At 42.1% G+C, this 144179-nt stretch overlaps 4 protein-coding genes across 14 annotated transcripts in view; 3 read left to right on the top strand and 1 right to left on the bottom strand.

Annotated features, from left to right (window-relative positions):
* The window catches only part of LOC128431296 (interleukin-1 receptor accessory protein-like 1), a 218618-nt gene extending 208531 nt beyond the window's left edge, over nt 1-10087 (top strand). The window contains exons 10-11 of the mRNA XM_053417577.1: nt 3708-3878; nt 9354-10087. Coding sequence (XP_053273552.1) covers nt 3708-3878; nt 9354-10087 — 905 coding nt within the window. The remainder of the gene's footprint in view (nt 1-3707; nt 3879-9353) is intronic.
* A 29584-nt stretch (nt 10088-39671) lies between these two features.
* LOC128430849 (peripheral plasma membrane protein CASK) lies at nt 39672-83758 on the bottom strand. 10 transcript variants are annotated; one of them, XM_053416935.1, is made up of 27 exons: nt 82979-83758; nt 74294-74406; nt 70152-70257; nt 69089-69166; nt 68904-68976; nt 58148-58250; nt 57182-57357; nt 56506-56628; nt 56155-56238; nt 55850-55949; nt 53132-53253; nt 52475-52552; nt 52273-52353; nt 50437-50625; nt 50281-50359; nt 49946-50031; nt 49459-49527; nt 49292-49381; nt 47932-47967; nt 47344-47385; nt 46756-46952; nt 45362-45477; nt 44650-44730; nt 43156-43236; nt 42839-43041; nt 42660-42743; nt 39672-41325 (listed from the first exon to the last, which is right to left on the bottom strand). In XM_053416935.1, the coding sequence occupies exons 1-27, from the start codon at nt 83041-83043 to the stop codon at nt 41149-41151; spliced, it is 2832 nt and encodes a 943-aa protein (XP_053272910.1). In that variant the 5' UTR covers nt 83044-83758; the 3' UTR covers nt 39672-41148. The 10 variants fall into 10 exon arrangements, with proteins under 10 accessions (XP_053272910.1, XP_053272911.1, XP_053272912.1 ...); XM_053416936.1 differs by having other exon boundaries at nt 44650-44715; XM_053416937.1 differs by having other exon boundaries at nt 49292-49360; nt 82979-83757.
* LOC128430851 (probable G-protein coupled receptor 34) lies at nt 56461-67995 on the top strand. The gene is made up of 3 exons (XM_053416945.1): nt 56461-59558; nt 59669-59774; nt 66263-67995. The coding sequence occupies exon 3, from the start codon at nt 66304-66306 to the stop codon at nt 67552-67554; it is 1251 nt and encodes a 416-aa protein (XP_053272920.1). The 5' UTR covers nt 56461-59558; nt 59669-59774; nt 66263-66303; the 3' UTR covers nt 67555-67995.
* A 7033-nt stretch (nt 83759-90791) lies between the features above and the next one.
* Nucleotides 90792-99511, top strand: LOC128431243 (chloride intracellular channel protein 4). 2 transcript variants are annotated; one of them, XM_053417504.1, is made up of 6 exons: nt 90792-91218; nt 96039-96148; nt 96668-96793; nt 97679-97785; nt 97899-98080; nt 98200-99511. In XM_053417504.1, the coding sequence occupies exons 1-6, from the start codon at nt 90841-90843 to the stop codon at nt 98359-98361; spliced, it is 1065 nt and encodes a 354-aa protein (XP_053273479.1). In that variant the 5' UTR covers nt 90792-90840; the 3' UTR covers nt 98362-99511. The 2 variants fall into 2 exon arrangements, with proteins under 2 accessions (XP_053273479.1, XP_053273480.1); XM_053417505.1 differs by lacking the exon at nt 90792-91218 and adding an exon at nt 94682-95006.
* The last annotated feature ends 44668 nt before the right edge of the window (nt 99512-144179 follow it).

Here is a 144179-nt window from a genome sequence, read left to right as displayed (position 1 = left end):
AAGTTATTCTTTAATTTAAATTGGAAAAATATTAATGCTCAATCTTCTCAATCAGCATTAACCCTAAATCTCCATATTGGTTTGTCCCCAATAATTATTTTAGTTCATTATAATCAATAATTGCTTTAGCAGCTGCCTGTATGTCAGGAAATAAGTAAATGTGATAAACACCGAACCCCCAAAAATCTGACGATATTCAAGCGAGGACCACAATTATAAAAAAATGTAATTACTGCATCTCAAAGGTGGTCTCCCTCCCACTCTCTGATGCGAACCCCGTGTTCTTCTGGGTAAATTAAATTATGAAAAAACAAAATGGAATGATTAGGCAAAAAAAAAAAAAAAAAGTGCTCAGCTTCTCATTAGCAGTCCTCCCCGTGTGCTTTGTGTAGCGGCGGAGTTAAGTATGTGTGTTACGTTCCAATCTACCCTCCATTAGATTGTAATGGAGCCCCGAGATATCCCCGAGATCACGCCTCCAACTCTCTTGGCGCTCTCCACTGTGAGATCAAGAGTTCACTATCTGACTGTGGGCTCCCTGCACACATGCATAAGTCAGCCCCTCCCCCCTCAGTCGGCATACGGCTCTCGTGGATGTGCTGCACCCTCAGATGCAGTCGCTCCTCGAGATGCAAGAGGGTCATTCCACCTTCGAGACTCGCTGGCCCTCACCCTCGTCCTCCTCGCTGCAGACGAGTGATTCAGCCGCCCCTGGAATAGCTCTTGATCCGCCTACACAGCTTTTGTTTCAAAGCGAGCAGGAGAAAAAGCAGCGAGAGGGCGATTCATGTCGGCGTGAAGTGGAATATAAGCCTCAGAGTTGGTTATACTAAGTGATTACCAGGGTTATATTCTAATTATTTTTTTCATGTCCCCGATGTTGTAAAAAAAAAAAAAAATGAATTGCGTGTTATTAAAACGAGGCAGATTAATTTACACGGTGTCGGGTAAGAGTGGCGATCGCCCGCCGGGAGGCGCGTGAATCATGTTGACGGTTCCTGAAGCCCAGAGAGGGGGAGAATGGAGAGGATATAAAAAAAGCTGCCAACACGTGATGCTGTTCTGAGAATTGATTTCCAGATCTCCTCCTTTTCACCTGGGCTCCTCTGCTTTTATCTACGCAACTTTATCATCCTCCGCTCGGGATCACTTCCATCGTCTGGACAGGTTAACCCCCCCTCCCCCCGGCTCCTGGGGCCTTGGTCGTAATGAAGACAGGAAGTGATGCATCCGAAAACCCCGCTCGTGTCTCTAATGAGTTTACCTCACAGGCCGCGTTCACACTGCAGCTCCGTGTCCCAGTTTGGATTATTTAATTTTTTTTGTGACACAGATACGAGGATTTTAGTGAATACAGAAACACATAGAATCTGATATTCTCTGATTAATATGACATGCATTGTGTCTGGTTGGTGGCTGAGGAACAGATTAGAGGGTGGATACCCGAGCCGACCCTGTCATGTTGCCCTGGGGTACTTGAGGTTTTTCTCATAATGATAATTTTGATTTCAGTTTTCCCCCAAGGACACCTCCAACTATATAAATAATAAACGCGTCATAACATTAAAGTGATACGGAGATTCAAATACTTTTTTTAAAAGTAAAAAAAGGTTTAAATTGGGTTTGGACGCAAAGAAAACTAACACTACATATGTCTGTACACATCAATCATCTTTGGAATCATTTGACCGAATCAAATATTGAAAATGTTACATTAGATCAGTTTTCCTTGGGGATTATTTCTCTGATATGAAGCATCTGGAGTAAAGGCAACCTCTGAGTAGTGGAGAAAACACCATCTTCTAATGTGCCGGGGCGGAGGCACCGTCACTAGAGCTTTAGCGAGGTCAGCCACTGTTGTCGGGCGATAAGGACCTGGCTCTCAGCTGGTGGGCCGGTTCATTCCAAACATGCTGGATGGAGTCAGAGTCCGAGCTCGGGTCTGTCTCTGTGCACAGCGGTGGTGTCACATAGAAGCAGAAAAGGATCTTTTTCTCTATCTGTCACCACAAAGTTCAAATTGTCCACATTTGCAAGGCCCAGTGGAGGAAAAGCTGATTCTGTGTGTAAATGTGTCCCGTGGCTCATTTTCCTGTCCAACCTCGGACCTGAACCCGATGCTGTTATGTCATCTGCACTGAGTGTTCGCCTGTCCCTGATTCAATGGTTGTTATTATTTCATCTATGTTCCCTGAAGCAAATATACATGTTCATTAAGACAACACGACACACAATAATATATCTCGACTGTCAGGTAGGGAGAACGTGTGAGAAAAGAAAGTTACAACTAAAAGGGCCTTAAAACTCGAGGTGAAAAAACAATTCATCCCTCTTAACTGCTGAGGTGGTTTTTGTTTCGTCACAGTGTTTAACTGTAGGTTGGTTCTGTCGGAGCCAAAACGCTTTTTCCCCCCACTTCCTGTAACTTCTTCTTTAGCTTAAAGGGGACATATTATGAAAATTCCACTTTTGTAGTGCTTCTACACGTTCATTTGGGTATCTGGCATGTCTACTGTCCCAAAAGCTCTGGAAAAAAACAACTCCCGCGATTTGTTGTGGTTCCTCTATTTCAGAAACGATACGCTAGAGTGCGTCGAATGGGATTACGACCGAAATAAACGTCATAGTCACACCATGCCCATGTAGGGAGTCTCGCTACATGGCCTTGGACGAGCATGCTAACGCTAGCTGGGCTCCACCGGCTCGGTTAGCTCGTGAGCTAACGCTAGCTCGCGAGCCCGGCTCCCCCCAGCCAAGTCAAGCTAGCGCTAGCGTTAGCTCACTGTTCGCTGCTGCTACCCGTCAGACATTTAAGTGGCCGCATAAACAAGGGACCCCCGGGACACCTCTAAACGTTGACTCAACAGTGTGGAAGGATGCTGCTGCTGCGCCAGTTCAAGCTCCCACTGTTCCCACTGCTCCCACTGCGGGGCTGCGCTGAGAAGCTTGGGCTCTCACAGCCAGGCTCACCGGGGGTGAGGGGTCAATCTGAGGAGGGCTGTTTTAGACAGGGTAAAAAGGTGCTGTTTTAAATGATCCTTGTTGTATTTTGACCAAAATATGTTACAGACATTTCATTAAGACCCCAAGGAACCATATCGACTGTGGTAAAATGGGCACAATATGTCCCCTTTAAGAGTAAACAAGTCTTCGCTCACTTCTCACTTCCTGTCTCCTCACTCTTCCCCTTCGATCCCCGTCATCAGTCGGAGCTTTCATGTGGGTGATGGGGCCTCAGCGTGCACGAGCCTCACAGGCAGCGTTTTCCAGCTCCGACTGAAATCTAATTTCTTTCCGGCTGCAGTTTGCAAAGCAGCCGTCGAGGAACCATTAGTCGTCAGTGGGGACGGGGCCGTAATGAAAAGCACTCAGATGGGCAGAGGTGCCCAGAGGTCAGTGTAATGGAGGCGACCTGTCTCAATGAAGTCTCCCACTCAATGAACAGCTCTCTGTGCACCAGCATGGAAATAGATTGTGGGCATCTGGGGTACAGCGGTGCTGACCGAAGCAGGAACGTTATGTGCAAAAACCATAAAACATGCACACGTTTAATTGAGGCTAAGTGGTTTTGGGAGCTTTTTTAATGCCCTTACATGAAGTAATGCAAGTATTGAAGCGTGCACACTTTGCTACGGCAGATTATAAAAGTAAATGTTTGGAGGATCTGAAGAGACGATAAAGATATTTCAACCATCTCCCCCTTCCAGATAACAAGGACTATGATGCCTACCTGTCCTACACTAAAGTGGACCCGGACCAGTGGAGCCAGGAGACGCGCGAGGAGGAGCGCTTTGCCCTGGAGATCCTCCCCGACGTGCTGGAGAAGCATTATGGGTATAAACTCTTCATTCCAGACAGGGACTTGATCCCCACAGGAAGTAAGCTCTCTCTCTCACGGCGAATGTCACGTTAAGTGTTGAATGTTTCCCTGTCACGTGGTGTTGTGCTCGTGTTGTCAGTGCAGTGCAGTGGTGCCGTGCCTTGTTTTGTGTTTTTTTTTCTGTTGTGCATTTGTGTTGTGTTGCGTTAGCTCGACCTGCAAGTGCACCGTTGTTGTTGTAACCTGTGACATGAGCTGTTTCTAACCACGGGCTGAGCTGAAGCGGATCAGTGCGATTAAAGGGGACATGTAGTTTTTTTTTGTTGATTTAAATACAAAGGATAAAATAGTTAATTTAAATATTTAAGCTTGTTAAAAATAAGTGATGTACTTATATTGTACAGCACAGTTATTACATTAACAGTTCTCCACAAGAATATTCATAATTTTTGTAGGTGCTGGTAGTACCAATCCACATTAGAGAAAACATTTTTAATTGATTTGGTCCGTGTCCCCTCCACTAACATGGGGGAGGCAGTCAAGACGAAGTGGCTTCACTTTTGGGCAGCATTCATGTCGTGCATCTTTATAGACAATCCAAGAAACTAAATAACCGTGCGCAGATACTTTCAGGTTTTCTAGCGGACGAAATAATGTAGTTAATTTTTTTTAGCTAGCAGTACATTCATCATAAAAGTATTTTTTGTGAAAAAAAACTCTCCCACATAATATGCAGTTTTGAGCATGTGGTAATATAAAAATACACGATAAAACATACTGTAAATCAAGTCCTCAAATATGTGATGAAAAGTAACTACCAGCATGAACCATCCCCAGGTAAGGAGCTAGATATTTGACAGTACTCAAGTATTGTACCTAGATACAATTTACTTGTACTTTATTTCGATGTTATGCTACTCATATTCTACTTTTTTAATCTACATTTATTTTACAGTTCTGTTCAGAATTAGCCTTGAAGGTACTAACCTTCCAGACTGCACTTTGTTCAGGATTAACCTCCCCAGGAGGAAAATAAGATGCATAAGAATTCTGCTAGCCCAATTTATTATTTATAAAATCCAATAATATACTTTATAATAATGTACCGTTAAGCAAATCTTGAGTGAGTTGACTTTTTTTATAATAGAGTTTATAAATTTTGTTCAATTTGGATTTAGAAATGTTGGGAAACTAAACTGAGGTCAGTCCCTGCGTCTGTTCCTGCAATCTGACCTCTTCTGTCTTTCCTTACACGAGTGAATTATTACTTCAAACATTCCTTGTGCTCTAAGAGTTCTCACTCGAGGTCTGGAAAAAGGTCCGGACGACTATTTCCACTGCATCCTCTCCGCTGTGTAAAGCCTGCGGGAGGCGTAACAGCCTATAATGCATCTGCAGCGTAATTAGCGGAAAAACAATGAACCCTATTATTATCGTTGCCCATGTTCCTGCTCCAGCTCACCACCATGTGTACCTCTGCATGCCGCTGTGCCACGGTGTCAGCTGTCTGATCCCCGAGCTCTTCATGCACGGGTATTAATGCATGTTTTGCTACAGTACATTCCTAATGGAGCCCTCTCGCCATGCCCGTGCTTATCTTCGATTAACTCATCACACAGATGTCTTTGATAATATCATTATGTTATTAGCCGCCATTTGAATCCTTGCATCTGCCTGTCCTTCCCCGCACATACCGGCACTACTAATTATGCTCCTTCATCAGTGGCATTGTGCCCAGGTTACAGACTGAAACCTCGCTCGCTGTGATAATGTGCTCGATGCAGGGGGAATGTTGTAATATGGGAAAGTGGCATGAAAACTCAAGGATCGAGAGGAGTGGAAGATGAGGACGCAGCTCACTGTCTTATTGTGTTCACGTATAAACGCTTAGCTCCCCCCCGGGAATGTATTAGCATCTCAACAGTCGATATAATGAAGAATAATCCACAGCTACAGATAAACACTGTTTGGCCATTTGGGGGTTTCGGCCTCGTGCATCAACAATCCTCCTCCTGAGCTGCTGATAAGAAACATGTTCTTCCACTTTATACAGGGTTATTTTCAACATGTTAAGCACAACAATAGACTTCTCGTGTGTCTGATGGTTCTAACAGCCACAGAACAACTTGGCTGAACTCCTCTCCTTGTCGTTTTCATGCTACGCGTCCCATATTAAACTGGAATAAACTGGTCAGCTCGATTTCCCCGTTTCACAATCGCCGGTGGTTCACCAGTGGAGAAACACAGTTTATTGCCAGAGCCACGTCCCCACATTGACGGAACTGTGTTTTTTTGAAATTTCAATGCTTTTCTGCCAATGCCTCTGATCATTCTTTGAATGTTAAATATCTATGTTCAGGTTTCACCAATGATCATTTCCAGGATGACACAAGACTACTTAGAGGTACTTCTCTCCCCAGATTTCTAACGCTCGTGTCGACACACACTGACTCGACAAATCAAAGATGTAGAAAGTAATTTCAAAAAGCACTTTGTGGGAAGTCCTAGGGGTTTGTAGGTTAGATAGATAGATAGATAGATAGATAGATAGATGGATACTTTATTAATCCCGTGGGAAATTCAGATCATCCAGTAGCTTGTACACTTAACACATCACTGACATACATACATACATAAATCACATACGGAGAACAAATGAACAGATACAGGAATGGAATGCAATGATGTGGTTGTGTCAGTGTCCAGTAGGAAAATGTTCTTGGGCTGCTGGAGTGGATAGTACAATAAAATATAAAATGTATATATATATAAAACCAGCAGAAAGCTATATATATATATAAATATCTAAATATATAAGAATATGTAGTGGTAAAGTCTGTGCATGGGGCTAGTATAGCCAGTGAAGGGATTGGATAGTACAATAAAATATAAAATGTATATATTTATAAAACCAGCAGAAAGCTATATATATATATAAATATCTAAATATATAAGAATATGTAGTGGTAAAGTCTGTGCATGGTTCATATGGTTCATAGTTTCATTTCATTACCTAGAAGAATTTCCTAATCTATGATGCTTATATTTAATTTTTTTAGTTTTTTTATTATATCATTTTTTGTTTTCATATTATTCACTCTCACAGTTTTTTGATGTTCCAACAAACCTTAAACTACCTTTATTTCAACCATATGAAAATAATTCAAACAGTCAACCCAGAGATATGTTAAGTATGTTTTATTGTATGTTTTATGGTTTGTAAGCTACCTAACAAACATATTTTGTATTTTGCCGACTTCCAACCTGGCAGTTTTTTTTAGCTAACATTCATTTACAACAAACACAAATGAAATGTCTGTTAGAATTCACCGACCAATCACATCGAGACATAATCGGATTAAGGCGAGCAGCGGTTGTGACTGAAGGAGAGAGACCATGTGATTTTCACGATGATCCTCTGCGACACTGTGGCCAAGCGGAGTTAGAGCTGAAATGTCAGAGCCTCTAATCTGCCCTGAAGTGAGACAGATCTCTGCCGTGTGGAAGTTGGAGGTCAAGATTTTCTCGGTGGTAATTTTCAGCATCGTTGCAAGAAAGTCTTTTAAATTGAAGGACAGGAAGTGACATTGTGTAGCTGCTCAGCATAGGGAACCTTTCACCTCAAATATCTTGTGAGATTAAAGATTAACTTAACATTTCACAAAAGGCAATTTCCTCCAAGTCTGTTTTTCCTTCCTCAGAATAGACCGAGTTATTTGCACAAGCTTTTCAAACTCCTGATGTTTATTAAAATGCGATGCTGAAGAGCATAAAGATATTTGTGAAACCATATTAACCTAACAAGATGCTCTACATTCCTTATTTTCAACAGGCTAATATCTGTATATTCCCTCTAACATGACACGTAACATAAAAGGAAACGTATTTAGAAGGGCAGCAGGGATTTCCTGACACATGTAATTTAGCATTGACTTTGTTTTTACTTTAAGTTTAATCAATTCCAAAGATAAAATGAAACTGCGCCTCATTGGCTAATTATACAGCTTCCATTTATCCATTCCTTGTTAGTTTTATTCATGAATGAAAAACTTTGCAGGATTGGTTTATCGTAAAAGGAGTAGGCCCAAAACCGACCGGGGGAGTTCTAGCTCCAGGGAGGCATCGAGGCAAATTACCGCACGAGGACCAATTACCAAACCAAAGAGATTGACTTGTCACGTTGACGTAAAGTTCAGACCCAAGTTGACTCTAATCAGGTCGCTCTCGTGGCGAGGCCTCACTCACACACACATTCTCTAGAAACACACACAATGGTTGTGAGCTTTGATTCGGATGGGAAGTAAAAGTCCGGTTAATCCCGTCTACCTGCCCCTCTGTCTTTGTCTCTGCAAAGAAAGGCTAAACGAAGGCATTATCTGCTCAAACACACACACACACACACACACACACACTCACACACACACACACACACACACACACACACACTCCCGACAACCAGGACAGGCCTCGGAAAGACTTAATCCCATTCATTACAACCTGTCATCATCATCAGGCAGCCGGGCCTCTCATTAGGGACCTGAACACAACACTATACTTGGTTCCACCTCAGGTGAAAGATTGAAATTGAAGGCGACTCGGGCATCTCGCTTGGCTTTGATTGTTTTATGTTTACTGTCATTTTAAAGCAAAAAGCAAGTGATCCCCCTGTCCCCCTTGTTTCTGTCTCTAATTCCATATCCTATTATCAAAAGCTGCAGAGGCTGTAGATGTTAATAAAGTTGCGGTAACATTTTGTTTTTGCCGCATTTTTTCTTCTTCTTTCGTTTTATGTATCGTGTCCTCAGGCCACGTCTGTGGAGGAGACTCACTGTAGACGTTAGGATTCAACAGATGTTTAAATTTAAACCACTTCAGTCAAGAAATCACACTTTCTCTCTTTTTTAAAGTTAATTGGATTTGGTTGTTTGAAACTTTGATGAAAGCGAGCAGTTTGGTAAACAAGAGAGGCCGAGAGAGTTCTATCAAATAGCCTGTGTGATGTGTTGCATCATATTTCCATCAGCCAGTAGAAAGAGATCATACATCATATAGCCGACACGTGCCTTTCACTGGTGCAGATATTTACACCACTTGATAGGTAAATGATTTTGTGTTTATTTAGTGCTTTGCTAGTCTTGATGACCACTCAAAGCGCTTTACAGTACAGTTTTACATTCACCCATTCACACACACATTCATATAGTGCATCTATTCACAGCACTTAGTTATTCTCTAGGGGGCCATTTGGGGTTCAGCATCTTGCCCAAGGACACTTCGGCAATGCAGATGGGTCAGACTGGGGATCGAACTGCCGACCCTCAGGTTGGAGGACGACCACTCTACCCCTCAGCCACAGCCATAAAACCTAGCCTAGGGAGTTTTGTCTGCAGGTTAATCCTGGCTGTGATATAAAGAAGTGCAAACAGGGCTTTTTACATTTGGATTAAACCGAGGAATATTACATTTTGTCTTTACTGAAGTTCGACTTTTCCTGTAATTTCTGTTTCTTGTGTGTGTGTGTGTGTGTGTCCAGCCTACATCGAGGACGTGGCGCGCTGCGTGGACCAGAGCAAGCGCCTCATCATAGTCATGACGCCCAGCTACGTGGTGCGGCGGGGCTGGAGCATCTTCGAGCTGGAGACGCGCCTGCGCAACATGCTGGTGACCGGCGAGATCAAGGTCATCCTGATCGAGTGCGCCGAGCTGCGCGGCATCATGAACTACCAGGAGGTGGAGGCCCTGAAGCACACCATCAAGACGCTGACGGTCATCAAGTGGCGCGGGCCGTCCAGCAACAAGCTCACCTCCAAGTTCTGGAAGCAGCTGCTCTACGAGATGCCCTTCAAGCACACGGAGCCGCTGGGCATCTCCCACGAGCCGGTGCTGGACGTCAGCGAGCAGGGCCCGTTCGGCGAGCTGCAGACCGTCTCGGCCATCTCCATGGCGGCCGCCACCTCCACCGCCATGGCGACGGCGCACCCGGACCTGCGCTCCACCTTCCACAGCTCGTGCCACACGCAGATGCGGCAGAAACACTATTACCGTAGCTACGACTACGACATGGCGCCCGGGGGCACGCTGCCGCCGCCGCTGCCCCCGCTAGGCAACCAGCACACCTACTGCAACATCCCCATGACGCTCATCAACGGGCAGCGGCCGCAGTCCAAGTCGCCGCGGCAGCAGACCAGCCTGGAGGAGGCCCACGGCAACAACGCCATGCTGCCGCTGCTGCCCAGAGAGACCAGTATCTCCAGCGTCATCTGGTGACGGGGATGGGCGTGGGGGGGGGGGGAGGGGGGGTGGACCGTGGACGTGTGCACGATGTCCCACTCGAGAAGGGAAGGACTTCACCACCGGCACTCGGGCCCTGAACGCACCAGGGGGCCAGATGAAACCCCCGAATGGCACTAAGCTACTTGCTGCTGTTGAATTTGCACCAGGAAAAACCACGGGGGGGGGGGGGGGTAGGAGGACAGGGTGTCAAACACACTGGACTGGAGTCTGTGACTGGGATGGTTCCAGACGTTTGTTTTTGTTTGTTTTTTGGGGGTCTAATAAGAGCTTTTATTGAAACTGAACAAGAAAAAAAGAAGCAAGGAGAACTTTTCATTTTTTTCTATGCCTGTATAAACACTCACGTAAACACAAGCCAACACCTGCGATCATTCACCCCAGAGAGTCAAGGAATACAGGGTCCTGTACATATACGTTTTTTTTCTAATTCTTTGTAGCATCAGTGTTTGGGACTTGTTTGATTCTTTTGTGTTGTTTTTTTTTGTGTTTTTTTTTTCCATTTCCTTTCTTTTCGGTTTGTACAAAAAGTGAAGCCATGGCCTGTGAGATGTGTCGGTTGAACCGGTGTAACCTTTATGTTGATTTGTCGGCTGGTGTAGTTTCTAAAGCTTCTAGGTTTATCGGGAAGGGAGGGGGGGGGGGGGGGGTAAAGTTGGCAGCCTGTTTCCTCCGGCTGCTGTAAGGGTTGAAAATCTGACGTGGACTCAATCAGAATATGCAAAAACACGGAGTCCAGGGAGGCGGGGAGAAGATGGGGTTTTCCTAAATATCGATTGTAATCGAGGGATTTCCCTGGGAACGGGGGAGATGAAGAACATGGTGCTAGGCTTCACATCTCTCTGTTTCTCTCACCATAACATTTACTTTGAAAACAAAACAACAACAACAACAAAAAAAACAACCTTGCTATTTACCTTAACAGATGATTATATCACAGAAAGTTAACTATGTGTATTATTTTGTGAAAAAAAAGAAAAGTCTATTTTTGTAACGGATGGATATTTGCTTAGAGAAGTTATAAAGATTCAGAAAGAGCGATTTGAGTGAACACACACACAGACACACACACACACACACACACAAACGAACAGGTCACGGAAATCGAAAGGGTCGTTCACTAAATGTCTTATATTTCAAGAGAAGAAGAAAAGTTGGTCTGTCACCGTTAGAGAGAGACGTTTTTTTGGGACATTTCCAACAATAGACGGCAGCTCAGCAGGCGTTTCACCTTCATCGATCTGACCGCCATTGCAGCGATTCCCAGGTTGATTCAACGAGGGCGGGGCTCCGCTGTGCCCCCGCCCCCCCCGTCCATGATGTCAGTGCAGAGGGAGGAGAGGAGGGCCACGAGGACCAGCGACACCCGAGACATTCACCGGACCAAACGAGGCTGTCCAGGGCTAAACTGCTATCCCTCGTTATTCATTTCCTCTCTGTTGTTTGTGTGCCATCCCCTTTGTCCACGGAAAATGATTTGTCTGTGGAGCAACCAGCTCTCAGATCAGTCAAATAGGGCTTTCAATCTTGGTTCTGTCTCCTTTCGAAACACTGAGGAGTTTTATTCCAAAAATATGTTTGGGAAACATCCATGAATACTTAATAATAGATGTCAAATGTTACGTTATAAGTATATCAAAATTATATTATAATCAATAACCCCGACCAATTCTCTTCAAAAACCCTTTTAGAATGAAAACCTTCTAAAAATGAGATGAAATCAATGCTCACGAGTGACGGTAGTGTATTTCGAAATGGAAACTACATCCTGGAGTATATGAGACTATACAATAAAATAAAAAAATACTAGTCAAAGCAAGTTAGACCAAAGTGGCAGTGAAGCATCCTCACTCACTGTTCCTCGGAACCGAGTGATCAGAACTCTGGACTTGACTCCTCCTGCAGCCGTGCCATATCATGTCTTTTTCATTTTTCCCAGGAACTAACGTCAAACTAGAAAACCACCGGACACATCTCCGAACGCCGGTGTTTCATTCAGTGCCATAAAATATGCAAAGGGTTGAACTTGTAAAGAGTCCAGAAGAATCGTGGCCCCCCCCCCCCCCCTTAACTCCCTGCACTCTTCACTTTTTTGCTTTTTTACAGAATATATCAGAACGGGGCATGGGTTTTTCGGAAGCGGACTCTTGATTCCTCTTTATTTCTAATCTGTTAAATCGATCCAGTAGATTCTATCCAGGCCTCAATCAGACACCCCCCCCCCTCCCCCTCCCCCCCGAGAAGAGAACGAGGGTGTCGTGCTCTTTCATTGTGGCGTTGTGTAAATATAATCAGGACGATATAGCGGGGACTGAGATGAAGACAATCGAGCCATATTCATGGAACCAGTCGGTCGGTATTCACAAAGCCTCCCGAGGCAAAACCCCTAGTCCTGACTTGAGGTTGTGTGAATACAATTGGGGAGGGGGGGGGGGGGGTACACATTTCAGTTTCGCGAGGAAATTCGAAACATTTCCTGGCAACGTGGCTTTCGGTGGCGAAGACGACGAAGACGAGGATGAATAACAAACGACAATATATAGCACAGAATTATTCCAGGCACTTTCACGACTCTTGAGACCGACGTCTCTCCTGTTTCTGATTTATTTTCTAATATGTATCTGCAATGTTCATTAAAAGAGATACTGTTATTATTAATAAAACCCACATTTATGGTAAGGTGACTCCTCCGTGCCATGTGTTTGTGTGTATGAGGAGAGAGAGAGAGAGAGAGAGAGAGTGGATGGTGCCACTCTGTTTATGGAGCGGCAGGCGTAGATTGCTGACGAGGCCCCGGGTCCCTCTTCCTGGCAGCGAGCCGACGCGGCCCTTTCCAAAAAAAAAAACGCCATAACTCTCCCGTCTCCTGTTAAAACCTTGAAACAACAATCAATACGTCTCCGTCTTCCGCCCGGAGACTGAATCCGCCCCGGCTTCATTTAGGAATAGGACTAAATCAGGGGGGGGAGTCAATGCACCGAGCAGCACTTTAGAAGCCTCCGTGTCCCGAGTGCTGTTTGACCTCGGTGCCCTTTTGGCTGCGGTGGCACAACCAGCCGGCTCACGTCGACTCCCCAGAGCCGGCTCCTTGTTTGCACGATGCAGCTCTCGTGCATATTTTTAAAAAAAAACGTTTTATCGCTCGAATTTAGACGTTAAGCTGTCAAGCTGTTTCCAGAAAAACAATTGAAAAAACGCGGTTGCATGTGTCTCCTCCGTGTACAAGGCTTTCTCAGTGTCAGTAAAACTGTCACATTAGGAAAACAGGAACCCCTTTTTCTTCCAGCGTGCTTCCAGGCAGCTAAACAATCCTTTTCTCTTCTTTTTTTTCTCCTCCGCTGCTTCAGAGCGCCGAGCCCATAACGTCGCCTTTTACTTATTGTTGCTGCAGAGCAACAGCCTCTGGGAGAACAGAACAAGCAAAGGCACGTGGGATCTCACGGAAGTCAAGTGCTTATTGTGATTATTCAGATAAATCAGTATTGTTTTCTCATCAGATTTGATTGTGTTCTACATTATAATGTTGTTTTACTTCCATCTCCACCGCATCACATGATCTCCGTTGGCAGATGGAGGGTGTTCATTGGTCCCAGGAGAGGGATCCACTAGATGAGAAGGTGCAGAGAGAGAGAGTGAAATCTTGATTCCGTGTGATGAACCTCGGCTTCCACCCCGAGTTTTTCGCAGCAGCAGGAAGAGAACCAGCCATCGAGCGGCAGATGAGTCAGACAGTTGTTCTGCTCGTGGAGCTGAGCCGTCACGTCTCCACATCTGCATCCCGAGGAGGAGGCGTGACGTTCCTCTTGCTTGGCCTGAACATAGAATCCTCTGTGAACATGGAGAGCTACCAGATGTTTTTATCTGAGCTGACGTGTTCCCATATGGTGTGTGTGTGTTAGCGAGTGAGAGAGAGATAGAAAAGAGTTTGAAAAGAGGGGAGATCCCCCTCATTCACCCCCCCCCCAAAAATGAAATAATTTTCACTTCATTACACTGTCACGGCGTAATAAGCTCCCCCGAACAAAAGAGTGTGACGTGGCGGAGGCGGTGAGCGGAGAGGGTTTGCTGCAGTGAGAGCAGATCAGGCTGCGAGTGTGTGTATGTGCACAGATGTTTTGTTTCTTCCTCTGCCTGCCTACACACACACACACACACACACACACACACACACACACACACACACACACACACCTAATAGTGAAGAGCATTACTCACTCTGGCAGGTATACTATGGCCCCTCCATGTCCCACAGGGCCTTGTTACTCAGAGCTCTGTGCCCTGTGTGACATGTCTTCCACTCGAAGAACCAGGCCAAGTGTCTGTGCATGGATAGGAGGGGTGTGTGTGTCTTTTTTGTGTGTGTCTTTGTGTGTGTGTGTGCGTGTGTGTGTGGAGGGGATGCAGGCAGCTGTTAACCCACTTTTTGGGGAGTAATTCTGAACTCACCATGGTTCAGCACAGCATAATTGCCGGAGCAAGCAGTGTGTGAAAGGATGCACGTTTGTGTGCGTGTGCGTGTGTGTGTGTGTGTGTGTGTATAAGTTGCAAGATATGGATCACTTGCTAAACCTTTCAATTTGCTGTTACTTCCTCCAAGAGCAGCCCCACCTTTAATTATTAATTGATTTACGGCTGTAAGGACATCTGCATTGAGGCCGGACATTGATGTGAGGAAACGTTGTGTGTGTGTGTGTGTGTGTGTGTGTGTGTGTGTGTGTGTGTGTGTGTGTGTGTGTGTGAGTGTGTGTGTGTGTGTGTGTGTGTGTGTGTGTGTGTGTGTGTGTGTGTGTGTGTGTGTGTGTGTGTGTGTGTGTGTGTGTGTGTGTGTGTGTGTGTGTGTGTGTGTGTGTGTGTCTCTGTGTGTGTCTGTGTGTGTGTGTGTGTCCGTCCTGTGGTCCTATTTACTTGTAAGAATCAGCATGAAATCTTAAGGCCACCTTCCGGAGACTCTTAGTGAAACGCTGACACCTGCTGGACGTGTGTCCTCCCTGCACCCTGAGCAGATTTGAGAGGCTCATTCAGTCGCACACACAACTTGTCTAAACTTTTCCCAGTTGGAATCTTCTCGCCATCTGAAAGCTATAAATGGGATGAATCATTTTTGGCAACTTCCACTATTCACTACTGTGCATTATCTTAAAAAAAGCATTTTCTTCTGCAACATGCCCATTGGTACAGTGCTTTTGATTTCCTATTGACTCAGATCACACATGTCCTTCAGTTAGCCTGTGCACGTTACAGTTATGCACTGTTAAATTACTTAAACTGCTTTTTCAACACTTGCATTTGTACATTTTCTACTCACATTGCATTTATTATTTCTACTATTTCATATTAGTCTTTACTCTGATTTAACCCCGAATATGAGAAGCATTCAGATAAAATACTTCAGTAAATATAAAGGTATTCACTTTCAAGTGAGTTCTAAGTACAAAATCAAGTCCAATTTATCTATGAAGCCCGTTTAAAAATAACCAGAGTTTACCTGAGTTAGTAGCCCTCTACCTTTCCACAATCACAATCAAATACATGTAGAAAATGTATAATGCAACATATATGTATTTAAGTCTGTATAACTTTGAATCGACATTCATATAATTTAATAACGTAATGTTTAACATCATGCAGGAGTAAGTCTGATCTAACTCCCTGTAACTGCAGCTCAAGGAACTCCATTGGAAATAATATCAAACATTTAAAGGTTTAGTGTGCGGAGTTTGGAGACATCTATCTATAGATAGAGTGAGAGTGATATAAGATACAGATAATGGTAATTATGGTTCTAATAATTATAATCATCATCATGATCATATTGATAATAATATTCTGGTCAGATCACATCATCAGCTCAAGCTGAGCAATACAATGATGCCACCTTGTGGACAAAAGTGGGAACTGAAGGAGCAATCAATCTCAATGAATTCTCAATTACTATAATTGTATGTATATATATATTATCTATAGAGTATTTATTTTTTATCATTATTTTTCTCAAGGAACAGTTGCAACAGGAAGTCGCCAATCTTTGATGTTACACGTTGGATCACAGATATATCTATGTCCGATCATATCAACCTTAAAAGACGTCATCTCAACAACATGGAGATTCAAACTAGGTGGCGTCTGATTACACCCCATCAAAACACGAAGTGGTCGCCTCTGTGTGATGTCACGGTGTGGGGGGTCATAGATTTGTCCGATGTCTTGATGCTGCAAAGACGAGATATTTATTCAATCCGAAGCGAAACAAGAGTTTCGGTTTTTGACCTGAACAGATCACTGATCAGTCTGTGCGCAGTGACACTGACACGCTGCAGGTGATGGGCATGGTTTCGGAGCCGTTTCTCCCAGGGCTTCCATCAGATCAACTTCATATTGAGATGAGTGTCCTCACAACAAGATGGAGATATAAACTGCCTCGAATTTCCACGTCTCCAAAGCTCTTCATGGACCAGGCAGACATGTTTCATATGCTCACAGAACCAATACAGCTCCTCAGCTCCTCTGGCACTGGTCAGTGAACTGTCCCAAAACACAAAAACTTTTGTTTTGGTGAGGCAGCTTTCGACTCGGATTCACTGGATCTGCTGGAGGTGTGGAAATCATTATGACTTTAAAACACCTATCTTTAAGTTGGCTTTTGATAATAGACATTATTTTATTGCATCCAAGTTGTGAATTTGACTCTACGTAGCCCTAGTTTATCATATAGCTGTAGAATTGCTTGAAATATTTAATACATAAATATACATTGAAACCTCTTCCAACTTTTAAGGTCAGGACATATTGGAAACGAAGACAAATATATATATGTAGTGGTCGAAATGGTTCAGGGTGACAGTTAAATGTCAAGAATAAAACGGTACGGGAGGCTGAGATTTCAGAAATATACAATTTATTTAATTCGTGCAAATGATGTAAAAAGACTGATCAGACAGCACAGGTACATGTGCAAAGGTACAGATACAAATAACAGATTAAAAAGAGAGAAATAAAGGCTCGTGACCCAACTTTACAACGCTAAAATATCATGCATTAAAACAAACACAGCACACTTTACGAATACAATAAAATGACAGAAGAGGGCCTCTAGTTTATGGAGCCAATAACTCACCACTATTGAAGTCATTACACCTGGATTGCACAGTACCAGTCAACCATATTGCACATTGCCAGAGAACAAATTAAAATAAAATAGAAACCAATAATCAAACCAATGAATCAAAAAGAAACTAAATCTAAACAAGGCCAAATAAACTAAATTAAATCTAAATGTGGGAAGAAACAGTGACCGTAAATACCCTGCTGTAGGCAGCCCTACATTTCATACCTTTAATTCATTAAAATAACGCAGGGATCCACGCCGTCCTTATTGTCCTGACGACAATTACTAAAACAGGGAAAGACAACTTAACTTAATGTCAAGACAATAGTGAAGACTCTGGTAAATGTTCCGGCGCATTACTTACAAGTGTTATTCTTATGACTGGAGATTACAGCGTGCGTTTATGCCGATGCTGATACACACACAGCTGTACGCTGGCTCTATGGAGAGAATAAAGGTTTATGTTTGCAGAAGGTTTTCTGCGTGATCTCCGTTAACATTAAAGTTACTTTCAGCAAACTTACCGCAACAAACAATGTGCCCTCGCATCTGCTGGGGCCGCGCTACCTTCCTCACACACACACACACAGGACCGGCGGTGGAGAGAGAGAGAGGGAGAGGGGAGAGCTACGGTGTCCCTAAATAGACTTCGCCAAATCCCCGCAGCCTCAAGGAATCACCGTCCTGTCAGGTTCATTAAGACATCAGCAGAACGGCGAAAAATAACACTGCTAAACTATAAAACTATATTTAAGAATTGACCCCGTTACACATATATGTAAAAAATGTAATTAATCTTTTCTCCAAACCATGATAACAATTTAGGAAGATAGATAGATAGAGTGAGAGTGATATAACATACCAATAATGGTAATTATGGTTATAATAATAATAATCACCATCAGCAGTACAATACTGCCACCTTGTGGACAAAAGTGGGAGCTGAAGGAGCAATTAATCTCTATGAATTATCAATTACTATAATTATATATATTACATTTACATTTTTTTTTTCAAGGAACAGTTCAAAGACAGTTCAGTTTTTTGTGGAACTGGTATATAATTAAATAATGAATATATTAAATAATTTAAATTGATATATACATTAATTAAATAATTTATAGCATTTATTAATAAGCTAAGCTGGCTCAAACTGCCCATTGACATTATTAGCATGATTCCTTTTGCTTTCTCAAACCATGTGTGTGACGTTGCTCTGGATATAACACACAACGACACTAATGTGCACAAAGCATGCGACACAATGGAAAGACTTTGCAGCGCTCACAAGCATAAACCGAGACACTGACGTAGACCTGCACAGGCGCAGGGCGTACTTGCGGCTGTCACTCCTGGATGCGGACCTGCAACACAATGACACATGTTTGTTTTCATGTCTCCTCTTTCAACGCGCTGACACGCGGAATGACACTTGTAAGAAATTAGCTTGACTCCACACGATCTCTTAGAAAAAGCCCAGAAATAAACATGAATCCCTGCATGCTATCAGCAGCTAGTCCCACCAGCTAACCGAGCTAGCTCAAACCCACGTGTCACCCCTCGGTTTTATTGGAAATAAGCTAAATCGAGCTTGATCCTTCTTACCCGCTGGTTCTTAGCTCCGATCCCCGAAAAACATACACGTCAGTCGGCTTTGAGCAGCTGCTAACGATCCTGATGTTGACACGGAGAGGAGCTGCTAGCTGCGAAGATCGTCTGCGGAGCGGGGAGGTCCGACTCCTCAGTGTCGTTACTGAAAGCGATACCAGTCACAAAATACTGAAGATTCCAATATTGTATGTCCAGCAGTCTTGTTGAAAATAGTCAAGTTAGCCCATGTTAAATACTTTGGCTGTTCGCACCGGCAGCGTAGTGCCGGGAAGAACCTGGAAGCGCCGCAGCCAAACACAAGCACATAATCACCTTTGGGGGGGGGGGGGGGGTGGCGGCTACAGGCTTGCGTAGGTCAGTCACCTGTGAAGACCAGCATCATTTACCCCTGAACCAGCGCGGAGAATTGATGATGATGATTATGAAAAATTAAATATAAAAAAATTAAATATAAAATTAAATATAAAAAAAATAAATTAAATTAAATCAAATTAAATTAAATTAAAAAAATTAAAAAAAACTGCGCGCGCACATCCTGCGCAGAAACCCACTGCGCACATTCTGCGCAGAAGCCCATTGCGCACATCCTGCGCAGAAGCCCATTGCGCACATCCTGCGCAGAAGCCCATTGCGCACATTCTGCGCAGAAGCCTACTGCGCACATCCTGCGCAGAACCCCACTGCGCACATCCTGCGCAGAAGCCCATTGCGCACATTCTGCGCAGAAGCCCACTGCGCACATTCTGCGCAGAAGCCCATTGCGCACATCCTGCGCAGAAGCCCATTGCGCACATTCTGCGCAGAAGCCCATTGCGCACATTCTGCGCAGAATATAAAAAGGAAAGTGAACTTCTGAACTGCAGCGAGTCCTTTCAACAGAGCGATGACCCAAGTGTCAACGTGATTGGCCAGAGGCCAAGAGAGCCAGTCAATCATCCTGCGCACGCAATGGGCTTCTGCGCAGGAGTTGCGCACGCAGTTTTTTTTTTTTTTTTTTTTTTTTAATTAAAATTTTTCTGTTTTTATATTTAATTAATTTAAATATAGATGGTGTTAGATATTTTGCAATTAATACGAGAAATCCTGCGAATTTTAAGAGTTCAGTATATTGCCAGCATGAAAACAGAAAATAGTGGGATTCAAACCCAGGACCACTTGCTGGTGAACACGGGTCTTACCAACTAGGCCCCAAAGCCATATGGTTTTGATGGAGAACTAAGCACTATAAGAAGATTGACAAATTATCATGTGTGTGTGTGTTCGTGTCATTCTATGTTGCTCAAACCTATTGCTAGAGAATAACCCAGTACTTTCCAACCTTTGTCTTCGGACACCTTACAAGAATCACAGTCTGCTTCTGCTTGTTTCCATGTGATGTCCTGAGGCTGACCCCTGCTGGCTGCTGGGTTCCTCTGCAGCTCTAGCTTCGTTTGTGCAGCTTGTGATTAACCAAAGTTGTCCATAAAAGAAAATCTTTAATATTCTTCAAGGGCAATTTGATGTACAACCAGCAATCAGTGCACGACAAAAATAAACCAATATTTACAATGTAAATAAAACACAATATTTAAACCCCTATGGACTAAGTAGCAGGGGAAAATTAGCTCTTAATAAATGAATTGATATGTCATTCTATTTTAATTTCCTGTTGTGTTTCTAATAATTATAAATGTTGGGGACATTTCCTTGATAAATGGGTGGAGGTTTTATTACCTCTGCTGAGGAGGTTATGTTTTCATCTCTGATTTGTCAGTCAACAGGTTTATACTGGACTACTGTCTCTCTCAGTGCATTCTGGGAGTTTGTTAGTGGAGTGGTGGTGAGCTTGTGAGAGCGTATCGGATTTTTCGTAAATTGCGGTAGTTATATTTCAAACTTTGTGTTTGTATGATTGTGTAGTTGTTAGTTGTTGTATTGTTAGTGTGTCTGTGACTGTTTGGCGGTGAGTGAGCCGTGTGTTCGTGTGTACACGGAGTGAGGCTGGTCCCGGAGCAGGACGTCTCGGTGGAGCAGGTGTTGTTGGCGGTAGGAGAGCAGGTGGGGTACGGGAACATCTCCTACGCATCACGGATGAACAAGGTGGTGGTGGTGTTTATAAAGGAGCAGAAGTGTGTGGCGCAGCTCGTGGAGAGCGGCCTGGTGATCCAGGATCAGCTCTTCCAGGTGTCCCCGCTGGCGGTGCCTTCCACCCGGGTCACGGTGTCCCCCCGTTTATCTCCAACCAGGCGCTGGAGCAAGAGCTGAAGCGCTTCGGGAAAATGGCGAGCGGGTTCAGGCCGGTGACTCTGGGGTGTAAGGATCACAAATTGAACCATGTACATTCACTGCGGAGACAGGTGTTTATGTTCCTCAACTCCACCACACAGACTCTGGATGTGTCATTCCGGGTCAAGCACCAGGACGGGTTTTATATGGTTTATGCGAGCTCAGGGAGCAGTAAATGTTTTGATTGTGGGGAGGTGGATCACAAGCGGATCTCTTGTCCCCGCAGACAGCAAGCGGCAGGGCCCGCTGGGGTTACTGTGGCTGCCGGGGGAAAGAAGGCTGTTCCTCCGGAGCTCAGAGAGGCAGGCGGCTCCGAGCCGGCTGTAGGTGCTGCCGGGGGCCCGGTGGACGAGTCCGCTGCTGTAGGTGGCTCGGTGTCTCAGGTGAGCAGGACATGTGAGCACTGAAGATATAATGGTGGTCACGGGTGTTAAAGGTTCTACTGTGGTCGGGGATGAGGGTGGTAGCGGCCCGGTGCCGGGTGGCAGGGGGGTCGGGAGTGCGGGTGTTGGCGACCCAGTGCCAACACCCGCACTGGGTCCCCAGTGCTCGGGGGTCGGAGGTGCGGGTGTTAGCGGCCCCGTCCCCGGTGGCTCTATGGTTGGGGATGCGGGGGATAGCGGCCCGGTGCCCGGCGTTTCTATGGTCACCGGGCCACCGGGCGTTTCTATGGTTATCGGTAGCGGCCCGGTGGCCGGTGGCTCTATGGTCGGGGATGGTGGTCAATGTAACGACGTGGATGCTGGCATGGACGTGGACTCGGACTGTGAAAGCGGGTCAGTTTTAGGAAGCGCTTCACAGATCAGTGATTTTTATTCTCTGGAGGAGATAGATGGTTTCCTGGATGATACGTTTGGGAAAAGATATTGGGAAATTTATTCAGACAGTCACCACACTACAGAAGGTGGTTGGGCTGAATTTATTAGATGAGAAGAAGCCTTACCGGATAAGAAAAGGGTTAAAGGTATCGCACACAAAAATGTCAAAGAAGTTGAAAGTGTCGAAATAAATATGTTCTTAAATCACGAGGTGTTTCACTGCTGTTGTTTGCTGTTGACTCTCTTCATTTTTCCCATGCAGGATTTAAAGATGGCATCATTAAATATAAACGGGGGCAGGAGATGCTAAGAAAAGAGCTGTCTTAGCAGAACCAATAAAGCAGAAGAGACTGGATGTAGTGTTCCTACAAGAAACGCATACGGACACTCTCAATGAGATCGACTGGGACTTATGGTGGGGTGGACAACATGTCCTCAGACATGGGACAAATATAAGTGCAGGAGTTGCCATCCTGTTTTCAAAAAAAGCTAATGTAAATTTAATCTCTGAAGCAGAGATAATTCAAGGTAGAATCCTTGTTGTAAAAGCTGAAATACAATATTTTAAATTCAGTTTTATTAATATTTATGCACCAAACCAAGGCTCTGAGCGGGAAAGAGTTTTTAAAATTTTAAATGAAACACTTAGCGGCATAGATCAGAATGAATGTATTGTGTTGGGTGGAGATTGGAACTGCTGTATAGATTTTAAGCTAGATAGGACAGGTGTGGAGCCACGTGTTCAGTCCTCCCTGCTTTTATCTCAGAGTATCACCGAAGCAGATCTGGTGGATGTGTGGAGGCTAAAACATCCTTCAGCCCGGCAAGTACACCTGGGTGAAGGTGTTAGATGGGAGAATGAGTGCAGCCAGGTTAGATAGGTTTTATCTTACTGCCGCTTTTACCAATCGGGTTTTTAACTGTCAGATCCTCCCTGTTGGTTTTAGAGATCACCTTTTAGTTTTAATGGAGTTTATTTTATCACCAACAGTAAAACCAAAGTCATTTGGGCATTTTAACGTTAAATTATTGCATGATTTTATGTTCTGTGAACATTTTAAACGGTTTTGGGCTTTTTTGGGATAAAAGAAACATGAGTTGTCCTCCCTCACCCAGTGGTGGGAAGTAGGAAAAGCCCAAATAAGAGTGTTCTGTCAATAATACTCAGCCAACTCAACAGTTAAAATAAAAAGAGCCATTAAGACATTCGAAGAGGCGGTCAAAACCCTGGAGGCTGACACACAAAACAACGGGCAGAATGCAGAACGGCTCAAAACTAAGAGACAGGACCTAAACTCTTTTTTACACGAGAGAGCCAAAGGAGCCTTGGTCAGAGCCTGATTCACAAAACTACACGATATGGACGCTCCGACCACCTTCTTCTTTAACTTAGAGAAGGCGTTGGCTCGGAGGAGAAGTGACCAGAGAACCGGCTCAGATGAGGAAACACACCGTAGCGTTCTACTCGGAGCTGTTCAGGGCAGAACAAAACATTTCTGGGGTATTTTGGGACGTGACATTTTATGCATTTCTCTCTCTCGGAGTGCATGGTGGGAGTGAGTGAGTGTGGTGAGTGAGCCGGAGAAAGTTTGAACTTGAGCAGTTTAAGCCAGATATAAGGCCTTTATACAAGTTATTTATAAATAACCCTTGCTGCATAGTGTTAATAATGAATCTTATAATTGTTCTGAATTCTAACTTTTGGTATTAAACCATTATTCCCTTAGATTCATTCACATCACATATATTTCATGCAGCTGTCAGCTGATAAGTTCTGGAGGTCAGACAGAGTGACTTTGTTGACATTGTTTTGTTTCGTTGTTTCGGTTTCGAGGATCCTAATGTTTACATCAACAGGACATTGTTTGGATATAGCAGGAACATCATATTCCTTTCTCCAATGGCCCACATGGCATCAGCTGTGTCAAGGCCTTTCATGAAGAGAACATTTTGCTTAGCAGCTATCAGAGTAGTAGTAGCGTCATGGAGAGCGGCTTCTTGTCACTTCCTGGATTCCTTGACAAGAAGCGGTGGACTAGAGCTTTGGACCAATAAGGGAGAACCAAATTGATTTGCGGTGACTCCCCTTCTATCTTTCAAAATTATGCATCTAATTCAATTCAGGGTCAAATAGTTAAAAAATCGTTTCACTCGGGAAAAAAACCACGCCAGGAAGGGTGAAGGCTATCGGGTCGGCCGGCCCTGCCTATGAGGTGTCCCTTATCTATTTTTCAATGAGTGGGCAACCCTATTTAGGAGACAAGTGTTCATGGTGCTCAAAAAGAGTGAGGAAGATTTAAACCTGGTCTTTAGATTTAAAATCGAGGAATTTAACTACACGATGCATGTTACATCAGGTAATATGAAATGTTTTGGCTGTGGGAAAGAGCGACACCTGATACGCTTTTGCCCAGACAGAACCGGTGAGAGCCAGTCGGCTGCCTCTGCACCGCCCCCCCCCCCCCCCCCCACCGCCTGCCTCGGCCAGTGGGCTCGGCTGCTCCTGCACCGCCCCCCCCCCCCCCCCCCCCTGCCTTGGGGGATGCTGAGGCCTCTGTCCCAATGGAGCCGCGGAGCGACACACCAGGTTCACAGGGGGAGAACAGTGAGGACGTCCATCAGGAGAACGAGGTCAGAAATACACGCAGAGCCACTAGAGTAGCAGAGGCAGAGCTCCCTGATGAGGAGGATTTTTTTTAAACTGTCAGCCAAAAGAAAAAAACAAGACAAATAGTGACCAAGCTAAAAAGGTATCAAAGATAAACCCACCATGTTCTTCCTCAGAGTCAGAGGCCAGTTTAAGAGCAGAGGAGAGGAGATCATTCATGAGGATAAATAGGGTGTTTACTGTTTACACCTTCACCAGCATCCAGACTTTTTTACACCATACTAAGGGCTCAAGACGGGTTACAGTAGAGGGCTTCTTCCCAGATTTAGAACTTTTCCTCCACTCAGTGAGACTTTTCATGTTGAGGGTCGTAGGACCAACGTTCATAAATCAGGAAATTTTCCGCCTGAAAAAAATAATGTTTAAAGTCCGAGCCCAAATGGCCACTAACTTGATGTTTTAAACCCTGTCTGTTTCCTCTTTCTGTTTTTGACCCCTATGTTTGGTCTAAAGAAACTCTCATCCTCAACCTGTGTGATAAAAAACTGGGCTCTTTAAATATAAATGGTGCCAGAGGAGACGAGAAGAGAGCTGCTCTGTTTCAACTTTTTCAACAACCTTTTTTTCCCTCCATGCTGTGGCACCGACTGGCATGTGTGGACGTCTGCTGGCCAGAATACTGGCTGTAATGGTGGCCTTTCTTCTGGGACCGTCTGCACTGGGTCCCCCTGAGTGTGTTCTTTTCAAGTTCCAGCTCGTTCTAAGAATCCTCACTGGTCCTGGGAACCTGGACCAGTAGCCCATGCCATACTAGAGCGGTGTGTTGAGCTCCTAGGCCTGGCTGAGTCGTTGTTTTCTAATGGATGTAAGTTGAATTTTGTTTTATTTTGATGTGTTTTTCTTTTTGTTCAAATTTTTGATATTTTGTAGTAACTTGTTGGTTGGAACTTCGCTGAGAAAATAAAAGTCACTTAAAAATCAATCTCTCTCTCTCATAAAATGTGAGGTTTAAGTTCAAGTGAATCTGTCTCCATCTACTGGTGGGAAGGAGAAAAAGGAGTCGTCAGCTTCAGGTGAAAATGATGAAGCAGTGATGAGGAGGTGGGAGGAGCAAACAGGCAGCGTGTCCTTAAACCTGGAGCTCATTCTGCTTTTTGAAGTCGAGACAAACCCCAGGTAGGTCGGAGAGACAGTTTTGACCACAAAGGGAATCTTATCCCATCAGGTCGACAGCTCCAGAGGCCCCCCCCCCTCCTCACGTGGACGTGGCAAGACCCTTGAGTTTCTGTGTTGAAGACATGAAGATCCGGTGGAGCCCACAGCAGAACATGGAGGTACGTGTGGAGGTGTCTTTTTGTGTTACTTGCACATGATATAATCTGTCGTCCTCTTACTTTTCCACAGGCATGTTGGAAAATCAGGGGATGTTTGATTTCAACAGCCCTGAGACAAGAACAGGTACAGAAATGGTTTCTGCACCCACATGTTCCTCAGAGGAGCCAATATCCCAAGTTGTGAAGATGCTACCTTCATATATTTATAAATTCAAAGTATTTAAAACACCTCTTTCCAATATTTGCATGATAACAAATGGAAAATAAAAAGGATTGCAGATTTGACGGCTGTATAAATAATTAAAACTTCTATATTGGATTAAAAGTGATCCAAGTTCACATACAATCCCAGAAATGATGTTTGTTTTCAGTGATGACGTCAGCCTAGATTTTTTCCAAACTGCGTAATATAATCATAATGAGTCAATGTATTTATTTAATGTGCTTTACACTGTAGGATAATGACATCCACTGATCTGCTTTTAAAGCTGCAGTCATTACTACAGGGTTGTTTTCCTGCGTTTGAATTGATTCCTTCAGTTTTTTATTTTTTCTTGTCTGTCCAGAAAACTCCGAAGAGCTTTCCATGCTGAGAGGGATGAAGGATTATCAGCCGCTACCAGGCGACTTGGAGTTCATTAAGTTTTTATGGCGAATCCTCGTGAGGCTGCCCTATACAGGTTGAAACCATCTATTTAAACCAAATTTTGGCAAATTTTGCGGTTTTTAGTATTTTTCAGATTCATGCAGTGGGTGGAGTTGAGCTCAGACCTTAGGTTGAAATTAAACTTTATGTACTGTACTTATGTGGAAATTTGAGGTACATTTACCTGATTTTCACTTGGAATGGTGTCATTTAAACTGTGTTAACCTAAATGTCTTTTCTCCTCATCTGGGGTCCCCTTCTCACACTGCACACAAGGGTTCTCACAGACATTTAGGCTAAAAACATGGTGCAAAGTTTATGATGTCAAATACTGAACTAAGATCAAACACTACGGAAAGAGACCAGTCCATTATCAAAGGTCATTGGTAACTTTTATTCGTGGCGTTTCTGTGCTGTAATGGATTCTAAATCCTGACTGAAAGTCTTCCAACAAAACATTACTATGTAAGAAATCACCGAACTGATTAGCAGCAGCTTATTGATGGGCTTTGGAAATGAAGGGCAGGTTTGATATGGGTCTAAAATTGGAGACATGTAGAAGTGACCATCAGCAAGATAAGGGTATTGCAGCACTGATTAGAATAAATACTTTGCAGCATAAATTAATTGATGGATTGTCTTCTTGTAATCATAGTCCACGATCCCTGAAACTCCAGAAGTGTTTAGTGGATTCAAACGCTTCACCCACCTCTCCATCGGCACATGAACTATGGCTTTAAGCTTTGTTGAAATGACCATTTAAATAAGTAGATCTACTGAAAATAAAATTGGCCACTTAAGTCATTTTTCAACCAAAACAACAAACATTTGTTGTTAGCATTTTTTCCAGAGTGAGAAAATACAGCTCCATTTTAATAATTAAGTTGAACTATTGTCGGGGGTGAAGATGCGCATATTGTTATGCGCATTGTTAAATGATGAAGATTGCATAGTTGATTTTACCTCAACTGTGCACCGTTGCTGCTTGCCCTAAGTGGCTAGGGACTAGGTCCCACCGGACTGTTGTTGATGTTATTTAACAGCAGTCACAACTGTTGTGCTCCCCTTGTTCTGATCCCACTGTTCTCATGGGATCCTATGTTGGATATAAGTGCAACAAGGTCATTATTTACTTTTCTTAAATATCCTTGTTTAACCCACCCCTGTTTTTTTCATTATGTAGTCCAAGTCCTCACACTCCACATAACAGGATACATAGCCCAGGTGCTCACTGCTTGCTTCCGCTTCCCATTTCCCTGCACAAACTCTCAAAATATCCAAATTACATATAATACGTAATGGACCCGCTAAAAGTGATAAGTTATAATGTTAAAGGTCTCCATAGCCCTGTTAAGAGAAAGAAAATTCTACATCAGATGAAACAAGCCAACTGTCACATTGCATTCCTACAGGAAACCCATTTATCTGATGCGGAACATGAAAAGTTGAAAAGATCCTGGGCAGATAAAATATATTACTCTTCGCACCGGTCAGGGAGAAAAAAGGGAGTATCAATACTGATACACAGACAAATTAATTTCACACAAACACTAGTACATAAAGATACAGAGGGGAGATATATTATAGTTAATGGTTTAATTGATGGCATAGAAGTATCCCTCATAAATGTATATGCACCTAATGAAGACGAGCCCGGCTTTATCAGGACATTGTTCAATAAGATTTTAAAATATAGTTCAGGACTGCTACTGATGGGAGGAGACCTGAATTGCGTAATGTCACAAACAATCGACCGACAACCTGCCTCTAAAGCTCCACTCTCCAGAATGAGCAGAATGCTCAAATACCAATCTCTTGAAGCAGGCCTAGTAGATGTATGGAGAAGCAGGTTTCCGAGAAACAGGGATTTCACCTTCTATTCAAACAGACATTTATCCTACTCAAGGATTGATTACTTCTTTACCACTAAAGCAGAGCTACATAGGATAGCAGACATTGAGATCCTTCCAATAACTATATCTGATCACGCACCTGTGGCATTAAAATGGGACATAGGCAAAATACCAACATCTAAACAATGGAGACTTAATGCATCTCTCCTTAATGATAAAGAATTCACCTCCTTTGTCACAGCAGAACTCAAGGAATACTTGGATAATAATATTTCGGCTGAAACGAATCCTCTTATATTGTGGGACTGTGCCAAAGCATACATCAGAGGCCGTATTATTTCATTTACATGTGCTAGGAGAAGAGGTAAGGAGGCTAAACAGAGAGAATTGGAAGATAAAATAAAAGATTTGGAGAATAAACATAAACAATCAACATCGAGCATTCTCCTAAATGACTTAAACACAACCCGGAGGGAACTCAACACCCTACTATCAGACAAAATTGAGCGAAGTTTAAGATTTACAAATCAAAGATACTATGAACACGGCAACAAGGCAAGCAGATTATTAGCATTTAGATTAAGAAAACAGCAATCATCTAATACAGTACAGAAAATAAAATCAAAAGAAACGTTTGTTACAAAACCAGATAAAATAGCAGAATCCTTTGCTGAGTTCTATGAATCTTTATACAAAAATACAGATACCTGCTCTGATGATGCAAAACTTACAGAGTTCTTAAAACCTATAAAATTAACTGTACTTACAGAACCAGCAGCCAAGGAATTAGATGAGCCTATTGAGGAATGGGAGATCAAGCAAGTGATCTCAACGCTCAAAAATAATAAAAGCCCAGGGCCAGACGGATATATTAATGAATTTTATAAATCCTTTAAGGATATTTTATCACCACTGTTGCTAAAAGCATACCACCATGCATTAGAATCTAAAACTATGGCACCATCTTGGAAAGAAGCCACTATAGTGTTAATTCATAAAGAAGGCAAGGACCCCACAGAGTGCCAATCCTATAGACCGATATCGCTGCTGAATGGGGACCTGCGCATCCTAACAGCAATCCTAGCAAGAAGAGTCAATCATATTATCACTGAAATTATCCACCCAGATCAGACAGGATTCATCACTGGAAGATACTATGGCGATAACTTAAGACGCTTATTAAACATTATATCCAATCAAAAAGAAGAGCAATCAGAATCAATGATTTTGTCCCTAGATGCTCAAAAAGCATTTGATAGAGTATCATGGCAATATTTATTCCAAACACTAAAACGATTAAAATTTGGCCCCAACTTCCTCAATTGGATACAAACATTATATTCATCACCACAGGCAGCTGTTAAAGTTAATGGATATAGATCACAAAGATTCACACTGGAACGCGGCTGCAGACAAGGCTGCCCTTTATCACCCCTGCTGTTTGCAATTAGTATCGAACCCCTGGCCCAGCTCATCCGAGATGATAACAAAATAAAAGGAACTGTAATACAAAAAGAAGAGCATAAAATATCCCTTTACGCTGATAATGTATTATTATATCTGACGCAACCTGCATCAACTCTACCACATCTAAAGGAGCTCATCTCACAGTATGGATACTACTCAGGATACAAGGTAAATGTGGAAAAAACAGAGGCTATGGATATCAAAGGTAACATCCCAAGAACTGTAAAACTCCAAAGTGGATTTAAGTGGCCAAAAGACGGTATAAAATACCTTGGCATACACATCCCCCCGTCCTTACAGAATTTGTACGAGGCCAATTATAGTAAAATAATTCGATGCATTAATAGTGACCTGGAACGATGGTCTGCGCTCCCTTTTTCCCTGCTCGGTCGTGTTGAAAGTATTCGTATGAATGTTTTACCTAGAATTCTCTACTTATTTCAGATGCTACCTATAGAAATTCCAAAATCAGTATTTGATAACCTAGATAAGATCATTTCCAAATTTATCTGGCAAAAAAAGCGCCCTAGAATTAGACTTAAAACCTTACAACTATCTAAGGTAAACGGAGGCCTTAAACTTCCAAACTTAAAATATTACTTCTGGGCAGCACAAATGAAACCCCTGATAGCGTGGATTCAGAATAGCACGTACACTCGCTGGCTTAATATCGAGAAAAACCTATGCCCAGAGCCCTCTCAAAACTTTCCATTTTTAGATACACCCATAAAAGAACTAGCAGAGTGGACTAAGATCACTCTTAAAATCTGGAACAAAATACAGACTGTTTTTGGGCTTCCAAAATTAATTTCACCACTAACAAGTATTGGATCTATGAAGACCTTCACACCTAACAATCTAGACACAGGCTTTAGAAAGTGGTCAGATACGGGTTTGGTCTACCTGCATCAACTATTTAAGGAGGACAACCTCAAGACATTTGAGCAGCTGAAAAGGGATTTTGATCTCCCAAGAACAGATTTCTTCAGATATCTGCAGTTGAGAACTTTTCTAACATCACACAAAGAGTGGGGAAAACTTTTAAAACGTACCCCTCTAGAGGAGTTCTTAATAGAAATACAGATGGGGAGCGCGAAGATAAGAACCATAAGTAAACTCTATAACATATTTCTATCTATGGATCTACATAATTCCCTACAGATAAAGCAGAGGTGGGAGGCGGAAATAAACATGGTCATACCACAGAATACCTGGCAGGGGATGTGCACAGAGGCACACCTAGCTACAAATTCAAACACCTGGAGGGAATTTAAATGGAAAATAATTACCAGATTCTTCAGAACACCAGAAATAGTAGCCAAGATGGGCCCGACACATTCCAACTTGTGCTGGCGGAACTGTGGAACACGTTCTGCCAATCACACACACATATTCTGGCTCTGCCCTAAGTTAAACACATATTGGAGAGAAATCTTTGATGCCCTCAAAGAGATATTCCAACAGGACATCCCACAAGACCCCACAATAGCACTACTGGGAGCGATGCCTGAAGGCCTGAATGGGAGGGCCAAAGAATATCTGCTAAACATACTACTCACAGCAGCATTGAAATGTATAACCATCAAATGGTTAAAACCAGACCCACCTACATATAATATATGGACCCAAAAAGTATGGGACATCTACCAAATGGAGCAAATCACATATTCATTAAGGCTCCAAAAGTCTATCTTTACTAAACGATGGGGTCCTGTCTCTGCGTTATTAATACAATGAGGGTTACAAATTAATATCGCTCTAGGCCTCCGATCGTGCGGCTATCTGTCACCTTTGCCTACTTATGTACATCATAAACCATCCTCTCGGAAAAGCATAAATAGCACCTATGATACTAAATTCTGGAGTGGACAATAACTATTACTTTATCCCTGGTTTTATTTTCATTTACTTTTTTTTTTTTTCTCTTTCGTTGTTTAATTTAATATATAATGTATGTAATCAATCATCTATTCTTATCCCCCCTTTTTATCTCTTGGAGTGAGCACTGTTTGATGTTTGTTGTTTTTTCTATGCATTGCACGCTATACTTGAATACCATGTATAACAGTATTGTATACAGTTGAAAAATGGACAAAGAAAGTAACTGTCTTGATATGCATATTGTTTTGTTGAAAACCAAATAAAAAATAAGTAAAAAAAAAAAAAATGATGAAGATTATTGTCCAATTGATACTTTGCTCAGTGATTGAGATGTACATTATCCATATCTGTGATTTTTAAGCATAGATGAATGTGTGATATGGAGGATGGTGATATTCAAGCAATAGATATCTAACATCGTTTCAACTAATTTATATAGTTATTGAGCTGTGGTGTTTTGTTCAGTGCCAAAATTGATATTTTGGATCAAGGTATTTGATTTAAACACTTTTTATGGCAAATATTCATTGAGACTGCCCTCTACAAGTTGTAACCAGCTATTTCAACAGAATTTGAGATTTCTCTGTAGTCCCCTGCCTATTTTTCAGAATCATGCAGTTGGTGGAGCTAGTTTCAGACTTTAGTGTGGAGTTAAATTGAATGTTTTGTACTGATGTGGAAATTTGAGGGCATTTACATTTTTATGGGTGCCGCCTAGTGGCTGGCACCACTAGGCAACGCTTTGGATGCATGGACCTAGTGGTGCCCGTTTCTAAACTGCTCGTTTGGCTCTAAATAATGATATAGATATGTACTTGTTCGTCCAAGTGTTGTGGTTCTCAGTGTGTTTTCATTTCTCTGATAGGAGTTATAGATTTTCAATCAGAGCATTTTGTTTGGGACCTTCTCCTCAGGTCCAATCTGTCACTCTGTGTCACAGGTGCGTGGTTAGTGAGGTCACACACGCTGAGGAGGGGGGCCAGAGGGGGAAAGGAGACAGTGAGATCTATTTATAAACTACTTCAAAGGTGTTAATCAACACAGGTGGTTCAGTGGGTAGAGCAGAGGGTCAGTGACCCAGAGGTGGAGAGATCAAGTCCAGGTGAGGGCAGGTCTAACATTGTATTTCAGAAGGGGACTATTGAACTCTTTAAATATACAACCCTCAATGATTTGAACTACGATGTGATTGGCTCTTCATCCGATTCCTGTTTTAGTGTGAATGAAGTGATAGGGATAGTGCCACCTAGTGGTCTGTGTGAAAATGAAGTTTTAGCAATCGACCCCAAAATTCTGTCACATGATCTGAATCAACACCTGATGAAGTCAAGACTATTACTGCATACACACTAATAGTGATAGCGCCACCTAGTGGTCAGGGTGAAAATTAAGTTTTAGCAATCGCCCCCAAAATCCTGTCACATGATCAGTGCCCTGTCCCGAAGAGATCTGAGTGTGTATGCAGTGTAAGCGATAGCGCCAACTGCTGATCAAGTCTTTCTCTCTCTTAAACCAGTCTCGCTCTCTCTGTCACTATGTCTCTCTCTCTCATTTATACCAGCCAGTCTCTCTCTCTCTCTGGGTCTATCTCCCTCTGGGTCTCTCTCTCAAATTGACAGTTTGTCTCTCTTCCCCCCAAAAAAAAAAAATTTAGTCTGGAACCGGCAAATTCTAGGCACCCATTCGAAATTTCTCGGCAGGAGGAATTTTCTAGTTCTTACTTCTTCTTCCGTAAAAGTTTGGACCGCTTCTCCTCCTACAAATTGTCGCACAATCACGAGACCTACAAATAAACCTGCGGAATTACGTCGAATCATGTGCTATTCAGATTTTTGATTCGTCCCCCGGTTCGCTCAAAAATCGCGATAACGCGACCAAAAACGACGAATGGGACTCAAGGTCTCTCTACCAAAAGAGCGACAGGCTGAAAATCAGTGTTTTTAGACCCTTTTTTCGTCACTCAAACTCCTCAAATCCCCAAACGGAGGTCCTCAGACATGATTTTTAGATATTTGAGGTCGTGAGATTGTTTCCTTCGCAGACATGTCACTCTCAAATCTCTCGGACCTGTGCTTATATCCGCATCGAAAAATCGAGGAATTATTTCCGGATCCTTCTCCCATTGGAGCCCCATGTTAATTCTGAAGATTTTTCTGAAAAGATTAAAACTGAAAAATAAAACGTAAATCGCTCCCACGGCTCCATTTCTCAGCTCTCACGAATAAAAAATATATCCGGTTGTAGTGTCAAGCCTTGTGATTCTCAAAATGTTTGTGATTCTCATTTTCCCGATAGGACTTATAGTTTTTAAGTAACAAGTATTTGTTTGATGACAGCGCTAGAGTGTGGAAAGATGTCTCTTCCATTAAAAGTAATGATGGAGAAGGAGGAGAATTTATGAAATGAGAAGTAAGTTTCTAAACTGCTCTTACGGCCTCATTCTTTGACTCTAAACAATAATATAGATATGTCATTGTTCGTCCAAACCTTGTGATTCTCACGGTGTTTTCATTTCACGGATAGGAGTTATAGATTTTGAATTAGAGCATTTTGTTCGGGACCTTCTCCCGAGCTGTGATGTCTCCCTCTCTCACGTCGCACCTGTCATAATCAGTGACTCACACACGCAGAGGGAGGAGGGGCCAAGGGGACAGTGAGATCTATTTTTAGACTTCACAGGTGGTAATCAGCACTGCAGGTAGTTCAGTCAATAGAGCAGAGGGACAGTAACACAAAATGGCGTTTTGAAGTCCAAGTGTGGGTAAGACACAAACATTGAATTTTTTCGTTGCCTTTCAGAGGGGAACTGTTGAATTCTTTAAATAATCAACTGTCAATGATATCTAAAGTCAATGTGATTGGATTAGTGGTCTGCCGCTGACTCAGTGATCCACTGGTTGTGACTTCAAAACCAACCGAAGCCAAAAATTACTTTTGAACAAATATATTAATATATCTGGTTGTAGTGTCAAATATATTAATATATCTGGTTGTAGTGTCAAGCCTTGTGGTTCTCAAATGTGTTTATTTTCCAGATAGGACTTATAGTTTTTGAGTAACAAGTATTTGTTTGATGACGGTGTTAGAGTGAAATGAGAAGTAGGTTTCTAAACTGCTCTTACGGCCTCATTCTTTGACTCTAAACAATAATATAGATATGTCCTTGTTCGTCCAAACCTTGTGAATCTCACGGTGTTTTCATTTCACGGATAGGAGTTAAAGATTTTGAATAAGAGCATTTTGTTCGGGACCTTCTCCTCAGGTCTGATGTCTCCCTCTCATTCTCGCACACCTGCGGTAATTAGCGAGTTACACACGCTGAGGAGGGGGGCCAAATGGGGAAAAGGGAGAGTGAGATCTATAAATAAACTGAAGTTAGTAGAGCAGAGGGACAGTGACCCAGAGGTTGTTGGTTCAAGTCCCAGTGTGGGTGGGACTTAAACATCGATATTTTTTTTTTCTTTGTCTTTCGAGGGGGAACTGTTGAACTACAATGTGATTGGCTCTACATCAGATTCCTGTATTAGTGTGTATGAAGTGATAGTGATAGCGTCACCTGGTGGTCGGTGTGAAAATTAAGTTTTAGCAATCGCCCCCAAAATCCTGTCGCATGATCAGAGCCCTGACCTGAAGAGATCTATGCAGTGTTAGCGATAGCGCCACCTACTGATCCAGTCTCTCTCTCTCTATATTAAACCAGTCTCTCTCTCTCTCTCTCTCTGGATCTTACTATCTCTCTCTTAAAGCAGCCAGTCTTTCTGTCTCTCTTTCGTTCTCTTTTATACCAGCCATTCTCTCTCTCTCTCTCTCTGGGTCTCTCTCTGTCTCTCTCTCTCTCTCAAATTGACACAGTCTGTCTCTCTTCCCCAAAAAAATAAAATATTTAGTCTGGAACCGGCAAATTCTAGGCACCCATTCGAAATTTCTCGGCAAGAGGAATTTTCTAGTTTTCTTTACATGTTCCTTAAAGGTTCAGTGAGTAGAATTTAGTGACATCTAGTGGTGAAGTTGCAGTTGAATATCCCCCCCCCCCCCCCCCCCCCGTTCCAAACATGACAGAACCTGTGGTAGCCTTCAGGTGTGATTTAAAAACTCAAAAGATGTTTAGTTTGTCCAGTTATGTTTTCTTTGTTATTTGAATGTTTTAAGAAGTGACAATCTTCATTTGTCTGTGAACTATCCCTTTAAGATGCGTTAAAACGACTGTTTAAGTGATGAGTAGATAAACGTAAAGTAAAACAACAAACAATTAATCATTGAATTTTGTAGTGAGTAATTACATCTTTTATTTTAATACATTTTGATATTTCCATCCGTCATAATTCATTTGAACTGTTGGGGGGGTGGGGGGGGGGGGGGGGGGGTTGAAGATGTGACTTCAGGCCCTGAATGGGAAATTGTAATGAGAATTTATAAATTTAAAGAATTGAAGAACATGGATGGCTTCATCAAAACAATGGTGTTTTAATGACGTAATATGTTCTGTGTTTGAGGAAGTTTTTAATATTTAATATTATTTTCTAGGTAGGTTTTAGTATTGTTCTGAAACAAGAGTACATATTCATTGAAACATTGACAGTAGTTTGATTTGATTTTTAAAACCTTTATTTTTCCAAATTTATACAAATCTCTCTCTCGTACATGTGTGAATTTGAATAGTAGTGATTGGGTGTGATGGTGCTTGCAAGAGTGTGTTTTTTACAGGAAATGTCAGTTCATCTTTGTCGTTTTTAAAATGGGTGGGGACAGAAAGTGCTGGACAGATTCTCACAAACCCTGGTGGACGGTTCAGTTGTAGTTGATTCCACAAAGCCTTTAGTGAAAGCAGATTAATCCAGAAAAATGCAAGTGACCAATTCTTTGCTTAAATATTGAGATTTGGAGAGTCCTTGTCACTTGAGATAAATTTCTAGGACCTTTTCCACTTGCGTAATATCTCAAATCGGACATCTTTCGCAAAAAGATGTAGAGAAACTACTCCACGCCTTTGTTACATCCAGACTGGACTATTGTAATTCATTATTATCAGGCTCCAGCAGTAAGTCGTTAAACACTCTGCAGCTTGTCCAAAATGCCGCAGCACGTGTCCTAAATCTAGAAGAGAATTTAAAAATCTCCTCCTCACTTTTCAAGGCCCTTAATGATATGGCACCTCCCAGAATTCAGGCTTACTTGTCATCCCTAATGTTTCTAAAAGTAGAGTAGGAGCCAGAGCTTTCAGCCATCAGGCCCCTCTCCTTTGGAATAATCTCTCTTTCAGTTCGGGAGGCAGACACCATCTTTACGTTTAAGAGGAGGCTAATACATTCCTTTTGGATAAAGCTTATAGTTAGAGCTGGTCCAGGCTTGTCTTAGACCTGCTCTTAGTTATGCTGCTCTAGGTCTAGAAGGTCGATAACATCAACTGGCGATTTGCATTAATAAGTGCGGCAGAGCGTAACTTAACCTATGTTCTCAAATAGGAAGCGTTTAATTAGTAAAAGGCATAGAGGAATGATGTCTGATCTACTGAGTGGGCCACATGGCTTTCATAGTACTACCATACAAACCAGTAGCCAGATTTAGCTTGAGCCTCAGTGTACCCTCCAATTCGACTTGTATCATTGATTACAAGGCAAAAACACCTGATGGTGCAAAGGGAATTTATGACACACGGAGCTTCTCTTTCCAGCTTCTCCATCCTTATCACATCAAAGTAATTCATATCACATCAATACATGTTTCCGATCCTTGTTCCTCTTCCCTGGAGTCCCTGTGCCCTATCGCCCGCGGATCCAGCGGTGCAGCTGTGGCCACATCATCATGGATTGCAATTTGTGGATCATGTGTCGGAGGTCGAGGTGGTGGATCCAGTGTGATGGATTCTATGTCGTGCCGGCTGATTGTGGCGGATCCTTTGTCGAGTTTGCGTCAGATAATAGTGGTGGACCACGAGCGAGGTGGCAGCTGATGATGGATTCTAACTGGCGGCAGTGGACAATGACTGTGGACTATAGTGGCATCCGAACTTGATGGTGGATGACATCACTTTTTACGTGAATTGACTTTAAAAATTTAAATCCGATTTTGATGATTGAGTGACAAACACCTGTCATACGCGTTCCGGCTTCACACATTTAAAACACGAAAAAAGCAAGCATCAGTATTTTAGTTGCAAGGTTTCAACAGGAGGCTGGAGGCCCTCGGGCAGGTCAATGTTTTTTAATCTTTCTCTTGTCACTGCTTGTTTTATTGTGAAAGGTTGGACACTACTTCCTGTTAGTTTGACTTCACACTTTTCCTCCATTATTTGTTTGTAAAAACTACTTCCTGTTAGTTTGACCTCACACTTGTCCTCCATTATTTGTTTGTAAAAACATCTGTGACTATATGTCAAGCAGCAGGACTGCTTGACATATAGTATTGAAGTTATCCTTCAAAATGTTTACCCTCATCAATGCTGCTAAAACCTTCCTGATGAAGTTCTCCTACACGTGGCATCTATTGAACTTATGTCTGTCCTGGGAGAGGGATCCTTCACATGTGGCTCTCTCTGAGGTATTTTTATCCTGTAAAAGGGTTTTTAGTAGTTTTTCCTTACTCTTGCTGAGGGTTAAGGACAGAGGATGTCTCACCATGTTAAAGCCCTATGAGACGAATTGTGATTTATGAATATGGGCTATACAAATAAAAGTTGATTGATTGTTGCGCTCAACACTTTCTAACCCTTGTGACACAAGTGGACGCAAGTTTCCTGCAAGAAAACTGAGAACTTTGAAATCAACAAGTGAAGTATTATTGAACTTTGTGCCTTGTGGAAAAAGTGGTTTCATTCAAACTGATGTTTCCCAGGTAACATCACCACCACCTCCTGATGGTGACGTAGATGAAGACGATGCGTGAGTCCTTTTCCATCACTAAGGTTTCCTATTGGTGCACTTTCAGCAGTTATGATGGGATGTCCCATACGAGGCAGTGTCTGCTCCTCATGATCATCCTGTCGGTTGCCTTTGGTGTCACTGTCTCGTCAGCTCCACGGATGTTTGTAGTTTATGTTTACAGGATGCGGGTTGTCTAAATGCTTTTATCTGGAAGCTTGTGATTGGCTAAGAGAGCTGATGGTGTTACACAGTAGGAGAAAGCATGTATGCCTGTGCCAGTAGTTGGTGGAGTTGAGTCTTTGTGACTGAGTTTGTCATGTTGATGAGCTCTGTCAATATACGCCAGGTGTAGTTAATGATGTTAGTGAATTTTATTATTATATTGATTCTGATGAAAATGTCACCCCCCCAAAAAATCTTTATAGTTTGGCATTTCAAGACATTAAGCTACCAAAGTTGTATCAGACTTTTTTAACAATCATTTAGGACTGTTGTTATACATTAAGCGGGACACCATCAAACGGTGTGCATTTTGACATTCAATAAACTGAGTTCTGGAAGCTCTCTTTCGTTTATATTTTTGAACGACATAAACTAAGACATTTTGAAATCATATTTTGGACCAATTATGCGAGGAGTATTTTTTTAATCTGCTGAAAAAAGTCAGTCGTCCAAAATTTGAAAAATCAAGTCATAGTATTTTGTCTGAAAACTTATCTTGTTCAGGTGCAGATCTATTTCGCCCTTCAACCTCCTGAGTCAGTCAGGAAGTTCAGGCCTTGGATTGAACCCCCAACAATCCTCTAATGGCCAAGCAGTGTGTGTACCTGAACTTAAATCAGTTTGAGCTTTTCCTGCATGAGTTAGAGCTGAATCTTTGTATCTCAACCTAAGTACAAAAGCAATGTAGTTATTTACGAGGAGCATTGGATTGTTACGTAGAGTTTCATTGTGCGTGTTTGACTGTAGACATGATGTTAAAATAGTTGTGGCTAAAGAGCGTCGCATTAAAGACGAGACAGTATCCAGATTATCTTTTTGTAAACCGACTTCTAGATCTGTCTGTAAAATACATTTCACTCACTCACATTTTGAAAGAAAGACGAGGCAGGTTTCTTTAAACACGTAAAGGAAATATATATATTTTTTAAATGAAATAACAAAAAACAAGAGAAACAACAACATTTCATAGCTGCTTTAGTCATTTTGCAGAGGTAATTTACACAGGACTTTAAAGGAGAGCCTACCAGAAGCAGACGGCAGCGACACCACACGCACCTGGAGCGTTTATATTGTTTTAATATGGACTGGATTTGCTGTCGGTGCGGCGGCGTCGCGGTCGTGCCACTTGTGGTAGAGCGCGAAGAGGTTATGTCACATACTGAGCTTCTTTTGAGGGTTAATTTTATACACTGGCTCTTGGTAATTCACTCGTATGACGTACGCACCACTGAAACATTTACACACAAAATGTAGTTATTTTCTCTCCCTCAAAAAACAGGAATACTCCTTTTTATATTTTCAAAGACAACAGTTAACAGTTTTCCAAAACGTTTGGCTCTAGGATCGGAGAGGCCCTTCCACACATGTCTATCAACAGTTTAATTTGAACAAGCGTGGCGGCTCTCTGAGTGAGGAAGGAAGAAGATGGTTGTTGTTGTTGGCTGCCTGGCAGAAACCGGGGTGTGCATCCGAGGCTCTGATAAGGCAGTTTCATTTTGCTCCTTTTCGTCAGTTTCTCTATTTTTTTTTTTTTTATTCCAGTTCAGGAGCCATTTCTTTTTTTGAAGTGGTGGATGATTGTGCCCCACCGAGAACGAGGTTCCAGATCCGTTGACCCGCTGATTAGTACGGAGGGGGGGTGAGGAAGACGAAATGAAAATGGCCAGGTGAGGGGACAATTGTGGTACAAGTCTTCTTCATAGTCCATTTTGTGCAAACGGAGATGTAAACAAAGATGGTCGGGGAGGGGGACACTGGGGGATGGAGTGTGCTCCTTCAACAGACTGACAGGCACAGGAGGCCGGTGAAATAAATAAAAGGAGGAGGAGGGAGGGAGGGAGGAAGAAACTGCCAAGTTTCCTGTGCTTTATTTTTTCTTCGCTTCACTCAAAACTTGCATTTCGAGCTGAGGAGTAAAGTTGTCGCCACTATAGCAGCTTCCGATGTGCTTCAGAGTTCGGCTTGTTGGTCACAGGGGCCGAGGTTAGGGTGGGGGGGGGTGTCAGAGAAGGGCCTAAAGGTCCACACACAGACTGCTTTATGGTCATGCTTGCTTCCACTAGAACCAGTCCATTGATTAGAAAAAAAAAAAGTACAAAATATCTACCCCTCCGCACCTCACCTTTGACTATATGAGGACAGAACCATTTTCACATAGTTTTTTTTATCATTTATATGTATATATGTACACAACAGTACGCTTTCAGGCTGTTGAGAAAAGTGGCGAGGGGGCAGGATGAAGTCTCTGTAGTGAGGCGGCAGAGTTTAGAGTTTCTCCATTTTCGTCTTTTTCAACAAGTATCTACAGAGGGAAATGTTGTGGTCCTGATGAGACGTGGCTCTGGTTCTGATCATCCGTGTGGCGTGTCAGTACACCCAGGAGACGGGGACCCACTGAGCGGTGGTGGACACCAGGTCGACGGCCTCCTCCAGATGGCGGATGGTGTCGTCGATCTCGTTGTTGATGATGGTCTGGTCGAAGTAGTGAGCGTAGGTGTGCTGCAGCATCTCCGACTCCTTCTGGAGCCGCTCCAGGGAGTCGTCCTGGAGGGGGCAGGGGAGAAAAGAGAGTTTCGGTGACCGGGTATTAGACTCTAGAGCTGTGACTAAACCTGGAATAAGTGTAAAGATCTAAATTGTAGTTTTCATATAGATTTCTGAATTTAGGCAAAAAGCAAAACAGGAGTCTTCATTAAGGACTTAGATCCAAATATTTGTGCTGTAACTATTCAAATTGTTCTGTCAAAGTATAGCTCTGTATTCTCCAGAAGTTTGATACGAATGTAGCTTACTTTTCGTTGAAATAGACCCAAATTACATGATTCTAATATGGTGCATGAGTATCATACTACTTGGATTTAGCCAAAGTATATTGTTTAATAAGTTTCTCTGCTGTCTTAGTTAACTAGATTGATAGTTTGAACTGTTGGTATGATTTTGTATGAGATAGGAGTTTGTTTGTTTATAGTTTCAAGTGATGAGAGCTAAGGTGCTTGATTTTTATCCCAATTCTGTTAAGGACTAAGTTCTATTTTACTTTCTACCTTTTGAGGTTTGTCCAGAAACAGTTTCTGGCAAATTAGGAGATTGTGAGAAACTCACTGATTAAAGTGACAAGTTTCTCTTGTTGTTGAAAACATTAGTACTTGTGTACCATGCTGTGAACGGATCAGGTCCACTCTACATCCAGGACATGGTCAAACGTTCACTCCGCTCTGCTTCGGCTAATCAGCTCGTTACTGCTAAACACATCAGATCACGATCTGGAATGAGCATCGACTCCGGACATCAGAAAATTAACACATCTTCCGCCGAAAACTAAATCATTTAGTAGCACTTACTTATAGCACTTTGTAGTTTTACTTTATATTTGAAGAATTAGTGATTCTGGGGTTGAATGTTAGTCGCTTTGGATAAAACATCAGCTAAATGAATGTAATGTTCGATAGACTTTCAATGATGATCATAAAAAAAAAATGCTGGCAAATAGAATATATATATATATATATATATAGAGGCAGAGTAAGGAAAATGAACCAGGGAAAGTTGCATAAAAGACAACACAAATGCTAAGGTATTATTTTAGGGATTAGGAAAATTAGAGGACAACGAGACAACTAGAGCTACAACAAGCACAACATCGAATACTTACGGGCAGTTTCCTGCACCATTTTGGAATCTCAAGTGCAAATGAAAAAGGCATGCCAAAGGAAAACAAGCAGACTTAAAGCAAACGGGGTGGATGCAGCGAGAGAAACAAGTCAAGGCAGATTTCACAGTGGGCGCAAGGTTGAGAAGTTCACCGTCAGTGGGACTGAGTACATGCAGATACAGTAAACTGGGGAGGGGGGGGGGGGGCAGAGTTTTTGTGACTGTACCTCGGTCATGCCTGGGGTGATGGTGGGAGCTGCGATGAAGACGACGTAGGGAGCAAACTCTGCAGTCCTGAGGATCTTTAGTGCCTGATGAGAGAGAGAGAGTTGTTTGTTAGCAGGGTTACGGGAAAATGACAGAGCTGATTCTCATGGTCGTCTCAGTGTATTATTAAGTCCAATACCTGTGGTTCAACGTCCAGGATGGAGATCATGCCCTGTACGTGGATCTGCCTGATGGTCTCCAGCCTGGTGCCGTACATGGCGTCCTCGTGGCTTCCGTACTCCAGGTAGTCATTGTTGCTGATGTCCTGCATCATCTGGTCGTGAGTCACAAAGAAGTAGTTCTTCCCGTTGTCCTCGTCCTTCTTAGGAGGTCGAGTTGTGTCTGAGCAGAGGGAAAGATGGACAACAAACCGTTTTGTAGTAGATACGTATTGTCTGTAAGTGATATCTAAGATGTCTAAGTGGATGGAGCTTGTGCGATTGTGGGTCTCCTTACGGGGGATGGGGTAGGCGAACCGGTCCGGATGTTTGGTGATGAGTGTGTTCTTGATGTGCCTCCTTCCGACGCCGTGTGCGCCTGAAAGACAGCAGCAGAGAATCCTCTTAATTCTGACTTGGAGACGAGAGAAACATGCAGCTTGTGTGTCGTGGGTAAAAAGACCATCGTTTTATTTGACTTCTTTTCTGAGCTGTAACATAAGAGGCACATTGGGACTGAGACCTGTCTTTTTAGAGATGGCTTTAAGATGTTGATGGCCTGGTAGTCAAAACCTGTTCCTGACTACTACATTGAATGGTTTGTGGTGGAGTGCAACTCTGAACTTTCTTTATGCTACTGTCTGGCTTCTGGTGAACATGCTGTCACATAACTGTTTTGTACAATGTGGGATTCCAGATTAGTCTAGTAGTTGTATTATGTCATTAAAATTGGTTGATGTGGTTGTCCACTGTAGAGGATCAAACAGTGCATGTTAGAGCCGTTAGCTGTTTGATCCTCAGGTTTAAAAGGCTGAGCTGCACTGGGGGGAAAGAGACCCAGAAAGTCATCGTTTGAATTTAGTAAAGTATGCTGAATAGTAACACCCTTGTCTCTGGCTGTGTGTGGGAGAGCCCTGTAGCGTGCCACATCCACTATTGATCTGATAAAGTAGTCTCTGTGAAGCCAGTACCTCCAATTTGCTTGATTTTCTGTGCATTACAAAGTACCTGCACCAGAGTGAATAGATTTGAGCTGTGAATTGGTTTAATGTAGTGTGCATAGGACCTTTGGGGTATGTCAAACTAGAAGTCTGATAGGATTTTGTCAGAGTATATTGTAGAAATGACCACTGGAGGCAACCTGGGGTGAAAAGCGAATGTGCATGCTTGAAACGTCAGCCGAAGTCGAGACACTGGAGTCTTCTGGGAGAGGCTGACAGGGGTGTTTGGTAATTTGTGTGCTGCAGAATCACATACTGACTACTGACAACCTCCATTGTGGCACACTATACAAATCACACTTTAAAAGGTAGAGGATAAACTGAAAAAAAAGTAATGGTAAGTTTAACAGTGAGAGACATGTCGAAAAAACTATCCTGAAAATCCCTTATAAATTGATTGCATTTGATTGTGTGAAACAAGTGTTTCCCCTGGCGAGGTGACTCAGTACTTGGTGGAGAGATCGTTGTTGCAAAGCACAGAGACTTAGACACCTGTCCAATGGAATCTGATTCTGTGGACAGGTGTCTTTTATACAGAGTACATTCTAAGCCAATCTAACTGGTCTGTGGGAGCCAAAGTCTTACTGGTTGGTAGGGGATCAAATCTTTCTTTCTTTCACTGTATATAGATATACACACTTAAATGCCCTGAATATACATATATTTTCTCATTTACAGATATTGATTTCAAGTACACCTTCATAAATAATTGTGGTAAATCATCCTTAGCAGCAGTGACATCATTTGTTTACAATAAACACCCGCAGATTGAATCCGCTGTCTTTACTCACCGAGCAGCACCAGTGTTTTCCTCTTGAACGATGGCAGTTTCACCACTTCCTCATAAGTCACCAGGTCTAGTTGGTCAAACACTGTCAAAGAGAAAGTTTACAGTTAACACCCACTTTTACGACAAGTTTTTGGTTTTAGCAGGATTTACCTCATTTTGGAAACAAGTTATATCAATGCTAGTTACATTTGCTGCAGTTCCAATGTTTGATCCTACAGCTTACATCCTGAGCCACATTTGTGATGGAATATACAAATATTTGAATTATTGTAATTATTTAACACAACAGCTACTTCAGACTAACCTTGGTTGGACAAAAGCCTAACTATGCTAACACTAACATCTGCTCAGTCAAAAGTCATGGAGACGTAAAGAAGAGGAGGTACAAAAGCAGAGAGAGAGGAGTAATAACACGGAAGCTGTCTGGGGTTACTTACATGCAGCCATATCATTGGGTAAGAGACAGCATGAAACATGGACAGAGGGTGGGAGTGGAAGGGTTAATAAAGACAAATTAAAAAACACACCATAACAGGTCTTTCAAACATCTAAAGTTCATTGCAACAGTTAGTCACTGAAATTGAGACGACAACAGTAGGAGAGGTCTGTCAGAGGGAGAAACAACAGAGCGTGCAGCAGTTACACAAATTGAAAACCTCTTTCTTTAGTTTGAACTTATTGTACCTTGTTTACTACAATGTCTCATGTCTTACCTGCATTGTGCTTGGCCAGGTATTTGTCCTTGTACTGTTTTTTCTTTTTGCCAAACCAGGTACAGCTGGCCTGCTGTTCCTGTTTGGTCTTCTCCATGGCTATACAAGCCACGCGCCTGAAAACACAGGGGAGGTACGATTGTTGGAATTTGTTTTTTACTAATGCAGTTATTACAACAGTGCTGCACTACATCTAACCCATGATTGGTATAAGGACTTTCTTAGACAGGACTATTCCAGCATGGTCAAAGCAACAGGCTAGAACTGAACCTGCAGCTGCTACAAGACAAATCCGACTCTGTGCTCATCCTCGCACTTCCACATCCAATCCATCTGTTATTTCACTGAACAGAGGCTACATGAACACTGTTACACATTAACACTGGAGCCTTTACAACATCATACAGAACCAATTAATTAGAACTAGTCTTTCAAGCCCAAAGATTCAAATTCCATGTAAAAACAGCATCGTTTACAGCATGTTTCTGCCTGAATGTTCACTGTTGGCCACTTTCACATTAACAACCGCCAACCCAAGGAGCATGTGATGACATCAGCAATACTCAGCAGAGTTCCATGTAGTTCCAGGATAGGATCTCTTAAGGGTAAAAACATGGTGTGGATGATACCACAGGAGCAGTATGGGAGGCAATTCATGTTTTTTTTTTTGTGTGGTCCCCAGTTGCATCAATTGTGTTAGATTTGGCTGACAAATACAAAAGTTACAGTAGCTTTGTAGCGAAGCCATTCCAGAACTCCTGTGTGGTATTGGTAATATGTCTGCCAGATCTGATAAAAGAACCAAGCCAGTAATGACTGGCTTAAATATTGGATCTGGTCTCTTTAATTCTGTTTATTTTGTGATATTTTGAAACAATATTTTTTCATTTAACCCCTTGTGGACGAATGTCGCGCATTTGCCTCAAACCCCATTCCAGTCTTAATGCCGAGGTGACGATTGTGCCTGATGGTGCAAATACTACACATACCAAGGAAGGTATTGGAAGCACTCGGCCGCCATCTAGTGGTCGGAGTGGGAAATACATATTAGCCCCTTGGGACTGTGCAGCAAAGTTATGTTGAGGTATTAAGCTGTATTTGAAATACTGTGATGATGGAACAGCAATGATTGTTCAGAAACATATGTTGTCATTCAATTTCAAGCAAAAGCAGCATCAATCTACATACCAGAGACTGGAAAATGTGTTAAATTAAGGTTATGCCCCATTATGCCTAATGACGCTAATTTGCCTCATACCTTCATTTTATATCTGCTATATTGAAATTAACAATCTCCAATTAGTTTAGCATCTGTATGACAGCCAAAAACACAAATAATAATCTTTTTATATAATTGGAAATTAATTCAGGCAGTAAGGGGTTAAGTAGCTCACCACTCCTGCAGCTCTGGCGAGGGGATGAGCCCCGCCGTGGCGTTCTTGGTGTTCTCCAGCTTTCCCTGCCACCAGTTGTGGTCATCCTTGGAGATGATCTGAATGATGTCGCCCACCTGGAAGCGAACGCCCGCCTCCCTGCACGGGATGAGGTCATCTTTGGTCGGATCGTATTCGAACTGAGCGCGTACGTAGATCTGTGACAGAAGACACATTGTTGCAAACGGCAGCGTGTGGTGGGATCATTGGAGGATACACGGGGAAGAAGATGATCAAGAGAAGCCGCCGCGCTGTCAAATAGACAGTGATGTGGTGCACACACTTGTCATTAGAAGACAGCAAGGAGCAAGTAAGCTGAAGCAGGAAAGGGCACAGACACTGAAATACATAAACAGCATTATGATTCAACTTTGCACTTTTTTGCTTATGCAAATACATCCACGTTTTTTCCGTTGCGCGTTGATAGCCAGCATGGGATCTAGACACAACTACTATGAGGAACCAAACGCTGCGATGGGGGTTGGAGGAAGAGAGGATGGGGAGGGGGGGAATCTACATCTACAGAGGCTCCACTTAGAGACATCTTACCTTGATGGACAATTTGTCCTTGATAGTAGGAGTTCTGGAGATCTATGGGGTTGAGAGCATCACTTATCATGCAGTACATAATGTTGGGGGGGGGCATAAACAAAGGAGGGGCGATGGAGGACCCACAATCGGATGCTGAAACTAGAAGATTACGACTGTACTGCATTTTTATACACAGTCCAGGCTGCAAATATGTTGACCATTACATTTTTTTTTTCACGTCGTGCAGCAGGCAAAAGTTAAAGTTAAGGGACGCGTCAACGAGGCAGAGTTCCAAACACTTTAAATCTCTAATTATTTAGGCATAAACACACGGAGCAAGAAATTCCGCCTGTCCTCTCAGCTACATTCTACCGCTTACAAATCATCTGCTTTTTTACGGCAGTGAAGGAATCCTATCAGATCGAGGGAGAGGGGAGTGAGGATCCCACGTCAGCTAAATCAAAACGATGGGATGGCAGAACACACGAGTGCTCTTTAACATGCAGATTTGCACTTGAGTATTAGTTTGTAAGTGAAGTAACCAGATTGTGAAGCAAAGGAGCAGATGGAAAGAATTCATGATGTAAAAAAAGGGGGAAATCTCACCTGACGGCCTTTGGGCTGAATCGTCGATGGCAGGTCCTAGTCGGGATGACAATAACGGTAAATTTATTATGACACTGCATACTTTGTTTTGGAAGTTTGGAGGGACTAATTTAAATCTTAGATATAATGATTTGATGCTATGATCCTTAACAATTTGATTGACTCATCTGTGTTGGAACTTCATGACGACACCAACAATAAAGCAGACTGTATTTACTAGAGATGAGCCGGATACTCGGCTGAAACGAGTATCCGGTACGGATAAAGCACTTTTGCCGAGCACGAGTATTATACGAGTAATACGAGTCAATATCTGTGCTCGGACTGAATGAAAATCCTCACACAGCGTCACAGCGCTCCTCCCCTTCACACACTGCTCTGCTCACTCACTCACAGAACAGCTCTCTGTCTCTCAGTCACTCAGGTTCGCGGGTCTTTTCCGTTAACGTTTAGGGTTTCTTCAGCTTGAAGTTTGTTTTTATTTCAGTTTGTACTTACTTATTAACCAGTAGAGTTCTGTTAAACGTGGGTTCGTTCAGACGTGGTGCTGGTAGAAAGCGACTCGCGTTGCGTCTCTGCCTGTCGGAGATTTTTTTTTTTTTTTACTTCACGCATTGAGTGTCGGACTACTCTCTAGCGTCTGGCTACTCTCTCTCCCTCTCTCTGCCGGTCGTTGGAGTTTTTTTTTTTTTTTTTAAACCGTCAGTTGGCTCTAACCAGTTTTATTTTACTTCACACACTGAGTGTCTGACACTTTCTAGGTAGTAGTGGTATAAAAAATATTACAAATTAAGCTACACACACACACACACACACCTCGTGTGGAAATAAATGTAAATAAAATTAAAATAAAAAAATCATAAAAAAATTTCAAAGTTAAAAAAGAAAGTTATGTTGAGTATGAAAACCCTTGTTATTACATTTCACTTCATAATTACAACAGCATGTGTTGTATTCATTGTTGCAAAACTTGTTTTGTAAATAGTTCGTTTGCTATTGTGATCAAAATCATTGATCTGAAGCTCAATGCTGATACTGTCCTGTAATAGTTTTCTAATCAGCAATAAATATAACAATTTCTGATCAACCCATATCAATTGCATGCTTAAAATAACATACTGGTTAAAGCCCCGCCCGTATCAAGACAACCCGGCCTACTTCCGGGTTAAATCCAGCCCACGTCCGGGTTAAATCACACCCACTTCCGGGTTAGGCCCCGCCCACTCCGAGTACGGATACGGATACAGATAATTCATATGGTTAACAGATACAGATACAGATACAGATAATGCTGTACTCGCTCATCCCTAGTATTTACTCTAACACGTTGGTGTGGGTGCGACTGAAAGGTGGAACCTACCAGGATGGAGCTGGTGACACTAGCATGACCATTAGCAGGCGACTGTTGAGACAAATCTGGGGAATCTTTCTGCAACGGAAAATACAAGGACTTTTTTTTTTTTCTTCACCATGTCCACTCTGCAAATAACCATGAAACTAAATGTGTGTGTGTATTCAATGCCATACCTCACAGGACATGGACTGGGACCTGTAACTGGGCACAATCTTAAAGGTAATGCTTCCCCTCATCTCTTTCTGTGGGGAAGACAAAAAATACATGCATTTACAACGGTAGCAGCATCTTGCCAAACCTGAACTAAACTTTCACTTTAAGTGCTTTGTTCTGCTGGCCAACATGATTTTGATATTTTAGGTTCTGTGACAAACTCATTGAGTGTTCTAACTAGTATTGTTTTTATCTAACATCCATGCGATCAGGATCATGCAAACAACAATCTCTGGCCCCACAAACTAGTGTTAACATCACACATAACATAATGTGATGCCATCATCACAAGCGAACAGTGTGACAGAGGCCTTTAGCTTCTATAGTATTTATTTTAGATCGAGTTAAACAGGATCATGCATCAACACTCAACAAACATCTGTTTTCAGAGGGTTAAGCAAGTTATTCAACATTCTACAAGTTCTGATTAACATCTGTGGAACTTACCAGCATCTTTTGGAGCTGCTCTACCGTCTGATTGGCAACGCTGATGCCATTAATTTCCCGGATCTCATCTCCAACATGCAGAGTCCCTGAGGCGGAGGAGAAATAATGAATTAATAATGCCTACAAATGAGACTCTTGAGGGAGGGATCATCATCAGAGCATTGGCCAGGAAACCCCAGGGGTTATTGAGACGGCTCCAGGGGGAGCCCAGCTAAAGAAGAGCTACATTTCATTATTTCATTTAGCAGATATGAGTCCAACAGTTTTTTATTTGGAGAGTAAATCTCAACAGATTGACATTTACTGAGTGAACCAATCAAACATGCAGTGCTTACCCTGTCGATGAATCATTCCACCGTGCATGATGCGGGCCACGATGCAGTGGTTCAGTTCATTCATTTTCAGAGTTATGCCCTGGGAGGGACAGACGGGGTCAGCGTGGAAACTGACAACACAAAACAATGGGACTCAACCTGCAGCTCACTACGCACCATGGGCTCGTCAGTGTTCTTCTGAAACTGCACCAGGCGAACCCTGGTGACGTTCTCCAGGTCCATGTCTCCGTTGGTGCTGTCCGGGGAGTCTCCGTTCAGGTAGGGAGAAGTGGGCGGGGGGGTCACCCTCAACGCATCGTCGCTGTAGACCTCGTGGGCAACAACATCATGGGTCTGCAGCAGGGCCTGAAAATACACGCAGGGCCATAAATACGAAAAGAGTCTTGGATCCAACTGCAAAGGCTCCTATGTGGGTTCTGTTTTTAGTTCTGTTGCTGAACCCAGTAGAGAAGGAAGCCCATTAGCGCTGGGAGTATAAATGCCATGCTGGGAACATTTCCCACAACCACAACACATGTACACAAATGTGGATGGATGTGATGTTGAGGAAAGGGAATCGGACAAGCTCCTATTAAATATGAGCTACTTTTCTTTTATCCTTAAGAGTTGATGAAAATGACCCCACAATCTGTACGTCAAGTTTCTAGGATTCTAATGAAGAAATTCTGATCAAATTAAAGGGATAATAATCTTATTTGCATTATGGCATCAATAACTTGCTCCTATTAAATGTGTTTTCTTTTTACATCCTTAAGAGGTGTGAAGAAACGTAACTTTACTCTTGCTCAGGATGACCCATCACTGGAGTAATTTTATTTTGTCTGAACCTGCGTTGGTTAAGACCTGACAGGCTCGGGGTCAAGTATCCACTCTCTAGGTGGAACATGTGGTTGTGCTGGCACAGCTCCATCGTTGGAAAGAGCGTGGCTTACACTAAATCCTCCTCTTTGGCCACTGACCATGACACTGACACAATGTGTGTTTTACTACAAACGCATCTACTCGCAGTGTTTGCCAAACGATCACATCTGCTCATCATAGCAGCAACGTGTACATGCACGCTGATGACACATGACAGTCGTGGAGACTCGACCAGCTGGCACCGAGGGGCTTTTGACTAATAGTGCACATTACTGTAGTTGAAACAAATATGTTTAATACCAACAAATCAACAGGAAAAAGTCCTGAATCCTTATTAAAGGGGTCATACACCAACCAGACACAAGTGAACTGAATGATAAGGATGAAATGTTCCCTCCTGTGTGCTAAAGCCTTTCACGTGCACTCTGCTGGCAGCGACGCTAAACGTCTGTGGCAAGATGAAAAACCCAGCAGGTCAGAGATCAGGATCTAATTGGATTGAAAGAAATTTAAAGCGTGGCAGCAGCAGCAGCAAGTGCCACAGACAGAGGGGGGAACTCCTCATCGTCCAACATTTAGTTACTGCGCTGTTTTCTAATTGACAATAAATCAGAAGAGGACTACACAGACTTTACAGTAGAGAAGAAGAAAAACAAGCCTACACTTCCTGAACTAATTGTACTGTTGTGTTCTAAACTAATGAAGCAAGCAACACTTTCTGTGAGGCAATTACAGGCTCCAAAATGCTTACACCTTTACGTGAGGTCTCGACTTACAGTTCCCACGTCTGTCAACAGTATCCTCCAAAGCTCCTCTCCTAGCCTCAGCTCTTTTCAGGCCACTAGTCTCGCAGGTGATTGCAGTGGAAGTTATTATATATCCACAGTGGAGTCCCTCAGCTCATTCATCCTACTGCGTCCGTCTCCTCTGCACAAGTCTATCCCTGCCCGAGGGCTCGCCCAGCTCAGGTGTTAAGCAGCTTTGGGGCCAAGGGAGTTATGAGGATGCCAACAACCCAACTTCTAACACAGGAGGCTGTAGTGTCACAAAGCACCAAGCTCTACACACACAGACAACACAACCTGTCACAGTGACTAAGGGAAGCATGTGTGTGTTTGTGCATTATCAAACCATGAAGTGTGGCTGCGTGAGGATCCTCCTGAGCTCCTTGGCCTCCATGTTCTCTGTGTAGCAGGAGATGGTTTCCAGTACCTGGTGGTGGGGGGGGGGGGAACAGAACCATGCACATCGTAAAAATAACACAGAAAAATCAATATGTCATGGTTTAGTATTTCATTCTGCACAGATATGATAGAACATCTGATTTCCTCACCTCTTTAGCTCTCTGCACTCCGTCACTCGGAGGGTTTCTGATCTGAGGAGACGACCTGGTGTTGATTTTGTCGTAAAGCTGAAACAACGACAAACACGTCAGTTAAGACCCACAAGGATTCGCTGGATAATGCTAATTTCAAAGCTTTACAAAAACTCAGTCTCCTCAAACCTTGTCCAAATTATCTGCAGCCATGGCTTCCTCTTAGAAGCCAAGTCTGACAATTTAAATGTATAATGTGATGGCCACAAAGCAAGTGAGAAGAAAAACAAAAGAGGAAAGAAACCTAATTATAACTTAATGAATAGATGGCAGTTAAAGAAAACTCTGTGGGAGAACTGCTCGTACGATTGGTAGACATATAAATCGTTGAGTGGTGGTGTTCTACGTTGCAGTGATAAACTTTCTGTTTAATACAATATTAAAGTGTAAAAGGTGAAATAAAATAGGTAGTCTTGCAGAAAATATTAAAGAAATGTGTCTTCTTTCACTTTTTGAAACCAGGTCATCTTCTACTCACGTCACAGTGACAGAAATTTCTCGGGGTTTACTCAAATCTTTTCCTGCCACTGTACCCAGCCAACTCTTGACTCGGTCTGACCCCTGCTGGACATTTCTGCTATTACAGTGGAGGAGGAGGCGCTGCGTTTCACTCACATCCAGCAGGGTGTGGAGGTGCTGATCCTCAAAGACACTGTGCAGGAAGTCCATGTCTTTCTCGCTGCAGTCCGTCAACGCATGAATCTCCTCTAGGCTGTCCAAAACCTGCGACACTGCCCCTGCACAGACACACACACACACACGCAGAGGTTACACTCAAACACACATATATTCTGAATCGCAAGCACGCAGACACGTCCACAAGTACACCAAGCAGTCCCTGCTAACGTTCCACACAACACAAAGTGCAAACACTGAACAAGACAGACACGTCACCTGTAACACAAACGCATAAAGACACAAGAAAATAATAATCACAGACAACAGAAGGCACGACGGGAAACACACACAAAACAAAAACACTCAGAAGTGTTAAACCCCAAGTACCTGCTGCATCGCCCACACATGCAGCAAAAGCAGAGAAACAGCGGCAACATGGCATCAATACAACATCGGGAGAAAGTCGCTTCAGTAAGTCACAGTGTGGATTATGGATTATGTGCAGTACACTTAAGGGGGTGAAAGAGGTGAAGAATTGAATGAATGAAGTGAATAAATATAATTATCGATGTATGTACTGTATGTAATGACGTATTTGTGGAAATCAAGCTCATTGGTGACAGATAAGTGACATTTTAAAAATGATGATGCATTTCCTCACTGAAACCTCGATCGGTCGTGAACTTCAAAAAGGTCCTTTGATATATGGAAGAGTTTCTGACTCAATGTTACATTGGAACCCACACACTGACCCGAACAAAGGTTCCTGGTTTTCACTGCATTTACCTTTCAAATGATTGAATACATATTTCGTAAATTACAAGTAGAGAGAATTGTTGTTTTCTGATGTGGTACTGACTACATTTTTTGGATAATTTGTAACAGAACATCAACTGCATCAAACTGCATCGTACTTATAAGCTAAATGCAAGAAAGAGAGACGGCATTAAATTCAATAAATAGAAGAAAAGAACTATATAATGCTTTAAACAAATCCTATATTAAGACCTTACAAAGACCTTGCATTGGACTTTCAGGTGTGAAAACGCCTTTAAAAAAAATCAAGAGTTACTGTGAAGAATGAAAGAGAAACAGCCGGAAGAAAGAAGAAATAAATCAAATAACGTTATCACTTAAAATAAAGACTTTTGCTCTATTTGTAATAATTCATCGACCACACGAACCCAGACGCATGAAAATGTAAAAGGCCTAACAACAAACAAAAGGGACTCAGAGTAAAACGTGCTGTTTAATTATCACTTAATCATTAATATGAATACATGAATACAAATATTTTGAAGTGTGTGACAGAATGATTTGTGTAGTTTCGAGGAGAAGCCTGATTGTAATGATAATAACAACCAATAATTAATAACCCCATTGTTAGTCAGAGCAGTGACACGGGCAAGCATCTATTCCTCATAAACTCTGTTTTTCATTTTGTTCTTATTAGGAGCCAAACAATCTGCTTCTTGTTTATATCAAGGTTTCTGGTAAGAGGAATAATAAAGATGCAAGTGAGCAGAGTGTCTTTGTTTCATTGGTTTTCTAATAAAGGGAGACAGGAGAGAAGACAGGGGAAGCCATAAACAAACAAAAAAGCAACTGAAAAAGCAGGTGATGATGTCATGGTGATATCACACGTCAAGATTCTATGGGCGGGGAGGGGGATACGTACTTTCAGCAGCTAGCAGTCCTAGAAACGGCACGGCAGAGAAAAAAAACAAAACAACACCAAAGAAAGAGAGGCTGAGATTAGAGCAGGTTTAACACCTCACAAGAAGAAGAAAACAGATAGACAGGAAAGAGAACACAGGCCCTGTTCAGACCGGGTGTTGACACGTGTGCGTCCCGAGATCCGATCACTCTGATCACATTCGGAGTTGGTTTGGGACGCAGGTGAGCGCTGTGTGAACTCAAATGCATCCTGTGCCACGTATGAAGGACTCACAATGAATCACCATGATTTCACTTGTCTCAATTGAATATGTTGATTTGTTTGCGACCACCGGGGCTACGATATCACTTGTGATCGGATCTATCAGGGCGGATGTCAATACCAGGTTTGAAAGGTGCAGGGAGGCGGAGGGGAAAAGAGGAAAGAGCTGCCACAGAGAGAGAGAGAGAGAAATCAGCAAAAGCAGACAAGTCCCTGAATAATCGGCCAAGCTGCTGCAAGCATCTACTACTCTACACACGAGTCAGTGACCGGCAGCATGTCTGGTGCCCGACTGCAAAAATAAACACCAGGAAGCATGACTGCAAGAGACTGTCAGCCTCAGCAGAAACAACACACACAGTGATTTGTCTGGCTGCAGCGGCTGCATTTAAAACCGAGAGGACAAAATGTAAAGCTCTGCTAATCGCGCTGATTCATTAGGTGATGATGTAACCCAGTGCTCATTGTCTGCTATTTAAGACGAGGACATGAGAGGTTTCTTTATGCCGATTATCAAAGGGAAGTGAAAGTCCATGTCTGAGACAGAGAAGTGAAGCTGTTGGGCAACATCTGTCTTTGTCTAAACAGAGGAAGTTGTACGCAGACAGCTGGAGATCACAGATTAGACTAGAAACCCGGCGAGAGAGTGAGAGGGCTGATTGTGTTCTCTGGTGCAGATGCGTCACCTCACATCTGACTTTAAATTACTCATAGTAATAATGAATCGTAAGCTTTATCTCCCCTGCAATAGATTAGAGCTCTTTGTTGTGATTTACCTGAGGAGGTGGGGTCATCTGAGAAGTCATGTAGTTCCTCTGGGGGGTCTCCATAGAAAGAATTAAACTTGTGGCTGGAAACAGCAGCTAGGACTGCACCCTGGGATACAGAGCAGGGATAATACAGCTATTACACCATGTACATGCTTTTGTCTGTATTTGCACCCGGGCTTAATGTCTGCTGAGAATCTTGGAAAACATTTAACAAGAGATTGATCTTGGTCAGTGATAATAAGCAGCTGCACGTTGTGGGGGAGGTGGCACTTCCTCTAATCTCTTGGCTTAATAAACAACACGGTGCTGACCTTCAGCTTCCTCCTGGAGTTGAACTTCCTCAGCTGCTCCACCGTTTCAGGCAGGTGGATCTTGTAGGCGTACCTGTCCCTCTCCTACAGCACACAGGAATATAAGCACATCAGCACTGCACTTGAACACAACACTTGGGCGCCCACAGACACACACACACACACACACACACACACGCACACAGCAGTCAAAGAACGGATGTGAAAGCAGAAGGAAGTGGGTTTGACTATATTATTATATAACCAAATCGCACCAAATGTCAAGATTTCCCTTATTACACAAATTAAGGTCATAAAAAGAGGTGGAAGTTCAAGGGGCAATAATACATCTAACGTCAAAGCAAATCTTGCCTTCAGCCAGGGGTGGTTGAGGGCCTCGTAGACTGTGATCCTCTCGGCAGGGTCCAGCATCAGCATGCGTCTCACCAGGTCTTTGGCGCTCTCCGAGATGTGAGCCCACTGGCGAGGGTTCATCTGGACAAAGACAGAACAGGGGACAGTGGGTGAGTCGAGGTGAAGGATGTATCGGGGGAGAAAAACGTATAAATAAATGAATATACTTGAAGTACGTTGAACCAAGTTGCAGTCGTGGCAGAGCTTATTACTAAAGATTTTACTAGAAAGAATAAAACCTGTCAATTTAGCAGCAGCAGCAGCAGCGTGATGGACGATACCACTGTGTGATCCATCAAGCTGCCTGCAGTGACTGTGTCTGCAGCAGATTACTGCACCAAGCAGGAAATTCATCCTCTCAGCTGAAAACAAAACATTCATCAGACCTGTTTCTCAGCGTCCACGGCTGATACTGTCAATTTCTTTAGCGACTCACGCTGACTTTTAGGCGGGGATATATATTTTTGCACAAAAAGCTCTGATGCTGACATTTGACCCGGGGACACCTTCGCCGAACAACTGTGAAGTAGCCTAGTTCACACAACGTTCCGTGAGTGCCACCTTGTAGCTGTCGCACCCTGGAGCATAGCGACAAAGAGGAAGTTACTAAAAAATAGGTCTGTTATTCTCTTACCTTGTATTTGCCTTTGATGATGGCCTCGAACAAGCGCTCCTTGGTGCCGTAGAAGGGAAGGCAGCCAGACAGGAGGATGAAGAGGATGACCCCACATCCCCACACATCCACCGGCTTGCCGTACGGCTCCCTCTTCACCACCTCCGGGGCCATGAAGTGGGGAGTACCGACTCGGCCTGAAAAGAGCAGTGCGTGTTAGTAATTCAGTATTTATAGATATACTGTCGGTGAAAAATTGGAGGTTGAGGTGTTGGGGAAATCTGGAGAGCCAAGTGGTGTGATCAGGGTTTCAGGATAAAATTTAACTCAAGGCATGAATGTGTGAAAGCCTGCGTCTATACATTATAATATTACAACGTTTATAGAGTGACAAACAAATATAAAACTAACAATTGTACTTATTACCTCTGCAAAAGAGATTATGTTTTCACCCGGGCCTCTGTTTGTGGTCCGAGAAGGAACCCATTCATTTCTGGCACAACTCTAACAAAAGGGCTGAATCCAGGAAGTTTTTCAATCACTTCCTCTAACAATGCCAAAGGTTCTTCTTGATATTTCCCCCCCAATTCCCAGAGGAAAGATTCATGGATCCTGAGGGGGGAACAACAGATATATCTAGGGGGGCTATGGCAATGAGTTTGTCCAGTTTGGTGTGGGTTCAAATGCAATTCTACATTGTATCACGATTTCTTTTGGGGGTAGGGTTTTCATCAGCCACCTTACAGTCACTAATCAGGCTATAATTGTGTGACTAGCTGAGATAATGTAGATTTAGTAGAGTATCAACTGTTTAAATGTATCTTATAGTTAAAAAAAAAAAGTCCAAACGAACACGACTAATTTGCACACCAAATGAGCTCGACAGAGTGCTATTCCATTTGCCTTATTATTTCCATAAGCGTGCAGAGTATGCACATGTTTAGTGTGAAGGCACGGATGGGCGTTTTTCCCAGTTTGAGACTATACCTCCAGCTACTAATCCAGACTCTCCCAGCTGTATCGCCACTCCAAAGCCTCCCAGCTTGACTGGAGCCGAGTTCTCCTTTGAGGCCAACAGCACACAGTGAGGCTGCAGAGGAAGAAGAAAAGACCGGTTCAACAATACGTGTACGACCCAAATAAGTATTTTTCAATAGGTTAAAATTGGACAACCCATGATGGACGTCACATCCATTAAAACCTCAGACAATCCAGGTAAGAGTTTACGTGGTGCTGATCCTTTTTACTGACAAATAGTCATTTCTTTGCAGAGCAATGCTTTGCAAGATCCCGTATGTTCGATTGACGATAACCACACTTTCACATTGACAAGACAAGATGCATACATAAAACCACATGTTTTTTTGAAACGTATACAGACATGAAACAGTTGTTGTTCCGGGACTAAGTCGGTGCATAATAAACACACAGAAAAGGCCAAACCAAGTTCCTGGTCCCCGTTTCCAGTGAATACGAGTTTGTATCTGCATGATTGTCTGTAAAGCATTGTAAACACTGACACAACTTATTTGCATGGAAGTTACATTTCAGGGGGAAGCAGGTTCTAAAAAGATCAGCTTTTTTTTCCACTGAAGGTTGAAGCCTGTTTTACCAGGCGGCCACACTCACCAGCAGAATAACACAATCGTTTCCTCAATCTTTATTATTAAATTACTGTTTCAGTTTATTCTCTCTGTCTCGAGCTATACTGTGATGTTGTTAACAAGCTGACAACCGGTTTTACTTTATGACAGGACCAGTAAGTGTGTGCAAAAGTAAGCTAGAGAGTTCAACAAGTTCAAGTGTAAATTTATGGTCAATATATATATATTTCAATAGGTTAAAGTAGGGACAATCTCAGCCAGCCTTAAATCAAATTCACCTATTAACTTGTGAGAGGCACTGCACATACTGGATTCATCCCTGACTTTATTGATGTCAATGATCCGGCGCGCCATATTAAAAGCACACCTGCTGCCTCTGAGAAATAAATATAGTGGTCCTGCAGGTTTGAGTGAAGGAAAGGTACAAGACGGTGCTAAATGATAGATGAAGCTCAGGAACAGGGTAGATGGGGGGATGTGGTGGTAGTCTCGCTTCCTGTCGCCGCATTTCTATGTTTCACATATAGGGGAAATGGCAGGTTGCAGATTGTGGGGTGGGGGGTGTTGACTGAGGCGGAGCGAGATCAGAGAGAGGGAAGAAGACGCTGAGAGAAGATCACCGGCAGACTAAACAGTCGTATATGCAGGAGAAGTGGAGAGAATAAAGTTTTTCCGTGAAGAGAGGACGAGGACCAATACAGAAAACGATTGCAAGCTGAGGCGGGGGGGGGACGAAGAGGACCAGACGCTGTCAAAATGGATATGAAAAAGATTTATGACTCATTCAGAGAAAGGTGAAGATAAAAGCGCAGAGGACAAGGACTGCAGGTGTATCATATTTATCACTTATATATCTCCAGTTTGATTTAACGGCTCACTTTTTTTTTACACTGATTTCTGACAGCTTTTGAAGTTTGATGGAGGAAAACACACAGTGGACGACCTCCCTGCACATTCACACACGTTCGAGCTGCAGCTGTGCCGTGTCTCCCATGGAGCGGAGAGTGCTGGTGAGTGTTCTGCGTATTTAAACAACTTAATCTTGACTTCTTCTTTTTTGTGATGGGGGTGTACATTTTTGATCATATTGCATTCATTGATAACATTTTCATTTTATACATACTTTTGTAAGTTTCTCCGTGTATGATTGACCTTTAAAACTAAAACCCACACACACCTGTGTGATATTCAAATAGGTTTGGTGGTTTCTTAAGAAATACTTGTGTGGGTTCTCCCTACTGCTTATTTTCCTTTGTGTATTTCCCGTGACTTTTTCTCGTGACTTCAGTTAATTATTACTTTTTTCTAATAATCAATTGAATTTTTTTTTTTTTTTTACTTATTTTTTATTTGGTTTTCAACAAAACAATATGCATATCAAGACAGTTACTTTCTTTGTCCATTTTTCAACTGTATACAATACTGTTATACATGGTATTCAAGTATAGCGTGCAATGCATAGAAAAAACAACAAACATCAAACAGTGCTCACTCCAAGAGATAAAAAGGGGGGATAAGAATAGATGATTGATTACATACATTATATATTAAATTAAACAACGAAAGGGAAAAAAAAAAAAAAAAAGTAAATGAAAATAAAACCAGGGATAAAGTAATAGTTATTGTCCACTCCAGAATTTAGTATCATAGGTGCTATTTATGCTTTTCTGAGAGGATGGTTTATGATGTACATAAGTAGGCAAAGGTGACAGATAGCCGCACGATCGGAGGCCTAGAGCGATATTAATTTGTAACCCTCATTGTATTAATAACGCAGAGACAGGACCCCATCGTTTAGTAAAGATAGACTTTTGGAGCCTTAATGAATATGTGATTTGCTCCATTTGGTAGATGTCCCATACTTTTTGGGTCCATATATTATATGTAGGTGGGTCTGGTTTTAACCATTTGATGGTTATACATTTCAATGCTGCTGTGAGTAGTATGTTTAGCAGATATTCTTTGGCCCTCCCATTCAGGCCTTCAGGCATCGCTCCCAGTAGTGCTATTGTGGGGTCTTGTGGGATGTCCTGTTGGAATATCTCTTTGAGGGCATCAAAGATTTCTCTCCAATATGTGTTTAACTTAGGGCAGAGCCAGAATATGTGTGTGTGATTGGCAGAACGTGTTCCACAGTTCCGCCAGCACAAGTTGGAATGTGTCGGGCCCATCTTGGCTACTATTTCTGGTGTTCTGAAGAATCTGGTAATTATTTTCCATTTAAATTCCCTCCAGGTGTTTGAATTTGTAGCTAGGTGTGCCTCTGTGCACATCCCCTGCCAGGTATTCTGTGGTATGACCATGTTTATTTCCGCCTCCCACCTCTGCTTTATCTGTAGGGAATTATGTAGATCCATAGATAGAAATATGTTATAGAGTTTACTTATGGTTTTCTTATCTTCGCTCCCCATCTGTATTTCTATTAAGAACTCCTCTAGAGGGGTACGTTTTAAAAGTTTTCCCCACTCTTTGTGTGATGTTAGAAAAGTTCTCAACTGCAGATATCTGAAGAAATCTGTTCTTGGGAGATCAAAATCCCTTTTCAGCTGCTCAAATGTCTTGAGGTTGTCCTCCTTAAATAGTTGATGCAGGTAGACCAAACCCGTATCTGACCACTTTCTAAAGCCTGTGTCTAGATTGTTAGGTGTGAAGGTCTTCATAGATCCAATACTTGTTAGTGGTGAAATTAACTTTGGAAGCCCAAAAACAGTCTGTATTTTGTTCCAGATTTTAAGAGTGATCTTAGTCCACTCTGCTAGTTCTTTTATGGGTGTATCTAAAAATGGAAAGTTTTGAGAGGGCTCTGGGCATAGGTTTTTCTCGATATTAAGCCAGCGAGTGTACGTGCTATTCTGAATCCACGCTATCAGGGGTTTCATTTGTGCTGCCCAGAAGTAATATTTTAAGTTTGGAAGTTTAAGGCCTCCGTTTACCTTAGATAGTTGTAAGGTTTTAAGTCTAATTCTAGGGCGCTTTTTTTGCCAGATAAATTTGGAAATGATTTTATCTAGGTTATCAAATACTGATTTTGGAATTTCTATAGGTAGCATCTGAAATAAGTAGAGAATTCTAGGTAGAACATTCATACGAATACTTTCAACACGACCGAGCAGGGAAAAAGGGAGCGCAGACCATCGTTCCAGGTCACTATTAATGCATCGAATTATTTTACTATAATTGGCCTCGTACAAATTCTGTAAGGACGGGGGGATGTGTATGCCAAGGTATTTTATACCGTCTTTTGGCCACTTAAATCCACTTTGGAGTTTTACAGTTCTTGGGATGTTACCTTTGATATCCATAGCCTCTGTTTTTTCCACATTTACCTTGTATCCTGAGTAGTATCCATACTGTGAGATGAGCTCCTTTAGATGTGGTAGAGTTGATGCAGGTTGCGTCAGATATAATAATACATCATCAGCGTAAAGGGATATTTTATGCTCTTCTTTTTGTATTACAGTTCCTTTTATTTTGTTATCATCTCGGATGAGCTGGGCCAGGGGTTCGATACTAATTGCAAACAGCAGGGGTGATAAAGGGCAGCCTTGTCTGCAGCCGCGTTCCAGTGTGAATCTTTGTGATCTATATCCATTAACTTTAACAGCTGCCTGTGGTGATGAATATAATGTTTGTATCCAATTGAGGAAGTTGGGGCCAAATTTTAATCGTTTTAGTGTTTGGAATAAATATTGCCATGATACTCTATCAAATGCTTTTTGAGCATCTAGGGACAAAATCATTGATTCTGATTGCTCTTCTTTTTGATTGGATATAATGTTTAATAAGCGTCTTAAGTTATCGCCATAGTATCTTCCAGTGATGAATCCTGTCTGATCTGGGTGGATAATTTCAGTGATAATATGATTGACTCTTCTTGCTAGGATTGCTGTTAGGATGCGCAGGTCCCCATTCAGCAGCGATATCGGTCTATAGGATTGGCACTCTGTGGGGTCCTTGCCTTCTTTATGAATTACCACTATAGTGGCTTCTTTCCAAGATGGTGCCATAGTTTTAGATTCTAATGCATGGTGGTATGCTTTTAGCAACAGTGGTGATAAAATATCCTTAAAGGATTTATAAAATTCATTAATATATCCGTCTGGCCCTGGGCTTTTATTATTTTTGAGCGTTGAGATCACTTGCTTGATCTCCCATTCCTCAATAGGCTCATCTAATTCCTTGGCTGCTGGTTCTGTAAGTACAGTTAATTTTATAGGTTTTAAGAACTCTGTAAGTTTTGCATCATCAGAGCAGGTATCTGTATTTTTGTATAAAGATTCATAGAACTCAGCAAAGGATTCTGCTATTTTATCTGGTTTTGTAACAAACGTTTCTTTTGATTTTATTTTCTGTACTGTATTAGATGATTGCTGTTTTCTTAATCTAAATGCTAATAATCTGCTTGCCTTGTTGCCGTGTTCATAGTATCTTTGATTTGTAAATCTTAAACTTCGCTCAATTTTGTCTGATAGTAGGGTGTTGAGTTCCCTCCGGGTTGTGTTTAAGTCATTTAGGAGACTGCTCGATGTTGATTGTTTATGTTTATTCTCCAAATCTTTTATTTTATCTTCCAATTCTCTCTGTTTAGCCTCCTTACCTCTTCTCCTAGCACATGTAAATGAAATAATACGGCCTCTGATGTATGCTTTGGCACAGTCCCACAATATAAGAGGATTCGTTTCAGCCGAAATATTATTATCCAAGTATTCCTTGAGTTCTGCTGTGACAAAGGAGGTGAATTCTTTATCATTAAGGAGAGATGCATTAAGTCTCCATTGTTTAGATGTTGGTATTTTGCCTATGTCCCATTTTAATGCCACAGGTGCGTGATCAGATATAGTTATTGGAAGGATCTCAATGTCTGCTATCCTATGTAGTTCTGCTTTAGTGGTAAAGAAGTAATCAATCCTTGAGTAGGATAAATGTCTGCTTGAATAGAAGGTGAAATCCCTGTTTCTCGGAAACCTGCTTCTCCATACATCTACTAGGCCTGCTTCAAGAGATTGGTATTTGAGCATTCTGCTCATTCTGGAGAGTGGAGCTTTAGAGGCAGGTTGTCGGTCGATTGTTTGTGGCATTACGCAATTCAGGTCTCCTCCCATCAGTAGCAGTCCTGAACTATATTTTAAAATCTTATTGAACAATGTCCTGATAAAGCCGGGCTCGTCTTCATTAGGTGCATATACATTTATGAGGGATACTTCTATGCCATCAATTAAACCATTAACTATAATATATCTCCCCTCTGTATCTTTATGTACTAGTGTTTGTGTGAAATTAATTTGTCTGTGTATCAGTATTGATACTCCCTTTTTTCTCCCTGACCGGTGCGAAGAGTAATATATTTTATCTGCCCAGGATCTTTTCAACTCTTCATGTTCCGCATCAGATAAATGGGTTTCCTGTAGGAATGCAATGTGACAGTTGGCTTGTTTCATCTGATGTAGAATTTTCTTTCTCTTAACAGGGCTATGGAGACCTTTAACATTATAACTTATCACTTTTAGCGGGTCCATTACGTATTATATGTAATTTGGATATTTTGAGAGTTTGTGCAGGGAAATGGGAAGCGGAAGCAAGCAGTGAGCACCTGGGCTATGTATCCTGTTATGTGGAGTGTGAGGACTTGGACTACATAATGAAAAAAACAGGGGTGGGTTAAACAAGGATATTTAAGAAAAGTAAATAATGACCTTGTTGCACTTATATCCAACATAGGATCCCATGAGAACAGTGGGATCAGAACAAGGGGAGCACAACAGTTGTGACTGCTGTTAAATAACATCAACAACAGTCCGGTGGGACCTAGTCCCTAGCCACTTAGGGCAAGCAGCAACGGTGCACAGTTGAGGTAAAATCAACTATGCTTAGGGTGTGCTAAGATAAGGAATAAAGAAAGAAAGAATAAAGTAAAGTAGACACAGAAAGGGGACAGTGTCGAGTGATGGCCATTCAGGCCCCTGCAGCACCTAATATAGGTCTGTAAAATCAAACAGCTCCTAATGGTAAAATAGTACCTGAGTTGCGTGCAGAGCTAATAAAAAAAATAAATAAAAATAAATGAATAAAACCCTCTCAAGGTAGTTGACTGTGAGCAAGTAAAGTGGAATGATACAAATAATATTAATAGAAATAATAGGCACAGTATAGATTATAAGGAATTGTGTTTTCAAATGGGCTTTGAATAATATTAGAAAAAATATATATTTAAATACAAAATAGACATATGTCAAAATGTGCAAAACTCACTGGACAGTCTTTACTGTAATTAACAGTGTTGGTGGGGGTATATTTAGTCAGCTGCCTCAGTAGATGGAATAACTTTCTTCTGGACATACTCCATGGCTCTGCTGGAGTCCAGAAACTCCTCGTCTTCGTTGTTGTGTGAGATCCGGAGCCTGGCTGGATACAGTAGACCGTAGCGAACTCCCTTCCTTCCTCGTAGGACCTTCCGTATGTCTGTGAATGCGGCTCTGGCTTTGGCGACGCTGGGTGTGTAGTCTGGAAAGATAGCGATCCGGTTACCGTTGTACTCCAGCGGCGCTCTATCTCGGGCTCTCCTCAGGATCTCCACAGCATCCCCGTCATTGTGTAGTTTAGCGATGATCACTCGTGGTTTCTCCCGGTCTCCCGGTTTCCTGGTGGCGAATGTGCGGTGCGATCGGTCAATCTTTATATCCCGGTCCATCTGCAGGACTTCTCTGATAACTTTAGCTACTGCTTTGGTGGAGCAGGAGTCCGGTTGCTCTTGAATGCCGGCTATACGGATGTTGCAGCGTCTCATTCTCCCCTCCATGTCCTCGCATCGGTCTGTTAGAGTTGTCACCTGTCTTTGGAGGCGGGTTACCGTGGCTTGTTGTGTCGCCACCTCGTCGGACCATGTTGATAAGCCGCCCTTAATGTCTTTTATTTCGGTTTTCATGTTGTCAACTTCTGCCTGGATGGCGGTCGTGTTGCTAGCAATTTCGGACCGCACAGCTTGTAACTCGGACTTCAAGGCATGGAAATCTTCTGCTAACGCACTTTTTATTTCCTCTCTTATGATTTTGGAAATCTCTCCCTTTAGGGAAGATAAGATATCCGCTTTCATTCTTTCAGTGGTCATACCTGGGCTTTCACTTCGGGTGGGGGAAGGTTGGTCCGGATCACCTGGTGGTCTCTGTCTCGTGCTTCTTGCAGGCCGCGATGAGCTAGCGCCGGATTTATATTTGTATTTTTGAAGTTTTTCCGCCATTCAAAACGGCGTATCTTGCATGAGTCCGGTTATGGCCCCTTTGTGTTGTCCTCGGTGAGCTTTGTGGCTGAAGTTTTTGGAATTGTAGCTGTTTTTTGATGAAAATATTGTAGCTTCTGCAGGAGCACTGAAATTAGCGTCTCACTCCATTCCTTGCTCACTAGCGCCCCAATCAATTGAATTTTATAACTTTATTCGTACTACTATCCTTGCTATTTGTTAAGTGACTATGACCTGACATTGTTTTTTTTCCTTCTTTTTCAGAGCCTGACTGAAAACCCTACAGTAGTCCCTCCTCAGCCACAATGACCTCTTTTGCCCCCTCATCTTCTTTCCCCTTCACTCTTTCAGCTTCTGCATCATCCAACACCTCATTATCTACCTCTGCTTCATCCCTTCCTCTTTCAATGTCCTCTTTCCCCCCTTCCTTCTCCCCAATCAAAACTTCCTGTCATTTACCGGATGACGAAGCCCTCCGATGGACGCTGGTAATCTTCTACTCCCTCTTCTTTCTCTTTGGGATTGTGGGTAACCTCTTTGCATTGTGGGTGTTCCTTCACCTGCACTCGAGCCGCAATTCTGTGAGAGTATTCCTCATCAACTGTGCTGTGGCTGATCTGGTCCTGCTGGCGTGTCTGCCCTTCAGGGTCTTCTACCATATCAATGGAAACAAGTGGGTTCTGGGAAATGTGGCATGCAAGCTGGTGGGAACTCTATTTTATATGAACATGTACATAAGTATCACGTTACTGGGATTCATCAGCTTGGACAGATACTTAAGGCTGAAGAGGAAAGGTAGAGCGCTGAGAGGCATGTGTGGGAGCAGCCGCTCATCGAGCTGGGTGGCATGTGGGGTTCTGTGGGGTCTGTCACTGATGGCGCTGGTGTCCTTGATTGTCAAGGCAGACGGCAAAAAGGACAGCGACCAGTGCTTCGAGTACAAGCAGCTACACGCCGCCAGAGGGAAGGCCTACTTCAACGCTGTGCTGGTGGTGCTGTTCTGGCTCGTCTTCATCACGCTCGTGGTCTCCTATGCGAAGATCGCCTCCCAGATGCTGAGGGTGTCCCAGGACAGACCGGACTTTGCCAACGCGCCGAAATACAAACGCACCGCCAAGAAATCTTTCTTCGTCCTCTTTCTGTTCACCGTGTGTTTCGGACCCTACCACGCCTTCCGGCCCTTCTACATCCACTCGCAGCTCGGCACAGAGGTCTCGTGCGACTACATGCAGCTGATGGACCGCACCAACGAGGTGATGCTGCTGTTCTCCGCTTTCAATAGCTGTTTGGATCCGGTCATGTACTTTCTGCTATCTGGCTCGGTTCGCAAATCCGCACTGCAAGTGCTTGGGCAGCGATTTGGAAACCGGCTATCCCTCCACGATGCAACATCCAACAGCTCGACGGTGGTTTTCAGGCGGGCGTCTGTGCCTGTGGGGTTACCTAAACCTGAACTAAACGTCCCCTCCGTCACACCGAGAGTCAGCATCTGTGTCATCAGCTCCACCCTCGACCGCACAGGATTGACTGTGCTTCCACCTACTGGCCAAAACTGATCCCTAGTTTGAACACTGGAGAAATAAACGCCTTATTTTTTTTGACATGGGTCGGACTGAAGAAAAAAAATGGCATTTAGACATATACTGACTTCACGTGTCAAATTCATTGTGTTCTTCACGTCTCATCTTCTGTGCTGCAAATGGAAAGTATTTAAATTCTGCTTTAATGCCTGGGAGACGGACTGACAATACAGACTGATGAGAGACACGGCAGTGAACACTAGGACCGAAGCCTTTCTAGTAATGCATGTTATGTTTATTTGCTATCACGCAGTGCTGTAATGTTTCTGAAAATATTCATAAGAGTGGATTTAAGAGTGGAAGTAAACCTGGAGAATAATGTTCAAACAAGTCCAATGCTTTTTTGTTGAAAGATTCAATAATTTGTAGTATCCTGTTTATTTGGAAAGTAAAGAGACCTAAATACAGACTTAACAATGGAGTGTTTCTTCTTCCTCACACAGTAGCTGTTTAATAAACAAACAGCAAAGAAATGAGTGACAGATTCAGTCAACCATTGTACAGCTGTCCATTAAACTGGTTGGCACTTGGAGATGGGTGTTGAAAACAAACACCAGCACTAATGAGCGACCCCCCATTTCACCCGGGTTTGACCTACAAGCACAGATATGCACTGCCAACGAGGCTGGGGTGATCCCTTTGTGGAGTGTGTTGTCAAACGGCCGGTGTGTGGATCAAGGGGCTGGGTCAGGGCCGCCCCATCTGCTCTGTTGGTGTTTGCCGCCTGTGTTAGACGGCTAATCCTGCAGGAATCAGTGGCGGATGCTAATCTGGCTGTAAGAACAGCCAAACAAATCCAGGCTAGCTGTTTGTCATGCAACCCTCAGGTCTGCAGACTCGCAGGTGCTCGTTGCAAAACCCCCATTAACAGCGACAGTTACACCAAATCAGATAGGAAGAAAGCAGCAAATGTCAGTGGGAGGGTTTTCTGGTAAACACTGTAATGTGTTCTGCCATCCTCTCCCCACAGACAGACAGTGTAGATAACATCTCAGAATAGATAATGATAGGCTGTGGTATAAAGCATGTTTATCGGGCTTGTTATGAAAAGGTTTCCCACCCTCTGCTGTCAGTGGCTTCACAGGTTTACGCCCTTACCACACTAATACAGACCTTTTGCACAACAGTTGTATTTGTGCCTCTTGTTCACAGGCAAACTGCTTTTGTTTTTAAACTCTGTACTGGGTATGCATGTGTATTGTCTGGATGGAGATATTGTATAATCCGAAGGTTTCGAGGGCGGGAGAAATGCAATGCAGATTTTTATTAATATCCACAGTGGTGCAGACAAGGCTTTAGTCTGGGCCACGTGGGAAGGATCTCACCTTTACATCACGATGAATCACGTTGTTGTCGTGGCAGTATCGAAGTGCCTCCAAAATCTGCCTCATGTAGTGGCTGCATTGGCAGGAGGCAGAAAAACAAACACAGAGATCATCGACCACGTCGTCAGATTGTTTATTTCAAAACTGACTCCATGTTTTAAATGCTCCCAGGTAGTGTGCCCTACCTGGCCACTGCTTCGCTGTACACAAACCCGGCGTCGGCTCTCTTAACAATTTCAAAGCACAAGTCGGCTCCATCCATACTAAGATATTGTGAGAGAAAGGAAAGGGGTAAGTCAAAATTAGGTTTCTAAGAATTATAGACAGTAAAAACAAGAGCAAATAAACTCAAACATAGTGTTTAAAAAACTGAGTGCATAAACCAACATCCATTAGGGTGCAACTTTATGACCTGCTGTCACTGGCATGTACACAGCAGCACTAGATTTTTATTATAGCCCTTTTCAGCCGGTGCAGTCTCAAGGGAATATATCAAGTCCACACAGAGGAAACACATTAACCAGGAAAGTTGTCAAAAAAAATGTGAGTTACAGCAAATGTCTGGGGAGAAGTAGAGAGCTGCTCCTTCAGCCTACAATGTATCTTGTGGACTTTATACAAAAATTTGATGCATTAGATAACAGCATATTCTTTCTGTCGTTACGGTGCACTTAAATACGCTGCAACCTTAAAGAGTCTGACTTATTCAGTACAATTCTTTTCAGAAATATTCTATAAATTAATAGAGTAATTTGGTCCTGTTAGCTGCTCCCGTCTAGACAAATATACAGACCAACACAATCACAATATAGATACAAAATAAATAAAAGTATACTGTTAAAAGTATGAAATAAAATGTTTGTAAAAAACGTGATACAATATATTAAAAATATGCAGCCAGCACACAAAATGACACTACAGCCCATCATCTGCTCATATATGTATTTATTTTTTGTTTCTGTGAAGGAAATGAGTCTGCACAAAAAAAGTCTGTAACCACAATAACGAGGGGGGAGGTGGTGTTAGTGCTAAGGTGTGAAATAACCACCAGTAGCCATCTGCCAGCTGCTGGTAAATTTAGTCTGTAGCTGTTATATTTTTCTACTTTCTATTCTCGTGAAAGAGAAACCATATCTGGAATGTGGGGCTGAATACCAAGTCGGACCCTAAAAGTGTTTGAAGTACACATCGGATGTGCGGTCACATAATGCATGAAGGCAGGCGGTGTGGGCTGCGTGGTGGACTTACTATTCAAAGACCATGTAGAGCATGCCATCAGAGCTGTAGGTCTCCAGCAACTCCACGATGTGAGGGTGTTTGAGCATGTGGCAGATACTGGCCTCTCGCTTTAGATCTGGAAAACACAAATCAGAGACAGGGGTACGGTGAGATACTGTTTACATCCAGCCGATACTATAAACTTTAGGGTGATACCACTTCAGTGGCCGGTCGTGAGTGAATGTGATGATCTGATTTTCAATTTTGCAAACTGCAAGTAGCAGTATTAATCCAACATTCTACATTTATGGTTAAGATATAACTATTCTGTTGTTAAAAACATCTTAATCTCCAACTTTAAAGCACTGTAGACATATGAAATGGATCAAAACAGTCTTTGTGCGTTAAAATGGGCAAATTTCATTCTGGGCCTCCTCTTTTGGCTCAAACCCAGTAGTTCCAGTGACTTGCATTGAGTGCGCAAAACAATATCTGTCATTTCCCCAAATACTTCATTTTAAAAACAGGCTAAATGTCTGCAATGAGAACCAGATGTGGCTGAATGCTACTCCCTCCCAAGCATAATATGACGTTCATAGAAAGGATGAAGAGGGAAGTTATACAAATATTTTTGACGGCTGAGGGTGATGTTAATATAGAAAATACCAAGTGAACCACACACCAGAACAAACATACTTTCAGCAGAATATAAAGACTTGAACTTTTTATTATTGAATCTACCTTGCAAAGAAAGAAAGCAAAAAAAGGGGGATCTTTAAGTTGAGAAAGTCATTTGAGAAAGAAAAACATTTTCTGCTGAGAGTCTCCTTTGTGGTTGGTGGGTGTTTTTATAAATCCTTTCACATCCCTGGGTGGGGAGCTAAGGAGATGAAGAGTGACGAGGACGAGCCCAGCATGGCACCTTCCTCCTTTTAAAACCCTGACGTGTGTGCAATACCTTGACTACACCAGCAGAGGGTGCAACAGTGCATTTCATGAACAGTCTAATATTTACAAATGTGAGTCTAGAGCTGTTTAGGTTAACATGTTGGTAACAGAGAGACAAGTGATACTACAAGAACACGTTTAGATGCACATCTGGCCCAGACTCATTCACACCACCCCCTCTCTTTAACACTCCGTCCTGTAAATGACTCCCTCATATAAAACAGCACCAGAGAAGGTAAAACACTGCCGAGCGTCACAGTCTCTCGTCCTTTCCACGAAAAGGAAACGCACAGTATTGAGTCGATAGACTGACGACTGGCGAGACGAGTGGTCAGATAGAGACACAGACTGCTGAGACGGCCTGACAGATAGAGATGTGCTGTTGTTGAGCTCCTCACTCTATAAAAACCTAATTTCCACAGTGCACTCCTCATCTGCAAGTCAACTGATCTGTGTGTGCCTGTGTGCGTGTGTGTGCTCATTGTGTCGTGACAGCCCCGGATCATTATGCAACACGGAGAAATGACGCCGTGTCCCCACTACAGGGCCCCCTTTCTCTCGCTCCTTTGCTTTCATTATTTCTCTCCCCTTTACTCTCGTCCTTGGCCCGTCTCATCGAGTGTCTATTCTCGAGGTTAACAATGATGGCCAGTGTCCGCACGGCAACAAGGAAACCGCTCAGACAGACAGATGGGGGCGGGGGGGGGGGCTAGAGAGGGCCTGCATCAGACTGAATGAAGACAGTGCCGTCCACTGGGGCAATTCCAAATCAATTCTTGTATGGAAGGTCTGAGGTATGTTCGCTTTGTAAAGCTGTATGAAATCATTTCACACCGAGGTTTGTTATTTACTGAAATCACACACACGCCTTTCACATTTGAAGACTGCAGCATGAGATAGTCCGGGTCAAACCCGTTCAAAACAACAGGAAACTGTCCGGAACGTTCAAAAGGGCGCTGGCGTGTGGGTGGAGGCGGGACATGACGCATACATTCCACTCCAGAAATCATGTACTTTTGTTTACAGCACATTGAGACCGACTTCTGAAGAATAGCTCTCAGATCTCAATGTCTTTCCAAGTTAACATCTTAATTGGAGTCTTCTGCACTCTGTTTTTAATCTGAGATGTATCTGGGTACTGATGAATTATGTTCCAATATGCATCCAACTGATAATATTGCACTAATAAAATGCACTTTTCAATTTGTGTTGAATGCATAGAGCTTTAGAAAAAAGGTGCTATATGTAAGTTTATAGCATTAACTGCTGTTTACTTAAGAGTCTAGCAGAAAATAATAACATGAATATATTTGACGCCTCCGTTCTAAGCACCCAAGGGCACCTTATACTGTGACACATGTCAACACAAGAATAATTCAAGTTAATACCAAAGGTTTCAGCATTAAACTTGAAAAAGCTACAAAAACTGTGCTTTTTCAGTGGCAAAGAAAATTAATTTCTGCAACCCCACACACTCCCTCATTTACTCAGAACCCTCAAACTCTTGTTCACACTATTAATCGTGGTTTCTGGACGACTCCCTGACAAATATATTCATAAATAACTACGGGTGTTTGTTATTCAGCTTGTAGCTCCGGCCCAGCCAGCAGCTCTCCATTTCCATTTCACTCACATTTATGCTGATGCGTGTTCTTTCCTCATAAGCTAAAGTATATGGTCTGAAGAAACCACTCTCCGAACCTGGCTGCACTCCACTTCTCTACCTTGTCGCTTTGAGTGGCCGCTCGCTTATTTCTGTGGAAAAGGGTCTTTTTTCTACACCTCGGTGCATTTTCCCACTGACACAGTTAAAGTTTCGGTCCTGATGCATATAAATGTGCACTTTATATTTAGTATCTGCTGAGGAGATGGTGCATGTCAATGTCACTTCTGTTTTTTTTGCAAAGTCGCATATTGTTGCCCATAGGAAACTGGATATTCCAGGAAGACTACATAATATCATCTGGAACACACAATAATTTAAATTTGGAAACGTGTACATTTTATACTTGTGCATCCAAACCAACATTTCTCTTATTTCTTTCCACAACATATAATAACAGTTGAGGAGATGCCAAGCTATTTCTTTATTTTACCTTCGCAATGAGGACGCAAGTGTCTATTCTTATGAAGCTTAAATTCAATTAAACAAGAGTAATTAGGAGATGACATAACCTCCAAACCAACTCAGACTATGAAAAGACACTACTTCATTGCCCGATTAACAGAAATAGATTAAAGTTTCATGGAAAATTCCTGAGTTATGCTTATGGAACCAACGTACTGAGCACATTATATATTACAGGGCTTTAAAGTCCAATAGAGAACAAATAATATTTTACAATGAAATAAAAAAAACTGTAAATCCAATTTGGCTTCATAAGAATCACAACTACATCTTCGTCCTTCAGCTAAATATTACCGAGCTTGCTCCAACTGACCAGTAACCACAGGGTGTAGTGACTGAGGAAACTCGCACTGTTATTCCAAACCACTCCAAAAGGAAAAGAAAAGCCTGTCGATGCAGGTGGTTTATTTTTACGAGTGATTAAATTTAGACTGTGATGGACAACATGCTGACCAGAGTTATTTAGAGCGTAGACTTTGGTTTGGGAGACCTTTGTGAAAGTGTCCACTTTTTCCGGTTTCTCCTCCCTCGGGCCATTTCCTTGTCTTGCTGTTATTGGCTGCCACACTAATCTCTGGCTGGGACCTCACAGATGGCACAGGGTGAACGCCAAAATTACCACCGACACACACACGTACACACGCACACACACACACAGCTATGATCTTTGTCTCTATCTCTTTCGCTTTCTCTCCTACACACACACACACCTCAGCATGACAAAGCACAAAACCACATGATGAAAGATGCTACATCAAAAATACTCACCATCAGAATCTAACCAATACATGACACACACAGACAAATGCATAGAGACGTAGTGAGGTGTGCTAGTGCCATTGTACCCCCTTGTATCCAACTTAATGTTTGCTATCCGAGCCAAACTGTATTTTCTCTGGTGAGTGTGGTTTGCGTTACAGCACAGATACGTGTGCACAACTTGAAAGATGTAAGTAAGTCTGTTTGAATGTGTGATCCCTGGTTATGGTGCCTATCCTCTCTTGTCCTGATTCTGTTAACCGCCCATCTGGTGCTGGAGTGACAACAAGATTTTAACGCAGCCGCCGTTGGAGCCGCGTCTGCCGCGTCTGCTCACCCTCTGTGCTGAGGCCGGGGCTGGAGGTGAAGCTGGCCACATCGACGATCTTCACGGCGAACTGCTGGCCCGTGTCCCTGTTGATGCAGCGCCGCACCACGCTGAAGGGACCCCTGCAAAACACACACACGCTCGGGTTAAATCGCAGACACCTACAACAACACACAAAGCACAAAGCTCTGTGCACACATGAGTCCTCGGATTCAAACACGCGGGGATAACTCGCACTTGGCGGAAACATATGTGCACATAATCACAGGCGCACAACCACACGCACACACGCAGCATCCTCGTGCAGTGGGCAGACACAGTGCAGTTTTTAGTATTGTGGATTTACAGTGGGTGGTTATGCATCGTAACCTCCGTCCTCATGCCAGTGGGAATTATAGAGCAGTGGTGTGCTGCACAGCTGTGAAGGCGAAAATAAAAGCTTTATTATTCGGACCTGAGCGAGGGAGACCTGCCCTTCCATATTTATTTCTGTGTCGAAAGGTTTGAAACTAGGGCTGACATGTGGAATATGGATGACATCCCCACCTGTGTTCAACAGCAGTGCTCAGGATTGTGTGTTAAAGATGAACACAGTGACTTCCCAACCCAAGAGGAAGAGTTCTAATAGATTTTTTGTTGAAAGAAATTAAATCTGAAGCCCAGGCATAAAATATGTGAATTTAAGACACTTTATTAAATAATCAAAAATGTATGTATGAGGTTACATTCTCTGTAAAGTGATTAACCACTCAGCTACACCCTGGTTTGTTTAATACAACCCTGGCCTTTACTGCAGACCGTAGACTGTATATAAAAGGCAGACAACGCGTCTCCACTTCGTCCCACTATCCAGAAATGAAGCCAAGATTTCCAGGATGCAAACACAGCCATCTCCGAAATCTGAGCCAAAGTAGGAGGAAGCGGAGACTCGTTGTCCAGCCGTGCTCCAGACCTCTTCACACGTGTGTACTCAAACCACATAGAGTGGCACTCCACCACAGGACAAGTCCATGTGCAAACTGTAATACGTTTTATTTCCACAGTCTCCCAGATGTGTGTAATAATAATTATTTCTCACTATGCCAGAGCAGCGAGCAAGAGATTAAATCAGTGGCAAAGTGGCGGGAATGAATACGGAAAGCCGAGACGTTGCACTCCTGACTCACTGAGTTACACACACACACACACACACACACTAAAACCTGCCGTGTTACAGCTGTCTCTACTTATCCCAAAGTCTACAATACTTAAAAAGGCGGCACCAATACTACTGGAGACGCACACACATCAACAGATGACACAAACTAAAAAGAAGCAAAGTGATGGACATTAACCGGCTTAAACCTAATTAGCTAATGAACCTGCCTGAGCCAAAGCAGCAGTAAAAGCGAACCACTTTACAGTTTGTTCAGCTGATTCACTCGGTCACGTCTGCTGTGATGATTAACCCAAACAAACGTGGGCAGCATGTGCACACACTGGGTCGAGGACCGTAAAAACACGACACTCTTCCATTCAGAGTCTGCAGGAATCCTGAAGACGATCTGAGACCCCCCCCCCATGCCGTTTGCCCTGCTGGGTTAATGGCCTGTAACAGCTGGGTTTTCCATTTAAAAAAAAGAGAGCGTTGGGGGTGAGGGGTGTGATTTGAGTGCATGCGGTAGCTTCTGACACCCCCTTTCCAACTTTACAATCTTTTCACATCTGCGTTTGACTGGGGAAGGTTTGGAGTCGAGGCAGAGGCTTGTAGCTTCATGGATACAAATGATGCAGCGAGGGTACGGCCGTCTTGGCACTGATCTAATGTGTGTCAATAAAACTCATTACCACCATTAAGCGATGAGGTGGGGTGGGGTGATCCTGCCCGGATTTATGCATCAACCCCATTTGTAATCTTGGCTGTAAATGCAAGGGAGCTGCATGAAGAATCCATTTCTGAATGGGGCGAGCGGGGGGGTGGGGCCACTGTTTAATAAATTAAAATGAAATTGAGACATTAAATGACCATTCATCCTTGTACAGTAGCTATTACAGAGGCATTAAAAGTACGAGAGAGACCAACAAAGAGTGAGTGTGTGTGCGCCTCAAAGTGAGGGAACCAGAGAGGCTGCATGCTGCACTGACATCACCACAGCTGTGCTGAGTGGGCTCATACAAAACGCCCACACATGGCTCACATCCGACAGCGGCGCACATCAAACATTAGCCCGGAGTGGCACAATCTTTGCAGAGTGCTCATTGGTTCATTTCAACTCTCTCCTCCGTGTAAATCAAAGAGTGGAAGTTAGGTTAGATTTTTAACATCCTTGCTGGCCATGAGCCGAGTTTACTCCGAGCTCTGCGTTTTTTTTTCCTTCTCTCTCCTAAACAGTGCCAGGGCACATCTGTAGCTGCAGACTCAACATCAGCAGTACTGCCCTCCTGAGAGCAACTCTCTTTGCTTAAAGCAGCGTTTGGCTCTTTAGCTGTGGCCGGCAGCTCGTATAATTCACTCGGTTAGTCTGTGTTTAACAATTGGGGGGAGAAATGTTTGTGCAGCTGTGAGACACAGGAACATGGTTTGTAAGAGTTCATCAGGTTTGGGAACTACTGGTGCCGCTGGGCTCTAATACCAAGTCAGGTAAATCGCATCTCATCGCCGTTGATGACGTTTCTAACATGCGACAGAGGTGAAACTTGAAGAATACAAATATCTCAGGGTAAAAACAGAGGGGCCATTCATGTAGGACACACAGAAGATGTCCAATTGGAACGAGAAGGAGAATTTCTGCTCTCTAAACACAATATCATATCATTTATAAATAATGACACAATGAATTCAATAGCGAATCCTGATCAGTGTGTTTTCTGTAAAGCTGTGTTAGCATCTATGTCTGTGAACTGTTCAATGCGTCTTATATTGTTTTGACCTACTGTGACAACTCAAGCATCTGATCGGAATCGAATGCCTCTGTATACACATGGTGGTCTTTTAATGAGGTTTTACAGATGTACGTGCTGTGAGAGCAGACGTATGCAGTCGATGAGAGAGACTTTAACAGACTGACTCCGGGATAAGTACTGTTTGCCCTACTGCCCAAACTGTGCAAACTGCAAAGCTGTTAATTTAACAAGTTCAGCAAAGTTCACTTCAGTTCCACCACGGCCTTTGAATGTCTAAGCAACAATAATCCAGAGCACTTCCTTATGCAAATGAGGGGAAACAACCCTTTGAATATTAGTGGGGGACATTAGCATTCAGGTTGCAAAGTGAAATTTAGAGCATAGATGCCCTCCGGAGTTTCTAAAGCTTTGGCAGTAAATCCTCTCGCATACATAAATCAGAAGAGGGTCCAGGTTTGTCGAGTCTGGCCTTGTAGCCTGAAAGGAAGTTTCAACTTTACACCATCCATTCACAACTATTGATCCGCTGTGTGTGGGAAGCTGAAAGCAGGAGAACCGTACATGGTGGGGAAGGTTAATCTGTACACAGAGTAATATATTGCACAGGCCCGGGCAAAGTAAAGAAAAGCAGTCTACGCTATATATTACACACACAACGTGACATTAAACACACTATCAAACCAAACGACCTGATAGGACTTTATAGCGGTGAATTTTGAGGGAGGCAAACGTGGCCCTCGGCATCTTCCTTTCGAAAACAGATGGGAATCTGACACGTTTAATAATGTGATACTTTGGTGATCCCAGCAGGAATTCAGTGATCCTGCTTCAGGACACTACAGCTCAGTGGATGCTTGCCAAGCTGGGGGCTTGAACACTGGGTGTTTCCAGCCGAACATTTTCTGTGGCCCATTTACATACAGGAGGGAGCTAAATATTAGAAAGATCAGAGATACAAAGTACACCTAAATCACGACAGAGGTGAAGTAACACCTTTGACACGACTTCTGCAGAGAGTGAACATAATAAAGCTGCACAAAGGCTGCAGAGGTGAATCTAACAAAAAGTTACATCAGTGAAAACATTGCCCACATCTAGCTTCTTTAGTGTGCTGATGTGTGACTCGCCTCCGTTCTTTCTCACTGTAAATGTAATATTCAAGAAAACTCCAAGCTACACTACCTTTAAATCATCTTTATCAATATAGCACGGTTATACTAAACCAAAACTCTGATGCCTCAACACAAAACACTTGAGAGTTTGGGTTTAATATGACCCTGCCGTTATAATAAAAGGCATTTGACTTATCGAAAAGGAGAGTGCCATGTTTCCCATGCAAAGAGCACATCAGACGAATAAACAAACATTTGATAACTTTAAGATGATCTTAAAGTTGTGTATGGTTGGTTTATTTCCTACTGTTTTACTGTGGGACACATTGATCAATCGCAAAACAAAATAAGACAAATTATAGAAATAATTGTTAACTGCAGCCCTATCATATACAGATTACAAAACCAGAACAATAGCCCTCACATTATCATCTGAAAACTACTTTTAATATACACATACTGTAGACTTTAGATCATCTGACATATCAGTCACCATGATGAGGGCTACAAAGTCTACCAATTCATAAATATAGATATATTCTGGAAATCTTATTTGCAATATCGGTACTGTGCGATAATAAAGAGGTTACCACTTCCCGATTGGTCTGGTATTGACTGGCTGTGGATTTTGTCTTAGTTGTTAAAACTGCAAAAATAAAAGTGACAGCTGAATTTTATTTTCCCCGCGAGCACTTTGGGTTTCCGATAGGGGAGACACTATCATTAGAGGTCTATAAAACAATCAATTAAATTTAAATTTTAAATGTTGTCCAAGGAATTTAATTATCTAACCCAAAATAAGCCAGAGGACTGATCACTTCATTGGTTTAGAGTGAGTTGCACATCCCAATATCCTCGGCTCTAATGAGCACCCGAGGGCTGATATAAAGAGCACTGTCTCCAATAGCGCTTCTCAACAACTTAAGTCCTATTCAAACAGAATCACTCCTGACAGAAATGGATTAAATTGCTTGGTTGCTTTGCCAACACTTCAACTAAAGCGGAAATCTCAAAAACAGGCCTGTGGTTAGCACATTATGTTCTAGTCACATCATCGTCACGTTCACTATGTAAGCTACAGGGTCTGCACAGCCCAGTAGCCTGTGTCGTCTTTCACTGGAGTTAATCCAGCCAGAGGTTGGATTGGCTCTAGAAGTTGACCTGTCCGATCTCCCTCTACTGAAATAAGGGGGAGTTGAATGGACATCTATATGCACAAGAAGTAAAATCACACATACTCCGTGTTTAATATTGTAGAAATGTTCCGGACACGTGTACAAGTTCTTACACTTGCCGTGAAACTTTAAGCCATGGTGCATCAGGGGTCCAACTTACTTGAAGTTCTTAATCTTTTTGACTTACTGTGCTGTGGTTTCTGGAAGCACACTAAGTTCCCTGTGCTGCAAGCAACACAAAAGCACATATTTTTGTTTTGAAATAATGAGAGGAAGGCGGCAGTGCTGAAACAAGAGGTTCCCGGTGGGTGAGGAGCCTCTGTTGGCACTTCTGTGTGTGCCGTGAACCCAACCGGAGCTTATAATAATCACAGAAAGCGGTTACATCTTGGAAAAGCTAATCAAGACGAGAAAATACCATCAAAAGGAGAAAGTCAGGTCATATTAAATCCATAACTTAGTTTAATGTACTTAGGAACCGTCTTTCAGTAGAGATCACCCGAATCATGGCTCACTTTACAATCCTAGTTTCAAAATAGATGATTACTGAGCAGCGATCCCCCCCCCCACCCGATCCCACCCAGCCAGACTGCTCCTCTCCTACACAAGCCGATCAGGGACAATAATAGACGACTTCTCTGAACAACAATAGAAGACTGACGGAGGGGCAGGCCGGATAATAGGGTTTATGTACAAGTTTGAGAGGCGCTGGGGTTAAAGGTCAACGACAGACACGCGCGTCTACAATGTAACAGACGTCTTCAAATAATGACACAAAATCACTGGGACAAATCCCACGTTTTATGACAGGGGGGGAAACAACAGAGTGTTTACTACAAAAATCATAGGGATGACTTGATTGCAGCCACTAATGATTAATAGAGCCTGACAAATATCAGTTGGCTAATAATAACGGCAGATAAGAGCCTTTCATATACATATATGAGGCAATATAAAACTAGTTTTTATAGGAAAGATAATGCATTTATACATATAACAAAATATTTATTTTTCTCTATATATTTCAAGTTCTATATACTTGTTTTTTGAGTTTTTTATTTATAGTTCTTATTAAAAAAGTATAAAGTTAATGGTTAAACTGTAAAATATCAAGCTTCAGTAACATTTCTTTCTTAACAGCAGCACACAATTCACTGTAGACTGTACAGACTGCAGAAGGGATTGGTTTATTTGTAGCTCTGCATTTGTTTCAATGTTAATTCACGTTTGGGGTATTTGGTTGTATTGGTTTTTTGCTCAATTATTTATTGTTAAAATTATGGTTAAGCTGTAAAATATCAAGCCTCAATTACATTTCCTTGTTTGAAAATGACACCTCCAGGAATTATTCAAGGGCAAATTGTTTTTTTGATAAATCTAATTGGCGATAAATCTATACTGGAAATGTTATACTCCGTAAGGCAATCTGGCCCATTATCTATTTCAGTCGGGCTTTAATGATTCTAGTAATGTTTATATATATGTCTGTGTCTAATTCAAATTCGCCAGCTGTAGCAACCAATTCAGTCGGAATCGAAAAAGGTTTACTGAATTTCTTTCAAGGTGGAGAATCATGACCCAAAGAGGTATTAAAAGCTCGGAAGAGGCCTTAACTAACATCAGATCATCAAGCCATTAAAATGAATAAATACATTTTTATCCTGCCTTCACACATTTCGTGTAAATCTGGTTGTCTTCTGATACAAAACTTACTCTGGCTCAAATGTAGGAGAAGGTATATCCTCTTACCAGAAACTACACTTATAGAATATGGATTTCTGTAGGCTCCCTGTGGCCATAGAACATTTTAACTTTGAATGAATTATCATCCTCAGGTTCTGCTGTTTGTCGTGTTCTCCACAACCTACAGTGGTGCCGACATTAAAACATGAGGTTAAAACAAAGTGGGAGAGTGCTGCAGCCAGTGTCTTCTGGCATTATTTATATCCTAAGCCTCGGGGCCATCCCATTCCCAGCTCCACTTGTCTCCATTGATCTGCCTCAGCCTCCCTCAAACCTCAGGACTGAGGAAAAATGACCCCCCTGTCCCTCCAGCAGTGCTCCATTTCCTCCTACAACACATCCCAAGACACCAGGTCTCAACCCACTTGATCCATCAACTGCAGTTTCACAAAAGAACTGGCAGGATAAGAGGGATTTTCCGGGATTTACGGTGACATAAATGTGGCATCTTGCTCTTCTTTACGAGAGCTTAAGATATGCTCGGGCCCAGACTACTGCTCACTCATGTATTGCTCTTCTACTGCCTTGTCTGGACTGTGTAACCACACCTACAGAGCTGCACTAGCTTGGATATATTTACCTCTACAACTGTGGCGCTCCATGCAGGAGCCCCACACAGGTTTTACCATGCAATTAACATAGACAAAATACAAGATGTGGATGATGACATGGCTTTAGAGCTGACGGCTAACTATAGAAAAGTTGCATGTTATTTTGTCCATGCCAATCATGCACAACATTTGGTGGATGCAAAGTCAATATTTCCACTTTCCAGTATTAACCGTTAACAGTGATTTGTGGCGCCACTAACGTGTCTCGTCCGGCTCCTTGTATCCGTTGCTGGGATTTCAAGGTAGTGGTCCTGGACCAGCCATCTATTAGTAACCAAGGCAACAGGAATTCCCGGGATAAAGAACAGGGCCTGGGGGTCTAGAGAGAGCGGGCCTCTTTGCCCTACAACAAACTTAATGGATGCTCAGGTCTGCAATAAGAGAAGTGTGCAGGGGGGAGGGGACTGACGGGTAGCCCGGGACTCCGATGGGCCTGTGCAGCCTTCCTGTCTCACTTTCTAGGAGGCATGGAGGAGCCATTTCTGACCACACAGCAGAAACATGCATATTGAGGCAGTTTTCAGTTTTATCGGCATCTTGTCACCATAACATCTTGTGGTTTACGCGTGCCCCTCCAGGTGTGCTGCAGCCAATGAAAACACAACTACCTCACATCCTAAAAGAGGGCTTCATCTTATCTGACAGCCTCACAGAGTGTTTGACCAGGTCTGAATCTGTATGCAGGTATGGCTACTGTCACACGGGAGGATTAGAGGGGAAATCCAGTGTGCAAATCACTGTACTCCTGCATATGCTTCCTCCACTGCAAAAACTGATCATGCATTTACTCACCAACAGCAACAAATAGCTAAATATCGTAGAAATCTTGCAAAAACACTGATCAGGTAAGAGATCATGTCTGATATGCAATGCAACAGTCTTGCAAATTCATTTCCCTGCATGGAGGTCATCAAAACACGAAATCGGGGGGTTTTCTATTAAACCCCATGTACGGTTAAATTGCACTTTTGAGGATTAACCTGGCCTCACCCACCCAGTGAACTTTCCCCTTGAAGAACCTGCAGGCCTACATGCCAAAGCTGCCACATTGAGCATGGCCCCTGCAGCTGTGTTGTGTGTGGCAAAGGGTGGAGGGGGAATCAAGTAAACACACAAAATAGCCAAATAAACAAGACAAACCCAAGAATGCATGCATGTATTGGTACTTACTTTCCAATCACCTCGCACAGCTCGTAGACATCCTCGAACAACACGTCGTCGTCCGCCATGGTCATGCAGGTAAAGGAGGATGCTCTCCTCGGGAGGTTTGGGGGGAATCAATAATAACGTGTTTCTCCTGCTGAATGGTGATGCTGCTGCACACCGCTGGTAATTCAAACCCCCTCCTCCTCCAAAATGTCGGTGTCAGGGTAATAAACCACTCGAGAGCGGCCGAGGAGTCCAAGTTGCCCAGCTAGCAGCATTAGCTCGCGTCCGAGGCTGTCACTCCCGCGGCCCCACCTTCTCCTATTCTCCCGGTAGCCTGGCTAGCCAGCGAGCTAGCTCAAACAGCATCCATGGAGCCGAGCCCAGGGCGTGGAGATGTCCTCGCTCGTTTGCAAAAGAAAAACAGTCCGCTCTGCATGCCTTGCTGCCGGGGAGTGCCAGGTGCGAAACCCCCGCGGTAACATCCACAGACACGAAGCAGAGACGCTCCCCTTCTTCAACCGCAAGCTAAGGGGGGCTCTGGAAAATGGTCGGCTAGCCTGGTTAGCAGTCGATGGAATCACCGGTTGGTTCTCGCCGTGTACACCGAGTCGTGTCGGAGATGGCTTATCCCCGAGAAAACGCGAGGTGACCGGGCTGCAGAGTGCTTCAGCTTCCCGAGCCCGAGTGGGCGAGCTCCGCGCTCATATCGACGACGGTGTCCGCTGCACGCACCGTCCGTGCCGGATGATTCTTCAGTGCTCCAGCGCAGCCTTCGCTCCGCTCACCGCCGCTCCGGTTCCCGTGCTGTGGCTCTCGGATGCTGGCTGGCTTCGACTGGCTGCTCCCCCCCCATCGACTTCCACCAGCGCCAGGCCCCGCCCTCTGTCGTCCAGGAAACTGGTGCAGCCGGAGCCAAAATGGTGGCCCCCTCTCTCGTTTCGGCAACACCGCCCCGAGCCAAGATGTCGTCCCGCGGGGCGTCAGATTTAGGCGCAGTTTCCTAATCTCCTCCAACGATTGCGTCCAGCGTGCACCGCGCATGCGCGCAGCGTCCACAGCCCATCACCTTACGTCAGCCTTTCCCTTGCTTATCTCCATCCTTTCAACATGCAGTTTTATTCCTCTCTGAATATATCACCTTCGTGAGTAATAACTTAGTCCCGGTATTCTGCCTGTCAGCCACACCAACACACATTTTACTGCATTTCACCTCACACAGAATATAAATGTGGAAAATTGCAACATGCAGTGATTCCCAATTCCCATGGGTCGTTAGGGAGGTTCCCTCAGCAGAGTGAGGGGCAGCTTAGGGTCCATATAATGAGATAATGACACAGATGGGATTGTTATGATGATAAACTTTAATCACTGGACTCTGTGTGATTATAAAACCCATCTGAAGCGTTTATTCCACAATTTAAGCAAAGCCTCCTGAAGGCATTAGTTGTGATAAGTGTGCAGTTTTACTTTGACTTGCTTTACCTCCACGTTATGTATCTGCAGGTCCAGGATTTCTGCAGGTGCATGGATGCAAGTGGAGTTTCCTCAGGTGTAGGAGGATGAACCCTGAGATGTGTTGATGACGCCACCTAGAGGTGATGAAAGGAATCATACACATCCCACCATGCCGACAGGAGCAGAGTGAGAGGTGTAGAATAAGTTAAGATAAAAAAAAATGTAGAGGTGACATTTTGGACATTCTGGTTCTGTAACCAGTGCTTCTGTACCACCAACATACAATTATAACTCAATATAATTTCATAAAGTGAGATAAAGTGTCTGTTTATCATTTTTAAGATGATTTAATGAAAACTGAAATTAAAAAAGGTCAAGTGTGCGTGACACTGACACCATCGACTTTGACACACTAGCGCAAACTGGTTGCAGCACAAGGGGGTCATGTAATAAGAATTCAAATAATAGAAACAGAATTTTAAATACATAATAGAATATGTATTGCAATGTAGGATGTTCTATAAATATGCAATATAGAATATGTGATTGTGCCGTTTTAAGGCCTTGTGCATTCTGATTGCTGACTACACAATGTTTGAGGTTTGACTTATCAGTGTAAGAATATACTTATAAAATATCCTACCTATTCATTATTCCATGGTAAAATAAATGTAAACACTTCATAATGAGGATGATTTGCTCTCTCAGGTGATGCGAAAAACTAAAGAGAAGAACTAACCAAAACAAAGTTTGAGTTGAGAAACAGAAAATAAATAAACGTGTTCTCAGGCAGAAGGTTAAACTTGCAGATGGTGATAAACAAAGACATCTGGTGCCACTAGAGTGTGCTGTTTTCAAATGGCACCCTCTGCCGTTTCCATGGCGCTGTATCCCTTCTGTTCATCATCTGAGAGCCTCCCCCATTGGTTGAAGCCCACTCCAGCAGGTACCAATACCACGATTGGCTATTGATGTGGTCATCATAGTCTATGTATGACAGTGCATGTGCGGTTGAACAAGCCTTCCGTGCAGAGATGCTTCCAAAAACATACTGATGCATACACACAAGTTTTCATAGATATTAATAATAAGTAGTAAGAATAATTGACGTAGTACGGTGAGACAAACAGAAGAAAAGAGTAGAAATGAAACGAGGGAAACACCATACATGGGGAGGAATGGGAAAGTGCACTGTTCCCATGGTAACTGGGAGGGGAACTGTTTTGTGGTCGCATGTAGAATCTGAAATTTGGGAAACACGTGCACACACCGATACAAACTTGTCTTGTTTTCTTAAGAGGATGCGTTGAACTGCAGTTAAGTAAATTATAAGGTGTATTAATTATCCACAGCTGCAAATTTATCTATGACCATAATACATCTACAGTATTTGACCCTAACTAAATTCTAAGCATAAACTGTTTGTTTGGATTAGGTTTGTTGTCCCCAAACAGAAGTTGAAATGATTTTGGTGGTTGTGTTGCTTATTTTTTTTATATATATATATATATGAATAAAATTGTTTACTTCATTCCTTTAATTACTCTTTCATTCCCTCACTTTCCCAGAGCTAGGTGGCATCAGTTCTAAAAGTTTCAGTATTTTTAAGCTTATATATTTTTATATTTCGTTCCAGGGTATACTGTGTAAAGTTGATCAACTTGTACCAACTGATTAATCCTATAGCAAAAATGTGTCAATAATTCATCAACTGCCAAGGATTATTATAATAATAACAATAATAGTAATAACATACAATTGGACAATCAAACTTGTTTTATTTAAACTTCAATATTTGACAGTAATGGGATTTTAAATTGTTCTTTAAATAGTCTGTGTTACTAGTATCGATGAAAATGGATGACATGTCTTCACTTCCTCCCCGTATCCAGAAATGAAGCCTTGGTCAAGTGGTAAGGATTCCTGGTTTCACGCAAATAAATACTGTATATAAACAACATCCACGTATCCTTTCCATACCAAGAAAGCCGGAATCAGCTTCATCTTTCCCTGGAATAACACAAAAACAGTGAAATCACAAGTACCTGTTATAAGAGAGGAAGCTTCAACAAGTTTTTAGAGAGAATTATTTCCCCAAATCAGTTTTCAAAAATGAAACTATCTGACCTTCATCCCTTCAGATGAGTTGAAGAAAGAAAATACACTTTCAACGCACTAAATTAAACTATCTCACATGTAGCCAACAGCATTGCTGTCATTAGCTAGCTAGCTTGGTGGCTAATTGCCCCGCACACACGACGAGCTAGACAAGCACGTGCTACATTGACCGAACCCTCACTGGACATGTTATGGCAAGTCCCTCCACAATATGCTCATTTAAATGAGCTATTAAATCCTAAAAAAGCGCCGTTCCGCATGTATAATGAGTAACGTTGACGGCAAAAGTCGTTCTGACAGAAGCAGTTCCGGCAGGAGCAATAGCATGATGCCTCCGGTAAAAATAGGCCTTAAACGCGCCATAGGGACAAAAAGGCCGCTTTCCTATGTACGTCTCCAATGCACTTAAATAAGCAACGCAGTTTATTTCTGTGAAGTTATCAGGATAAACGCGAGATGATCAGTCACACGTTCACCCATTGGAAAACGTGCCATAGGCAATTTTTAAGGCTGTGGAATAAAAACAGTTATACTCCCCCAAAATCCCCATTTTCCTTTTTTGAAATATTGTTCACCCTAATAAAAAAAATCCCTTAGATGGCAATTCCCACCTTTTATGTCGATATCGTCTGGATAAATCTGTTTCCACTGCAGACTCCCCTCATCAAGTCCTAATCGAATGCATGGAATCACTGAAGCAGACACAACACTCTTACAACTGTAAGAAGTACTAGATTTTTCCTTATTACCATGTAGGGTTGAAAACAAGTCATGAATAATAATGATCAAATCTTCCCAGAGTAATGGTGATGTGAGAACACTGAGCTTTTTTGCCATAGGGAGGCGCCATAGACAAGTAAGAGCCAGAATTCAGTCCTGCCAATGGCAAACAGGAAGCTGAAGGTACAATAGTGTTTTGTAGTCTTCCTCTGTATTGTTTTAGTAAATACAGTCTGTTCTGCCATTACCTGTGTATTTTATGTCAAATATAACTTTCCACAAACAATAACTAACCTACTAATAAGGGTCAAGAGCCTCAAAACATTATGTTGGGGTTTATTTTGTTTGCTGCTCCACTCGTCACGCAGGTGAGAGGCTAGTTGCAGTCTCTCACTTATGGAAGGCTGTACTTACAAATGTTTTTAGAAAAAAATACTGCAATTGGCATAATCTTGTAATCTTCATTTAATGAAGGTGAGCATAAATAATAATGTGGATAAAAACATTTTTCCCATTTCTTATTTTCATACAGCCTTGTTCTCGCTGTAAGAGAGCTACAGTATAGTGCCATACCGAATTTAATTTCAATAAACAAGATTATACAACAGCTTTAGAAATTAAAGTGTGGAAATAGAAAGCAAACAATTGATAAACTAGCACCATAAGCAAACTTTTGAAGGGTTATTTAGCTGGAAATTTGGAGTTAGTATATGCTAATGTTTGTCTGGCATATGTAGAGTTTATGTGTTTTTGAGGAACTTCATTAAGTGGTGCTGGTCCCTGGTGGTTTAAGCTCCTGGTCATGTGGGGATCAGCCTCTTTGTAATCCTCTGGAAAGAGAGAGGGAAAGAGGGACAGAGGGAGAGAGAGAGCTCTAACTGTTCTTAAGGTGCAGTACAGTTTTGAGAGCCCTATAGGGAGAAGCAAGGCAAAAAAGGAGTTTCTACTTACAGGCCCTAAACCTGCATGCCTAAATAATACTCATTGTCTTACAATCGATTGAGTTGAACATCTCTCTAGCGTGGAAATTTGGACCTTCCTGGGAATCATACTGACTTTCCACAATTTCCAAAGATTTCAAACATTCTCAGAAGCATCTTGGATTTATTCTGAAAACCCGGACTCCTCTGAAACCACCCTTCACATTGCAAGTTGGGAGCTATTCCAGGATTTGAGTATTCTTGCGACCTGGGAAACACTTGGAAACTTTATTTCTGCTCCTTATTTCTTGCTCTGAAACAAACCGTGAGATACTTTGTTTATGGTTTTTGAAATACTGGGTCTAGTCTATGTGTTTTAACGTTGGCGTTACCTTTTGCCCTAATCTGGGAACTGTTACCATTCAGCATTTTTAGTCTAAGTAGCTCTAAAATCAATTGTACATCTGTGGAACTGCATACTGATCCTACGAGTTTAGCAACCAACCCTTCCTGAATAAGAGTTCCATCTTTTCCTAGGAATTTCCTATGGCTCAATCAGGCTCCTGCCCAAACCAAGACATATCAAATGCTGCCATTGTACACAGCCCAATGGGTGTTTCTTCAGACCTGGACACCCAGAAAGGAAGAGAGGGTGAGGAAGGAGAAGAGGAAGATGATGAGGTGGAACTAGCTGAGGAGGTAGGGGAGGACGTTTTGATGATGGCTGAAGCAGGACAGGAGCGTGAAAAAGACAAACCTGGAGCACAGGATGAAAGGGAGGAAGTGGGGATTATACAAGAGGATCAGTTACCAAATGGAGAATATAAAGAGGGGGAAGGAGGGAGTGAAACACTACAGGAAAAGGGGGAGGGAGGACTAGAAACGGCAGATGAAGAGCATGAAAAGATGGAGGACCAATCAAGACAGAAAGAATGTAAAGACAAAGAAGAAGAAGAAGAAGAAGAAGAAGAAGAAGAAGAAGAAGAAGAAGAAGAGTTTAAAGACACAAAGGCAATGACTGAGAGTACATGTCAGTTATCGTCATTCAGTATTGTCTCTCAAGATCAGATATTTGGAGAAAATGAGGTTGCAGAAAGTAAAGAGAATACCCAAGAGGCCTTCATTGAAAGTTCCAAAACAGAGACAAGGGAGGAAGAGACTAATGAAGGAGATGATGAGTTAGAAGACCACCAGGTTGTGTCCACTACAGAGGATACAGATAACCTTCAAGAATTAAGTATTATAGAGGAGCCAGGGGAGGATGTGCAGTTGTCTACTGATGACACCGACAAAACAGAAGTTGTTCTTCTCACTCATAGTGAGGTGATAGAAATCATTGAGGATTCAACAACAGATTCAATCTTTGTTACCACGTGCCCAGATGAACAAGTCAATATTCAAAATGATCTATGCCAAACCTCTGTTGACAATAGTGGCACACCATTCAATTCACCTGGTATAATGGAGGTGGTGGACATTCAGACCAACCAGTTAGCCAGTGAGAATCAAGATGGCATGACTAATACAAATGAGAAGATCAACTCAGAATCTGGCAAACAGGAATTTCAACCGACTAATAACAACATTGTCTGGCAACATAAGGATCCCATAGAAGCAAACATTGAGGATGAAGGAACCATGGAGTTAATGATGGATGCAATAATTGTGCCTGATGTTCCAGACAAGGTGGGTGAAGCACATATAGAGGTAGAGCAACCAGAGTTAGCTTTTGTACCCAACGAAGAGCCGTCACAGACAGATGGATGGACTGACGAAGGGATTAACCAGAAAGAGCAAGTGCAACAGGTTGGGGTTAATTCTCACGAAGAGGCAGGAAGACTTATAGAGGAGGAGGAGAACACGAGTCATGTTATTCAAGAGTTAATGGGTGAGGAAGTGTACAGCGGGAGAGGTGATGAAGAAATGCAGGAAGGATCTAATGTTGAGCTTGAAACCCAGGCTATGGCAGGCCCTCCAGAACCAGAAGGGCAGAGTGCAGAGGAGCTACCTTTAGACACACAGCAAGATGTGCATTTGGATCAGGTGGAGGAGGCCTTTGAACTGGAGGAAGAGGGTGAAGTTGAACTAGACCAACCAGGAGGTGAAGTCAAGTCAGAGGAGAAGGAATCCACAAAACAGAGTGGTGGTGGTGATTTTCAGCAACATCTTTCACAACTGCTCATAGAAGCATGGGCAGACAACTTGAGAGAGCATCCAAGAGAGAAGACTGATGAGAGTGGGAGTCAATTAGACGAATCGGTGGGAGGAGTAGATACAGCAGAAGAACCTGTGACAGTTTTAGATGATGAGATTGAAGAGACTGGTGATCTTTATGATCAAAAGCCTTCCGCCCTTTCAGTCCCTTCTGAAGAACGCATAATGGAGACAAAGGAGGAATGTCAAAAGAGAGAAGTTGAGACGGTTGAACTAAGTGAAGAAAAAGATGAGAAGCAAAAAGATGTAGAAGGAGAGGAAGAGAAGGAAAAGAATCAAAAAGATGCCAACACAGCAGAAGAGTTAGATACAAATGGAGGAGTTAAAGGACTGCAGCAAGAAATGGAGAATGGGATCTTGTCTCCCGAGCCACAACCAGTCAGGAAAGAGGGACGGGGGACAGCAAGATTGCTGTCACCGAGAATAAATCAGCCTGAGGACGAGAGAGCAACAGAAATGAAAGACTGGAGGAAAGATTTGAAGCCAGTAAAAAAAGACAAATGGGACACTGACAGCGGGAGGAAGGAATGGAGGAAGGAAGCATCACCGGAGGAGAAGAGTCTGCTAAGGAGGGAGGACTGGATTAAAGAGCTGAAGTCAGTGATAAAAGATGAATCCCTGCCCAAAAAAAGAGATGAGCATGTGAAGAGAAAGCGAGTGGTGCTGCTCGAGGATGGCCATTCATACTTCCCACAGCGGGAGGAGATGACAGAGGAGAAGAACGAGGAGGTGAAACACATCCTTCACAGGAGAGTGAACAGCCCTTTCTCTCCTGTTCACAGGAACAGCAGAACACCCCAAGATCAGGACTATGAGATCTCACTCTATGTCAAGGTAATGAGCCTCTTTAAAACTCAGTTATGTACACCTGTCAAATGGCCACCCTGGGTCAATAACACTTTAGGTTGAAAACTGAGGGTTCCTCCATTATCCAATTCAGTACCACATTTTTAATAAGTTTATAATTTTCCTGTATTACACTCAGATACACATCAATGCTCAAGCATACACTGACACCACAGTAACCTACCACTGTTGGGTTCACCGATAATGAAGTGTGTTGACATGTTGCAGGTATAGCCGCTTACTGAAACTGAATGCTCTGGATTGGAATACTCATAAATGGGCTTCATGCAGGATCCACTACACCTGACATGTACTCTCCTTGATATATTCATTCAGCGTAGGAAATCGGTTTGGTAACTATATTATATCTGAGAGAACATTGGTATCCAGCTGGGTAAGTGTCAGTGCACTTGTACCTTTTGGCACTATACAGGCCCAAGCTGTAAGCTTGCTCCAGGCTGTACTCGACTGCCCCCAGGTCAGATAACAGCAGCACATGAACAGCTTTGGACCAGTGTTCTTTGAGTGACATTTATCCAGAGACAGTCATCAATCTTAGGCCATTCTTTGGCCAAGCTATGGTCCAATGGACATGATCCCAGACAAGCACTCTTGCAGGACGCCCATTGAAAAAAAGAACCATGGCACATAAGGCTAGCAGCTGGACACTATACATTCTGTACACTTCTCCTGTATATTTTGAATAGTAATGCTCTTGTTGGAAAAACCTCTTCTCTTTTCAGACAAGCATGTATCCATGAAAACTGTGGAGCCCTTTAAGTACTTTTCAGAAAGTTTCATGTCCGCATATTTTCTCTGAGGAGTATTCATTGTTGTTGGCGTTTTATTAAGTGGTCAACTTTGTTTTGTGGGTGCGTGTGTTTGTGTGTGTTTACGTGCGCTCGCATGTGTTTATGTGTTTGCTTGTGTGTGCGATGCAGAAAGAGCAAGTGAGGGAGACAACCTATCTTGATCTGCTTACCTTATCCCATTAAGACAGTGATATCCTAATCCATCTGGCAAGGTATCCTACAATGCTGCACGCATGCCATTCTAAAAGTAGTGGACAAAGTAATTGGAATGCACTATACTCCATCATATTCATGGAATTTTAGCAAATGCAGCATCCTTGCTAGAAATGTGACCTTTGTTTTGTGATAATTATAACAGTTAGTTGTTATTTCCCTAACCTCTGCAATAAATGCTAATGTATAGATCGTCTCAACCTGCACACATACACACAGAGAGGTTTTGCTCTGTGGTTAAGCAGCACATTCCTAACTGAGGTGAGAATAAAAGCCACCTGAGGGTCAGCAGAGAGGTTTAACACCAAGCTAAAAAATGCACTAATATCTGAGAGCTGCTTCACACATACACACAGCGAGCTTGTTCTCTGTGGGAGCTCACAGTCAAACAATGGCTTCCTTTGTCAAAGACTCTGCTGGCAGCATAGACTGAGGTGGATGGAAATATTGTGGAAAAGGTCAAGCATCTTTCTGGGTTTCTTGGACTCGGCAGCCCTCAATGTACACAGCTCAGACTGGCTTTGTTCACCCCTACTGAGACAAAAGACCAATAGTCCATACATTTATAGGAACATGCACAAAATGAGGTTTAAGATAGATATTATCATGAATACAGACTATACAATTACAGCCTCTAGGACGTGTCCAAGGAACCAGGTTCAAGGTACTAATGGCTGAACAGTACTACAGTTCTATGCTGTTGCCAGTAGCATGCAGGGTTAATCTCTGCATTCTCACTCCACAAGCTGATTACCCTGCTGTTTGGTCCTGAGAGGTCTGGTCACACAGCGGTGCAACAACAACACAAATAAATACTGCCTTTACATCATGTTTGACAGGCGGTAAACAAGCCCAACAAGGACAACAAGAACAAGTAATCCATGATTCCTCACTGTTTTTTATATATACGTATAAGGCCTTTATTTGACTATTATTAAAATCAGGTCTGTTTCCAGTTAATCAGTCTACTGTTGATCCTTTGAGCTGCACTTAGCCTTACCCCCCAGTAGGCCCCCCGAAAATAAATAAAAAGATTCTTAGTGTGGCGGGTGTGCATTGAACTCTGAGAGAAGATTGAAATAAAAGGGAGCAATAAGGAGGCATTTTACCTTTGGTCATGACTCATTGGAATGTGTGTATATTAAGGTGGAAAGAGGGATAAGAAAGGCCCCTCAAATGACAATAAGAGGTGCAATGAAGGCGAGAAGACGTGGGGGGTCAGAGGACAGAGAGAGATGTTGGAATGAGACAAATGATCCATTAAAGGTCTGAGGACATAGACTGTATGGAAAGATGGACGTCACGTCTCCACTACATCCCACTATCCAGAAGTGAAGCCAAAATTTCCCAGATACAAATGCTTGAACAATAATGAGTCGGCGTGTATTTATCTAATCTATTGGCTAATTCCCCAAATCTCTGTCTGTATGTGGAGACCATATCTCGAAAACCCTGTTTATTTGATCAGCCTCACACTTTGACATTTTTTTATTTGATATGTGTCTTGACTCCATGTCCGATCTGCCAACAAGGAGGAGGTGGGGTTTATGATGACCCACTATATCCAGCAACCAAGGAGAAGACTGTGAGGCTTTGGTCTTCCCTTTGATGAAGCTGTATTGTCGCCCATCTTTATATCCATTTCATGCCTGAGTAGAGAATCAGATGTTAGCCTCAAATAAAACGAGATCTGTAATTTAAGAAAACACATGCAAACAGTCAAAAAATAAGCACATTAAGAAAGCATCATCGATTTGATAACACGTGTACTGCCAATACTCACAGTACAACTTAAAAGATAAAATAAGTATTTGCAGGGCTGTGTTTATTGTTTTATTGTCCCACACATCAGCCTGAGAGAAATTGTTTTTCAGTCCACCATATTTGTGAAAATATGATTAAAATTACCTAAAAGCTTGATTTGAATTTGACATGAATTGATTTGACAGCAGAGAGCAGAACATCCGATGCGTTCCCTATTGTTATCGGTGCTGAATTGCTTTGAATGGTTTATGTACTGAAGTGTTGCATTCACTTACCGTTGTACAAGCTTAAACAATGATCAGTCATTCGCTGTTGCACCAGCTGCATAGTCTAGAATGGTGATGCCTTCATTGATGTTGGAACTTGTAAGGCTTCAACAGTGTTGTGTTCACTTGGGCCTGCTGTTATAGTGAAGTGAAACTTGCATCTTGTGACGGTCATGAGTAATATTCAGGGAATAAATATACCTGTAGTGGGACCACACATTTTGTCATCTGGGAGAGTTAATGTGGTGAGGATTTATGAGAGAAAATTAAAAATGGCTGCAGCAAGTGGAGGATCAGATCTCACTGCAAAGACGAATTTAGAATCCTGCATAATGTCAGACTGATGGGATGCTGGGATGGCTCCATTTGCAAGTGTGTGTGTGTTTTTGTGTGTGTGTGTGTGTGTGTGCTGGAGTTGAGATTCCATTGCCACCCACTCCTCTCTGAAAAATTGTGAGCCTCTGTTCTGCGCCTTCCAACTTCACACAAACTTGACCGCGAGTCAGAGACACACAGACACACACAGACGTGGAACTGGTGTTTTGTTTTCATGGCTTAAGTGGAAGATGACCAAGCGGGCGATACGGATTAATAGTGGATTATACTTGGGAGGCTAAGAAAAATGTCTCTTTAAAGTGTGACACATGGACTGTCCACCATGTCCTGGTACGACGTAACAGTTAAAAAACTTGGCTTTCCTACCATTGAGTTGTTTGTTAAGGTAAGTGATGTTGTAAATATGTACATCCTCCTGATTATATTCCCTGAAGCATTGTTTTTGAAAAGTCAGTGTCAGGCCAGGTGCTAAATGCTCATACTTCTATGTTGACCATTGGGAGCAATAGTTTACCAAAGCATCTTAAACTCAAGGTAGTGTTACTACCTTTATTGGAGCTTTTAACTTCATCTCTTGGGCTTCATCCATATAGTTGGCTCAGGTTTCATGTGACCCAAGTTGACAACAAGTGTGGGGGATATGGCGGAAGGGGCGTGTCTTTGTCTGACTCAGTGGTCGATGACCTCTGGCCAATGTCCAGTGGAAGCTGTGACTAGCTGTGGCGTTCACAATTGTAATGTCTGTGGTGGTCAACAAGCCTCTGGTCCAGTGTCCTCGCTTTTAGCATTTAAAAAATATTTTTCATATTTATAATTGCAAAAATACACCACAGCAAATTTTTTGTATGTGTTTTTATGTCCTTCTTAACAAGCTAATGTTGCTCATTTGAGTAAAAAATAAACTGTTACCTCTTGTGTGTGGGCTCTCTGTGCCATGCAACCACAGAGAACATCTTCTCTATTCAGGTTCACAAGTTTGCAAATGCAGTGGCTTCCCCTTCCACTCACATAACCAAGATGGCTGATGGTCTCACACTCTTCAGTGCGTGGGTCTGTCAAAAGAGTCTGTGTTTGCGATTGCTGGTGGCGCCTCACTTATTGTCGGATGGGACAAACATATAAAGGAGAATGAATTCACTCTTAGTTTATATTTAATATTTCTGGGATCGCCTTCTGAATAGCTTCATTATCATATGCATTGTTTTTATATATTATTACTCATTCTGTGGATAATTTGAGGCTCTGACACTCAGGATTGGAAGATGATCTAAAACATGCTCTTTTTCCGAACTGGCATGTGTGTGTGTGCATGTGTGGGTGTGTCTCTACGTGTGTGTGTGTGTGTGTGTGTTTGCGTGTGTGTGTGTGTGTCTGTGTGTGTGTGTGTGTGTGTGCATGTGTGTGTGTGTGTGTGTAGGCAGGAAGTGACGGGGAGAGCATTGGTAACTGTCCATTCTCTCAGAGACTCTTCATGATCCTGTGGCTTAAAGGAGTCATCTTCAACGTCACCACTGTCGACCTCAAACGGTAATCTATCTATCTAAACATGCACTCCTAATCTCATGAGAGAATTATTAATATAGTAAAAATAACGGAAAACGTGTAGTAAAAAATAATCCCGCTTAAATATTCAGTGTGTAAGAATTCCGAAATCTGAGGTAACAGTTGAAACATCCACACGTTTGTATCCTGATACAGGAAAATAAATTATAATAAATAATAAAAACAATTTTTCCTTCCACAATTAGCACTAAAAAATGATATCTACACCATTCCCTGTTATAACAAGCTATATATTTGATATTACACCTATTTTTATCATCTTCCAATCTGTCACATGGCTATTTTGGCCCAATCACAATTGAGAGATCGAACCCGTGGTAGAAGTCATGATATATAATGAGATTAGGATACAGATATCTGTGTATGTAAAGTTGAACACCACTGGTTGAAACAACAGTTCGGTAAAATATCTGTTTAACATATTGAAGTGTGCAATTGTTGTCATCGCAAACTTTGTGATCGTCTGTGTTTTACATTTTTCAGGAAGCCGGCTGACCTGCAGGACCTCGCTCCAGGAACCAACCCTCCATTTGTGACCTTCAACGGCGAGGTCAAGGTTGACGTCAACATGATCGAGGAGTTCCTGGAAGAGAAACTGACCCCCCCGCGGTACGCAAACACACATGGTGTATTCAGATGGGTGGCGATTACAAAAAAACGGAATAAATGAGTGGAGTAGAGACATGGCGAATGCAGATGATTCATAACATAACAAATAAGCATTTAACATCCAATCATCTATTCACCCAATCAACTCTGACTGAGGATGTAAATGCAGGTTGTGATCAGACTGTAGCTTGAAGTCCATAAATCCATCATACAAAGATAAATGCACATTTGAGGGCTCAGTGTGAGGACCTGCTCGCTCTGTAGTGTTGTTGGGGGATTTGCCCATGGTTAGGGTCACTCATCCCCTCAGAGGGATGCGTCGTGATTAATCAATCCAAATATATACAGAGTGATCAGTTTGATCCTATAATGGGAATGGTCTTGTCCCCACTCTATGAATCCCCAGTTTCACCTCTGTCCCGACAAAAACAATTAATTCTGTTTTCCAGATTCTGTCTTTGTGACTTAAATTATAAAGAACCAAACACATAAGGTGCCCAATATTTGCCCAGGGGTCGGTTAGGGGCTTTAACAGATCACAGTGTAGGGACATATGACTGTTTAGGTTGTTATTTGAGGACATTTTAGCCCTGGAGTTGGGTGCATTTTCAGCTCCAAGAGAAAATATCTTTTTAAAACGAAAATCTCAATAACCTTTCTTGAGGCACACACAGTTAATCTTTTCTGGTTGTTTTTAGGCCACAGCTTCCATTGTTCTCATCAGGCTTATTCAAGTCCTTACAAAATCTTTCACTGTAACAACCTTTATTGCTTGCAACACATTTTGCCTCCTCATACCTTACCTATGATTCCAAATGTATTATTCTCACACACGCCTCAATGATACAAGTTTGAGAATGACTCTCTGATGTCTGTTTACGCTAGCTACCCCAGACTGGCTCCCAAACATCGAGAGGCCAACACAGCCGGCATCGACGTGTTTGCAAAGTTCTCAGCTTACATCAAGAACCCGAGAAAAGACACCAACGACGGTAAGAGACAATTATATAGAGCTGTTTCCTGAACGGTGTTTTGGGGTTGAGACCTAGAATGATTTCGTAATTTGTCCACTTCTGTTTTTCTCCGTACCTCTGAATCCACCCAGCCTTAGAGAAAGCCTTGCTAAAGTCTCTACGGCGTCTTGATGACTTCCTTCGGACTCCCCTCCCTGAGCAGATCGATGCTTACGCCCCAGGCGACCTGCCCGAGTCTTCCAGGAGCTTCCTAGACGGGGCTGAGCTCACCCTGGCTGACTGCAACCTCCTTCCTAAGCTACACATCCTCAAGGTTCAGCCTCGTTTTCATTTGTCTGCTCTACATCCAGATAACCGGTGTGGAGTTTGAGAGCATTCGGACTGTTCCCATCTCCTTTCAACTCCATTCTGTCCCCGTTGCTCTGTTTCTAGGTCGTAGCTAAGAAATACCGCGGCTTTGAGATCCCGGCGGAGATGACGGGGGTGTGGAGGTATCTCAACTGCGCCTATCAGAGGGAGGAGTTCACCAGCACACGCCCCGCTGAGCGGGAGATCGAATTTGCCTACCTGGATGTGGCAAAGCAGATCAAATGAGGAGAGGAAGGAAAGAATGGAGATGGATGAATGCAATAAAACAGGGAGGAAGTTAGAAATAAAGAGAAATAGAACAGAGAGAAATACGAGTGTGGTGTCTGGGTGAAGCGAATTGTGAAGAGTAGAAGGGAGGAGGAAGATGAAGAGATGCAGAAGCAACAAAACATCTATTCATTCTATGCATGCTGATTGTACCTGTGTGTGTGTGTGTGTGTGTGTGTGTGTGTGTGTGTGCTCTCACAGGTTGGGTTGCACCGTGATCTGTAATATCTTTATGCTAATCGTCCTACAAGTAATCTATAAATTAGAGATCTGCTTGCAGAATTAATTCCTGATTCCCTTTTGATTCACTTCTCAGACGATGGCAGGACCAGGTTCACTGCGAGAAACAAAAGAAGTAGCGTTATCACTCGAAATCAACTTTTATCAAACCCTTTGATGAACACTTTTTCTCTAAATTTGAAAATAAATATACACGTGCAATGGGAGTCTGTTATTCGCACTATTGTCGCCAGTTAAGCTTCACATCCAGTCGCGCTCGCATTCACGCCTGCGATAAATTTAGAATCGTATGTTTTCAGACTTTTCTGTGTGATATGAGTTTTAACAGTTTCTAACTTTCTCCCAGCAGTCAATGAACACTGGTTATATAATTATGTCCCAGCCTTATCGCAGTCTCATTCAAATATAAACGATGTCACTGTCAATCTAATCACTGCATTTTAAAAGTGGTACATGTAAACTACTAATGTCTCTATGAGTATAAAATGACATGATATTTAAAAGGAATCTAATTAGGACATGATACGTAAATCATAATGTCTTGTAGAGAAAGCATTGCATTGTGGGGACTGCTGAGAAGTATTAGATTCATTAAAAAATGACTCATTTTGTTTGCTGTGTTTTAAATAAAATCAAATTTGGCCCACTTTACATTTAACTGAAAGTATTTTGGGGATGTCAGAATCAAGAATGAAGGAAACATCATCCCAAACCTCCAAATCTGATTCGGACAACTTATAAAGGATTGTCCTTTTTTTAATATTCAACATTACAGTCCAACATTTACTAACCCTGACGCCATGTGCTGTGTTCTGGCCTTACATCCTCTCTGGGGGGGATCATCTTTATTAAATATTGATTTTATCACTGTGTGAGTTGGCTTCAATGATTCTCGGTGTGTCTGTATTAATCATTTCTTGGCAATTCTAAATTATGTGACCATGCCATTCAATAAGAATATTTGGTGTACAAACACGAAAATGACGCGTATTGCTAGAAGCTCAAAATATTCTGTATAAAATGATGATGTTGAGTGTAACACCAAAGTAGAGACATGTCAATGACTCGTGAGCGCCTCTCAGTGGTGACTTGCAGTACTGTCATCATGTTATCGGATCAGCAGTTGCTTCATATTTAGGTTGAATTAAAAGAATGCATACCACAGAAACTTTCTAAGTGAATAGCATCAGATTCATTATGTGTGTGTGTCTCTGTGTGTGGAGAGTTGTGTAACTGTATCTCAAGCTGTGTGCACGTTATTGGATTTGCAAATCTATATAATAATCAGCAAAAGCATCCTGAGAATTGCAAATGCATACAGACATCTGCAAATGTGTAGTAAGAATTTCTGTGTGTATCATCAGATTTGTAAATGTGTTAAAAAAAATCTGTATATATTTGTATGGAGATCTGTACACTTGTAGACTGAATGAATTTCTCTGTCTTGCAGATTTGTCTACGGTTGCAAAAATATGTTCAAAAATCTGATCATGCTCACATATATTCTGAAAGTGCATTTGCAGATCCCTGCACGTATTCGCAAATCTCAGCATGCATGTGATGATTCTATTTCACATTTACAAACCTGATAGCACACACATGGATTGAGATACTGTCACATAAGTCTCTCTCTCTCTCCCCCCCCCCCCTCCCCCCACACACACACACACAGGAGCAGAGTGGCAAGACAAGGTTAGAATCTCAGAGTTGACTGGACCAAGGTTACCTCAGGACTCAAACCCTCTGAATGTGAAAGTTTGGAGGCTTGGATGTGCCGATGGAAAAATAATACTTAAAAAAAACGTTTTACTGTACTTAATTATAAACACAATTAAAACACATATGGAGGATTTCCAACGACAGCATGGCAGGGATAGCTCTGGAGTTTCATTGTGACATCACAAAAATCAGAAAGTCTTCTTTTAAGTCTGGAATATGGGCGGAGTGCATTTCTCCATGGATTGAGTGCTTTGATACTTACACAGTATTTGAGTACTGCAGAACCTAGACATGCTGTATAACCCATGGGAAGCTCACTTTTTAAATGAACACATTTTGAAATACATCAATTTATTAATTTTTCTATCATCAAACTATGATTTTGTAGGGGACTAAACTATAAGAGACTTTATGCAGAAATAAAAATCTCTTTCTTTCAACTATGATTTGTACTAATACTTTGTTAATACTGTAGTCACTAAAGGTACATTTTTTTGAATGGATTTTATGTCATATTCTTAAAAGCAATACTTCATGACTCCCTGCTCAAAGAATCCAAAATAAGAGAAAGTATATTTAACGAATTTTACACACAAGCATGTGCAGACTCACACACTCATCACCGGGGCAACAGTGATAAGTGACCTCTGTTGAAGCCCCCCCCCCCCGAATGTAATGACCCAGAGTTTACACACCCAGACAGCAAACACATACAGCTCAATTACCATAGAAACATCCGCAGGAAGAATGCCCCGCTGCTCTTACCGAGTTGAGACTAATAACACTGTGTAAAGCCCCACTTCAAATACCTCGACTTCAGAGGTGCGCCACAAAACACAATAAATCTGCAGTTTGGGAAATAAATGAATTACCCAGAGTTCATCCTTCAATGGCCAATCAGAGTTATAGTCCAGGGGAAGAGCTGATTTAGATTAAAACCACAGGTTCTTATTTCAATACTTAAACGGAGCAATTAATTCCAGTTCAGCTGTTATAGTCTTTAGTGATGTGAGGTTCATGTTACAGCAAATTTTGCAGCAATCTTATTTTGTACAGATGTGCTGAATTATTTGAAAAAAGTTGTCAACATTTGCAAATGATTAAAGGTTTGTACACCTAAGATCCTCACCTACTTCTGAAGTTAACCATTACTTTGTAGTTACAGTGTATTTAGTTGTTTCTACATTTCTACAAAACATATTTGGATATTCATCAAGGTTCAAGTCAAACTTGAACCTTGATGAATATCCAAACTAAATTAAAACATAAAAATGTGTTTAGATTTCCTGGGGTGTGATAAAATTGTCAAAAGAATATTCTTCTCCAAGCAATAAAAACACTGTAAAGGAAGCTGGCTTTTTATGTTTAAAATTAAGTCTCATGATCCTTCTTACTTGTCACGTGACCTGTCTACATAATGAACAACTAACAAGAGTGTCATTGTAGAAAAATAAAATATCAATCTTTATTGTGACAGCGGGGTTTTTGCCATGCCAGAGATGAACTTTATTTTGAAATTTGCGCACACGCATACAAAAAACGACGTGTGTTTGTCTCAAAGGGAAAAGAGAGGGTTAACAGGCATTCATGCGCCGGGGGCCCAAGGCGCACATCGTCTTCTTTGATTGGTCAGTCGTGTTAATTAATGAGTGAATGAAAAGGTCCGAGTCGAGGCTGGCGCCGGTGCTGGAGGGAGGGGGGGGGGGGGGGGGGGGGGGCACAGGGCTCTCTGATGCCATGGCGACAGTCTCTTGGCACTCGGAGGTCAGAGGAGAGACAGAGGAGAGACAGAGGAGAGGAGACGGGGACGGAGGGATGAATACGGAGGTGTGAAGGGATGTATGAAACCACAGCTCGAGCACGTTCTATTCTCACACATTTCCATCCAAATAAAACAAATCAACAAGCTACTGACATCCTCCATATTGCTCTCAAGCTGCCGGGTGCACATATTGATGGAGTAATGTCTGTTTAACAAGCCATGGTGTCATACAATGCACCAGAACCTGGCAGTAACATACAGGTTGCAGATGCAGCAATAAAAATGACATGAGAGTTTTGTTAATTTGGAAACCAATAGGAAAATGGATATTAATCAATAGGTTATGGTGGCAGATGTGCATTATATTATGGCAAACTTAGCAGAACTCCTATTTGCCGTGAAGACTATGGGTCCGGCAAGCATCACTGAACTGGATGTGAACCAACACCATCATGTAAATGAGTACTAATCTTATAGCTTCTGAAAAATGTTTTCAGTGAATTTTTAATGACATAACTTTGCTGCGGCTGCGTTACAGCTGAATAGACAACTTATTATTCTAAATTCATTTGAATTGCAATGGTCCACAAAAATGATTTATATTCCTTCAGCAAACTGTCACCTGTATACCTGCCAGATAAATACCATGTTTGTGAAAATGATCAGCATATTGACATTAAGAGAAATGTAGAATATGGAACGTAGAACTGTTAAAAATTGATTTATGAAAGATAGCTGCATCATACAATTGTAGTGTATGACAGGGCCTATATCATATGATGGCTAGAATCAGTTAGAAACAGTTTTTTTTAATTTAGTATCATGACATTTGGAAACACTTTAAATTAGGGGGTTCATTGGGTGGATGGACAGATGGATGGATGGATGGATGGATGGATGGATGGATGGATGGATGGACGGATGTATAGTGATAGGAGGGTGAGGAGGACTCTAAGGTAAACACTGGCTGGGAGGTGGTCAGTTCTGGGAGCAGTACTTCCAGAAACACACTGTTGAAGACACAAAATAAAAAAGAGAACATTACAAGACAGTTTCACAACCTACCACATCATATCCAAGTACACACATTGAAAAAGTTATTCATATCTTTGGACTGGTGCTTGAAAAGTTGAATAATTTTTTTTTATAATGTGTTATATTTATGATTGATTGATTGTAATCAGGTACATACAGAAGATACACAGAAGAGTTGAAAAGCCTCTTTAAGGAAAAAGAGGCTACGCCACGATGAATACACAGACACAACCTGAGGGGCACTAGAGATGCACAAATTGGTATAGTCCAACCCCAGGGGCAGCCCATGGGCAATAAGTGGGGAAAGTAATGAGTTACATTTACTTCTGTACCTGTAACAAAGCCATTTGATAGGAAAAATAAGTACAAATTGCTCTTGAACAAACATCAGTGTGATACAAACTATTGTAAATGACCCCAACATTTTTTTGAGAACATGTTATATGATTTGTGTTCTGACTTGTTAGCTTGGCCATCCACTAATATGGAAGATGTAGATTTGATGAGCCTTACTGCAGCCAGCCAGCAGGGGGTGATCAAGACGCTCTGGCTTCACTTTTGGTCGGTTTCGTTCAAGCTGTGCTCAAATTTGACAGCTGTAGTTTAAAATGTTTGCTCAGAGATCATTTTAAAGGAAAATATATATATATAAACTTCTACTGCATTTTCTTCATGTCGGTTAAATGTCTTTAAAGTAACAATGCTTTTACTTGAGTACAATTTTCCAGTTCTCTTTACAGTTTTTGATCGACCGCCATAGTTTCTGACTCCACCTCAGGGAATTTCACCTGAAGTATGACTTAGATTTAGTAATACCTGTACCAAGGCATTCAGGTTCATTATACTGAGGCAAGAGACGTGGTTCTTTTTAACACGATAGAAATATTTGTATTACAAAAATAGCATGTCTTAAAAGGCAGTAAAATCCAGTCACACAGGGACGTGGGAAAAGGGCTGAGCATGATGAAGCATTTCCTCCTCTTACACAAGGATATAAGATGAACTTTGACTCTCACCTCTTTTGTTAGTCTTCTTGTTCTGTGGCGGGAGGGACTTCCTGAAGTTGCGACCAGTCAGGCCGGGCACGACGGCGTCTGAACTGGCTCTGGATGCAGTGCTGTCTGCCGGGGGTGCAGTGGTGGGCTTCAGCCCTGCCTCAACATGGGGGTGCTTTAATCACAGCAGCAACAGAAGAAAAGCACGAGGAGTGAATGTTCTGTTTCTTCTGTTGTGTCGTTACTTCATTATGCATTTGAGTCTTTCTGTACTTTTGATCCTAAATATCAACTGGGAGGCTGTCCCCTCTCCCACAGGTTTAAAAACTGGCCCTGCTTACATCAGATCACGCTCTAGGTTGGAAACCAGCATAACATTTGATCAAGTGTTAATCCCTTAATGAAAATTCAAAGCTCTCTTGGGGCAACGGCAAATATTTCTGGGCTTCCAGTGTAGACAGCAGATAACTGGACCAAGGCTCCTTCTTTCGTTGGCAGTACACGGATAATTAAAGTTTCTTTTATCACACAAATCAACATGCATATGTACATGTAGAATCAGTTTATAAAGATTTTATTTTATAAATACTTTACTAATGTTGAAAAGAAACTAGATAAAGCAATTAAGGCGAAGTATGAGTGCAAATATTTGTACGTGAACTCACTTTATTTTTTCTTCCTGAACCTCTGCCATATGCTGTAACACAAACAAAAAAACTGATGTCAGGGGATAATGAGCAGTGGGCCAGTACTTCACATTCAGGCACAAGTTCACATCAGGGATTCAGCAAAGTCGGTCAGATGCATCCTCTGGAGACCACGATTGCTAAAGACCATATGACCACTTAACACTCTGGCCCTTACAATCACACCACTGGTAGTGTTGTTGCAATATTCTGTGCCAAGTACTCTGCAGCTAAATAAATAAAATATTTCCTCCATACACTTGAACTTGTTTATTTTAGTTTTGCCTTTTGATTATTTGAGAAGATTGCGATGTTTTGCTTAAATTCAATTCAATTCGATTCATTTGTATAGCACCAAGTCAGCAAATACATTACTTTAAGGCACTATACACAATAAGGTCTAAGATTTGAGAGTGTAACCCCACAGTTCCCACAATGCTTAAACTGAAAATATATCCTGAGCTCAGAAGTGTACATGCTCTCTTTTAAAACTTTTCATATCTTCTCACTAATTTCTTCTGACTTTATCTTTCTGAAACATGACCCAACATCTTGACTGTAATTAGGCGGCAGCACTTACCTCGAGGCATGAGGGTGATCCGTGAGCTCAGCGTGCTGTTCAACGTCCTGTGCAGCTCCTCCAGGGCTGAGATCATCTTCAGCATGTGGGCGGTTTTACCTGTACCGGCCGCCTCGGGGCTGCTCTTCCATCTCCCAGCCCTGGTGCTGGCAGGGAGAGTCCCCGTGGTGGTTTTGGTCGTCCCGTCCAGCGCGGCTGCTCTGGTACTCACAAGCCACTGTTTCAGATAGGGGCTCAGATTGAGGGCTGAAGACTTCTCTGGTACCGCTGCTCTGCGGCTGAGCTTGGCAAGAGGATCTGGAGGTTCAAGGTAAATAACTGTGGGTCAGGCCCAGTTACTTTGTTGTGTACAATGTTAAATGTTGATTTTGCACCTATGGATACAATTAACCCAGGGAAGGATCCAGGGGTGGGACGAGGGGGGGAATGGCCCCACCTGAAATCCGATTGTGCCCCTTTCACTTTTGAACAGTGTTCACAATATAATGACAATTTGCTAAGAATTCTTATTGTCTCTGCTTGTTCTAGGGACACAATGTGTTTGAACAAGGAATATTTTTCAAAATAAATTTATTTATATATATGTATTAAATATGCACATTATTGAATCAGGAATTGTACATGGATGCTGGACATATAACTGTTGTTAATTGTTGTCCCTTTATGGCCCATGGTTTAGTAAAATCCTAGATCCACCACTGACAAAACTTGACTTATCAGTACGACTTTGTGAGAACATTCACACCCTGTTAAGACACAATACTAGATTCCTTTTTCTAATTACGGAATCGCCTAATTGGAAGTGCTCGCCCTTTTAGGACAAGTGGGATAATTCGTTCTACAAAGATGCTGTGGTCCTGGACAGGCTAAACTAAGTGTTACTTAGACACTACCAGATCTGCTATTATTTCTGATATTTTGTCTTTTTTAATGGCTTCTCACAACAAGGTGTAGATACCACACCACTGACAATGTGCATGTGTTTTTACAGTAGCTGTGTCTCAATTCAGGGGGCCGCATCCTTCGTGGGCTGCATTCAAAGACCAATTTGCAACACAGCTGCACTACTGTCTCTTTTTCGAAGGCTACGTCAAATGCGGCTGACAGATGCGTCCTTTCAACCCCAGGAAAACAAGGGCTCCTGTGGATGGATCCTTTCCGGTAGAACCTATCCCAGGATTAACTGCACTCCGGTGACAAACCATTAAGAGGCAATGGCGGCGACTAGCGACAAGACATCCAATGTGTCAACTCGACTAAATAGCTAGCGGTATAACAAAAAAAACATCGCAACTTTTTCGTCGTGTCCAAATTTGACTTCCACTTGCTTGGCAACTGCAACAAGGGCAGGAAATGCTTGTGACGCCAATCATGGAAAGTCTATGGAGACTGGATCGTTTCATTTTGGTGTGTCAGTGTATGGGTCCAATATGAGAGCCATCTTTATGCATGCATCTTCCCTTTCTCAGTCCCTGTATTTTTGTTCGTTGTAGCTTCTGCATGCACATGACACCCACACATTCACACACACACACACACGAACACAAACATGCACGCACACACGCACACACTATTTCGGTGGGATTCCAATGCTTTGCTGGTTGCTAGAAGAGTTGTCATGGCCCCCCCTAAGTTGTGACATAAGACTTGTATGAGATGTGTTTATGTGTGTGCATAATGACGTCCGAGCTTGTGCAACAATGTCGCTCGGTGTCTCTCACACACAGACACACACATTCGGTCCGGTGCAGTTTCGCAAGGAATGAAAGGAGTAGGAATCTTTGTGAAGAAAAGAAAATCTCTTATCTTTGATAAATTGATACAGCGTATATATATATATATCCAAGTTTCTGGATTTTCAAATTGTTATTCTGAGCGCTTTCAATCCAGTTATGGCCCAGTCGCTTGTACCATAGTCAGGGTTGTATAACACGTGTTCTTTAGAGTGTTGGGGGTCAGAACATAGAACTGCAGTGTTCCTGGTTTCGACCCGGCCAGAAACATCTTCTCTTTTCTCCCTCCTTTGTTGTGAACTCTCTACTGTCTGTTATTTTATAAAGACATGTGATGACTGACAACAACGACAAAAACAAATTACAATATGAATAACTGGTTATGGCAGGAACACATATGGTTTCTGTGAGACCATGAAATACATGATTCACAAGATGCTGAATCCCACATTGTCCCTGAGGACTGTGCCGACAGTCGGTGATGTATGATGGAGAAAGTGGATAATGGTTTGCGTGAATGGGTGAATGGCAGAACTGTACTGTAAAGTGCTTTGAGTGGTCATCAAGACCAGAAAAGCGCTGTATAAATACTGACTGTATTTGCTCTAATCAAAATCATACTGATCCTGATGTGGCTTTGCGGATTATAATGTGTTTTTACCGAATGATTCCAGTTCGTTCAGCAACAGTGCCACACTCCCACCATTTGGCTGTTCCACCAATCTCTAACTACTCCTGCCTGTTATCTCACAGGGGGGAACTTACCTCTCTCAGTGGGGGCCGTCTCCACCCCGGTCCCAAGAATCATCAGCATCATCATGGCAGGCGCTGCTCTGTGAAACATCGTGGCTGTAGGATTCTTTTCCTGGAACAAGTTCTCAGTATGTGTTGTTTCTCTCTGCGGTCCACCTATCCTCCCGATTCTTCGACCTTCCAGCCGACGTTGCAGATCTTGCAGAAGGTTTTGACATAAAGCTAAGATGATTTTAAAGGTGGGTCTGCAGCTTGTATTTCTCCTTCTTTGAAATGGCGTCTTCTTTTAGAGTTTAGAGTTCAGTTAGTTTGAATGTGATACCAACAAGGATCCTTTTTCCGTTGTGATAGGGTTTCCTTCTGTTCTTCAACCGATATACAGGTTTTCGTCTACTTTACCTCCACGTCTTCTCAACAGCTTTTCCGGTTAAATATCTTTCTTTTTATCTGTATAACCAAACGAGTCTGTCCCTTTTCTTTACATGGATGCGCCTCTTGAAGAAGAAGGCTTGTCAAGACTGTGTCGAACACGTTCCTACCGACTGTAAACGACCTGTCTCGCCTTTATAAAGCAGAATTTGCCCCTAAACATGTGACTGATGGCTCATTATCCACCAATGACTGCCCTGGAAGACTCCCTAGCACCGCCTTTTTCCCCGCCTCCACACGGACCTGCGACATTTGGGGAGTTTGGCGGCGAACTCTGTGTGTTTGGAGTCAAATCTGTCTTTTTGTGAATGTGGTGTGTACTCAGGCCTGTATTTAATGTGTGCATTTTTGTGTGTGTGGCCCTGGCTGTATAAGCAGTGATAAGGTAGTTCTTAATATGTTTGCTCAGGGGCCACAGAAAGAAAAAGGCCCTCTGACGCATGAGGGCCTGGAGCCACACTGACTGCACACACGCACACCACACACACACGGCTCACAAATACAACATTCAAACACAGAAAACGACATGGTAAACTCATGTTTGAACCTGAAAGAAAGGATGAGCGACACACACACAGACACACACACACGCACACACACACACACACATTGTAAAAAGAAGCGTGGTATGCACATCAAAGGGCACAGAAAGGCTGAGAAGTCGTGTCCAAATGACAAAAGGCCGAGAGAAGGTTTTTGTCTTTTCTGCTGTTGTTCATTGTGACGACAGACAGGAAGTTGACAGCGTGACGACAGGATGCCACCTCACCAATGGCCACAAATAACCGCGGGCCATCCGACCCATGATGGAGGGATGAAGTAAAGATGAATGGATTTGGACGCCGTTGTGAAGGAGAGGTTGAGACGACAAAATGAACATTGTGGAGCGTAATATGAAGTGTGTGTGCGTCAGTTGCTGGGTGAAGAGAATTCAGCTTGAGAACATCCGATCATTCATTACTGCTCTCTGTCTGTCTGCATGGCTTTGACGCTAATACACTGTGTGCGTATGTGGGTGTGTGTGTGGGGTTGTGTGTGTGTGTGTGTGTTCTAATGTGTAATAGATATTAGAGCGAGAGGAGGTGGAGGAGTTTGAGCTCATCCATCTTCTCTGCTCTCTGAGCCGAGCCTGTCTGTCTCTTAGCCTCTTTTCTTTTTTCCTCATCTATTGCTTCCTTTTATTCATCCTTTGCTTTTACCTTCAAAAAAGAAAAGAAAAGGATCACTAGATTCCGCAGATTTGCTCCCAGCAGCCTCTGGTAAAACACAAATTTAGCAGTACTCAGGTATATCTAATTCAAGATTTCACATATCCATGAAAACCTACTCAGTAAAAGTAACACATTCAGTTTTCTATCGTTAATATACGTATTAAAAGTATCTCCTATTCCATATTACAATGGTCTAATACATCATTAGTGCTGAGTTTAGGTGGTGGAATCTATTTCAGATATTTATTCACCAGTGATGTGGATCTTATGTTACCTACCCACTCTTGTGGGGATTAATTCCCTCGCTTGTTATTGATTACTTTTAATTATATAAATATACATACTCTAAATATATAATGTGAACATTTAATGCAATTCATGACTAAAAATGTGGAGTATAGTAGAGATATTTCCTCACATGTAAAAAGTAAAAAGTACCTGAAAATGAATCTGCTTAAGTAAAGTACAGGAGCATGAGAAATTTACCTGACTACAGTAAGAAACTAAAAGTACTTTGTTATTGCACTACACTATGTCATTTATGTCTAAGTGAAGCACTGAAACACAATGTAGTGCAAACAACAATAAAACAAGAAATGGTGTCATGGTGAGAATACGAACAAAGTGCTCAAGTCTCATTTTTTAACAAATTTAACCCTGTTTACACATTCTCTGGAGGGATTTGAAATTGAATCACTCATTATTAATTTAGTCAATCAACATATGTAATCACAGAGCATTTGCTTAAAGGAGTAATGCTGATTTATTGGAAATTTTCTCCCCTGAATGGGTAATCATCTCCTCAAATTCATCTTGACCCCCAGGTTAAGAACCACTACTCGATCCACCGATTCCTCAGTCAGTTTTGATTGGGAATATTTCTTCTTTTCTATTCTTTAATTCTGAGTTTTGAGAAATTGTTACACCTCACAGGAGATGGAGAGTATTCAGTGTTTCCCAGATAGCTCTGTAACAACCGGGACAAATAAAATCCAATAAAACTAACTACAAGGGTTGAAGCCAGCACTGGACTGGTTTTAGATGGGGAACTCAGGATTTAGGAATTTTGCCTGGTGATGAATTTGGTTCTTTCCGGTCAGACGTGTCTACTGCCTCCATCTGTCTGACTCACGGGAGAGAAAAAGAAAGGCCAGCATTAGCAAAACACAGTGTTTTTACTAGTCATTCCACCATGGCCTTGGATGGGGTCAGCTTCTTTCACACCAAACAGGGGAACCCATTTCTTTGCCGAGCAGGTCAAGGACAAACACAAACTGTTGACACAATGGTTGACGAGTGCATCTCATTTGCAAAGTTTTCTTCCCATTACTGGAAATCCAATTGTTTTCACAATAGGAACTCTGTAACATGGCAGGAGGGTATGATTTGTGTTCACATAAATGACAATAACCCAAATTCTTGGGTCGTTCTCCTTTAGCATCCTGTCCACACCACGTCTTTCCTCTATCTCTCCTTCCATGGTCACTTGCTGACTTTACTCATTCTCTCAGTCCATTCACCTCCTCTCCTTTGCACCTGTAGGGCCTCTTACTAGCTGCCCCAATGGTGGACAGGTAGATGGCTTTGCTTCTTTAAGGGAAGAATAGCAACAACAATAAGAGCATAAACCAGTCCATTTCAAACTAAAAGCACCCAAAAATCACAACATAACATAACATACACCAACCATACAAAGTTAGACGTGCATTGAAATGCTTTTTGATGATTCTCCTTGACATAAAGACAAGATAAGAAGTTAAATGAGGAAAGAAGGAAGGAAGAGATGTATACAATATATATAAAGAGTATGCATGAGTAGATTATGTGCAACCAATAGTGAGCTGTGCGACATCAGATTGAGGTAGTTATGGTGTAATAAATATGAAATAAAGGATTTCGAATGTTAAAAAATGTAGGAGGATGTTGGCCTGGTTTATAGTGTAGGGTGCGAAAACAATTTGTATATACATATATATATATTATTCTACTAAGTAGAACAAAATTACTTCTGCCTAAGTGACACCTCATTTACTGTAAATAGCTCTGAAGCAGGGCCGGGTCTAGACTGGACATGTATGAGGGGGCAGCCACAAATCTTGAGGAGTCATCGAGATAGATTTTCTAAACCTAACCCTATTTAGTTTGAGGGGGCACAACATTTATTTGAGGGGGCCAGGCCCCCTCTTGCCCCTGCCTAGACCCGGCCCTGCTCTGAAGTGTGTCTATAAACAACACAATCAAAGAACCTTCGGACGACTGGCGAAATAAATTCTAGATTAACTTAAATTTGACCAAACACTACTTTAATAAATAAAAAAACATATATTCTTACAGTGAAATTTGGTCAGAAGAGCTTTCAAATAAAGTAAGTTTGTCTGATTCGGGGGGAAAGTTGGTCCAAAAACAAGCTGGATACAAACACTGATCTCCTGTGTGAATTATGTGGACCATGTCCGTTTGTCCGTCTGTCACAGAGCTTTCTTCTTTGCTCCTCCTGTCATAATTATTTTGTCAACTAGAGGGCGTAGGATTATTACAGAGAGAAGCGTGTCGCCTTTTACTGAGGCAAGTTCCTGCTACTTGTTACAATGTTTTACTGTTTTACTCCCTCTTTCCCTTGTGGGTGTTGAACGGTTGTAACAGAGCATTTCCTTTGTGTGGATCACACACACACACACACACACACACACACTCACACACACACACACACACACACACACACACACACACACACACGCACACACACACACACACACACACACACACGCAGAGCATTACGGTTAAATCACACAGTACAGTACAAATGTTTCCTCTTTTATTGGCATGCGTGTTCGCATCTTCCAGTTCGTTCAGTCGCCTGTAGAGGGCAGTCCTCCTCTATGTTTGGCCTCAGAGCCACAGACACCCAGCATGATCCCTGACCATGAAGCATAGTAAAGGATTCGTTCCACCTCAAGCTGAATAAATGCATTTATTTATGAATACTCTCTTAAAAAAAACATGTTGCTGACATGTTAGTCTATATTATTCATTTCTTCTGGAGCCTGTAAAACCTGACGTGAATCTAAATTCACTCTATAATCCTGGTGAACAGATACAAATTTTGCTCGAGAATTCATCGGGTATCTAATGAAATAGAACAACAAAGTAAAACCGTGAAGAAAAACAACATATTCTTGTAACTGCTGCAATACACCGTGGATGCATATCTACAAAAATGATAAGGTTTCCAATAATAACATTATTTCATTGACATCTCAAAATATGTATTTCTTAAGTCCATTATATGTAATACATTTTAATGACCATTGAATGACAAGAAATTTGGACAATCTGAAAATGTTTTAAAATAAAACAATGGAGGCTATTGTAAAATTATCAGGGATATTTATTTAAATGCATAAAGCAATTATCTACACACATTTCTTATAGAGGTGACATGAAGTACAATAGGAACCTAAAAAATCTAACTTTAAAAGTGGAGTAAGCTTATGTTTAAGATATATCACTGATCAACTATAAAATAAATATAGACCAGTTCTTAATGAAACACTTAATTATAAAATAATAGTCTTTTATATTATATCTGTTATATAAAGTCTAGCAGACATTTTTTTTTATGAAAGAAAACTGGACAATGTGTGGGAATGAGACAGAAATCAGCTTGTGGATGAAAACGAAACAGATAAGATATCAAAATTGACATTATTAGTTTTTCCTTGTATAAAAATGTAAGCTCAATGATGGCATAACGATGTTTATCTCTTAAACAGATGGATTGTAGTTTGGCAGTTTGCTTTTATCATTTTATGAATATTTGTAATGGGATTTTTAAGTTTTGGGGTTTGAATTTTCATTCAATAGAATTCATTGAATGTAAGTGAAGAATAACATGACTATTATACCCTTAAGGCTAGTTTTCATACAACAGAATTCATAATACTTTCAGAGGGGATTACAATTTAAATGTTAGAGATGTTAGAGTTAATCTATACAATCTAAAAAAGATTTTAAGAATACAATACTAATCACCAAATAAACTACAGAATGGAAAATAACGATCAAATATTAATGTTAATGTAGCAAGTTATGATTAAAGAAGTGATTTTTCAAGAGATATCAATCAACAGTGAATATAGCTTACTTTAATGTGATGTGAGGACACGTATAGAAAATTCCAAAAACATATACAGTCTATATTGTAAATCAGTGACCATATTGATAAAGACCATAATAGCTTTCATAATTAACTTATTCTATATTGCTGGAGGTTTGTTCATGTTAAATCTGCTAGACAAATAGTATTTATTGAAAGGAATCTGAATTTGACATAAATTGACTGAAATAATTCAGTTATTGACATAAAACATGAAAACGTAAACAAAATGCACACACAATACTAATAAAGTATTATTACTACTACAACATGTAGACTCTAAATAGTGAGGCAATCATTTCTAATACAATTTTAAATTGACCGTTTGCATTGTTAAATGCAATCAATGCATATTAATAAATACATTTATTTTGGAAGGGATTAATTATAAATGACACCGAAATCAAAGTTACAAAAGGCAAAAAGAAATTGAGAAATAGAGGAGGGGACAGAAAAGGAGAGGGATAGGATGGAAAAAAAGAATGGTGGGCTGAGTGACGGAGAGGAAGAGGAGAGCACCCATGGGAGAGAGATGAGAGAGAGAGAGGAGGAGGAAGGTCAGAAATGGGGATGAAGAGGAGAGAGAGGGAGAGCGAGAGGGTGATAGAGAAAATGGAAGGACAGGAGGAGAGTAGAAAGAGAGAGTTGGTGGTGGGAAAGAAGTTTGTGTGTGCGTGTGTGTGTGTGTGTGTGTGTGTGTGTGTGTGTGTGTGTGTGTGTGTGTGTGTGTGAACGCAGGAGTGAGGGAGTGATTTGTTTTCAGTGAAAGGTGAGGCCACTTAGCCGAGGCGTAGAGCTACAGCGGAATCTATTACCATGTGTCAAAGGAAACACGAGAAGGGCACGACCTGACCGTGCGTGTGTGAGTGTGTGTGTGTGAGTGTGTGTGTGTGAGTGACAGAGAGAGAGAGAGAGAGAGAGAGAGAGAGAGAGAGAGAGAGAGAGAGACAGAGAGAGAGAGAGAGAGAGAGAGAGAGAGAGAGAGAATGTGGATGTGCATGGCCACTATGATTAAAATGATAGATACTGAATATGTGTGTTTGTGTGTGTATACATTTGTGTGAGCGTGTGCATTTGTAGCTTAATGTGACTGATGTTATGGTTGTGTTGCATTTTGTTAGATAAAAGCATTTCGATTGATGGAAGGTGAGGAGTTGCCTGTGTGTGTGTGTGTGTGTGTGTGTATGTGTGTGTGTGTGTGTGTGTGTGTGTATGTGTCGCAGGTGGGCAGTGACATTACAAAGAAAGAAATCCGGTTTATGATGTCATCCTTCACAACGAGAGCTGATACGTTCATGCCGAGTCAGCAGACAGTTGTTCACTGATTAACTAAACTCACATGTTTGCCATCATAAAGCTCTCATTCCACTTGCTGTGCTCAATGATAACTCCATATCTATTTGATCTACATTTTATTTATTGTATGCACCAAGTTGATTAACTCAGATGTTAACTCCAGGAAAGCTCATAGGGGTTAAAGTCTGCAAAAACGTGCACTTTTGAATATTTCAAAAAGGTCGACCCCCGGACTCTGTGAGGAGGTCCTAATGCTGGGACAGAAAATAATGCATCACTAAAACTTTTAAATTAAAGCAAGTTATGATTCCAGAATAATGGATTTTACAGTAAACGGGCTACCACAGCGCATTTAATGTTCTTGGTGGTTGTTAAGAGAAATTTGACTAATGAGAAAGATGCCAGACTGAATGATGGATCTGATGGAATGTGACACCACATGTTGGTGATTCTGTGTGTGAGAGCGTATGAATGAAAGAAAAGAATGAGGCTCTGAGAATAACTTTATGTGTGTAGGTGTGTGTGTGTGTGTGTGTGTGTGCGGGTGTGGAGGGAAGCGAGGGAGAGCGAGCTTGTCACTCTACACCTCATGGATCCTGTGGCTCACCAGAGGCCAGTGTGGTTCACTGGGGGCTGAAACACTCAAACCACACTCTGTGTTTGTGTGTGTGTGTGTGTGTGTGTGTGTGTGTGTGTGTGTATATGTGTGTGCACGTGCGAGCCAAAGCCGCAGGCCACTGACCGTCCTCTCCGTGTGTATAACAAAATTTATTTGCGCCTGCAGACAAGTTTGGGCGAACCCGAGCAATGCTTGCCTCTTCTCAGGATGCCACTTTTTGTCCATGGGCGACTCCTCACCTTCCATCAGTCAGTCAGATTAAACCTGTTTATACACACTCCAACCTGTCCTGCCATATTTATCTATATATTTGATCGGGAGAGAGCAGGTTGATGAACATCACATACAACAACATACAGACACATAGCAATGAAGACATAACCTCCTTGTTTGAGATATGTGGTGCAGCTGGGGCTGATGGGAAGGCCAGAAAATCTCTGAAGTTATTACAATTCATGAAGTGGAAAAATTCATGCATGGCAATCCACCCCACAGTTATTGAGGTATTTTGCTGAAAATAAAAAATGTCCACCTGCAGGTGGTGCTTGGGGATGCCATATTTTGCATATGTGATGTCTGATATTCAGAGTTTGAATGTTCTTCTGTGGGTACTCCGGCCTCCAACCACATTCTGAACTCATGCACGTTGTCGGTAGATCAATTAGAGACTCTCAGTTGACCGTAGAGTTAATTTAGTGAGAGTGTTTTCTTGTCTTTTTATGTTGGCCCTGTGATATGCTGGCGAACTGTCCAAGTAAACCCTGCATCTCACCCCAGGTCAGCTATTGGCTCCAGCCCCTTGCGACCCTCAGAGGGAAGGGGGTATGGATAATGGATGGAAGGATGCAGGTTTGTCAATCAGAATCTATTCAGATTGAAATTTCATAACACGGAGGATTACCATGTTGAAGTGAAATCCAGCCTGATTAGCGATTTGCTCTGGAGCATTTGAGTTGTGCTGATAATATTAGCCGGAGTTGCTGTGTCAGCATTTGGTGTTTTCGGTCAACACTCCGCTGGGTTTAGAATAAAACAAGTGAAAAAAAAAAGAGAGGGAGGGAGAGAGGGGCGAGGAAGCGGAGGAGGCGATGGGTAGATGGATGTGAAAACGAGTGAGCAGACTGACAGTCAGGGGAGCCATTGATCCTCCTCTCTGCTCCCTCCATCCCATCCCGCTCTCCATCGGCAGAAGACAGATAGTGTTGAGGTGGCCTGTATTGGATTTATGAGTTAATGGCCTTGCCAGGACGAGACAGATGGAGAAATAAGGAAGAGGAGAAAGACGGAGGGAGGGGAGGGAGAGCAAGAGATTATCTGTGGGGAGGGGGAGGACAGACAAGGAGGGAGGGGACGAACAGGTAGGGATAGAATAAAGTCAGAAAAGAAGAGAAGAAGACGATGAAAGTGGAAGAAGAGTTGTTTGTTTGTGTGTCCAAACTTCTAATGTATATATTTCCATTCGCTTTCAATGCCTGCTGCAGAGTCAGTTTTACTAGACACATCAATGGAGTGAAAATAAAGTTAAGAATGAAACTGTAATGAATGAAACAACTGAAAAAGTGTCCGAAACAGGCACGTTAGATGTTAAAAATACATTTCTGTAAATATAAATGTAGGTGTACAGTGGGATTTGGGAATCCTGATCAGCCTTCATCCTTTCTATATGTCGTTATTTACAACAATGACATGCAAAACCTGGTTTTACACTTAAACCAGCGCAAAATGCGTGATGGGCCGAAAAGGAGAACGTGGAGGTCACGAGGAGGCAAGACCAAAAAAGAGGAGAGACCTCCTGCTCCCTGATAACATTTCATCCAAGGTTGCGACATTTCGTCCACGATCCTCCGTGGAGTGACAAGTGTTGTAATCAATTTCAGTTACCTCTACTTATATATGGTGCTGGTGGGGAGTTGGAGTGGCCTCAGACTGTAACGATAATAAATATGATTATTAATAGCATTAAAGTGAGGGATGTGTATGGAGAGATGGGCGTACAGTGGACTGGTCCGCCACAGCTCAGCCCACAACCATCTGTCTCGGGGAGCTGCCCCTGGAACCAGCACAGGCTCCGTGAGGAAACTGCACTGTAACAAATGAGAACAGACAGAACACAAAGAACGCTGAATTTGTTCTGCTTACTCTTGTGAGAGAAAAGTGGAAACTTATTCTAAAAGGAAGAATTTAAGGAGCAGTGGTTCATTTTTTGCTCGGATCTCGGCACATAAATACACTGTCTGACCAGCAGGTGGGCGGTTTGATTCCCTTTCTCTATCTTCCCCATTCCGTACACTGAAGATACATTTGGGCAAGACACTGAACCCCGAAGGGCCCCTGACCAGCACTGTATGATAGACAGGAAGCCTGTCTCTATAACAGTCAAAAGTGCTGCACATGGATGCAATGTGTGAGTGAATGGGAGGATGGCAGAACTGTACTGTAAAGTGCTTTGAGTGCTCATCAAGACTAGATTAGTTACATAAATACCATTGACCATTGAGCTTCTCAAGTAGTCTGATGGTCAGCACCACATATTATAGAAAAAACGTTGGTTAACTTCAATTTTATTCAAACTCTCACTTGTTTAAAGGGGACATACTATGAAAATTCCACTTTTGTAGTACTTCTACACGTTAACTTGGGTATCTGGCATGTCTACCGTCCCAAAAACTCTGGAAAAAAACAACTCCCGCGATTTGATGTGGTTCCTCTATGTCAGAAACGATACGACCGAAATAAACGTCATAGTCACACCATGCCCATGTAGGGAGTCTCTCTACATGACTTGGACGCGCGAGCTAACGCTAGCCGGGCTCCATCGGCCCGGTTAGCCCGGCTAGCGTTAGCTCGCTGCTGCTACCCGTCAGACATTTAAGTGGCCGCATACACAAGGGACCCCCGGGACACCTCTAAACGTTGACTCGACAGTGTGGAAGGATGCTGCTGCTGCGCCAGCTCAAGCTCCCACTTCTCCCACTGCTCCCACTGCGGGGCTGCGCTGGGGAGCTGGGGCTCTCGCAGCCAGGCTCACCGGGGGGTGAGAGGGGTGGGGCACTCAAAACAGGTCAATCTGAGGAGGGCTGTTTTAGACAGGGTAAAAAGGTGCTGTTTTAAATGATCCTTGTGGTATTTTGACCAAAATATGTTACAGACATTTCATTAAGACCCCAAGGAGCCATATCAACTGTGGTAAAATGGGCATAATATGTCCCCTTTAAAGCAAATCTTTAAACTGCTGTTTGCTATTGGGTTTAAATAAAAATTACAAATGGGGTGATTCAGTCTTTACTGTAAGCTTTGACTATACAATTTAGTTATTCTGTCTTTTTATATTTTCACATTTCTTTATCTACATTATGTCCTATGGCCTTTCTTCGTCCTCTGTAAGGCACTTTGAACAGACAACAGCCAACATGGTAATGGTCAGCGACACACCAGCCACTTCAGTCGCCGCCCATTCAAAAGACGGAAACGCCAACACTGCCCCTGTAAGTGCTCATTAACCGCCTGAAAGCACCGTGTGAAACGTCCAGCAGCGGCAGGACAAATGAGTTTAGAACAGTTAAAGATACAATGATGACCAACAGGGCCTCCAGATTCTTAAATAAGGTCATGCTAAGAAACTGACGATTGGTAAATAGTGTGAAATTAGTGGCCAGGAATGTGTTCCACAGTCAATAGACGAAAAACATGTAAAACTACCAGTGTGAGGCTGTAAACTCGGCTGATGGTAAGATATGCTGTCCATCAGACTGACAACCCCTCTCTTCATTTACCCCCCACCCCCCCCCCCCCCCGCCCCGAGCTGACCTCAAATGACCCGCTCAAGTCTCTCTCTACTCCTTCCACATCTCGAAAGATTCTCCTCTCATTCCTCCATCGCTCGATCCTGCACTCATGTCTTTTTTGTCATCCCTGGATGAAAATTAAAAATGTAGATCTAATCGGAGGGGGGGTTGTAATGCGATCAGGATGACAGGGGATCAATGGAGACTGTCCTGCACACACATACATACACATTACAACCCGGCGTGGCATATCATGTAAGGGAAGCATGGATGGATGGGAAAAAAAGGAAAAGAGGACGGGAGATGACTGCTCCTCCTCATCGGTTCTCTTTGTTCTTTCTTAAATCTCACAGATATTTGTGTCCATTAAATTAAACAATGAATATGAGAATTGTTAGTTTGCATCAGGGGAACGGGACTGTGATTTTTTTCAGGTGTTGTAATATTCAACCTATAGTTCAGAATTGTCCTTGCTTCTCTTAAACCTATAATAATCGCAGTTGAAGCAATCTTGGAACCCGTCGGCTCTCGTCTGTTGTCTGGGGCAAGAGACAACATCTTTCCTTCACTCCACACGTTTACTGTCCGACTAGTTTCTTTTATCATGATTCAAACTTTTTCCCACACAAATAGTATACATATTTCCCGTGTTTTGGTTCTAGACAACATTTTGGTTCATCTCTATCAACAGCTATCTGCATACGGATGCAGATAAAATATAAGGCCAATAGCCGATGCATTCCATATGTTCTGTTCAGACTCATTTTTAATTATCCAGAAAGGTTTGACAGGAGGACCGGTGTTTATCTCTTAGCCAACCTATGATAGGATTGCTAGAATGCTGGATGTGTAAGCTAGCTCATTTACCGTTGGTTCTGCGAATGCAAAACAGAAACCGGAGGTCAGTAATATCTGGGGTCCCACCAACAAGTCCCTTATGCCAACATCACCCCAATTCATTTATCACAGGACATGAGAACCTCTTCAGGGTTTCGTCACATGTTGATTAGTCAATTCTACCTGCTCGGTGTAAATGAGAAGAAGTGGCAATTACCCAGGATTTGTCCAGATGCATGGCTCTAGCACATGGCCATTGGTCTGAGGACTAAAATATCTCAACAAGTATTGTGTATAGTTCCTAGTTCCTAGTATAGTTCGTAGTTCCTATATGATCTATCCTAATCCCTAAGCTGGTTACTCTTAAAACTGATGTTGGATTCCCATAAAACTGATTCAGATATTAATTTTACCTCCATAATAACTGTAATGGACCACCGTCATCAGTTTGTGATCCAAATTTGGATTGTTCTGCAAAACTATTAATGAGGGCGATAAGTTCAGGCATAGCTGTACTTTGCTGCTACCATGCTAAAAAGCAATAACTCCAATGTGCTTCATATGCATTTAATCCTTTGTAATTACAATAACTGACATCTCTGATTACTGCTTAACATTCGCTCTCCACAAATTTGTATTTTATCTCCCAACTCGTGACCTTCTTTACTCTGTTCTCTATTTTCTAGATTCAGTAAAACATTAGTTTGAACAAACAGGTTAAATGAGGATAGGATTTGCTCATCATGATTCAAAGTAAGATGTGTTTTGCTGTAATATCACAAAAGTGCAAACTGTGGGTAGATATATATATTGTTCCCTTGCTTCTCTCCATGAAAGAAATATGAATGACCGGCAAAGATTTATGGTGTTGATAAATTAGCGCTGCTTCGACCAAGTGTGACTTTGTCCTTTAAACTCTGAACTCCAACCTGCTGCATTAACACATCCACCGTGTCCCTGATCCAAATCTAATCACACTTTAATCATTAACTGTCCTCTTATCTCACCGACGGGACTACACACCCCCACACACACAGTGCACACACACTGCACCTGCACAATCTGCCATTCTCACACAAACACGGTGATTGTGCGAATCAAGCATAAATGAAATATTGACCCAGAGGATTCATGCATCCTCATCACTTTATGTGAGCGATGTATGAATTAGATATGCTAATGAAGCTGCACCGACTGTCAGTAAGAGATATGATGATGATATAGGAAAGGGAAAGGGAGAGAGTTGATTGGAAGTCTCAAACACATCCCATCAGCCCCTTCACCTTGCTGTCTGTCTGTCTGGATATACGCTCATCAAGAAGAGAGACGTAGATCAACTTGTACAGACGTAGCAAGTTTGGAGCCACCACCCGGAATAGTTTACTTGTGGATTAATGAAACAATAACAATTATCTGAACTTTGAATACAAACTTAAAGGTTCAGTGTGTTAGATTTAGGTGAAAGGGATCTATTGGCAGAAATTGAATATGAAATAATCCTGGTGATGTTTTCAATATTGTGTTTCATCTAAATAGTAGGAATTGTTGTCTTTTGTAGCCTAGAATTAGCCTTTTATATTTAAATACTTTATATTTCCATAAGAAGCGGGGTTACTCTATGGAGGCCGCCATTTTTTTTTTACAGTAGTCCAAAACTGGACCAGCTAAACACTTTTTGAGTTTCTTTGACAAATTAAGGCTACCAGAGGTTCTCTTTCATGTTTGGAAGGGGGAGGGTGAGTTTAGGGGTATTCAACTGCAGCATGCTACTTCACCACTAGATGGCACTGAATTCTACACACTGAACCTTTAAGACATGGCTTAAATCAATCCAAACATGTGATCATGTGTAATCATCCACTTTATCTGATTTGGTTAACATGCTTATCTGTGGCTTTGCATTGAATATTAGAATTGCATTGTATTGTTTGATTTTTATAATGGATTATTTTCTGTTTTTTGATCAGGTAAATTGTCTTAATCATGTTTTTTTTGTGCAGTTAGTTTGGATGATATACATAATGCAAATGAGTTATCCATAGATATTTGTAGTTAAATGAAATTCGTCATTTATTTTACTTTTTATTTTATCTTTTTAAACTGGCGAGGGACAACAGATGAATTTAGCTTTTACTTTACATGAGTTTGTTTTTAAATTTCTCAGCACTTCCCCTATCAAATAACTAAACTAATGAAATGAAAAATGTAACAAAGGGTGGGATGTGTTAGATATTTGCTGCATTGGATTGGACCAGACGTTGGTAATATTCCTCTGAGGTTCTGCTCCATGTCGACATGACTGCATTCCATCATCTCTGCAGATTTGTCCGCGGCACATTCATGCTGCCAATCTCCTGTTTTACCACAGCACAAATATGTTCCACTGGATTCAATAAACTCACGGTCATGTTGACACAAACAGTTTGAGACGACTTGATCGAAGTCGGAAGATGGTTTGGATCTGAAGACAAATTCACCTCTGACAGAAGGGGTCACTGTAGATGTGTTTCTATAGTCCATGTTTTAACCAGAAGACATTTGTCCAACAAAGGAAAACAATTTTTTTATCATTCATTCATATTTGGGCCAAGGCAAAAACCATAAAGTGTAGTTTACTAATAATGTGTGTAAATCTTAACAAAAGCAAAGATTCTGTGTATTAATTTACATCTTTATACTGTTTATAAAAGTTGTTATTTTCCAATAACACAACAGAAAAACACTCACTTCCACTACATCATCATTATTATTTTGTATTTTACAGTGTGTCTGTTTACCGTTGTTACTATACAAGTGGAATATTGTCAAGGGATTGTACTTAAGGTAGATGCCCTTGACCTGGAACGACAACACTGTGTCCATATGTGTGTCTGCGTGAGTGTGTGTTGGTGGTGGGGAATTTTTGTGGGCTGTATAAATTGTCCACTGACTGACCACTGTGGTCAGACGCAGTGGTCAGCTTAAGTGCCCACTCCCCACCCCCCATCACCACACACACACACACACACACACACGCACGCGATGGACACACACACACATCTTCATTAACAAAGAAACATTTCTATTGATCTGGTCTACAGCTGCTCCTCATGTTACAGCAAAGAAATATGTATGGGGAGCGCTAAATGGGTTACACACACACACACACACACACACACACACACACACAGTGCTCACACTTTGTCACGTACACATACTGGGCAGGAAAGGAAAACATACAAACACACTCCTTCCTCTCTCACTTACACAGACACACACATGCAGAGTGACTGGTCAGTGCTAAGCAGGTTTGGGTAAGTGAATTAGTATTGACCGGCTCCTTACAGCATTATCTGTGGCTACAGCTTGCCACTGGTGTCAGAACTGCCAAAATATGTGTGTGTATAACTTCATATGTGTGTAGTTACAGGATTTTTGGGGGGAAATAATGTTCATATCATCCGTCTGATTATAATTTTCCTGAACTATAATTCCACTTTTAATGTAGTTTTGTTCTTTGGTGTGCGTGTGTGTGTGTGTGTGTATGTGTGTGTGTGTGTGTGTGTGTGTGTGTGTGTGTGTGTGTGTGTGTTAGGGAGAGAGATAGATAGAGATTGAGATGCTTTACCATCATAACTGTCATAGAGGAGGTTCTTTACAGACCTAATGCAGCCATCATTCATACACACTGGCAAGGACTCTCGCGAGTGTGTGTGTGTGTGTGTGTGTTGGTTGTCATTTCTAAGAGAGTTTTTATAAGGAGGATAAATCTCAGTTTGCCTGGAATGCAGACTTCCACAGAGTGACAGAGACATAGGGTGAAACGGTGCAGAAAGAGAGAACTATAACCAGACTACAGTTTCACTAAATATCCCCTCATTCCCCCAATGTACAGACTTATACCCTATACTGATATGATCCTCCTCATTGAACCCTTCATATGTTCCTGACGAGTGAATGAATGTCACGCATGCATGCATGTCAAAGATTACATTTAAAGAAGGAACACATGATATATATGATATGTGACATGAGACCATCAGGGGAGTTGAAATAATATGTCTGTGTAATATGGACATTCATGCAATGTTCACTCTCTTCGAAATGGAAAACACAACTTTGTACATACACACTTTCTGTGCTTCACTCATTTCAAAGGGAAATAATCAAATGAGCTTGAAAACCCTGGAATTTCGGCGATAACGAGAAATGGACCTCTACCTTATACCTTTTCATTCCATATTATTAAACTGATAAAGGATTTGAAAGGTTGAAATCAAATGAAAAGAAATGTAGTTTGGCTTTCTTGAAGAAATTGTACTTTCTGGATTCTTAGATTCTCCGATGCAATTATTGTAAGTCGCTTTAGATAAAAACATCATCTAAATGAAATGTAATGTAATATCCAAAAACGTGAAGCCAAAACATCTGGGTTACCCTCTGGTGCCTGGCTGCAGTCAAGGTCATGAATCGGTAGTTTACACAATAATCCCAACCTAAAGATATTGTTATGCATCACACAACCTAATAGGTGCTAATCAGATTTAGTACAGATCCACAGACATTTGGATATTTAGGTTCTACTACGGTTCTGAGCTCTTGAAGGACTTCATATCTATTGTTCTAAATTATTGGGCTCCTCAGAAAAAAACATATACCTGAACTTGGTGAGAAAGTAATTGTGAAAGGGAGGTCAAGATCAAGATCACGAATGGATTTTTTGGTTTTAAACTTGGAGAAAGAAGTTGAGGAAATATCATTAAAGTTTTTTAACTTTTCTACATTGTGCTCCTCTCTCTTGCAATGTCCTCGATGCAGAAATTACTTTTGTTTCTGCTGTCACACTCATTCTGGATCAAATTAGCTTAATTTTTTTAACGTGAAATGTAACACGACACACAGAGAGTACAGCGCGTCTCTGTATGACAGATTTGCAGCGCTGGACTTGTGCAGACATCATTCAGAGCTGGCATGGTTTCAAAACCTCAAACCATGACACATGTCAACCACAATCGCACACACACAGACACACACACACACACAAACACACACACACTGTCTGTACGTCCATAGCAATAATACATCAGATCTACCTTCATTGGAGCAGAGCTAAAATCAAACCGGCCCCCCCTTCCGCCCACCCACCTCACCCCGTCAGCCCCGGCCAAATCCAATCACGGCTCGATACTCGCGGTGATTGATTGGCTTCCAATCCAATTGAATCTCTCACAGATGGGGATGGGGGTGGGGTGTGCTGTGTGTTAGTCTGTGTGTGTGTGTGTGTGTGTGTGTGTGTTGGGGGGAGTAATTGAGAGAGATTGAGGCCGTGCGAGATAGAAGACGACTGAGAGAGAAAGGAAGAGAGAGAGGGATGTCCAAATGTTTGCCTGCACCCATTTCAAACAAGAGACAAGTGGAAAGGGTTTGTGTGTGTGTGTGTGTGTGAGAGAGAGAGAGAGAGAGAGAGAGAGAGAGAGAGAGAGAGAGAGAGTTTGGGCAGCCTTCTGTGTGTCTGCCAGTTGCTCTTTTAATTGCCTTGTTAGAAGTCGACTGTAACTGTAAACTACAAAAGTGCTCGGAGGCACCAGGGGGGATAAATAAAACGTCTCATATTTCTGCCTCTCTGCTTTGTGTTTAGCAGCAGGCCGATCCCTGATAATACAGAGTTTAACTGGCATTTGATTGTAAATCACACCCGATTACATATAAAGGATCAATACTACACTGGTTGGCTTCGGGGACCCACTTAATCTGACATATTCAGTTGAATTGTTTGGATCAGGTAAACAGCCGAGTATCTGCGGAGAGGCAGATTGTGTTTGTTTGAGTCAGGGAATGTGATAGAGTTGGAAAAACAGAGCTCGAGTCACCACAGCTCTCTGAACAGGCTTTTGTCTCTTTCTGGTTCTGTTAGAAACCAAGGGAATTAACTTGTGAAATGACAGTAGGAACCTTTTCCCCTGCTCGTCAAATATTTGGAGGAAATCCTGAGAACCAAATTCCCAAGGTGAAGCTTAGAGATGAACCTGAGACAAGAACATCTGGCTTCTGTTCCACAAGTAAGAAAACCTCATCCAAAATTAGAATTTTTAGAAAGTCTATTAGACCTGGCTGTAGCTCCACTATATATATACACACATATATATTTACAGTACTATCTGAATGGGTGAATTAGCCTTGTAGCATCAAAACTTGCAAAAGCTGCTATATGAATTTATTTTCCAAACACGGTTTCAAGAATCAAGCTCTTAGTCTCCTTGTTTTAATAATTTGAAAAGTCAGTCCACATGAGAAAAAAATCTCAGGCATCTCACCTGTGCATCTTGAGACAAATTTTGACCTCAAACTTTTGGATATTCACCATGTGTTTGAAGATTCACGATGATGTTTTAATAATGAACTTCTTTTTGTTCATCACCACAAACAGCATGGAGTTAGGAACCGAGGCCGGGGGCCACCGGAGGCTCCAGTGTTTTTGGAATTACCTCTAAAGTGATGAAACATTTTAACATTCTTATCCAAATCCAGATTCCGTGTGTGCCAAGTTAACATTATGATGTGATTTCACTGAAAGCTAACACCGTCTGGGGAGCAAGAAAAGAGCTTCCAGTCAATTTTATGGTTATGGTGTGATGGTGTTGCCAAACGAAACTTCAAAGACAGGATCCTGTAAACATCAATAATTAAACCAGCACGAGTTATTATCCTGCTTCAATGTATTTGGATGTAAATGATACATAGAGTTTCTGATTCTTATTTTAACGCTTGAATCACATCAAACATTGTGTATTGTTGCTGTGAGGTTGTAAAAAAAACAAATGTTACTGTGTTTAGTTTGCACCTGTAGGAATGTACCGTGATCTCCAAATATTCATAAGTGTCAAGAGTCTCAGACACCTACAAACACACACACACACACACACACACACATGCGCACACTCGCAGATGAAAACAGACGGTATATGTTGATAACGAGGCAGATTTGACATTAACCACATCGGGATGTGGTGTTTGTTTTCTCTGCCTCTTCCTCCCACAATTCCCTCTGACCACAACTCCCTGTGTCCTGACAAACCAAAAGAGAGAGAGAGAGAGACGTAGACAGAGGGGAGCACGGGAAAAAAATTGAGAGGTGAGGAAAGAGAGAGAAACCCACAGACCACATAATGGTTGTGGCATCAGTTATATGGCTAATGCTGAGAGAGAGGGAGAGAGAGCTAAAGACAGAGAGATAGAGAGAGAGAGAGAGAGAGAGAGAGAGAGAGAGAGAGAGGGGCTACAGTTTGACTACTGCGTAAGTTCAGTTTGTCATCAACTTTCCACCCACAATATAATTTCGTGCCTAATTTATTATATATAATTAGAATATAAAAAGCATTAACAGCATCCAAAACAATAGAATACACGGGGGGATATTATTAGGTGAATTAGACATAACCAATTGTCATCCAGCTCTAATGTGTTGAGCAATGATGACTAGAAATTGTATCATTACTGGAGTAACAAAAAATAAAGCAAATTCAACTGAGTGACTCATTTATATAACATCGTCATTCTGTTCATTTCATGTCAGGTCGCCAGTTTATTACCGGCAACTAAAGGTAATTGTCATAGTTTAGTTTGTATACCAGTCTGTTATTTAGTTTAATGATGGTGCGGATCCTTGAATTGTGTTTACCTTTCTCTGCAGTGTTTCTCATATAATAATTTAATTCCCAATGACAGGTACATATATGGACTTAAATATGCAAATTTATCAGCGGCTAATCTCCTGCTCATGTCCAATCTATAAAGGGGAAATGATTCATATGCTCCCCGTGGCAAAGCAAATCTCAGCGTGGCGTCATTCAGCTTCGGTGAACTTTGACCCATGGTATTCGCTTTATTAGAAGTGTAAAAAAATTATGAAATTATGGTAAGAATACAGCGGGCTGCCCCTGTCAAGATAATGACTGGTAAACAAACAACCTTGAGATAGTGATATCAGCCACTCTGGCAGTACATGTGTATTCATGAGCCACTGAGGTTTCACAAGAGGAAATAAAAACAACTGGATTTGAGACAAATTAGTTACAGATAAGGATGAAGTGCGAAAAAACTGAATCTCAAATCAAACACGTGTATATCTAATTGGTGTACAATAGAATCACATGACCTCGGTTTGACCCACAGTTACATTAGACCCCATAAAACTTAAAGATAGACTTTGACCCTCAAGAGCTGCAACTTCTTGACATTCTCAACGTGGCTGTAAAAATCAGAGTTTTTTGTATCTTGCAAATGTTTATGAGTTAGGTTGTTTGGATATAGATTATCATGTGATGTTTATGTACACATATGGTAGTTTAAAGAATCCAGCAGTTTCAGATAATTGTCTCTTATTCCCAGTTGATTTAAAGAATTAATTCAATATATTACTGAGGTAGTGCCTCTTCTTTGATTCTGACTGAGCAGCCTGATGTGGATTCAACACTTTATTTTAATCTTTCATTGAAGCTTCAATCTGAATCCATCTTGAGAAAACATCCTCTGCATGCACAACGTATACAACGTGTGTTACTGAGTGTTCACAGCACGTGTGTTGATAAGCCACACTCACAATGCGTGCGCTTGTTGACTGGTCGGCACAATGAGCAGGGCTATAAAGCCGCCGGGTATCTCTCAGCTCTTACAACACCCCCCCTCATATCTTGACTCCGTGTCTCCACTCTGTCCTCCGCCATAAAGATTAGATGTCTCTCTCCAGGGTCCACCGGTGCAGCTGAAGTCCAAAAGGTCACCTCCACCTGTTCAACAAGACCAAGCAACACTCACACTCCTCCAGCAGTTCAAACACACAGAGACACGGGAGGGCCGACATGTGAAGGTGAGTGATCCGGAGTCTAGCTGTTACTGAAGCCTTTAACGTTTACTCTAACGTAGTTGCTTTTCTTGTGTTAACAATAGAAAGGAGAAAAAGAGGATTTCAAGCTCTCTAATAGATATACTCTAATATAATTGTATTAGTGCCTAATAACGTCAAATCTCTCTTTACATCTCACTGGGGATTTTTATAAAGAATGCAACATTGACTTGTGTTAAGCTCCATGAAATGAGTGCACTGTCAATGTTTTTTTAAGTTTTCCATACAGTAATCCCATGAAACAAAAGGAGCGGGATCAATGTTTTATTTGTTTAAGATGAGGCCTTAACATCAAGAAAAGATGGAGACAAACTGACAAAGTAAGTTGTGTACAGTACAATATATCCCCTGCCTGCTTCTGTGAGCTCCTTCTAATTACACAAAGGTTTGTCTGTATGTTTGTGGAACACATATCTCGAGAAGTCTTATCGGCTTCGAATTTGGCACAAATTGGACATGGGTTATGTTCAATATTAAAAAAGAATTGAACAAACCAGGCTTTGCAGTCAGTGGGGGCGGGGCTACATGTACTCTTTGATACATTACACCAGTGGCCGACACTTATTATTTTTAACATAGCAAAAGCACAACGTGTGATATGTTGTGGGTTTCTGTATCAATCAGAATTAGAGTTTTTATTTTGAAAAGTTGTGAACTGTGGTCTGAAAATATTGTTAATTGCTTTAAAGACCTCTGAAAAGGTTGAAGTGCAACGTAGGAAACAATAGCAGCAGTTAAGCAAATATTTCAAACTTTATTTATAAACCAAACACGTAAAAGGTAATACATCAAATTCAGTTGGATCTTATGTAAAAAAATAACGCTAAACATTTTTAGTTTCTGGCCGGGGGGCTTGTCAGGGGGGGCACAGCCTCTATTTGACCCAAACCACTGAAGAAAAGTTGGGACTCACACCTTGCAGATGCAAATGAATGGAGCTTCCACCCAGAGGAGTTATTGAGTATGCAGGTTCCAGCCGGGAGTCAGTGACGTGCTCGACTGTAAACACATTATCCGACCGTGAGCAGTGTCCCAACCTGCCCCCCCCCCCCCCCCCCCCCCCTCGTAGTGATGTGTTGTAGCGCTCCGAGATGTTAGCAGGTGCTACTGCAGTCAACATGATCTCAATCCAATAGTGTGGAGATGCAGGCCTAATGCAAGCACATGCACACTCTCACACACTCGCACTGTAATCTCTCTCTCTGCAATTAACAGGCCTGTGTCGGGGCAACTTGATACACACTGAGTGGAGTGGAGGGAGAGAACAGAAACAGCAAAGAGACTCTTTGGGAAACATTCCCAATTCTCTTTTTTTGAAACTCAATGGATTCCTTTGGGGTTTTCAATGTGTCACTTCAATAAATAATTTAGATACTCACTTAATTATCTCTATTATTTTAAAAAAATAGGGACCTGCTTTTTACGTGCAGTCATCAAACAAGTTTTGCTCCATGTGGGGACAAACCTGGCAACCCGACTGTAGCAACAGTCATTGCGTCAAACTGTTTCCATACAATCTCTTCATACTTTTTCTTTCCCCTCTCTCTATCTTTCCGCATTCTTTAAGTTCCTCCATTTTTCTCCGTATCTATTCTCTCTCTCTTCCCACCCATCCCTTATTTACCTCCTTCGTTCATTTACCTCCTATCTCTCTTTCTCTCTCACCATTTGATCCCCATGAGCCGCATTCAGCTTGAGGTTTCTGCCTCTTCAACTCTTTTTCCTCTCCACTCTCGCCTCCATTACTTTGTCGCCCTCTGTTCTTCCCCTTGTCTTTCACTTATATTCTCCTCTGCACATTTTTTGTCCTGTCTTTTGCTTTTCTTTCATCCTCCATCCCGTCCACCCCATCTCTTGCTTCTTTTTAACTTGCTCTCTTCCCTTTCTCTGCCCCATATTTGTTTCCTCTCCCTCCTCTTGTTCTCACTTTTTTTAATCAATCTTTTGACAAACCCCTTTCTTCACATATTTTCAAATCCCCCCCCCCCCCCTCCCTCACCTCTCTCTATCTATCTCTGCCTATCTTCAGGTGTTATCTGTCCGTTTAAAGCGGAGGGCAATTAGGCCGTCAGCCTCATTAATAATACATTGCTCAGCTCGTTAATTATTTACCTTAATTGCTGATTTAAGTTTCCCTTCCCTTGACACAAACAGTCACAGGGGGAGACTCACTCACTCACACACACACACACACACACACACACACACACACAGAGGTCATGCTCTCTCAAAGGTGATAGATGGATAGAGTTTCCTCTGCTCTCTTTCTGATTCCTCTTTCTAATCTTTATCCCTTTGTTTGTCCGTGTGTGTGTTTATGTGAATGTGTGTGTGTGTGGGTGTGTGAGTGTGTGTGTGTGTGCCTGAATATGCACCGAACGCGATTCTGTAGTTGCAGATGGCGAATCACGGTCCCCAAATCAATACAGTTGATTGAGTGCAAATGAAAAGAGTGCAGCAGCTACTAAAACTAAGTGTCACCATGTCCCTGTGCTTTGTTAATGAGGCTGCAGGCAACAGGGAATACTGATGTTTTTATTAGAGGAGGAAGTCTCAGGTTTACATATAAGAGAAGACAATCGAACAGGGAAGTAACAGGGAATTCAACTAAAATGGTGTGGGCCTTTCAAGCCACGAAATGCTCCACTGTGTTCAGCAGGGATCTTGCAGAGCAGCTTCACAGGCGGTTGGGCCGAAAGAACCGAATGAGGCTAAGCTAAAATCGGCTAAAAGTTTGGATAAAGAATAAGATATAATTGGCCCCTCTGTATAAATTGTGGCCCCTTTCATGGCCCCTGATTTAGAACCACCACTGGATCAAGTGTCTTCATAGTGTGTTGTCCATGACATCTGCTCTCACTGGTCGGGTGTAACTGCTAATATCTGATAAGGGTTAAAAGGAAAATCCCTGACTTATCAGCTTCTCTTCATCACATCCTTCAAGTTATCTCCTCGGGTTTCGACCTATCGTTCTCCTGTGTCAGGCTGGAAACTTATCTACAGACACCTTTGGACTTGACCTTGGTTTGCAGACTTGGTGATTCAAGAGGGTTTTATCGGCTGCACGTTGGAGCTGCCTGATATTCATTTGTCTTTTCTTTTCCTTCCCTTGTTTTTGTCTTCTGATAGTGATGTTAATACACGTTCATGGGAAAGACTGCATTGTGATACATTCAGTTGCCTCTCTCTCTCTCTCTCTCTCTCTCTCTCTCTGTGTGTGTCTGTTTCTGTGCAGGTTAATACCATCTCTGTGAAGAGGCTGGTTTGTCAAACAAGACAGACAGATTGTGTTTGATGGTGATGTGTCGCTGTCAGTAACAAGGATTCATCCTGTTGTGATGCTGCAGGCTGACAGGAAATCACTGTTACTGGGGGCGAGCATCACACACACACACACTGACACACACCCACGCACACATACGCACACACTGTTACTGTAATCAGTGCTCTACTGTTTGAGTTGTTGTGGATGTTTTGTGATGTCATCCTGAATAAATTTGCATTTCAAATATGTTTTCCCATCTTCTCATTATTTTTGTAGACCAGTTAATTTCAGAATGAATTCGTTTTTTCCCTGTATATTGATGAGGTTTTCATTCACAATTGTGATGTAGAGGAATAAAGTGCATTGTCAGCACAGCTATTGATGTCAGCATGTGTCAGAAATGTTTTATTATATTAATTATTTAGACAGATGATATATATGTTGTACATATAGGACCTATATAAACCAGAATTGTTTAGCTGGATATGAACTTCTCATGGACAAACATTGTTCTTTTGAGGGGCTGTGGCTCAGGGGAGAGAGCGGGTGGCCATTTAACCAGAAGGACGATGGTTTGATCCCAGTTTTCTCGATTTCACGTGCCGAAGTGGACCGAAGATACTGAAGCCCAAATTTCCCCTTTTCATAGAAAGAGTGCTGCACATATATGCAGTGTATGAATATGTGTTCAAGACTAGAAAAGCGCTATAAAAATACACAACATTTACCATTTCTCTCCATTTCATTTGTTTGCATGAAGACACAACTAATCAGAATAGAAACATTATTTACTTTGAAAAAAAAAAAACGATAGAAAAAGGATATTTTAATTGAAAAACAAAGACATTATGAAATAAGAATATTACCTGAGCCCACACCTCCATCCCAGACATGTCCATTGGTCACACAATTACAAAAATAGTAATACAGAAATATTAAATAAATATATATGTAGGTATATATATAAAAAAAAATATGTTAAATATAGATTTTTGCCTTATATCTAGTCCTCATGTCCTAAACCTGTAATAAAAAAACATGGTGTCGCTGTCCATGGTTCTGATTGCCTCTCATAGTCACCAGGTCTATTTATGGAATGTGATTTATTGAAAACATATAACACTGAGACAGAAATAGACATTCATAATTATTACACAACATCATATTAACATTCCCATGTGTACATAAGACCACAGATATTTTATTCCATTCATTATCATCAATTTTAAGCTCAAGTTCAGTTCCGGGGCGAAAAGCCAGATCCACATGAACCTGACTGTGTATGTCCGAGACTGCATAAAGTCACCAATGGGATTCAGCTGCCACAAAATAATACACTGAGTGAATGATAGATGGATAGATAGATAGATAGATAGATAGATAGATAGATAGATAGATAGATAGATAGCAGTCTGCCACCTGAAAAACACTGTGCTGTGCAGGGAGTAAACTTTTTAATAAACATTCTTAGCCTTTGCAAAAATGGAAGTATATATATTTGTGAGGTGTTTCTATGGATTTACCTCTTCACCAGTAACTCTCCACAGATGTGTATGTGCCAACTGGATAAACTTGTAGAGTGTTAACGATGATGTTTGTGCTTGTGTCACCAAATGAGAGACTGGACGTTAATTACCTTCAGTTACACAGTACACTCTCCTATCAGAGTCTGAGTCCGTGTTCTGTTGGTGTGAAAACTCACATCACAACTGGTCGTCTGGTTAAAATGAACACACACACAAAACACACACTCCCCTCCTTCTCCTTGGCTCACACTGATTTGGTTTCACCCGGCTGGTTTCGCAGACAGAGCCTGGTGTGTGTGTGTGTTTTTGTGTGTGTATTTATTTACCTGCCACACACTACTTAAACTGCACTAAGCCCTTCAGTCTGATCCTAGGGAACCTGTGCTCCGACGTGCACGCACACACACACTCACGCGTAAGCCCACATGCATGCACACACACAAATTAAATTCATGCACATGCACACACACACGTACACTTTTAAAGGACACAATAAAACCTCTCTCTCTTTCCCCCCTGCACACAAACACTCCCAGACCCCCGTGAGGCCTCCCGTTAGCTCTCGGTTAGACGTTTGGTCGTGACACGCCGGAGGAAAGGCGGCCCAGCGGAACAGACTATGGGCAAACACAAACAAATAACGGCAGCCAGATGCCAAAACAGCAACAGGAGAGCTGAGCAGCCGAGAGGGGAGGAGGAGAAACTCACACAACTAGTGGTTTGTCAGGGAAACAAAGAGACTGAGGCGAGCGGGTGTAAATGCTAGGATATAGTTTGAAAAATCCTCAGACGTGAAGTAGAATGTATATTTTGTTCAGAACAAGTAGAAAGAAAAGAGGTTCAGCTGTGTAGAGAAACAAAAATAAAAATAAGATCGTAGAAGCAGTATTTTAAATCTATGTGTTCTGTATATGGTGGTTTACTGTGTTGGTTGTCTCGTGTTATGGACCCTTTCTCCTAAATGTACTTGATATGATAGCTCTATTAACTGGTATACACTGGATAAGGTATTTATATCATACATCATTATCCACTTCTATCTTATCTTATCTGATGTTTACCCCCTTATGCTTAGAAATACCAAGTCAAATTGGAATTTGAACCCTCTTGCTTGAGCTGACAGAGCTGAACCCTCTTGTAAATAAATCAGTTGATCATTATTAGTGCTGCAGTTGAACATGCAGCCGTTTATTAATTTTGTGTACACTCCATCATATTTCGTTTTAAATGATGATGTTTTGAGTGTACAATCTAAATCTATACCTATTTATACCTATGGCTCAAACACAAACTCAAATATGGTGATAAATTAATCGTGCAAAGGGTGTAACTATTAAAAGATCAAGTTCCTTGCAGCATTTGACGTGCAGATGTATGAAAATGCATTGGTCTGTTTAATATCACAGCACACCAAAAGAAACAAGGACACCAAAGGATGCTCAGAGGCAAGGGGAGGCTAAATAAGTCCCTTTGTGCCAAAGCAGCCTGAGTCCAGTGTTTTCCCAGTTACAGTCACATGCAGTGTAAAACCATTGAGAATATGGCCCAGCCAACGTGACCCAACACAAATATCATTTCAAGATTTTGAACCGACTGGTCCCGGGTCAGGTATCCACCCTCTAGTTGGTTCAAAGTCCATAGGTATTCAGAAGATGGCCGGAATGCTTAAAAAAAGGGGTCAAGACAAACTGTAAAAGGCAAAGGGGAAAGAGAGACTAAATGCCCCCCCCCCCCCGCCCCCCCCGGGCCAAACACACACATACAGCCACACACAGACACACACATTCATGTCACCTTTACACATCACTACCAATGCCCCAGAAATCTTCTTGTTCTCAATTGGCTTGCTTTAAGTCAGAAACCTGTCCCCAAAGGTAGCCTATGACACACAAACACACACTCACGCACACCTCGTTGTAACACAGTTAGATTGTAATACTCACCAGGGATTGGCTCGAGGAACAATCAACAATCCATGCGGAGCGCCGAGCAGAGCGTAGTGTGTCACGGCCGTCCAGAAATGGTGGAGAAGCGGCCCCAGAGATCTATGTGGGCCCTCTCTGTCTCTTAAAGATTTCTGCTCATATTTCCCTCCAGCAGAAACTGATATTATCATACTGCAGTCCGTTCTTCGGTTCCCCATGGAGCCCTTTCCCTTAAACAACCCCCCAATAACAGTAAAGTTGCAGGTCACAATAGGTGTACAGGCTTCCCAAAAACTGACAAGAATCGATGAATGACAAAAGCTGTGTTTCTTAAAACGTGTATTCTTATTTTAGGTATATTTGACCTGATGATTTCATAGGTTTTTGCCACAGTGAAGAAACTGAGATCGTTAGAGATGATGAGCTCAGATATTGTGTCCAGTGGTGGGAAGCACTGACCAAATCCAGGAGGGCAGAGCTTGTGGAAACAAAACTCAAAGGTAGCTGCTGCCAAATGTCTCTTTACAAAGTAATAAACTAAAAAAAGTGAATTCAACGCCATTACCTTCCATTGCCTTAAGGGGTGGCTCGCCCTCCAGGAATAGCGCATGAGATAACATGATAAAAGATAAGTCTAAAGTAAAATTTATAATCGCTCCATTCACTCGTCCGATTGAGAATGTAACATGACACAGTAGTTCTACTATTTGGATCGGTCTGAAAGTGTCCCTGGTGAATCATCTACTGGATGTAGAACATGAAAGATGTGTTAATAAAAATATTCATCCATGGTACATGACAGCAGGCCTAAAAACTCCTGAGGTGCATTTTTAACAAGAAGCATCCAAAAACAAAGCTTTTTCAGTATTCCGTGGCATGCCAAGCTATAACTATGTTTAAAAAAAACGGATTTTACACATATTAAATTAGGTTACTCTTGAATTCAGCATTAGTTTTAGATATTTTTTTGTGTTTTTCTCTCTGAATCATGTCTCTGACTGGAGTTTTCATAACAATGATGGTCAAGGCTTTCCAGGTATTTAGACACAACTGCCAAGTACATGTTATCTGGAGCCGGAGTCTGTGAAGTGATCACAGAGTGGAGCCATGGTATCTAGGCCCCACCAATTCATGTGCTTGATTAATTATCAGCCACTATGAACTGTCAATCATGATGGTTCTTTGTTTATATAGCACTTTTCTAGTTTTGATAAACCACTCCAAGCGCTTCCCAGTACAGATTTACCATTCACCCAGTGCATCTATATGCAGCACTTTGTTCTATGAGAAGCCATTCGGTGTTCGGTATCTTGCCCAAGGACACCTCGGCATGCAGATGGGGAAGACTGGGATCAAACCTACGACCTTCTGGTTTTCAAGGGCGGCCACTCCACCCCTCATTTAGCATCAACAAAATAATAATAATAAACATGGCAAAAAACATGAGCACTGGAAGATACTTAAGTAACATAATAAACCAACTATAATGAGAAAAACAATGTTTGGAAAACTTTATTTGACCTGTACTCATATTTTTTTATATATGGTTAATATTTATGGAATGTCCTGCAGCCAGCCACCAGGGGGCGATGCGGATGATTTGGCTTCACTTCTGGGAGCTATCAGGTCGTTCACCGTTTAATGTCTGATGAGAACAGAAACAATCTAAAATATTTTATCAAAACCAAAAATATGAATTGACATAAGTTTGACTTGGGCTGCAAATATAGCCCTGAGTGAAGAGTGACCTCTGTTGTTCTGAATGTTATAGATTATGCGAATAAGCTGCAGAAGAAACCGGGGCTGGACATGGTAGAAGTTTAAATGGAATAATAGATGGAATTTCTTTGTGACATAATTTTTTCAGGAAGCATTTATGGGTAATTGAAAAATGAAAAGTATAGAAATGAGATTTCCAGTTTGTTTCTTTGATAAAGCCTTACTGTAAGTTCTAATTGTATAAAGGATGTTGGTGGAATGGAGGAACCTCTCCCTGTCACTCTCGCCCCCCCCCCCCCCTTTGTCCTTCACTTCTTTTTCCTCATTCTCCCTCACTACACAGAAACACACACACTCTCTCTCTCTCTCTCTCTCTGCATACACATGCAGTCCTGATCTCTTTACAGTGACATTAAAGCAGAGCAGCGGCTCCTCTCTCTGCAGAGACCGACTGGGACTTTAAGTGTATTGTTGTCTAATAGAGACACTGAGGAGGGGAGTGCAGTGTTTTCTGGAAATGGACACACACAGATGCACGCACACGCGCACACTCCATCAGTAAACGCAGGCTGAAGACACTCTGGTAACACTTAAAGTGGGCTTAATGCATTATAATTCTGCTCCGATCACATTATGAATGAATTACAATGTAGAGAAAAGAAGAGGATTATGAAATTGCAAATGAAACATTGGGGGGGCTCACGAGGGGTGATGACAAAGTGATGTCAGAGACCGGAAACTTTCAAGTTTACCATCTTTCCTGAACAAGGAACCACGTGTAGACGTAAACAGCTACTGGGCGATTACCAGGGAATTCATCTTCTGTGGTCTGACTGTCTAGGTGGATGGTGGAAACTTTATGGATGAGTAAAAGATCTTGTTTGTTATTAAGTCCAAATTATGATTTTTTGCTCATTATGGAAGCGCCACAGTCTAGATAATGGGAACACTTTGACATGTCGAGATAGGTCACAATCCCTGTCTGAGGTATGTGCTCTCAGATCAGTCTTCTCATTAAGAATGTCTAACGTTATTAACTCAGCAATCACATATGATACATTTGAACACACTCTGTGGAGGACTGCAGCTGACGGCAAGTTAGCTGTTTAGCTTTGTGCCGCCCCCTGAGTCCTGTGCTGCTGATGGTGATTTGGGGGATCTTGCTCAGGCTTCCTCTTTTTGGGAAATGAATTGCCTTTTCTCTGACTTCAACTTCCTCGTGCAGAAAAGTGCTGACCTCGGGAACAAAAGAAAAGTCATCTAGGTTCATCTGGAGTAATACGAGGCAGTCCATGCTACTAGGCTGCTGTAAACCCTATCGTGGCTCCTGCTGCTGAACCCACAAGACATGTACAACTTAAAGCATTGCTCAGCTCTGTTCTCATGAATAGCATGAGACTATTTCAATAAGTCACCATTATATTTGTTTGTGGACAGTCTGGGTAACTGGCCGCCTGTTGGACAGTCAGGGATTATCCTCCTTTTTATGGAAACCAAACAGTTCCCACAATGAGCAAGAACTTTGGTGACTCCTCATGTAGGACCGGACATGAACATGAACTATCAAAAACAGGCTGTGGTTAACAACACATGAACTTATTTTTATGAACATACTGCACTTCCAAGAGGAAGTGTTCAAAGTTTAATTGTGTTTATATGTTATCTTTAAGGAGCCACAGAGTCCAGTCAGCCCAGTCGTGAGGAGACAAGAGCAGGAGGAAGACGCCGCCCTTTTTAGTGTGAGGACCAATCAGCTGACAGCTCTCACTTGCGCTGATTAATTCTCTGTGGTGCAGGTGAGGGTGCTCTCCCCGCCCCCCCACCTCCACACCTTTATTTTGAAAAAGAACACTTTGGGACACTACACTATTTAAATCATTTTCTCTGCACTTTCAATTACATCGTTGTCTCAATTAAATGTGCTACATCAATGTCAATAGTTAAATGCCTGCATTTTTTTGTGGTAAATACATATTATACTCAGCTTAGTTTTCCAAATACAAAATATTGCGCGTTTGCTACATTTTTTTTTATTTCAGCCAATGCCTCTCTTTTTGTATTTAACTTTTAATTCTGTTAGGTTTTGGTTTAGTTCGGAGCCCAAAGCAGAGACTGACTCAGGTAGGTCTGAAATAAAAATAGTTTACTGCTCAACAAGGGGGGGGGGGGGGGCAGAGAGCTGGCTGGCTATCAGATTGCCAGAGGTCAGCTTTATTATTCTTATTATTTGTAGCCTGGAGCCTAAGATATCAGTTTGTATTGTACTTGGATTATACATAGCACAAGTCAGAGCATCAAGTTACTTACACATTCAGCTCATATTGTGATTCTATCAATTATACCTCCCAAATGATCACAAACCAACAAAGTGATACTGGGGCTATAAAAGGTCTTGGTATACGTGAATTAAATTCAAAACCAATATTTCCAGCAGGTAAAAGCTAAAACTTGAAAACCTTGAATTGCAATTTTAAAATCTAGAATCTGGATCAGATTTCAGTAACTGGATTAAATCAGTTAAAATTTAAATTGATCTATATATATATCTGTTGATTGCCTGTGCTGCCTCACATCTTCAGCCTTTAGACAACAACATTTAGATTAATATTTGCAGTGATTTTGTGAAATAATGAAATTAAACAAGGGAATCTGCTCGTTATTCCAGCAGTGCTGAGTGTGATGTAATTAGAACCTGATCATCAATATGCCGTCCTCAGGTGAAACCAGACCATGTGATCAGCCCAGTCTAGGGTAGTGGGAGACGATACTTCCTGGCTATCATATCGCCGTGGCGACCCACTATAATTAGACCTATCAGAGGAAACCTTGGCCAGACCAGATCTATAATCCCAACTCTACAGATTAGTCATTTTAATGGCAGAGTCAGCAACAGGGCACAGCTGACGGACTGAGGCAAGCCTCTAACTACCAAACAACATCTTTCTCCAGAAGTTCTTCATAACATTACACAACACATGTCCATTTTGAAATAACTTCCTCTTTCAATGCTTATATACAAGTGGAAGAGTTCAAATAACTTGAGAAAAGCAACTTAAATGAATGGGATTACGACCCGAATTGACGTCATAGTAGTCTCGCTACATGGCCCTGAAATGATCCTTGTGGTATTTTGACCAGAATATGTTACAGACATTTCATTAAGACCCCAAGGAACCATATCAACTTGTGGTAAAATGGGCATAATATGTCCCCTTTAAGAGTTAGATGACAACGATGGTGCACCGCTCATTCCCACAAGCATTAAGTGTCTTTCATAAAAATGCTATGTCATTTTATCTGTACTCATTGTTAATAATTCTGCTTTTCCTTAATAGATCCCTGCTCATTCATGTTGAGCACTTATTTGATCAGCGTAACTTTTTTTTCTGCCTCCTTTCCACAAAGAGAAAGGTTTATAACCTCAGCCGAGGAGGTTATGCTTTGTCTGCATTTAATTGTCTCTCTGTTAGATATTGAGTAGGATTAGACAAAAATTATCCCCCCCCCCAAAAAAAACATTGCAAGATAGAACGCTTTTTAACATTTTCATTGATTTTGAAGGGAATAATTCATGGATCTTGATAAAAAAAAGTGCAATTTGGTGCAAGCGCCAAATAATGATCTAGATCAGGTGAATTTGAATTTGGTTTCATAAAGGGACGGTTGGGCCTTGGTGGAGGTATATAGAGGATAATTAACTGTAAATAAAAATGTGTACTGTGTTCATTTTGTATCAACACTTTTATTCAAATTGTCTGGAGGGTTGGTGCTCGGACACAGAGAGGACGATCAAAGACTTCTGATAAAATTCAGTTATCAACTCTGTGTGTGGGTGTTTGTGTGTTTGTGTGTGTGTGTGTGTGTGTGTGTGTATGTGTGCACTTATGATGAACCACATGAATTATTGGTCCATTTGAAGGGATTGCTGCCACTTTGTTTGCATGAAGAGATTCTGAGTGATTTAATTTATATTGGAGTCCTTATCAAAATAAAACAGGAAATGCAAAATGAATGAAGAAATGGACTGCTATGAAATCACTTTTCATATCTGCATTATAATAATCAGTCTGAGTGCTGGAAAACAACAAATATCTGCAACTTTCCCTGGTCTCTCTCTCTTTCTCTTCTCTCCCCCACTGCTCCCTTCTCTTTTCTCTCTCCCTCATTTGCCATTCGTTGACTCTCAACCCAACTGATCGAGGCAGATAAAATCCCTGAATGAATACGGGAGGGAGGGAAAAATAAAAATAAAATAGAGGGACACAAAAACAATATAAAGATGTAAATTGGCAGGGTAAGGAAGAGATTGGGGTGAACCTCCATCTTGTCACTGGACTCCAGTTGGACTTTAATTACAGCAGAGAAATGACACACGATCCACCGGGATCAGGTCACATCAGAGAGAGAGAGAGAGAGAGAGAGAGGGAAAAAAGAGGATGGCACAGAGAGGATGGTGGAGAGGAGAGTGACAAACGGGGGGAAGAGGACTCTGATGACTGAGGGAAAAGCAACGGGGAATGAAATGGAAGTGAAGAAGTAGAAAAACGATTTCATATGAGGAAAAAAATGAAATACAAGGGGATAAAGGAGAAAACATTTCAAAGAATTAGCATGAGAGAAACATGTGAGAGAATGTGGGCGTGGGAAAGGAGCCGAGCTGAGAGAAAATGATGAGTGCGGAGAAAGAGGAGCAGAGGGAGGGTAAAAAAAGGAGCAGGGAGGTGGTCTGAGGCAAAAAAAGAAAGGACGGAGGGAGAGAATGGAAATTCCTTTAAGAGGAGCAGAAAGAAATGCGGCAGGTTAAATGAGGAGAAGAAGAAAAGGATAGATGACGGGTAGGAAGGAGGTAGACAGAAAGGCTACAAACAGGGGAAGGAAATAAGGAAGACATGGAAGAAAGAAAACGTGAGGATAAAAGAAGATGAAAGGAGGTAGACAGTAAGAGAGGACACGGGAGGAAGGTGTGATTAATCAGAATCAGTGGTGTGTATTGCGCCAGCCTAAATACAAAGGCGGAAAACAATATAAAATACAAAAATATAATAGAGACTACAAAAAGGAAAAGAACTGAAAAAGAAACATTAAAGAGGAAAGGAGGAGAGGGGTATGGAGAAAGACCATGGTGACGGAGAAGGTGAAGAGTGTGAGTAAAAGAGAGTTAAAGTCTACACACAAAATCAATTTGAAACAAGTTAACAAGTCTTACAAGAGAAAGTACTCCGTTCAGGTGCTTATTTTTTGTACTGTGCTACAACTGCCACCTCTACTTTTTAAATCCCTGCCCGATTTGTCCTGTCAGGCCAGGCCAGTGGGTGGCGATAAAGTCTTCATCAATGGTCCATCAAACACCAGTGAAGAAAACTGTAATCGCGCTTAGTTAACTTATTGAAGCGGCTTATAGCCACACAGTCTTTTCCTTCTGTAACCTCAATTTGAACTAAGCCACAGACCCTGCGTGTGGTCACCTGTTCTCCGGATAGGACACGAGTGCGCTTTGTACGACCACCAACCACCATGACCACCTACTGGTAACTCTGGTCTGGTCAGGTCTCATTTAAAACGAGTGTCCCTTCTGAACATGATCCAGCAAGAGATTATGTAGAAGAAAAAAAAAAAATTGTATTTACTATTGCAGCCAAATGAATAAATAATTTCTAGGGGACAGCTTGGCAAAAACTAGTGTTTGCAAATGTCCTTAGTTTAGTCTATAAACATCAACCAAACACTTTGTTAGGAACACACAAATTATAGTTTGAATAGTGAGTCACTGAAGCTTTAAACCCACATTACATTACATTACATTTCATTTAGCTGACTAAGCACATTCAATCATGAGGGTACAAACCCAGAACAACAAGAATCAAGTAAGTGAAAAAGCATCACACTGCTTCACTGCTGTGTTCAGGACTTCTTACCATGATGCTTTGGAAGTGTGTTTAATTATAGTAAATATTGTGACACCAAATAGTATATGAACATTGTGAGCTAAATCCCATTCATTACTTAGTCTGACTACTGTTTGTGAGCACAGGTATAAACTTTATATCTTGGGGGTTGGAGTTAGGTTTAAGTTTGGGTTAAGGGAATGTTTTATTCCAATGAATGTCCCCTAGAAAGGTAGCAGAACAAATGTGTGTATGTGTGTGTGTGAGAGAGAGAGAGAGAGAGATTGATGCTCCGGCAGAGTGCAGTGGTTAGCATTAAAGTGCAGCCTCTCGGGTTCCGCTGGTGTCAATATCAGCAGCATCACACGGGGCAGGGATCTCTGAGCCATCCCGCTGCATCACTCTCACACCAAACAGCCGCTCCCTCGGCTTTTTCCCTCCACACTCCTCTTCTCCTCGCCCTCTCATTCATTCATCATCTCGTCTGTCTCTTCTTTGACTCTCCTGAGTTGTCTCGATGTCCTCTCCTCTGCACGTCACGTCTCTGCCGCTCCCTCGTCATTCAATCTTTTTTTGTTGTTGTGATTCCTGTGCAGAGCATTTGCAGCAGCATTTTTAAAAATCTTTTCTTTGTTAATTCACTATATTTATATAGATCCAGTCTTATCCATCACTCAAAGCACTTTAGAGTACGAGTCACTACCTCCACATGTCCATGGACGGACTCAAACTGGTGACA

The sequence above is a fragment of the Pleuronectes platessa genome, chromosome 24 (assembly GCF_947347685.1).
Source record: "Pleuronectes platessa chromosome 24, fPlePla1.1, whole genome shotgun sequence".
Lineage (NCBI taxonomy): Eukaryota > Metazoa > Chordata > Actinopteri > Pleuronectiformes > Pleuronectidae > Pleuronectes > Pleuronectes platessa.
Note: the sequence above shows the minus strand (reverse complement) of the source record. Positions and strands in the feature narration are given on the sequence as shown.

What these genes read in the sequence shown, in the direction of transcription:
- LOC128430851 (XM_053416945.1), top strand. Translation starts at nt 66,304, where the DNA reads ATGACCTCTTTTGCCCCCTCATCTTCTTTCCCCTTCACTCTTTCAGCT.
- LOC128430849 (XM_053416935.1), bottom strand. Translation starts at nt 83,043, where the DNA reads ATGACCATGGCGGACGACGACGTGTTGTTCGAGGATGTCTACGAGCTG. An exon ending in TGATTCATCGTGATGTAAAG is followed by an intron (nt 58,251 to 68,903) that starts GTGAGATCCTTC and finishes CTTCCTCTGCAG; the next exon opens with CCTCACTGTGTGCTGTTGGC. An exon ending in CCCAGTCCATGTCCTGTGAG is followed by an intron (nt 49,382 to 49,458) that starts GTATGGCATTGA and finishes AAAAAAAAAAAG; the next exon opens with TCCTTGTATTTTCCGTTGCA.
- LOC128431243 (XM_053417504.1), top strand. Translation starts at nt 90,841, where the DNA reads ATGAAAGACTGGAGGAAAGATTTGAAGCCAGTAAAAAAAGACAAATGG. An exon ending in ACCACTGTCGACCTCAAACG is followed by an intron (nt 96,149 to 96,667) that starts GTAATCTATCTA and finishes TACATTTTTCAG; the next exon opens with GAAGCCGGCTGACCTGCAGG. An exon ending in GAGAAAAGACACCAACGACG is followed by an intron (nt 97,786 to 97,898) that starts GTAAGAGACAAT and finishes GAATCCACCCAG; the next exon opens with CCTTAGAGAAAGCCTTGCTA.